Consider the following 123,837-nt stretch of genomic DNA (forward strand, 5'->3'; position numbering starts at 1 on the left):
AAAAAATACCCTCTTAGAGCGCCTTATTTGCCTGATTTAACAGCTCACAGTCTTAGGGCAGCATTTACTTCACTGCAATTTCAAACCATGCCCATTCTTGTTGGTTGCTTCTCAAAAAAGCCACCGGTTCAACATATTTGTATATGTGGCAGCTGAGTGGAAGGTTTACCTCATTATGTCCTGGCCTGTCCTCTATATATTGAGTCTAGGAATAAGTTCCTGGCCAATATATTAACTACTCTTCATTCCTTATCTGATGCTGATAAATTAATTTTTTAAATATCAGATGTGGATTCTCTAGTTTCTCGAAAAATGGCGCTTTACGCTTTGGCAGCCAGGAAAATTAGGGCAAAGAAAGCCGTTTAATTAATAGAACCTTCTTTTGAAAAAAAGAGAGTTAGAGCCAAATTGTGCCTTCCTTGGTTGTTGTTGTTTGTGTGTGTGTGTGTGTGTGTGTTTGAATGTTATTAAATTTATTGTTCACAAAATTACATCAAGATGATAAACAAAATCAAAAGGAAAAAGGAAAGAAAGGGATAACAATAATAATACAAACACAGAGACAAAAAGATACTTCCGTTTTCATTTGTATCGAATATAAATCTAGTTAAGAAATGACAACCTGTTCTCTAGCGACATATACAAAATTATCTTTTAAAATTATTCTTACAACTAAAAACCAAACTTTTCTCTATCGTGCCTACATTCTTATTCTTCTAATCTCCAAACCCACAAATCATCAATTCATTCCTCGTGTATATATATTGTTTTAATGAGAAATGGGATGTTGGGTGCAATTTGAGAATCTTGTCATTTTCTGGATCTTATAATCTTTAACTCGTTGTAATAACGTTTTAGATTGTAAAGGTCTATGGCCGTGTACAATAAACCTATTACCTACTCCTCTTGTCCCCCACACCTGGGCTTCCGTTGTGGTTGGCTCCGCCTCCCAAGGTGGCCATTTTGGGGCTGCGCCCACTACCCTGTGTCAAAATTCTTTTGAAGAGCCCACAGACTCAAAATGTTTGGGGACCCCCCCCTGCTCTAACCATTACACCACACCAGCTCTCCAGAAAGGAGATCAGACCTCAGTTGGGGGCAACTGAAGCTAAAAAATAAAAATCGGTCCGGTGTGATGTAGTGCTTATGAGTGTTGGACTAGTATCTGGGAGACCCAGGTTCGAATCCCTACTCTACCTTGGGCCAGTCATACTCTCTCCGACTAACCTACCTCACCAGGTTGTTGTGAGGATAAAATGGAGGAGAGGAGAACCCGCCTTGGGTTAAGCCAAGGGTAAGCCTTGGGTAAGCCGCTTTGGGTCCCTATCGGGGAGAACGGCGTGGCACAAATGGAGTTAATAAATAAATGATGAACCCTGAACAGAGAGCTTTCCCTTCTCTGATCCCAAATGTGCTGGGGACAGGGCAGCAGTGGTGAGGGCAAGGCACTCTGTGCCTGCTCAGAAGCACTCTCTTCTCCCACTATCCCTCCACCTGTTCCCAGGCGAGGGGACGCCTGGCTCTCCTTCCTTCCCTGATCAAGTTGCAGAGGCTGAGGGGGGGCATTGGGGGTGGGGGAGAGCTCTTGACTACATCCAACCTGGCACGGGAGACTTCGGGCCCAATTGGCGCTGAGTCAGCCCTTCCCCGGCTGATTTATGGCACTGCGGCCTGGACGGCTGGTTTGGCTCGCGCCTGGGATCTGAGTCAGGTCAAATCCTGGATGCTCTCAGGCAGAAGGGAAGGGCCGGGAGAGAGGATGCTGTCTGTAGAAAGAGAGAGAAAGAGAGAGAGAAAAGCGGGCCGCTAGTACAGCGGGTAGGAGGGGGGGAAATGTTGATGGAGATGCTGTGAGCACGCTTTCCGGCTGGGGTACTCACGAATGAACGGAGGAGGAAGCTGCTTATCTCCAGAACAGGCTACCCACCCCACCCAGCCTCAACGCGCCACCTCTGACAGGCGGCTGTTCTCCAGGTCTCTGGTAGACTATAGGGTCGCCAGCTCCAGATTGTGAAATTCCTGGAGATTTTGGGGGTGGAGCCTGGGGAAGGTGGGGTTTGGATTGGGAAAGGGCCTCGGCGGGGTATAATGGCATGACATTCCCCCCTCCAAAGCTGCAGCCTTAGAACATAAGAAAAGCCCTGCTGGATCAGACCCAGGCCCATCAAGTCCAGCAGCCTGTTCACACAGTGGCCAATCAGGAGCCTCCAGGAAGCCCACAAACAAGACAACCGCAGCAGCAGCATCCTGCCTGTGTCCTACAGCACCTAATATCATAGGCATGCTCCTCTGATCCTGGAGAGTATAGGTCTGCATCATGACCAGTATCCATTTTAACTAGTAGCCTTCTCCGGGGGAATTGACCCCACGAAGAGAAGAGTCTAGTCCGACAGTTGGTTTCCTGAGGTCCTTGCCCTGGAGATGCCTGACTGGACCTGGGAACCTTCCGCCCGCCACGCGACTGCTCTGTGGCCTGGCCACGAGGCTTCCAGGAAAGCAGCTCCTGTGTCAGTTCTGCTTCATTTGCATCTCTGCAGATGACCCCAGCAAAAAACTGCTTCTGCACACAAATCGTTCTCAGAACAGGTGACAAACCTCTGGGGGGTCATGTGTCTACCCATGGGTATCCATGGGGGGAGCTTCCCCCCATGGAATCCAAAATGTAGTAGTATAAAGACTGCAAGGGGTCAGGTGATTTGCAATAACAAACAATATACCCCTCCAATTATTTCTGCTGACGCTCTCTAAGGACACGAATCTAGCTGTTCTACTGCAGACCAACATGGTTCCCCTCTTAGAATCATAGACTTGGAAGGGACCACCAGGGTCATCTAGTCCAACCCCCTGCGCAATGCAGGAAATTCACAACTGCCTCCCCCCCCACAGCCCCTGTGACCCTTACTCCATGCCCAGAAGATGGCCAAGATGACCTCCCTCTCATCATCTACTTAAGGTCATATCCTCCTGTCTGCCAATGTGCTACTTTTCAGATCATTGTGGGCACGTGGAAAAAGAAACTCGCGCTTGTTTGTTCAAAGAGGTTTGCTGAGAGAGAGGTCCGTCCGCAGTTTTTATGTTTTATTTATTTAATTAGATGTCTACCCCGCCCTCAATCCCCAGCAAAGCCAGGCTCAGGGTGGCTATATGATATGATCCGCCATTGCCACTCATATGATTTATGAGTTAATATACTCCAAGTAACAGCGACAGAAGAAACCTGTTTTCTACATTACTAAAGGCTTGACGCTTATGTGATTACTTCTCAACGTCTCCTTGATGCAAGATAGCGATATATTCGCACAGCACTCTTTGGCTTACATGTAACGCTTGTGACTTTAACAATGCGTGCAATGAAATGTTTTGGATTCTTTTGCATATTATTGCATAATTTTTGAATGAATATTATATATGCCTAAATTGAATAAGATTACTATAGCATTAATAAGTATTGCTTGATATTTTCTGCTGTTTTTTGTTTGCTAACCTCCAGGTAATAGCAGAAGATCTCCTGCTATTACAACTGATCTCCAGCTGATAGAGATCAGTCCACCTGGAGAGAATGGCCACTTTGGCAATTGGATTCTATGCATTGAAGTCCCTCCCCTCCCCAAACCCCGCCCTCCTCAGGCTCCGCCCCAAAAACCTCCTGCCAATGGCAAAGAGGGACCTGGCAACCCTAGGTACAGCAGGTACCGGTAGCTACTCTTTCTGCAAAAGGGAGCTGAGACAAGGGGTTTCCGGGACACCTTGACGGCCGTATTTCCAGGGCCCAGATGGTCTGCATTATTGTCAATTTATTGATCTTAAAGCTGATTGTTTCTTGCATGTCTGTGTTACTCAGGTTGGGTCCTGCCCGCGTCCAGAGAAAAGTGTGCATATCAATATTTTGAATCAGTGAATATCTGACTGAGACAGCCAGCATGGTATAGTGGTTAAGGGCAGTGGTTTGGAGCAGTGGACTCTGATCTGGAGAACCGGGTCTGATTCCCCACTCCTCCACAGGAGCGGCGGAGGCTAATCTGGTGAACTGGATTTGTTTCCCCACTCCTCCACATGAAGCCAGCTGGGTGACCTTGGGCTAGTCACATATCTCTCAGCCCCACCTACCTCACAGGGTGTCTACAACACTACAACTAAGCTCTCAAACTGCTTCCCGCCGCCCCCCCCCTGCCCTCCGAACGTAGCCAACTGCCAAACTGAACCCTTTCCCCCAGCATGCTAATATTTCATGCGAGAAACGGGCGGTGGGGTGCATTCATAAAAGAAATATTTGATGTGCGTTCAGAGGTGGTAAGGGCCTGCGCTAGGACCGTACCACATTGCTGGCTGGGCACTGGATCTGGCTATGCAAAACGACAGGTCGGTGTGGTCCCGGGATATCAAGGGCTGAGGACCAACTTTGCACAGCTACAAACTGAGCACGACCCAAGTACAGCCAATACTGACAGGGCAGCTGACCCTGAGCTGGGGGTGGAACTGACCACCCATCGCCCTGCTCCCCAAGAGGGGGGGGACAAGGGGACCAGCAGGCTACCAGCAGCAGTGCCCACTTATGCCCACCCCACCCATGGCTCGGGCAGCCGGGTAGTGGCAGCAGCTGATTGCCTCTTGCTAACCCCCAAGCAGGGGGATGGTGACGCCAGTGATTCTGCCCCTCCCCGTCCTGGACTTTCACGAAGACCACCCCTGCCCAGGTATTTTATCTAAGCATCTGCTCCTTTGATGGCTCTGTGGGACGGTGGTGTTCAGGGGTGCATGCATGTGGTATTGCTGTATGTGCAAGAGAGAATCATAGAATCATAGAGTTGGAAGGGACCACCAGGGTCATCTAGTCCAACCCCCTGTACAATGAAGGAAATTCACAACTACCTCCCCACACACACACCCAGTGACCCCTACTCCATGCCCAGAAGATGGCCAAGATGCCCTCCCCTCTCATCATCTGCTTAAGGTGATAGAATCAGCCTTGCTGTCAGAAGGCCATCTAGCCTCGGCTCAAAAACCTCCAGGGAAGGAGTGCTCACCACCTCCCGAGGAAGCCTGGCCACCGAGGAACCGCTGTACTGTTAGAAAATTCTTCCTAATGTCTAGACGGAAACTCTTTTGATCTAATTTCAACCCGTTGGTTCTGGTCTGACCTTCTGGGGCACCAGAAAACAACTTGGCACCCTCCTCTCTAGGACAGCCCTTCAAGTACTTGAAGATGGTTATCATACCACCTCTCAGTCTTTTCCTCTCCAGGCTAAGCATACCCAGCTCACTGTGCTTCTGCATGAGTCCCTGTTCTGGCAGGCGATTCTGCTGTGTCTGCATCTCATCTGGACAATGGATTTGTTTTGGCTTTGGTTTCCCCACCCTGTTTCCCCACCCGGCTTCCTCCTGTCTTCAGGAAGGCTTCAAACACCACCGCAATAACAAAACAGCAGCAACTCGAACCAAACCAACACCAACCTACAGCCCAGTTAAATAGAACCACCTTTCCTGCTCAGTGGCTCACAGACAGACAACAATCTGAAGCAGAGGAGCCTCACAATGTTATGAAACCCGGAACAGGCACCCGATGTAGCAAAGGGTGAGTTTGCTATTCTGGAGAACGTTGATGACCCAACGGAGGCCAAACAAACTCTCCAAAAAGAAGGCTGTTCAAGAAGACATTGTGAGCCAGAAATAAGTTGGCAGGCGGGTCTATACGGGAGTGATCCAATCTTGTCTCATGCAGGGATGTGGCTCGCCCACCCCTGCACCAAGCAGAAGCTGGTTTAGCAGAAGGCACCCTTGGAGCAGAGGATCCTGCAGAGACACAGCAGGCAGGCTCTTCTGGTTTTGCCTGTGCGTGAGGAGTGCTGAATTGCATCCGTAGCTTCTACGGATTGATGCAGTTTGGTGTGCTGAGAAATACAGCAAGCCCTCGGCCAAACCACCCCATGCTGCTCGATAATTTGCTCCTGCCCTTTGAAATGCGTGTGGTTTTCCCTGCCACTGAAATTGGAAATGCTTTATCTTGGAGGTATTCCCTGCTCACTTAACACCATCGAGGGAGTTTTGTAAGGAAAGAAGCTAACAATTACACAGAAAGTAAACTCAGCTCACTAAAAATGCAGCCACAAGTGGAGGGCGGGGTGGGGGGTATAAGAGGGGGGGTCTTCAAATGGCCCCTTGGATAGAACCACATCACCAAGAAATATGTAACACAGGGAGAGATAAATAATGTATTTTTTATCTTCTACTGAACCCATTTAGTTTATTGTATAGGAATGCAAGCCTTTGAGGTTCACAGGACTCTTGCTCAGGTAGAATTTGCAAGAATGCAATTGCTTTTTTGGATCAATCAATCTAGCACTCTGTCTTGAACAACAGCTAACCAGGATGCTCCCGGAAGCTCATAAGCAGGGCCCAAGGGAGACGGCTGCCCGCTCAGGCACTCACAGATATATTGCCCCTGATTATGAAGGCTCCATTTCATCATCAGAGTTAAGAGCCGCTGATGAAGCTATCCTCCAAATTCCCAGAGGTGGCCAGATGGATCTAATGAAGCAGAAACGAAAGAAGAGACCAGTCAGCTGAGGACATGGGCTCAAGTCCACCACAGCTTGCGCTACAATAAGCGTGTTCATTTTTTAAAGTAACACAGGTCTCTTCTTATACCTACCCCTCCATTCATTTGTCTAATCCATTCAAAAAGCTGGTGAAAACAGTGGCCATTGCTATGATTGGTGGCCATTCATTCCAACGGCGATTTTGCATTGCTTGAAATGGCTACCTTTTCCCTGCGAACTTCTCCTTGACGCAGAGTTCTGTGAAACCCAAAACCTTGCAAACACTGCCACAAGATCCAGTCCACTTAAATGTTAACATCTGGATTGCTTTTGAACTAATCTTTTGAGAGCAACATAGAAGTCCCTTGCTGGATGCATAACAAATACACATGCATGCACGCACGCACAAAAGAAAAGGAAACGCAGCCTCAGGAGCACAGCCCTAGATGGGATCAGCTATGGAGACACATGCAGCATCATGTGTTGGTTACACAAAGGGCACAACGTGCGATGATACGGAAACACCCGTGCAACAGCGCTGGGGAATGCGTAAATCCAGCAATGACAGCAAACCACTATGTGCTAGGCGCTGGCACACAGAGAGAAACGTTGGCACACCAACAGTCAGTACTGCCCTACGGCAAGCAGCATGCCCTACTCCACAGAGACCCACAACGAACCAGATGGTTGGTGGCAACGCACCTGCGAGAAATGGGTAATGCCCGGGGGCTGGAACCCTTCTAGGAAGAGCGCAAACACACCACAAATGTAGAACACAAGACACATATACGCTCAGTGTAGAAACACACAGAGAGAATGGGGAAGGGCCATAGCTCAGTGGTAGAGCATCTGCTTGGCATGCAGAAGGTCCCAGGTTCAATCCCCAGCATCTCCAGTTAAAGGGACCAGGCAAGCAGGTGATGTGCGAGACCCCTGCCTGAGACCCTAGAGAGCTGCTGCCGGTCAGAGTAGACAATACTGTCTCTGATAGACCGAGGGTCTGATTCAGTTTAAGGCAGCTTCATGCGTTCAACTTCACTGTTCACATGAACACATGAAGCTGCCTTCTACTGAACCAGACCCTCAGTCCATCCAAGTCAGTATTGTCTACTCAGACCGGCAGTGGCTCTCCAGGGTCTCAGGCAGGGGCCACCTACTTGCCTGGTCCCTTTAACTGGAGGTGCCGGGGATTGAACTTGGGACCTTTCGCATGCCAAGCAGATGCTCCACCCCTGAGCCACAGCCCCTCCCCAAATAATATTGAACACACAAAGCTGCCTTATACTGGACCAGACCCGTGGTCCGTCAGTATTGTCTACTCAGACCGGCAGCGGTGCTCCAGGGTCTCAGGCAGGGGTCTTTCACATCACCTACCTGCCTGGTCCCTTTAACTGGAGATGCCGAGGATTGAACCTGGGACCTTCTGCGTGTCAAGCAGAGGCTCTACCACTGAGCCACGGCCCCTCCGAAAATCAAAAAACGCAACCCGGAAAGGGGAGCCCATTTATGGGCTGTGTTGTTTGGCTGGGATAGAAATGGGATGGAGACAATACAAGTAGGAGAGCCCCCAAATCACAGGGGAGCAAAGCACGACATGGAATGCAACAACAGAGAAGCAGCCCCCACCCCAACATTACACAACACAAGGAAGATCCCATCAATGCCATGAGCGCACCCACAGGGCTTTGCAGGACGGCCCCCAAGCGCCCTGGCTCATGGCGACCGTCCAGCGCCGTCCCCCACCCGCACCCCGCGCCTTACAGGTATCCTGCCTCTGCACATGGAGGCTCCACGCGGCTCTCGGCACCCCTCCCGCACGGATCCGGCCGCTCCTTGCGGAAAGCGGCTTGGAGCCCCACCAGCCTTGGGCAGGGGTGACTTTCAGCCATCCATTATGCGCCAGGGGAAGCCCCACTTTTCTGCTGGGGAGGGGCGGGGGGGTTGGAAACGGGCGCCTTTCTCTGCAGCGCGGAGAGGCGTCCGGGATAAAGGGGGGGGGTCCCTCCTGGCCCGGCCATCGGCCGTGGGGGGCGCTCCGGGGGAGGGGGGCGTCAGGCGCAACGCAACCGGCGATCCCCAAGATGGGGCGGGGTGCCAGACGGGTCGCCGTGCGGGGAATGCGGCGGTCGTGCACCAGCGGACGCAGGACTCGCACCCAGGGCCGCCTCCGCCCGCCCCTCCCGGGGGTCCCGGGGCGAGGGCGCGCGCCAGAGAGCCCCCCGGGCCTGGGAGAGGGCCCCTGCCCCCCACCCCCGGCCAAGGGGGATGGAGGCCACCGCGGCGGGCAGGGGGCTACCTGGGAAAGGCGGTGCGCAGCCCCTCGCGCCCCCTCCGGCTCCGGCTTGCAGGCGGGCGGGCAGCTCCTGCTCCTTCTGCCGCGGCCGCCGTCCCTCCATCCATCCCCACTCGCCCAGGCTCCGCCCCGTCCGAGGCGCCGCAGTGGCGGGGAGGGGGGGCGGGAGGGGCGCGCGCGCGCTCCCGGACGCCCCCGGCCCGCCCCCGCCGCCCCCCGGCCCTGGGGAGGAGCGCCCGGCCCGCGCTGCAGCACCTCCCCGCCCCACCTCCCCAACAAGAGACCCCGACTCGAGGATTGGAGGGGGGTGGACTAGATGACCCTGGGGGTCCCTCCCAACTCCCGATTTTTTTTTTTTATTACTTTTTATTGCTTTTTCCATAATAACACAATCCATCGTATTCGGTATTTCGTAATGCTTATTTTCCCATAGGTTAGTAAATAGCAATATGTAGCTTAATGTATACCTTCATTGTTAAATACATCTAATAGTTTGGACTCCCCCCACCCCCGCAGCTGCTTCTTACCTATTCATAATCTAGTCACTCCTTTATATTAAAAATTATCTATTCTTACTAGACTAGTATATAATTATTTATAATTTTCTGTTTATTCCAAATATCCATTATATACCCTCTGTCATATATAACCTAATCACTAATATTGTCAATTGAAATTTAAAAAAAAATTTAAAATGCTAGTAGGTTACATAATAACTCCCGAGAAAAGGATAGATCTACAATTTCTTTACATTGATAAGTAAATTAAAAAACTCATTGTTATTCCCCCACAACTCCCCTTTCTCCCATCATTTCAGTACCCTCCAACCCTTCTTATTGAAGGACCTTCCAACTCCAAACTTGATGGGTTTTTTTTTCAAGTTTCTAGTCCTTGTGGGAGTACACGTAGGGTTGCCGACCTCCAGGTAGTACTACAACAAAACGAGTACTGATGGCGTTCAAAAACATTTCAATTCATTAAAGAATATGCAGCATTATATACTAGAAACAAAATCCCAAAACTATAAAGCCACATGGATATTAATTAAGCACGAGGAATTGTTTTGAATCCTTAACCACCAGGTAGTAGCTGGAGATCTCCTGCTGTTACAACTGATCTCCAGCCGAGAGAGATCAGCTCACCTGGAAAAAAATGTCCCCTCTGGCCATTGGACTTTATGGCCTTGAAGTCCCGCCCCTTGCCAAACCATGCCCCCCCTCAGGCTCCACCCCAAAAATCTCCCCCCCCTCCGCGAAGAGGGACCTGGCAGCCCTAGATACATGAGAACACATGAAGCTGCCTTCTACTGAATCAGACCCTCGGTCCATCAAAATCAGCATTGTCTACTCGGACCGGCAGCAGCTCTCCAGGGTCCCTGGCTGGGGTCTTTCACATCGCCTACTGCCAGATCTTTTAACTACCCCACAGGGTTGTTGTTGTGAAGAAGAAGAGTTCGTTTTGATATGCTGACTTTCTCTTCTACTTAAGGAACAATTAAACCAGCTTAGGATCACCTTCCCTTCCCCTCCCCACAACAGCACCCTGTGAGGCAGGTGGGTCTGAGAGAGCTCTAAGAGAGCTGTGACTAGCCCAAGGTCATCCAGCTGGCTTCATGTGTAGGAGTGGGGAAACAAATCCAGTTCACTGGATTAGCCTCCGCCGCTCATGTGAAGGAGCGGCGAATCAAACCCGGTTCTCCAGATTAGAGTCCACCGCTCCAAACCACCACTCTTAACCACTACACCACACTGCTGAGAGAACAGAGCAGGGGAGGACAGTGTACTAAAAGCCACTGTGAGTCCTGAATGGGAGAAAAGGAGAATATAAACAAAGAAAGGCAAATGCAAGAAGTTGCTGAAGTGCCGGTCATCAGTCATACCAAAGCAGAGGTGCCACAGGAGCTTGGCTGGGACCCGGATAGCGGCTTTGTGGGGCCAGGAGTGGGTGAGCATCCCTTGCTTGGGATTTGTTTTCATACCAAGGAAACTGTGGAACTCCCTGCCCCAGGATGTGGTGATGACTGCCAACTTGGGAGGCTTTGAGAGGGGAGTGGACATGTTCATGGAGGAGAGGGCTATCCATGGCTACTAGTCAAAATGGATACTAGTCACGATGCATACCTGTTCTCTCCAGGATCAGAGGAGCATGCCTGTTATATGAGGTGCTTTGGAGCATAGGCAGGATGCTGCTGCTGCAGTCGTCTTGCTTGTTCCTGGAGGCACCTGGTTGGCCACTGTGTGAACAGATGGTTGGACTTGATGGGCCTTGGGCTGATCCAGCAGGGCCTTTCTTATGTTCTTATGATCACATTCGGAGTGCACATATGCACGTTCATGCGGTGACACATTGCAGAAGACATGGATCCGCTCGCCACGCACAGTGTTAATTTATTCTGCCACTGCCAGCTGGCACCCCTCTCAGAGCCAGGAGGGCGTTTGCTGCTTCAAGGGAGACGCTGCCATGCCTGTCCCCAGCTATCAGAAGGTCTCGGTAGGTTCACAATAAACCCTGGCAGCTGCAGTGGGTGATGTGCACCGCGGGGGGCCTCGGCGTTCATGCGCTCACTTTGACAAGGCTTCCACCCACCCCCCTCTGAGATTCATTTCTAGAGAATCCGGGGTGGGACCCGAACCCTGGAGAATGAAAACTTGTGCAATGTAGGCAAACATTTTTGCACTGTGTGTCTGTAGCCAGGATGACACCAACACATGAACTCATGAAGCTGCCTATACTGAATCAGACCCTCGGTCCATCAGAGCCAGTATTGTCTGCTCAGACTGGCAGTGCCTCTCCAGGGTCTCAGGCAGGGGTCTTTCACATCATCTACTTGCCTAGTCCCTTTAACTGGAGATGCCGGGGACTGAGCCTGGGACCTTCTGCAGGCCAAGCAGATGCTCTACCACTGAGCCACAGCCCCTCCCCACCAGTGCCTGGAGCACTGATGTGCCACATCTATATATCCCCCCCCCAAAAAAAAAAACCTTTTACTTTTGTGAGGATATAAAGAATGACCTGGATGGGCCAGGCTAGCCTAATCTCATCAGCTAAGCTGGGTCAGACCTGGTTAGTATTGGGATGGGAGACCACCCAGGAAGTTCTGGGGTCCCTACGCAGAGGCAGGCAATGGAAAACCTTTACCACTAAACATCTCTTGCCTTGAAACCCCTACGGGGTCACCATAAGCCAGCTGTGACTTGATGGCACTCTCCACCACCAGGTCACTCCACTGCTGACCTAAGAGTAGCAGTCCTCAAACACAGAGGTTTCAAGGGGAGATTCTAAGGGGAGACTGCTGGACTCGAGTTCATTCACAAGTTCATAACAATGGACCACCCCCCTCCCTCAGGAGCTGAATAGGGGACATAGGATTCTTATTTCACAACAGACGCTACTTCTCTGCCCCCCGAGCATTTCCCCTCTGCGCTAGTCAGACTGATGGCCATGCGCTTTGTACCTCTGCCTCCTGAGCTCCTTCTTTGCAACGCCCCTCCCACCTTCTGACTGGGATATAAGGACACCTCTGCTCCGTCTTGTATCTGATAAAGGGAGCTTTGCCTCTCGAAAGCTTATTGGTCTCTAAGGTGCCGCTGGAATCGAATCTGACTGTTCAGGACTCAAATCTAACTGTGACTAACAAAAGCTCATGTGTGTGTGTGAAGTGCCGTGAAGTCGCTTCTGACCCATGGTGACCCTATGAATCAACGTCCTCCAAAAAGTCTTATCTTTAACAGCCTTGCTCAGATCTTGCAAATTGAGGGCCGTGGCTTCCTTTATAGCGTCAATCCATCTCTTGTTGGGTCTTCCTCTTTTCCTGCTGCCTTTTCCTAGCATGAGTGTCTTTTCCAGTGACTCTTGTCTTCTCATAATGTGTGCAAAGTACGATGGCCTCAGTTTAGTCATTTTAGCTTCTAGGGTCAGTTCAGGCCTGATTTGATCTAGAACCCACTGATTTGTTTTTGTTTTTTTGGCGGTCCAGGGTATTCATAACACTCTCCTCCAACACCACATTTCAAAGGAATCTACTTCCTTCCTACCCTGCCAGAAATGTTGTTAGTCTCTAAGGCGCTGCTGGACTCTTGCTCTTTTTTATTGCTACGGACAGACTGACACGGCTACCCATCGTGTTCTTCCGCAGACCAGCACATCTACCCGCTGAGACCACAGACAGGCCCATCGGCAATGTTCCCGGCATGGTGTAGTGGTTAAGAGCAGTGGTTTGGAGTGGTGGACCGGTTTGATTCTCCCTTAAGTGACAGAGAAAGTCGGCATGTAAATACCAACTCTTCTTCTTCTTCTTCTCCTTCTTCTTCTTCTCCTCCTCCTCCTCCTCCTCCTCCTCCTCCTCCTCCCCAAGTGGACCCGGCCAGGTCTTTGGACATCATTAGAAGCCCCTCTACAGTTTGGACGCATGTCAGAAGTACGTATTTTAGACATACAGTAAGGATGAGGAGCCCTGATCTGGATGGGCCAGGCTAGCCTGATCTCGTCAGATCTCAGAAGCTAAGCAGGGTCAGCCCTGGTTAGTATTTGGATGGGAGACCACCAAGGAAGTTCAGGGTTGCTGTGCAGAGGAAGGCCCTGGCAAACCACCTCTGTTAGTCTCTTGCCTTGAAAACCCCAAAAAGGGTCGCCATAAGTCGGCTGCGACTTGAAGGCACTTTACACACACACACACAAGGACGAGGAAGCGCTGCTGCCCCCTCTTATTCCAAGGCCTTTGTCGCCCTGGTTCCTCCTCTTTGCTGCCATCTTCTGGCCGCTTGGAAACAGTGCAGCGATGTTTGCCTGGTGTGCTGGGCGTGAGTGAGCGTGACCAGCGATTCACACAACCGTTTCTTAGCCATTGGGAAGTCCACGTTGAGCTTTCCCTGCGCCCGCTGAAAGAATGGTCTGAGGGTGCCAGGCTGCATGATGCCCACCCTGCAAGGCCACCGGCTAAAGTGACCTTTGCTTCTGACCTCAAATGTAGCCATGGCTCGGGCCCGACTCCTCCGCTTACTTCCTCCTGCCTCCATGCGTGCCAGGGTCTATCTATAAGAAGAAAGTGCACGTGGGGATGAACCCTTCCCGTGCCGGCATTTCTTGTTTGTGGATTTCCTAGAGGCACCTGGTTGGCCACTGTGTGAACAGGCTGCTGGACTTGATGGACCTTGGTCTGATCCAGCAGGGCTTTCCTGATGCTCTCTCCAGGATCAGAGGAGCATGCCTATTATATGAGGTGCTGTGGAACACAGGCAGGATAATGCTGCTGCTGCCATCGTCTTGCTTGTGGGCTTCCTAGAGGCACCTGGCTGGCCACTGTGTGAACAGACTGCTGGACTTGATGGGCCTGGGTCTGATCCAGCAGGGTTTTCCTTATGTTATGTTGCCTTTCCGGGGAGGGGGCGGGGAGTATATCATTTGCATGACCCACACTTATTCTGTTCTGCAGAAGCAGGTGGATCGCCAAAATATCTTTCCTAGAAGCTGCATCTGCCATGACTCATTGAAGGATTCTCGAAATGCTCCTGAGATGGACCGTTTGAACGCCTGTCTCTCTCTCCCCCCTCCCCGCCCCATCTGGTCACGTCTGGCATCAAAGGCCAGTCCAGCTGCAGTCAGTGAAGGGGCTCGGCTCAGCGGAGGATCGCTCAATTGTGCAAAAGGTTAATCGAAACACCGAGGCATTAAGCCGGAGCCTTTCCGGTAAGATACGTCCAAATGAGAGTGACTCCGTAAAGCCAGGCAGCCAGAAACAGGCATGGCTGATAGAAAACCTAATGCAAAAAGGGCCAAGCTACGGTTTGTCCTGCTGAATTATTCCTTTTTGGTATCCATCTGCAAGTGGAATCGAAATAGGGGTTCCACACAGCACTTAGCATAGCGCTAGCTTCTCCTTAAAAATCTGGCGGCAAGGGAAGATCTCTTACTATTATGTCTACTTGGAAGTAAAGCCCGCTGGGCAATGGTCCTGCTTCTCCTTGCAATTTTCCTTTCAAACGTACCCCTCCCGCATGCAATCTTAGGCTGCTCTGAGCTTAATTCCTTATTTAATTACTTCCTGTTTACATGAATGGATCCTTAATCACGTCCTTTTCCATCGGGGGAAGGATTTAATTACTCTTTTCTTTTTCCTTTGTAGAAACTGCAATCGTTCGTTATTAAAAAAAATTCTATGCACTTTTACAATAATCATGGCAATTACGAATGCCTGGTCCGTTGAGCCTGGAAAGCCGGCAGCTTCGTAACAAAAGAGGGCAGGAGAGTCTAAAGGAACAGGCACCCTGGGGAGATCTCCACAGGATTTGCCAATTCATGTCTGAACAACTTACATCTAGGGACAACAGCAACCAGGAGTCAATGGCCATTTATGCAGGGTCAATTTTGAAGCTCGCTCAAAGGCCCCCCTTTTTTAATGAGACCTTTAAAATGACTATTCACAGCCCTAATGCACAGCTGTCGTTTTGCATGGTTCCTTCAGGGGATTCTTCAGTGTGGGGGCGGAGTAAACACCAAAAGTTGCGTTAAAGGGGCTCTCAAGTAATGCGAAGCAGGTATGCGCCGGCTTCGCAGTCACTTCCTGAACTACGGTTCACTTCCTGAACTAAAAAAAATATGCGGGGCACTTCAGCCTGGAACACTCTGCTAATTACCAAGCATAAATGGCCAATAAGACAGTCCAAATTTTAATACTCCACAGCAGAGTATTAAAATTTGGGTCTCCCAGATCCTAGTCTAATACTCTAACCCCTAAGACCACACTGGCTTTCTATAGATGGACCACTTGTCTGTTCCGGCAGGGATATGTTCTTACAGCTGGCATTACAATTGCATTTTAATTCAATTCACCATGAATCAGTTCTGAATCAAAAGACTGGAAAACAACACAGAAAACACTGGAATGCAACGGAGTGGCTCTGATATCCTCTGGATTCTCCACAAAACCCAATAAGAAAAACATGACAATTCCTGACTATAAAGGGTAGCGGCGAATCGATCTAAAGGAAATAGTAACTTATGATATTAACATGAAGAACCAACTTTCTCTTTTTGATAGCTGTTTGATGCAGATAAATCTGGTTTGATTCAAGTTTCCTACCTTAAAAGATTTCTATGTCCCCTTTGATGGGAACAGGGACAGATCAGTCGAAAGTACATGTTTGTAGATGGATGTTTGTAATTTTTTTTGGGGAAAAACTCCTTTCCTTCCCAATGGATTCCTAAGAAACATGCTACAACATCAAGGAAGAATTCTCAAAGCCTTTTGATTTCCATATATAATTTATTAATATTCTCTTCCTTTTGTACAAGCTGAAAATAGAATGGTGAGAATGTAAGAAGGCCAGGGGGGGAGGGGGGACATGAAATGCATGAGCAGCAAGACGGGCGGGATGGGGGGGGGATCCGCATAGTAAGATGAGGAGGAAACGGACTACGAGAAGTCAGCGGACGGTTTGCAAACGACCGAGAAGTCAGCCATGGAATTTCTCTTCCAGGGAGGGGACGTTTTGGTTGGTCTCAACACCCCCGAATCAACCGGGTGAAAGGAGGGGGAATTCATTGTGGCTTTTTCTCAGGCCCCCCCCCCTTGGATGAAAAGGGGGTGTTGTGTCCTTCTGGGGAATGGGGTGGATGGGTCCGTCCCAGAAGCGAGGGAAGAAAACAGGCACAAACGGAGGAAGGGGGAGAAGAAGGGGGGGGGTCAGCAGCACTGAAGACCAAGCAGGTCTCGGATGGTTTCTGTAGGGTGAGGGAGGGTCAGCCCCTCTTTGTGGGAGGGGCAGCACCGGGGAGAGGATTTCCCCGTGTTTCTCTGTCCTCCGTAGCTTTCACGTTGCCTCGGTCTTTCCCTCGGAAGGTGAAAAGGCATCGCAGCTTCCAGCGGCGGAATCAAGGGAACGTCTGTCCATCATTCTGCCCCAGAACCGGGAGTTCCTGAAGAAAGAAGGCGCTATAAAAGGGGGAGGAGAAAGGGGAGGCGGGGGGGGGGGGAAGCACTTGTGAATCTTACACGTCCTCCTGGCGTTCCTACCTACCCGCAGTCCGGTCTGCCAGAAGGAGAGGGTGGGGAACGGCAGGGCGAGATTTCCAGTTAGGCAGGCTGCAGTCCGGAGGGGGTGGAGGGGGGTCAGGCAGGGGTGTGTCCCTGGCACCTGGGGTGGGGAAGGTGGCATGGGGGGAGGGAAGAAAGAAGAGGTTAGCGACAGGGGGACCAGAGCTTCGGAGGGATGCTCATGCTGTGTTTTTCACACACTTGGAAACCAACGTAAAGCATGCCGTATGGGAGGAGCCGTGCAAACCGTGCGGAAATTATCCCCCCCCCCGCTTACCTCTTCCCAATGACCCTCCCCCTGGGGACCCCCTAGGCCAGGGTTGGGGAACCTCAGGCCCGGTACCGTTTAAGGCCTGTGAAATCATTTGGTCTGGCCCACTGTGGAGGGCCATGGAAGGGGGAGTTTCACCTCCAGAGCCCGGATGTCGGCCTCGATCTGAATCCAGTTTGTCACACGACTGTGCTCGCCGCGTCCTCTTTGGTTTGAGAGGGGCTGCCTTCCTCCCCACCTCAGGGTCCCCTGGTAGAGAAACGGGAGCATTACGAGAGCCCCGGATCCCACCTCCCCACCCACGGGAACCAGTCCACACGGAACCGACTGGGCCTGTGTTCCACAGCACCTCATATAATAGGTGTGCTCATCTGATCCTGGAAAGAACAGGTATCCATAGGAACATTAGAAAAGCCCTGCTGGATCAGACCAAGGCCCATCAAGTCCAGCAGTCTGTTCACACAGTGGCCAAACAGGTGCCTCTAGGAAGCCCCCAAACAAGACGACTGCAGCAGCACCATCCTGCCTGTGCTCCACAGCACCTCATATAATAGGCCTGCTCCTATGACTAGTATCCATTTTGACCAGTAGTAATGAATAGCCTCATCCTCCATAAAAACCTAAGAAAAGCCTTGCTGGATCAGACCACAGCACCTCATAGAACAGGCATGCTCCTCTGATCCTGGAGAGAATAGGTTTGCATCATGACTAGTATCCATGCATCCCTCCCCCTTGGCTAACTCCACTATACTTTTCCAACCTAACAGTCCCTCTTTTCCTGGAGGGCCTTTGTGCTGGCCCGTTTAAATGCTGCAACCCTCAGCAATATTAAATGGAAGATACGGAAATCTACCGTACTCTGACAGACTTTGCTCATGCAATTCAAAGAAAATGGACACATTATCTCATAAGATGACAGAATGCCCCCTCTTTAAACACCACCCAGATAAATGGATCACCCCCATATTGGCGAGAATTCCTGACCCCATAACAAGAGACAAAATAGTCGCCTTTTTGCTGATGGCTAGAGATCCAAATATAACACCGGCCGTGGACAGATATCTCTCCATCATATTTCCCTCCAAGAAATAACTGCTCAGGACCTATGGGTCATAGGAGCAAAGAAGGAAAGGAAAGGACTAGTAGCCATGGATAGCCCTCTCCTAAATGAACATGTCCACTCCCCTCTTAAAGACTTCCAAGTTGGCAGCCGTCACCATATCCAGGGGCAGGGAGTTCCACCATTGAACTATGTGTTGGGTGAAGAAATACATCCTTTATTTTTTTTTGCAGAGCTGCCCCGTCTCCGCTCTCTCAGTGTGTCCAGAGAACGTGCAGGAACCTGCGTAAAAATCTCCCTCTGCCACCTGCAGAGTGGCAACCCTATTGAGCAACCACTTCGTTCTGTGCCGGCGAAGGAAGGAAACTGCCTGGCGCAGCAGTCAAACCACTGGTCCGCCTAGTCCAGTCCTGTCGACTCAGACTGGCAGAGAAGATTCCTCCAGGAGCTGAACCTGGGACTGTTTGCAAAGCACCAGCTCTACGGGTGAGCCCCGGCCTCCACCGGCTGGTCCCTAAGCTAAACTGGAGCTCCGTCGTGCGGGAGCACTCTACCCCGCCTCTCCAACCTCACGTCACCTTCATTCTCCAGTTCCTTGGGTCTGCGGCGGGGCGGGGCTATTGGGGGTGACGTACGTGTATCTTCCGGGGTGGCCCCTCCGGCTAGGCCCGCTTCCTCGTTGCTTCGGCTTCTCTCGGGTTGGCTGGGAGGTTTCCGGCCCCGGGGGAGGGCGACGGGTTTGGGAGGCCGTGGGGCGGTCGAGGAATCCCTGAATTGCTACAAAATGGAAGAATAAGTGTTGGTTTTTATATGCTGACTTTCTCTACCACTTAAGGGAGAATCAAACCAGCTTATAATCACCTTCCCTTCCCCTCCCCACATGAACACATGAAGCTGCCTTCTACTGAATCAGACCCTTGGTTCATCAAAGTCAGTATTGTAGTCAGACCGGCAGCAGCCCTCCAGGGTCTCAGGCAGGGGTCTTTCACATCGCCTACTTGACTAGTCCCTTTAACTGGAGACGCCGAAGACTGGAGAACCTGGGATCTTCTGCATGCTAAGCAGATGCTCTGCCACTGAGCCATGGCCCCTCCCATGGCCCCTGTGAGGTAGGTGGGGCTGAGGGAGTTCGGAGAGAACTGTGAAGGTCACCTAACTGGCTTTGTGCGTAGGAGTGGGGAAACCAACCCAGTTCACCAGATTAGCCTCCGCCACTCACGTGGAGGAGAGGGGACTCAAACCCGGTTCTCCAGATCAGAGTCCACTGCTCCAAACCACCACTCTTAACCACTCCGCCACGCTGGCTTCTGCTTAGAACCCATTAATAAATCCACCCAACCAGGGAAAGGTTTGGTTTGAGCATTTCTGTTGGCAAGCTGGTGTGGTTTCTGGTACCCCTGCAATGTAGTTTTAGACAAGAGCAATCCAAGTGCCCATGAGTACCTGATGCATCTCCAGGGCCAGACTCTGGGCAGAGACATTTTTTTCAGTTTTGCAAAAGAAACCTTCAGGTCTCACCCCAATAGCATTTTACCCAGTTTGTGGATACCGTTCACTGCCATCCACTGAATAATTCTTTGTTCCAAAATCCTTCCAGCCTCCCAACCCCACCTACGATTCTCCTTGCCTCCCAGGAACCTGCTTTCTCCTGTGTCAGACCCTTCATTGGGTCTCCCAAGATCAGTCTTGTCTGCTCTGACTGGCAGCGGCTCTCCAGGATCTCAACGGGAGACTTAATCTTTAATCATCCTTTAATCATCCCTGTTTAAAGCATGCTGAGACATACTTTAATCTCTCCTGTCAAAATCAAAGGGATTTAAAGGTGTTGAACTTTGCCTGTTTCACGGCCTCTCATTTCTAACATCTTGCTCATAAAAAAAGGTCACTCATATCAACATTGCGGTCTTTCAAACTGGAAATGCTGGGGACCGAACCGGGGACCTTCTCCATCCAAAGCAAGTGCTCTAACCACTGGGCCACGGCCTCACCCCACTAAATCCATTCGCTCACCTTCACTGGTGCCGTCAGACTCTCCTTCTCGGAGCTGAGGATCGGCAAACCCCCACTTTCATCTGCCCCACTCTGCCTTCCGTCCTGGGGGGGATCTTGCTGGGGGTCCTTCCCCCTGGTTTCCCGCGGGGAACTCTCTTCAGCTGCAGGTACAGGGAAATGGATGGATACAACCAAACCTTCCAAAAATTCACATACACCCCGCACCTGCAGGAAGCAAACTCAGGGAGGCAGTGACTTAGTAACTTAGTGCATGTTCATTACCAGTTAGTATCTTTTTGCCCCATCCCCTGCCCCATAGGAAAATTTTTGGAACCCCTTGCTGGACCAGACCAATGTCCAGTATCCTTTCTTCCCCAATCGTCCAAACTTCGCTGAGAAAGAAGAAGAAGAGTTGGTTTTTATATGCCGACTTCCTTTACCACTTAAGGGAGACTCAAACCGGCTTACAATCACCTTCCCCTCCCCACAAGAGACACCCTGTGAAGTAGTTGGGGCTGAAAGAGCTGTGACTAGCCCAGGGTCACCCAGCTGGTTTCGTGTGTAGGAGTGGGGAAATCAACCCAGTTCACCAGATTAGCCTCCGCTGCTCATGTGGAGGAGTGAGGAATCAAACCCGGTTCTCCAGATCAGACTCCACCGCTCCAAACCACCGCTCTTAACCACTACACCACACTGGCTCTCAGAAACGCAGAACATGATGGACCACGGCATCCTCATTTATCCCCAGCACCTGGTATTCAAAGGTACATTGCCTCTGTTCGTAGAATGATAGAGTTGGAAGGGACCACCAGGGTCATCTAGTCCAACCCCCTGCACAATGCAGGAAATTCACAACTACCTCCCCACACACACCCAGTGACCCCCTACTCCATGCCCAGAAGATGGCCAAGATGCCCTCCCTCTCATGATCTGCCTAGGGTCATAGAATCAGCATTGCTGGCAGATGGCCGTCTAGCCTCTGCTTAAATACCTCCAGGGAAGGAGAGCTCACCACCTCCCGAGGAAGCCTGTTCCACTGAGGAACCGCTCTGTTAGAGAATTCGTCCTGATGTCTAGACGGAAACTCTTTTGATTTAATTTCAACCCGTTGGTTCTGGTCCAACCTTCTGGGGCAACAGAAAACAACTCGGCAGTTGTTGCGATCTTGCAGTGTATCAACAGAGGCATAACATCCAAATTGCAAGATGTCATAGTTCCACTGTACACTGCATTGGGTCAGGCCGCACCTGGAGTATTGTGTGCTGTTCTGGAGGCCTCACTTCAAAAAGGACGTGGACAGAATCGAGTGGGTGCAGAAGAGAGCGATGAGGATGACCAGGGGCCTGGAGACCAAGCCCTGCGAGGAAAGGCTGAGGGAGCTGGGAATGTTCAGTCTGGAGAAGAGGAGGTTGAGTGGGGGGGGGGCATGATTGCTCTCTTTAAGTATTTGAAGGGCTGTCCCTTAGAGGAGGGCAGGGGGCTGTTCCTGTTGGCAGCAGAGGATAGGTCCGCAATAATGGGTTTAAATTGCAAGAGGAAAGGTACTGGCTGGATATTAGGAAAACATTTTTTACAGTAAGAGTTGTTGGACAGCAGAATCAGCTACCTAGGGAGGTGGTGAGCTCCCCCTCACTGGCAGTCTTTAAGCAGAGGCCAGACAAACACTTGTCAGGGATGCTCTAGGCTGATCCTGTGTTAAGCAAGGGGTTGAACAAGATGGCCTGTATGGCCCCTTCCAACTCTATGATTCTATGCCTTTGCACATGGAGGTCTACTTAGCAACCCATGCCCAGGAGAAGGGGTGCTCCCAGCTCAGACTCACCAATGTCCCAGGTGGCTTCAGCCCGACGGATGGTGGCGAAGCTCGGCTTGGTGCTCTGTGAGGGGGGATGGGGTCTCCAGCTGCCGTGCCCTATGCGGTTGAAAAAGAAAAAAGCCAACGTTTCCACAGATGCCCCAAACTGAGGCTGCGGATAGACATGAAAAAGAGGCTTCATACATTTTCAGACACTGGTCATGTTGGGCTGTGGTAGGGCAGCTGGATTCGAGTCCAGCAGTGCCTTAGAGTCCAACAAGATTTTCGGGGGTATGAGGTTTCAATAGTCGAAACTCCCTCAACTCTCAGAAGGTCATACCCCGAAAAGATTGTTGGTCTCAAAGGCGCTGCTGGACTCTAATCTACCTGTTCATCAATTTAGTACTCATTTTACAGAGTGCCGGGTGGGGGGGAATGTCAGGGGTGAACAGAAGACAATAAGAACATAACAAAGGTGATGCTGGATCAGACCAAGGTCCATCAAGTCCAGCAGTCTGTCCACACAGTGGCCAACCAGATGCCTCCAGGAAGCCTACAAACAAGACGACTGCAGCAGCATTGTCCTGCCTGTGTTCCAGAGCACCTCATATAATGGGCCTGCTCCTCTGATCCTGGTAAGAATAGGGATGCATCATGACTAGTATCCATTTTTACTAGTAGCCACGAATAGCCCTCTCTTCCATGAACATGTCCACTCCCCTCTTAAAACCTTCCAAGTTGGCAGCCATCACCACATCCTGGGGCAGGGAGTTCCACAATTTAACTATGCAGAGCTTTCAGTTTTCCCAGGGTCACCCCGGGGGTTAAAACTTTCAAGCAGAGCAGAAACCAGTCGGGTTTTTTTGGTGTTTTTTTAAAGGTCAAATTTGTTGCTTTCATAATTCTTAGGTTTACAGTATTTTCAGTTATGGATATTCTTGGGGTTGTTTGGCGGGGGGGTAGGGGAGAAGCTATAAAATACTGAATTTGGCAAGTCTAAATACTTAACCATGATTGATTTAACATTTTTAATGAGCGAAATGGCAGAAACCAGAGGCCATGATACAGGCAAAGTTCAGCGCGTTTAAATCCCATCGATTTCGACAGGAGAGATTAAAGCAGGGTTTAAGCACACTTAAACAGGGGAGATTAAAGAATGATTAAAGATTAAGCCTCCCATTGAAATTGATCGGAATTTGGCTGGCTCGTACCTCCCGATTTTGACGGGATGCTGAAAATTCAGTTTTAAATTTGCAACAATCCAAATGTCCAAAACGTCAGCACTCGCTATGCATAAAAAGGTGTGTTGAGATCTATTCCAGGACTGATAGGCGGAATATTTAGGAGAACCCCATTGAGGAGATTAAGGTTTGCTTGGGGACACAGGGGAAGGAAACAAGATTTGTGACAAGGCCGTGGGCAGGGTGGGCAGGTCTGGGGTGGGGGGACTATAACCTGAGTCATCCGAGGAGCGTCTTCTCTGCTGGTCCCGTATGCTCCCTCCGCGTTCCAGGTCCACGCTCTGGAACAAGCCAGCGATGCACATGAATCCCAGGCGAGGCAAGGGGAGCCCCACCCACTTCGCCTCCCACACCGTAGCCCCGCCCCCATTGGCCAAGTACCTCTAGCTTGGCATCCAGGCTCCACCCCTTTGCGCGCCCCATTCCCGGCAATGCCACACCTTGAACCCGAGAAGGCTGCAGGAGCTCTGCCCCTTTGGAATCCGGCTCCGTCCGCTCTGGGTCGGGATAGGAACCCTGGATCATTGGGGGGCGAGGAGAGAGAGATTTAAAAAGCAAAAAAGAAGAAGAGTTGGTTTTTATATGCCAACTTTCTCTACCACTTAAAGAAGAATCAAACCGGCCTTCAATCACCTTCTCTTCCCCTCCCCACAACAGACACCCTGTGAGGTAGGTGGGGCTGAGAGAGCTGTGACTAGCCCAAGGTCACCCAACTGGCTTCATGTGGAGGAATGGGGAAACCAACCCGGTTCACCAGATTAGCCACTGCCACTCATATGGACGAGTGGGGAATCAAACCCGGTTCTCCAGATCAGAATCCACCACTCCAAACCACCGCTCTTAACCACTACACCACATTGAGCATTCCTCCATCCAGTTCCCGGCAGCAAAGCATCCCTTACTTGTCTCACTCGGCTCGGTAGACCCTTCACCCCGCTTCCCAGGGCTGCGGCCCCCATTCCTGGAGGAACCACTGTCATCCCAAGGGTATCTTGTCCTAGCTTCCTTTCTTCTTCAGAGCAAGGCGGGGGCTTCTGTTCGTCCCCACCCAAGGGTGGTGGGGGAGGACTCGGGGGCAAATCATCTGGGTCCCGATCCCCCTTGATGCTGCGATGCCTCCGGAAATGGAAGAGGCCCCTCCTCCTCTTCTTCTGCAGAGTCGGGTGGGGGTCCGATGGGCCCGGCCTCACTCCGCAACTCTTCGGTGTCCTGGGATAGCTGCAGGGGAAGAGGCAAGAGGGAGGGATGCAGCCGTCAAGCACGGCACACATGAGGTTCTTGGGAGCAACAAGACCAATAGGAGCTAGATTGCAAAGGCTAGAGCTACCCTTATCACTTACAGGTAGCTCTAGGAACCATCAGGAACTCTATGGTCACAACTGCCTGTAGGTAGCCAAGGTAGAGTTGGCAGGCCACTCTTTGCCACCGGCGTGAGGTTTTGGGGGTAGAGCCTGAGGAGGGTGGGGTTTGGGGAGGGGAGGGACTTCAATGCCATAGAGTCCAATTGCCAAAGTGGCCATTTGCTCCAGGTGAACTGATCTCTATCGCCTGGAGATCGGTTGTAATAGCAGGAGATCTCCAGCTAATACCTGGAGGTTGGCAACCCTACCTGCAATACATCTTGGCTCACCTGGTATTGTCAGCAAGTACCCTTCTGTTAAAAAATTCATCCAGGCCCTCGTCCAGCTGTGGCACAGACCCATTCTCCTGCTCCCTGGACTCGATAGATGCCAGTATTCGGTTCTGAGGGGGAAAGAGAGGCCAGCTTGTTAATTTCCCCCCACATATTTCACATAACATCTCTTTACTGTCATCCTGAAGGAATATAGGAGATGCCCCACATCCCATGGACAGGAATTCCTGTCTTAAAAGAAGAGGAAAATCTTATTGACATTATCATTTCTTGCAAGATTCAAGTTCTTCTAGATTCAAGTTCAGTAGCCCCTTAGAGACCAACAAGATTTATTGGCTACCCTCTGAAATCATCTTTATGTTTCTTTATATCTTTATATCATCTTTATATCATCTTTATATTTCTTACAATTCTTAATTTCTTTTAGACTAAAAAAACCCAAAAACAAAACCCAACCCCACAAGGTATGAGAAACGCTTTAAGGATCCCGAAAAAAAGGCCAGATTTGTATGCAAAATGGCAAACATATACAAGAGCAAGAGCAAATGGAACAATGAATGAGTGGAAAGCTGAACCGGCAAGCCAGGAAGTCCCACCGGGCTGGAGCAGGCACTTCCAGCCGCAGGAGAAAGAGGACTGAACCACAAACCAAGGAAGCGAATGGGAGAAAAAGGGGCAGAGAGGAGCAAGGTGAAAGGAACTGGTCCATGGTACTCACGTTGGAACGGAAGCTCCTGTTCGAAGCCGTGCGAGGAGGGCGAGGCCTGCTGCGGGTGCGGTGTTCCAGCCGCAGGCCCTCCGTCGGCAGGTCACAGAGCGCCTCGAAAGATGTGCTGCAGGACCGGGAATACTGGCTACCGCTGGCCAGGGAGATCCAACCCAAAGGGGAGTCCATACTGGGAACGATCAGCTCTCCATCCTGTTCTGAACCACCTACGAGAGGAAGAAGGTCTGTAGGGGGGTGCTGAGGGACAGACAGACAATCCCGAAAGGACGGGAGAGGAGGAGGAGTGTGTGGGAAGAAAGGGGGTAGGTGGACAGATAAACGGCGTTCCTTGGGAAGCAAATCCATGCAGATGGCAGAGACACTCTGCTCTGCACTACTCTGCTCTGGTTAGACCTCACCTAGAGTATTGTGTTCAGTTTTGGGCACCACAATTTAAGAAGGATGCATACAAGCTGGAACGTGTCCAGAGGAGGGCAACAAAGATGGTGAGGGGTCAGGAGACCAAGTCCTATGAGGAAAGGTTGAAGGAGCTGGGTATGTTTAGCCTGGAGAGGCGAAGACTGAGAGGTGGTATGATAACCATTTTCAAGTACTTGAAGGGCTGTCATATAGAGGAGGGTGCTGAGTTGTTTTCTGTTGCCCCAGAAGGTCGGACCAGAACCAACGGGTTGAAATTAAATCAAAAGAGTTTCCATCTAGACATTAGGAAGAACTTTCTAACTGTTAAAGCGGTTCCTCAGTGGAACAGGCTTCCTCAGGAGATGGTGAGCTGTCCTTCCCTGGAGGTTTTTAAGCAGAGGCTAGATGGCCATCGGTCAGCAATGCTGATTCTGTGACCTTAGGCAGATCATGAAAGGGAGGGCATCTTGGCCATCTTCTGGGCATGGAGTAGGGGTCACTGAGGGTGTGGGAGGGAGGTAGTTGTGAATTTCCTGCATTGTGCAGGGGGTTGGACTAGATGACCCTGGTGGTCCCTTCCAACTCTATGATTCTACCCTTCATGGTACCGCATGAATCAGAGCGTAGGAACAGACACTAATGGAGATAGATGGTCTACGTGTGAGCATGCAGGTCTGGCTCAGCAATGCTGGACCAACCCATTTTGGCTCCACTAAGCAACGGCACTGCAAAAACCCAGGGGTGGGGTTCTAGAAATGTGGCAAAGGAAGAAGCTGGGGGCCCCTCACAGGGCATCATGTCTGCCCCCGCAACACTGCTGTGCTTCAGGGGACCGTTCTGCTTGCTTGTGCCGCTGAGCTAGCTCCATTAGGAACGGATTGGCTTCGCCCACAGCAAGATGGAAAGAGGGTGGAGAGCCACTCCGGAAAGACCTGGACGTAGACTCACTAATGAAGGCAGAGGCAGGACGGATTCTCCGGCAGTTCTTTTGTCTCTTGATGGCCATGGTATCCTGTGGGAACACGAGAGAGAGGTCAGGTAACGCCCCCACCCCTGGATAGCGCAGAACTTTGACCCACCAGACCTCCCCAGGACGTATTTCACACTTTGGCCAACCGACAAGTTCTTACAATGCTGGAGCCAAGTTCATCATCGGTGGTCTCCTCGTGGTCGCGGAGACGGGGCTTCCCCAGGTATTCTGGGAAGGTGGCGTTCTCTTGACCCCCAGAAAGTCGTCGGAGGTGAATGATGTTCTGGGCCTGTAGTTGGGGTGGAGAGGAGGCATCATGGATGGGGGGAGAAGAATGAGGGCTTTACGGAGTGTTGGGGGTATGTGTGCGAGAATACGGCTGTAAGAATGGAGCAAGCCAGGGGACAAATCCCTTAACCTGCTTCACCTGTCTATCTTGCTCATTCAGACAGAAGACAGGATGCGCTCATAGCAAGAAGGATGGTTAAAAGACCGCCGACCCGCACCACCACCTTGGAAAGGACTGTGCTTTGCTTCTTTCAAGTCCCAGCCCTAGAAGGGGTTCTCTCGTCTGACAATTGTGGCGCATCAGCTCAACATCTCATACTCCAAGAACCTCATGTGGTTTTTGAATTCATTTCCATAATGAGGGGTGCTAGCTACCGCCCCAGGAGGTGAGATAGCCACACCCTTCTCGCTAACTTTAGAAGTGTGGGCATAAATTGTGTTTACTCAGCAATGATGTGAATGTACATGCTGGGGAGACACTTCCTTGGGTTTTTGTTGTTGTTTATTCCAAGAGAAAGACCTGGCTCAAAACATAATTAGGAGCCCCATGGCGCAGAGTGGCAAGCTGCAGTACTGCAGTCCTAGCTCTGCTCACGACCTGAGTTCGATCCCGACGGAAGTCGGTTTCAGGTAGCCGGCTCAAGGTTGACTCAGCCTTCCACCCTTCCGAGGTCAGTAAAACAAGTACCCAGCTTGCTGGGGGTAAAGTGTAGACAACTGGGGAAAGCAACGGCAAACCACCCCGTAAACATAGTCTGCCTAATAAACGTCGGGATGTGACGTCATCCCATGGGTCAGGAATGACCCTGTGCTTGCACAGGGAACTACATTTACCAAAAAATAAAAATAAGGTTCTGGGGTTTTGCCTTGGGCGAAACAAAGCCCCAAAATGTGAGCTATCGGCAGTTCCAGGAGGTTTCTCACCAGGTTCTTGTGAGCGTGGTAGAGTTCCTGAAGCAATTCTTCCACAATGGTGTTAGTGAGATACGTCACGACAGAGAGCTTCACTTCGCTGGGCAAGGGTCAGAAGCCAAGAGGGTCAGAAGCCAAGAGGGTCAGAGGTCAAGCAGACATTAATCCCCCCCCTTGTGTTCCGCGGCCTTTGCCCCTCAACGGACCATTCCTCCGCAGCCCACGGCCCTTCCCAGGGCACACTCTGGCGCCCCTCCCTTGCTCCAGAATTCACGTCTCCATTTGCTTCGCCCACACTCTCCTCCCACACTCCCGTCCACACGCCGTCTTTTCTCACTTGAGTTTGTTCTGGATATCCTGGCCAGCCTGTTCCAGCAGAGCTCCCCGGATGAAATTTCGGGGGACGGTGACACGCTCCGAAACGGCCGCCAACATCTTGTTATGATCCTCAGCGGCCTGGACGGCATGTGGGCACAGCTCCTGCGTAAGGGCTACCATAGACTCCAAGATCACCTGGAGAGGACAGGAGCACATGTGAAATGTGTTGGAGGAGGCCAGGGACCATCAAAAAGACAAATTCTAGATCAAATCAAGCCTGAACTCTAGCTGGAAACTAAAATGACTAAACTGAGGCTATCTTACTTTGGTCACATTATGAGAAGACAAGAGTCACTGGAAAAGACAATCATGCTAGGAAAAGAGGAAGACCCAACATGAGATGGACTGACTCAATCAAGGAAGAAGAAGAGTTGGTTTTTTATATGCCAACTTTCTCTACCACTTAAGGAAGAATCAAACTGGCTTACTATCACCTTCCCTTCCCCACAACAGACACCCTGCAAGGTAGGTGGGGCTGAGGGAGCTCTAATAGGTGTGTCTAGTCCAAAGTCACACAGCTGGCTTCATGTGTAGGAGTGGGGAAACCAACCCAGTTCACCAGATTAGCCTCCGCCGCTCATGTGGAGGAGCGGGGAATCAAACCAGGTTCTCCAGATCAGACTCCACTGCTCCAAACCACAGCTCTTAACCACTACACCACGCTAGCTCTCCATGGTCGTCAGTTTGCAAGACCTGAGCAAAGCTGCTAATGACAGGACACTTTGGAGGTTATTCATTAATAGGCTTCCGCAATTTCCCTGTGGTACAAGTTATGTTAAGAGGCCTGGTCCCAGCCTGACAAGCCATCTAGGGTTGCCATGTCCCTCTTGGCAACTGGCGGGAGGTTTTTGGGGTGGAGGCTGAGGAGAACTGGGTTTGGGGAGGGGAAGGACTTAAATGCCATAGAGTCCAATTGCCAAAGTGGCCATTTTCTCCAGGTGAACTGATCTCTATCGGCTGGAGATCAGTTGTAATAGCAGGAGATTACCAGCTATTACCTGGAGTTTGGCAACCCTAAAGCCATCTCAAACACAAGCTCTGTCCCACGGGCAGGCTCACAACTGTTTTCTCAGCATCCTGATCAGAACACCATCTAAATACTTTGGACTGACCTGAATCCCAATTGGAAAGAGGACTAGGGTACCCCCACGTCCCCTCCCCTCAAATTACCTGCAGCTCTTTGTCCACGGCCTTCGAAACCTCGCTGGCTACTGACTCCAGTTTGTGTCGGACCGGTCCGTCGCTGGCCAAGATGTGCCCGAGTTCGTACAGGCTGGGGAAGAGCTGAGGGAGAGAGCAGAAGGGGGGAGAGTTAGCTGGCATATCGTTAAGTAGACACTGGTGGGGAAGACTTTGTACCCGAGAGTGGGAACAGCCAAGAGACACATGAATACATGAATACATGAAGCTGCCTTACACTGAATCAGACTCTTGGTCCATCAAAGTCAGTATTGTCTATTCAGACCGGCAGCGACTCTCCAGGGTCTCAGGCAGGGGTCTTTCACACACCTACTAGCCTGGTCCCTTGAACTGGAGATGCCGGGGATTGAACCTGGGACCTTCTGCACACCAAGCAGAAGCTCTACCACTGAGCTACAGCCCTTCCCCGGTGGAGACATTTATGAGCCTGGGCCATCTGGAGGAAATTAATTCTGTCCCAGAAGTGTCAGGTCGTGCAATGAAACTGGTTACCTGACAGTGAGAAAAAGGCACTCTGCTTATGCTCTGGAGCACTCATCTCTATTCTAGAGGATGGTGCCGAGTTGTTTTCTGTTGCCCCAGAAGGTCGGACCAGACCCAATGGGTTGAAATTAAATCAAAAGGGTTTCCGTCTAGACATTAGGAAGAATTTTCTAACAGTTAGAGCGGTTCCTCAGTGGAACGGGCTTCCTCGGGAGGTGGTAGGCTCTCCTTCCCTGGAGGTTTTTAGACAAAGGCTGGATGGCCATCTGTCAGCAATGCTGATTCTATGACCTTAGGCAGATCATGAGAGGGAGGGCGTCTTGGCCATCTTCTGGGCATGAAGTAGGGGGTCACTGGGGGTGTGTGTGTGGGAATTTCCTGCATTGTGCAGGGGGTTGGACTAGATGACCCTGGTGGTCTCTTCCAACTCTATGATTCTATGTATGGCTGGTCCGGGCTGGACTCGAGGCGTTGCCAATCGGGGGAAAGGCTATAGTTTAGGGCAGACCACCTGTGTCCATGCAAAAGCTCCCGGAATAGCCTTGGGTTCAAAGGGTCCCAGGTGGCAGGTGTTGGGAAAGACCCTTTTTCTGCCTAACACTCTAGCACAGGAGTCCCCAAAGGATAAGGGTCAGAGGCAGATGTGCAGGAGGAAAGTGGCAAAGGGGGAATAACCATTAGCCATCACGAAGGAGATGGTTCTCTCACCGCCCGCGAATTCTTGGCTTCCTTCATGAGCTCCCGCGCATACAGCACCTCCTCCTGGACAGTGTCGACTGAGCAGCTCCGGAGCACCCGCACTTCTTCTTGGACCCTGACGCACAAGCGGCTCATCATCTGGGGAGAGGAAGGACACGGGAGCTGTTAACTCCTGCCCCTGCGGCCAGGCCAAGTCCTGGCCTCCCCATCTCCCTGTCTCAGGCTGGCCAATCCCACAGGTCCCGTGCCATCCTGCACCCCAGTTCCCACCTTTGGCAGGAGAGGACCTGTGTGATGCAGCAGCATTAAGAAGGGGGTAGATGAGGAGGGGGTTGTACGGGGAGATGGGAACGTTTACTTGCTCGGCGCTATTGGTGACGATTCCTTGGTGGAGGCGGAAGGCTTGGTCCTGGGGGAGCTTCTGCGAGTGGTTGTTCCTGAGAAGACACCACTGGATCTGAGGTAAAGGAGGAAGAAGAAGAAAAAGAGTTGGTTTTTATATATACCGACTTTCTCTACCATTAAGGAAGAATCACATGAGCTTACGATCACCTTCCCTCCCCCTCCCCCAACTGACACCCTGTGACATAAGTGGGGCTGAGAGAGCTCTAAGAGAACTGTGACTAGCCCAAGGTCACCCAGCTGGCTTCATACGGAGGAAGAAGAGTTGGTTTTTATATGCCGACTTTCTCTACCACTTAAGGAAGAATCGAACCGGTTTACAATCACCTTCTCCTCCCCACAACTGACACCCCGTGAGGTAGGTGGGGCTGAGAGAGCTGTGACTAGCCCAAGGTCACCCAGCTGGCTTCATGTGCAGGAGCGGGGAAACAAATTCAGTTCACCAGATTAGCCTCCGCCGCTCATGTGGAAGAGTGGGAAATCAAACCCGGTTCTCCAGATCAGAGTCCACTGCTCCAAACCACCACTCTTAACCGCTAGGGAGGGGCTGTGGCTCAGTGGAAGAGCATCTGCTTGGTATGCAGAAGGTCCCAGGTTCAATCCCTGGCATCTCCAGTTGGACTAGGCAAGTAGGTGGTGTGAAAGACCCCTGCCTGAGACCCTGGAGAGCCGCTGCTGGTCTGGGTAGACAATACTGACTTGGATGGACCAAGGGTCTGATTTAGTATAAGACAGCTTCATGTGTTCATGTGTACACTACACCACGCTGGCTCAGTGGCTGGAAGGTGGGGAAGATACGGAGATGGGGATGCATGGCAGGTTGGGGCAATGCTCCTTCGGCTTACTAGAAGCGGGAGGTGAGCATGGGGCTAGTCGGGACTCACCTTTTGCCACACTTCGTCCGTCCGCTCGGGGGTGTTGCGATAAGCTGCAGTGATATCGCTCATGGGGAAGGACATAAACCTGAGGGTGTAGTTGCTGCAGGGGAGGAAGTGGAAATGAGAGGATGGGTTGACGACAACCCCTTGCTCGTAGCTGAAGCTGCTTTTATAAGCAGAGCAGGAAGCCCAAGAGATGGAGAATGATAGCCTCATGGCCCCATTTTGTAAGGAAAAGCTATTCTCGGTGGGGGCAGTGCGGGAGTGGTGAGCAGGAATCTTTTAGCCCTCTCTCTGACGGCCATTTCTTCACTCTGAATCCCGCCCATGTGACATCAAGATAATGAATGTGCATTTCCACACTTTTCATAGAATCACAGAGTTGGGAAAGATGACTTACAGGCTATCTAGTCCAACCCCTTGCTCAATGCAGGATCCGCCAAGAGCATCCCTGACAAGTGCTTGTCCAACCTCTGCTTAATAGAATAACTTTTGGGTGGGAGCAATTTTAAATGAAGTAAGTTCTCATCCTCCCTCCTCTCCATCTTCAAACACATTTCGCTCATGAAAGACTGCAGATGACAACGGTGTCCATCAAGGGACACCCTCCCAAGTCACTCACTTCTCCAAGGCCCGGGCGATGTCTTGGAAGCCTTGTGCGGTCGTGTTGTTCCTGTCCCAGGAAATACTCCTAGAAAGCAGAAAGGGGGACACTGCATGTAGTCACATGAACCCATGAAGCTGCCTTATATTGAATCAGATCCTTGGTCCATCAAAGTCAGCACTGTCTACTCAGACCAGCAGCGGCTCTCCAGGGTCTCAGGCAGAAGTCTTTCCCATCACCTACTTGCCTAGTCCCTTTAATTGGAGATGCCGGGGATTGGACCTGGGACCTTCTGCATGCCAAGCAGATGCTCTACCACTGAGCCATAGCCCCTCCCTATGGCCCTCCAGGGTCTCAGGCAGCGGTCTTTCACATCACCTACTAGCCCAGTCTCTTTAACTGGAAATGCCGAGGATTGAACCTGGGACCTTCTTCATGCCAAGCAGAGGCTCTACCACTGAGCCAAGGCCCCTTCCCATTCACGAGCGGGGAAACTCTCACCCATGGCCGGAATCCTGATTGCCCCTCAAGGGGTGGCAAGAAGGGATATGTATGCCATTGCCACACTGGCCTCGCCCCAAGGCTGCTTGGAATTGATGGGGCTTGAATTCTGGGGGGCCCTCAGCCCCTCTGCCTTTTGTGACAGCCACTTAGCTCCCCAGGCCCATAATTTGAGCAGTAGACAAGTATATTTGAGCACTAGACAGTATAACCCAGCTGTGAAGGCCAAGTGGTTAAGGCGTTGGACTTGAAATCCAACGGGGATTCCCTGCGTAGATTCGAATCCTGCTCACAGCGCATCTTTTGGGGAGGGGCTGTGGCTCAGTGGTAGAGCATCTGCTTGGCATGAAGAAGGTCCCAGGTTCAAACTCCAGCACCTCCAGTTAAAGGGACTAGGCAAGTAGGTGATGTGAAAGACCTCTGCCTGAGACCTTGGAGAGCCGCTGCTGGTCTGAGTAGACAATACTGGCTTTGATGGACCAAGGGTCGGATTCAGTAGAAGGCAGCTTCGTGTGTGTTCATGTGTTCTGAGAGCTAAACACTGATGCTCAACCATGGGGGACGGGCCGTCTGCCTCACCTCAGCGTGCTGTTGATCTGCAGGGCTTTCGACAGCATCTTGGCCCCGATGTCTTCCATGCAGTTCCCGCTCAGGTCCACCTTGGTCAAGCACGTGTTACTGCCCAGAGCATTGATGAGGATGCTGGTGCGGGTTTTCAGCCGGGAATCGGCCACTGAGAAAGACTGCAGGGACTTGGGTAGGGGACAGGACAGAGGATCAAGGGTTCTGAACTCTGGACAAGGCTCTGGGCCTACTGCTATTTCAGACCCCGCCGACAAACCACAATCCTGTCCTCGTTTGCATACCCAGACAATTTCTGGGCCTCCTTTTTATTTCTCCAGCATGCTGTGATTGGGAGAATGCGGACAGAAACAGGGATTTTGTTTTCTGAGCAACTGTTGACTCATCTTCTCGCCTGCCATTCCAGGTGAACTGGGACCCAGCCGCTAAGATCCACAACAGATCTTGCTAAGCTTGGCATGACTTCTTCTGACTCTCACTTTCTCCAGACGGACTGGCGCCCTTTCCTTTTACAGGGAACGTTAGAGAGGTCCCTTCCCTTTTCATGACCTGTGGAACTCATTTCCCCAAGACACCTTAGTGCCTTCAATATTTGGCTCTTAGATGATGATATTTCATTTCAACCTGCTTTTGGTTAGTTTTGATTCCTGGCCTGCTATAATTATTTCTCCTCTGCTGGGATTGGACCTGAGAAGAGCCCTGCAGGATCAGGCCAGTGAACATAAGAACGGCCCTGCTGGATCAGGCCCAGGCCCATCAAGTCCAGCAGTCTGTTCACACAGTGGCCAACCAGGGGCCTCTAGGAAGCCCACAAGCAAGACAAATGCAGCAGCATTGACCTGCCTGTGTTCCACAGCACCTAATATAATAGGCATGCTCCTCTGATCCTGGAGAGAATAGGTATGCATCATGACTAGTATCCATTTTGACTGGTAGCCATGAATAGCCGTCTCCTCCATGAACATGTCCACTCTCCTCTTAAAGCCTTCCAGGTTGGCAGCTATCACCATATCCTGGGGCAGGGAGTTCCACAATTTAACTATGTGTATGTAGTGTCTGGCTGTTGTAGGGCTCCTGCCCTTTTAGTGTTTTTATTTTTATTTTCCTGTTGCTGTAGGCTTAGTTTTGTGTGTTTTTGCTGCAATTTCCATTGTTATTTGATGTTATTGTTTACTGTTTTATAGAATGTTGAAATTAAGCCTGCTTGCCCTTTGTTTAACCATATATTGGTAAATAAACCGTTTAAAAAATTTAACTATGCGTGGTATGAAGAAATACTTCCTTTTGTCTGTTTTGAATCTCTCACCCTCCAGCTTCAGCAGATGACCCTGCGTACTGGTATTAAGAGAGAGGGAGAAAAGCTCTCTCTTTCATAATACTGACGGTCCGTACAGTCCGGCATCCCGTTCCACACAGTGGCCAACCGGCTGCCACGGATGGCCAACAAATAGAGGCCGAGGCCTTCCCCTGATGTTGGCTTCTAGCACTGCTATTCAAAGTTTCACTGCCTCTGGTCATGGAGGCTCCCTTCAGTCACCGTGGCTGGTTGCCAGCAAGGGAACCTGCCATGGCTTGCCTCTTTCGTATAACTTAAATTTTAAATTGTTTTATTTTAACGCCGCTACTTTCAGCGAGGCGTGCTCCTTTGAAGTTCTGATCAAGCGGCATGTTTTCAGCTCTAATCATTCCCAGTTTTTCACACACACCTCCCAAATCTCCTCACACGCAGGCTCCCTTATATAACTTCCCTCCCTCCCTTCCTTACGTTTCCTACAAAACTCCGTGTCACACGGCAAAAGACTTACGCAGTCTTCCTCTTGAATAAGCTGCACAATCTTTTGCAATATTTCCTCCAAGGTCCTGGGAAGAGACAGGAAGGAAAGTACTACGCTGAACAAGGGCATTGGGAATACAACATAATTAGAAGGGAGGGGGGAAGAGATCTGCAGACTGGTTCTTGAATTTTATTTATCTGGTACATTTTTATCCCATTCTTCTTGCCAGGAACTTTGGGTGGCATGACCAGGGTCAACTTTTCTCTTTTTACCCACACAATAACACTGAGCTAGGTCACACTGTGAGCCAAGGTTCGTTGCAGAGTGTGGATTTGAACCTGGCTCTCCCAGGTCCCGCTTGGGAACTCTAACTGCAATACAAATGGCTTCAAATGCTGAAAACAAGAACAGCCATTCTTGAGGCAGGCCAGTCTTATATGGTGGTCAGAGTGTTGGAATAGGCTCTGGGAGACCCACATTCAAATTCTCACTCTGCCGAGGAAGCTCGCTTGGCGACCTTGGGCCAGTCATTCTTTCTCAGCCTGACCTACCTCACAGGGTTGTTCCAAAGATGAGGAGCGTGGCATATGCCATCCTGAGCTCCTTGGAGGAAAGGCAGGATAAAAACATTCTAGATAGATCAAAAGGGTTGATCCCACCTCATTTCGGTTACAGGCATTCTAGGTTCTCAATCAGTGGTACGTGCATCAGAAGTACTGTAGGTGGTCTTTATAACAATTGCTAAGAATTTGGTCCCCTTCAATTCCTTTTAGTTAGTCACAGCAATAAAAATTTATTCTCGAACATACTACCACAATATTTTATTTCCTTAAAACGAAGAAGAAGAGTTGGTTTTTATATGCCAACTTTCTCTACCACTTAAGGAAGAATTAAACTGGCTTACAATCACCTTCCCTCCCCTCCTCTCCCCACTACAGAAATCCTATGGGGTAGGTGGGGCTGAGAGAGCTGTGACTGGCCCAAGGTCACCCAGCTGGCTTAGTGTGGAGGAGTGGGGGAAACAAATCCAGTTCACCAGATTAGCCTCCTTCGCTCATGTGGAGGAGTGGGGGGGAATCAAACCCAGTTCTCCAGATCAGAGTCCACTGCTCCAAACCACCGCTCTTAACCACTACACCACGTTGGCTCCCACTTAGCATAAACAATAAATATAATAGCAGAATGCCTGTAAACATATAACAACTAGATCAAATCTCCAATAGTCAATCAGAAGCCTTGCTGGGCAAAAGCCCTGCCTGGTCCCATGCACTTCCTAAAATCACTTGGCGAGCACTAGAAAAGGTGTTGGCGGGTGCCATGGTGCCCAGAAGAAGAAGAGTAGGTTTTTATATACTGACTTTCTCTACCACTTAAGGCAGAATCAAACTGGCTTACAATCACCTTCCCTTCCCCTCCCCACAACAGACACCCTGTGAGGTAGGTGGGGCTGACAGCTGTGACTAGCCCATGGCCACCCAGCTGGCTTCGTGTGTAGGAATGGGGAAACCAACCCGGTTCTCCAGATCAGAGTCCACCGCTCCAACCCACCGCTCTTAACCACTACACCACGCTGGCTCTCGAGCTACTCCCCATCTAGTTCTCCTTGGGCACCACGCTGAGGATCCTGCTGTAGATCATAGAACATTGCCAAGAATGGAGCTCCACCTTCTTTGGCCCGGCCTTAACAGCAAGGGATGGTTCATGATCGTGCAATGCGGGACATGGCCAACCCACCGGGATTTGACGTTGAAGTTCTTGCCCAGCCAGAGGTGCTTCAGCAGCTTGTTCTTGCCCAGGGCCGGGACCAGGGTCAGCAAGTCTGCGTCGAAGCCTGGGGGGAAACAAAGACTGCCTCAGTTAGGGTGGCGACGCCTGAGCAGAAGCCGCGCGGCGGCCACAGAACCTGCCAACTCACCATTGTCAGAAAGATCCAGGCTGCTCAAGGCGCTAATGCCAGACAGCTGCTCTTGAAGCACCTGGGCCCCCGGGGAGCGCAGCTAAGGGGAAGAAAGAAAGGCACATGGGGGAAAAGGGATAAGTACAACGTGAAGCGAGAAAAGAGGCCTATTAATTATCGGTCTGTTGAGGAAACCCCTCTGAGGGAAATCCCTCATCCCTCCAGCCCTCCTATGTGAAACGCTGAGCTAGAAGAAGAGTTGGCTTTTATATGCCGACTTCCTCTCCCGCTTAAAGAAGAATCAAACCGGCTTACAATCACCTTCCCTTCCCCACAAGAGACACCCTGTGAGGTAGGTGGGGCTGAGAGAGCTGTGACTAGCCCAAGGTCACCCAGCTGGCCTTATGTGGAGGAGTGGGGAAACCAACACGGTTCACCAGATTAGCCTCCGCCGCTCATGTGGAGGAGTGGGGAATCAAACCCGGTTCTCCAGATCAGACTCCACCGCTCCAAACCACGGCTCTTAACCACTACACCACGCTGGCTCTCGTCCTGTTGAATCCACAGCACGATGGCAGTTCAGGAGAGGAAACAGGAGGATACCTCAGCCTCCGGAAGGGCTTGGCACCCTGGCTCCCCTTTGGACGCTCCAACCCCACTTGGAGAGCAATGACAACCCAATGAGAAATCTCAAGCGGGAACCACGGAAGAAATCTCCGTCACTAACTTTACGGGACTCCACTGGCACTCTGGTTTGAATAACTCCGAAAGCAATTTGCAGTGTGCAAAGCACTTTACGGATTCTACCTCACTGTGATAAGAGTCAGGCAAATTATTATTCCCATTTCACAGGAACTGAGGCTAAAGGAGAACAGGGCAGTCTCCTTCCACATGTCCCCTGTGCACCAACTACGCTCATCAGGCAGCATTCTGTTGGCTAACCCACCACTTCAGTGGGCCCAGCTGGCATTGACCAGAGCTCAGGCCTTTCCCTTGCACAAATTTGCTCTGAGCGCCACACACAGATTTCAGAGCTTCAAGTTAAAAATGGCTCTACTGAGCAACACAAGAAAAAGAAGAGGAAGTTGGTTTTTATATGCTCTTTCTCTACCACTTAAAGAAGAATCAAAACGGCTTGCAATCACCTTCCCTTCCTCTCCCCACAACAGACACCCTGTGAGGTTGGTGGGGCGGAGAGAGCTCTAAGAGAGCTGTGACTAGCCCAAGGTCACCCAGCTGGCTTCATGTGGAAGAGTGGGGAAACCAACCCAGTTCACCAGATTAGCGTCTGCTGCTCATGTGGAGGAGTGGCGAATCAAACCCGGTTCTCTAGTTTAGAGTCCACTGCTCCAAACCATCGCTCTTGACCACTACACCATGCTGGCTCAAGGTGATCCTGAATGTAGGAGGGGAATGAAGGTGATAAGACCTGACAAGGAGAGACTGGAAGCAGAGACGGGGCTCCGGCTGCATTTGCAATCTTACACCTCCTAGATTGTCCCGTCCACACAGGAAAATCCAGCAGTGAATGACCGCTGTAGCACAACAATAATGCAATGTGCGGATGCAGCCTAAAAGCATGAGATGGAGGGTGATCTACATGTTCTGGCAACCACGTGGAGGGCCCTTGAAACAGCTTCCTTTCCATGGAGAACGGCTCACTGTGAAAACTAGGGTTTCCAGGTTGCTCCTCGCCATTGTCGGGAGCTTTGCGGGGCATGGCTGGCGGCCGCAATCGGGACGCATGCAACCCACGAGATGCGCCGACGTCACTCGGGGCGATTGCTAAAGCGTCCGCGTTGCTTCTGGGTAAACCCGGAAGTGACGTCAAGATGTCGTGCGGGTGGTCCGCGCACCGGTCGCAGGGCCTGCCTCCTTGCACTCTTCCACCCGCTGACCAGCTGAGGGGTGGAGGGCAGCCTGGTGGATTGGCAGGCTTTTGCCAGCCCCCATCGGGCAGCTGGAGAGCCTAGTGAAGACTGAGCCATCATTCGGCAGGCCTCCATGATGCTATCAGACATTCAGTGATTGGCAGCGGCCTAGAAAGGCCCCATCAAGTCCACGAAGAGCTGCTTCACACAAAACGGCTGCCACACTGAGTCATCGCCAGGCATCTTATGGGGCCATCACCACACAAAGGATAACCGTGACAGAGAACGACTGCCAGAATATGCCCCTCCGGCACTTGTGCTGGCCAATGGCCGTAACAATAAAATGCAATGCCCCTCCGGCACACGTAGGTGAACGTCGAGCTGGATGGACGGACGGACACGTTCGCCGCTCCTAATTACCTCGCATCCGCTCAAGTCCAAGTGAAGTTCGCTGAGGTGTGTGTTGGCGGACAAGCCTTGGAAAAGAGACCTGCGTGAGGAGAATAAGAAAAAGGAGTGAGGCGAGCATGTGACATCTCTGGGCCAGATCCTCAAAGGAGCCTGCTCCTACTCCTGACGTGGCCCCGTATTGCTTGGAAAAATGGATTCCCCCCCTTCAAAAAAAAATAAGGAATTTAGCCTTCCTCGTGAGTTATTTACCTCGGAGACCGAGCTCTCATTCTCCAGCAGAGGGCAGCAGATGCAGTAAATGCCAAAAACTACAATTGCAAACTTTGACCAGTTTCTAACCTGTCATGGGCCTTTTATGCAGGGACGTTTCCCTGCAGTCACCCCCGCCGACTGCTGTGGGGCTTTCTTTTGATTATGCATGCCTTTTTCACCTCGCTGTACCCGTGCATTTTGCCTATGTTTTCCAGATGCTGTTTTAGCCAGAATCTGGAAAATGTGGGCAAAATGTGCGGGGAGAACGAGGCGACCTCTGATGGGCGGGAAAGGCATGCGTGATCAAAAGGAAGCCCCCGAAGCAGTCGGCGGGGGTGAACGGGGAGAAGCGTCCCTGCATAAAAGGCTGTGGTGGTCTCTGTCAGAGAGCCCTCGAAATTTTTCTTTTGCAAGGGTCTTGACAGTTTGAAGCTAAAAGATCGCCTTGTGCCCTATAGAACGACACATAAGGACATAAGACAAGCCCTGCTGGATCAGACCCAGGCCCATCAAGTCCAGCAGTCTGTTCACACAGTGCCCAACCAGGTGCCTCTAGGAAGCCCACAAGCAAGGCGATTGCAGCAGCATTGTCCTGCCTGTGTTCCACAACACCTAATATAATAGGCATGATGGGCAGAAAAGGCATGCATAATCAATAGGAAGCCCCCAAAGCAGTTGGTGGGGGTGACCATGGGGAAACATCCCTGCATAAAAGACCATGGTGTTCTCTGTCAGAGAGCCCTAGAAATTTTTCTTTTGCAAGGGTCTTGACAGTTTGATGCTAAAAGATCGCCTTGTGCCCTACAGAACGACGCATAGCACATAAGGAAAGCCCTGCTGGATCAGACCAAGGTCCATCAAGTCCAGCAGTCTGTTCACACAATGGCCAACCTGGGGCCTCTAGGAAGCCCACAAGCAAGACCACTGCATAGGGTTGCCAGGTCCCTCCGCCACCGGCAGGAGATTTTTGGGGCGGAGCCTGAGGAGGGTGGGGTTTGGGGAGGGGAGGGACTTCAATGCCATAGAGTCCAATTGCCAAAGCAGCCATTTTTCTCCAGGTGATCTGATCTCTATCGGCTGGAGATCAGTTGAATTAGCAGGAAATCTCCTGCTACTATCTGGCAGTTGGCAACCCTAGGCAGCAGCAGCATCCTGCCTGTGTTCCACAGCACCTAATATAATGGGCATGCTCCTCTGATCCTGGAGAGAATAGGGTACCCTTCCCGTCACCTAGGGAAGGGTACCCTAAACAGAAACCGCAACGGCCAGTCCGTGCTGGCCCACTGTTTTCTTCACAGAGTGAAGCTAGGATTGCCAACTGTGAAGTTAATCCACAAGACTCCCCGCCCCCAGCCATGGCATGTCTTCCACCCCTACCTCCACTCAGTCAGGAACCCTACTAAAATCTCCCAGATTGTTTTCTACAGTCGCCAGGTGTTTGCAATAAGTGCCAGAGAGGTGATGTTGAAGCCTGACCGCACACAGACTCACCTTAATGCCTCCACGGGCATTTTGATACCCGAGAGGCTGACGTAGCTGAGGGAATAGGCGCTGCAGAAAAACTGCTTTAGGGAGGGTTGCATCCCCTTTCCTTTCCTGCGGAAGGAGACAGAGACCAGAACTAAGTCCCTTTCCTGTGGACCGGGAAAGGGCCCTCTCTCAGGCCTGATTTAAAAATGTGGCACTGGTGAGGCATAAGCGCCCACCATGCCTCTTTCTTCATGCTCACATGGGGTCATGTTGCCAGTGCAAAGGGTGAAAGCCCTGTTTCAATAATTTGTATTCATCTCAAACATTTTTGAGCCACATTTCTTCCTTACGGACCTCAAGGTGGCTTACAACATGGATAAAACACATTAAATAAAGTACATTAAAAGCATAAAAGCCAACATTTAAAATCACAACACAAGACTGCTGTTAAATGTAACCATCTTCAGCTGCCTCCTAAAGATATAAAGCGAGGCAGCTGTGCACACTTCCCTGGGGAGCTTGTTTCACAATCGCGGGGCTGCCACTGAAAAGGCCCTCACATGTACCCACCAAACAAGCTTTTTTGATTGACGGGACAATCAGGATGGCCTCTCCCTGTGATAAGACGCCATGGGAGTTCAAAGGCCCAGCAGCTTTGGGCCCAGCCAGCTTTAAATTTTGGTTCAGCCACAGAAAGAGGAGTTGGGCTAGAGCCAGGGTTGCCAACTCTGGGTTGGGAAATTCCTGGAGATTCTGGGGATGGAGCTTGGGAGGTCAGGATGTATTATTATTATTATTATTAGAAGAAGAAGAGTTGGTTTTTATATGCCAACTTTCTCTACCACGTAAGGGAGACTCCAACCAGCTTATAATCACCTTCCCTTCCCCTTCCCACAACAGACACCCTGTGAGCTGAGGTGAAGCTGAGAGACCTGTGACTAGCCCAAGGTCACCCAGCTGGCTTCACGTGGAGGAGTGCAGAAACCAACCCGTTTCACCAAATCAGCCTCCGCCGCTCATGTGGAAGAGTGGGGAATCAAACCCGATTCTCCAGATCAGACTCCACCACTCCAAACCACCGCTCTTAACCACTACACCATGCTGGCTCTCTTTTATTTACATGTATACATATTATTTATTTACCTGCATACATATATCCAACCTTTCTGTCCTTACAACTGCCACCAAGGCAGCCAACAAATTGAGACATTCATAATAAAACCATTTTTAAAATCATTTTCTCTAGGAGAGCTGATCAGTTGTCTGGAGATCAGTTGTAATTCTGGGAGGTTGGCAACCCTAGGTGGAACAATCTCTCCACTACTGGAAGCACAAGAGAGGCCAGTTTCTTACCGGTGGGAGAAGGTGTTTCGTGCGAGATTGAGGTAGCTAAGCCGTGGGCAACAGCCGTGCAAGAGTGCCCCGAACAGCTATCGGGAGAGAAGAGACAAAAAGACCTGTACCGAGAGGTGAAGGAGCATCCAGCCCCCCTAGCTCTTGGGTCTCATCCACACCGCTCTCTGCAATATCCCCCCTCCCACGTCCAACCTCTTAAAACCTTACTGCATCCACTGCACAGTCTGTGGAGGACAAGTCCAAGTGAACCAGGGCATTGGGCTGAGCCAAGAAGGAATAAAAGCCCTGCAGAGGGAAGAAGGAGGAAATAGAGGGGTCAAATGTGGGGCCGTGCAAGGCCCAGGGACAACCTCTGGCCCCGAGGGCCAAGCTGCTCTGGGTTAGCATTCCTTCATGGCCAAGAGCCTCTGTGCATAACATCTCCCACCACCTGTCAATGGCCAAACCAGCTCCACATCCTGGGGAGGGGCTGTGGCTCAGTGGCATAGCATCTGCTTGGCATGCAGAAGGTCCCGGGTTCAATCCCCGGCATCTCCAGTTAAAGGGACTAGGAAGGTAGGTGATGTGAAAGACCTCCACCTGAGACCCTGGAGAGCCATGGAGAGGGGGCCATGACTCAGTGGTAGAGCCTCTGCTTGGCATGCAGAAGGTCCCAGGTTCAGTCCCTGGCATCTCCAGTTAAAGGGATCAGGCAAGTAGGTGATGTGAAAGACCCCTGCCTGTGCCTGAGACCCTGGAAAGTCATGGAGTGGGGCCGTAGCCCAGTGGTAAAGCATCTGCTTGACATGCAGAAGGTCCCTGGTTCAATCCCTGGCATCTCTATTTAAAGGGACTAGGCAGGTAGGTGATGTGAAAGACCCCTGCCTGAGACCCTGGAGAGCCGCTGCCAGTCTGAGTAGACAATACCGACTTTGATGGACCAAGGGTCTGATTCAGTAGAAGGCAGCTTCATGCGTTAGAAGTGCCACCACTGCTCCTATCCAGACTCCTTTGTGACCTGGCACACCGGCCTATGTCCTAAACCAGGGGTCCCGAATGTGGTACCTGTGGGCACCATGGCACCCACCGACACCTTTCCTCATGCCCACCAAGAATTTTTAGAAAGTGGGTGGGGCCAGGAGGGGCTTTTGCCCAGCTGTTGGCTGCTGGAGATTTGATGGGCTGTGCAGATTTTTCAAAAAAGATCCCTGTGTGACTGAGGGTAAGCTGCAGCAGCCATTTTGTGGCTGGCTCCGCCTCCTGCGGCGGCTATTTTGTGGCCACACCCACCACGCTGTATCATAATTCCCAAGGCGCCTGCAGGTTCAAATGGGTTGGGGATTCCCGTCCGAAACAAATGCAGCAGCTGCTCACGTTTGCTTCCTCGGTCCCAAGCAGCCCTGGATTCTTGCTTAGGTCAAGATGGCGGAGGGTACTGGTGAAAGCCGGGTTGGCACCCAATGTCTGGCACAGAATGGCAAGTCCTGTGGTAGGGGACAGGCACAGAATTACCATTTTTGCAGCCCTCAAAACACTTGGCCGCCCTTTCTTTATGCACGACAACCCCGTGAGGGAACTCTCCAGCCTTTTCAGGTCGCCATGTGGAGCAGAGTACCAGGCTCCTGTGCCGTTATCAGGGAGAGCTTCGGCGGGCGAGCAGCTCTGTCCAACGCTTGTAGCACTGTGAAACTGACAAGCGACAACGGCCACTAACCCTTTCAGAGGTGGAAGCGTCCTGTTCTCTGTTCAGCGGAAAGCCTCCCCAGTGTTTTAAATGGGGCTGGATAGAAATCTGTTATGGGCACACATCTTACAAAACAGGAAATAAGCAGAGCATGGGGTAGGATTGCCAATTGCCTGGTGGTGGCGGGTAAACTACCGCCCATCCAGTGGGCTGCCTGCCAGCCAGCTGAGGGCTGGTGGGCACTGTGGGCATGTGTGCGCAGACATGGCGCACACATCACTTTTGGGTAAACCCGAAAGTGATGCGGATGCTCTAGTACCCTCGGCTAAAACTGTATGGAAACCATAGAGTTTTGGCCAGGATCGCTAGAGCGTCCCTGTCACTTCTGGATTAAACTGGAAGTGACGCGGGCACACCATGCCAGGCACGCATGCGCATCACACGCTAACGCCATGGCCCCGCGAAGCTCCCGTCGTTGGAGCTGCGGGGCCTGGCAAGCCTAGCTTGGGGAGAGGGAGAAACAGAATGCAAAGCCCCCCCCAAAAAACTGAGATTTGGACTCAATATCTTCAGAATCGAGAGTAGGCTTGTGGATATTGGTAAACCCGAGCCAAAAATAAACCTGAAAACTGCAATTTCGGCTAATTTTGGCATTGAGGTTTACTGGGGGGAAAACCACAGGAATTAGCTGAGCTGAACAGGTGATTATTCGGCTTTTCGGGTTTGGCTAGGGGAGGCATTTTTGGAGGCAGAGTCCCCAAATTCACAGCGTAGGTTGAAGGGACTCTCCTTGCACAGCCCCCGAAGTGTGGTGAAGATTGGGTCAGGGGGTCCGATTTTATGGGTCGCCAGAAGGGGTAGCCCACCCTCCATAGAGAAACATTGCGAACTTGGCCAGTGCACCGATCGTACCCTTAGCGGTGATGCTGGTCTTGGAAAGGCAAAGTTTGCTGAGGCCCTTGTGGAAACACAGCAGCTGCTGACTCAGGGCGCTGAGACCTGTTGAGGGGGACAGAGGGGCACGAAGGGGTTGGCAAACAGCAGAGAGGCCCTTTCCCCCCCCCCCCCCCGTGAGACACTCCGCCAGGGTCTGCCGGGCTCCGGCGGACACCCCTCACCTTTGTCCTCCAGCGGGTTGTGGGAGAGCGTCAGGGCATGGAGAGTCGTGTTCGGGTTCTCTGCCAAAACGCAGGAGAGTTTCAAGGCAAAATCTCTGCACAGAGAGAGACAGAAAAAAGAGAGAGAGAGAGAGAAACAGTGAGGCAGGCCCTGCAGGAGCCCAGCAGCATCTAAGCTTTTACACCAGGGGTCCCCAATGTGGTGTCCGACGGCACCATGGTGCCTTATGTTGTTAATCTAAGGCTATGTCCCTGTTCCACGGATTCAATAGAGGACGTCCCACATATTTTGTTTAGTTGCCCATTTTATGACTCCATTCATTTTAAATCAACCCAGCATATCCCAGATGTATTAGATACAGTTGAGGGCCGAGTTAGATCTTTAATGGCAGACGTCAATTCTAAGATCACGCTCAGCGTGGCTTTTTTAAAAATCATGTTAGCATCTAAGTTAAGGAAGAAACTTGTTGAAAATTAGGCTCCGAAGTTGCCACAGAAATAATATTTTAGGGGAACTGTAATGTTTAAATCAGAAATAATATGTATATACGTGCCTGTAACATTTTAAAAATTTTATTCATGTAATTCTGGGTGTGGTGGGTTATATATTGTGCATGGTTTTAATCGGAATATCGTTAAGGTCTGTGACTAAAGCATTAATAAAATTGATTGATTGATTGACTGACCTTTCCTGGTGCCCACCAAGTGTTTTTAGGAAGTGGGCAGGGCCTGCTGGGGCTTTTGCCCAGCAGGGCTTGCGATTGGCCATTGGAGAACTGATTGGCAGTGCAGATTTTGAAAAAGCTGCTTCAGCAACACTAGCCACCACGGCACAAGGATTTTCACTGTGTTACTGTGTGTGTGTGCAAGGAAATGTTTTTTAAACCAATATGTTCATTTTAAAAGGCATCCTGCTTGAAATGCTGAATTACAGTTATGCATAGGGTTGCCAGGTCCCCCTTTGCCACTGGCGGGATATTTTTGGGGCAGAGCCTGAGGAGGGTGGGGTTTAGGGTTGCCAACTTCCAGGTAGTGGAATCAATACAAAGTTGTCACGTAGGTAGTAAATAAGAAACAACAGAATGGCCAAACAACAAATGATATGCAAGGGTGAGCGTTGTTGTCAATGTATCGAAAAAGTGCAACAAAGTGCAAAGACATGTAACAAGGCACAGCTTGTATACAAAATACAATTACATACGAAATACAAAAGTACAAAAATATAAAAATACCAAAGTGTCCAAGAAATATGGTCCTTTTGGTTCACAGCTGAAAGTACTTATTGGATGTTAATTACTAGTAGGGGTATGTTAAAGAAATAACATCTAAATAAAACAAGATAAATCCCAAGATGTATTCAATCCTTTGGGGTATTGAGTCTGAAAAATATGTAGTAGAGAACTTCTCTCATTCTGACCTGTGAGCTAGCCACTGAGCAGTCCACGTGTGAGTATTATATATATATATATATATAGAATAATACTATTGTTCAATGAACTATTTACCGGTATATGTAAAATTTGTTTAAAATATATTTAAAATGTTAAAAAATTTTGCTTTTAAAACTATTCTGCTGTAAAAATGTTTTTTGAGATTACAAGTTATATAGTAGTCCTCATATTATGTTCCCTTAATATATAGCTTATTCTGAGGAAGATTAATAATCAAAACAGGAAGATTACCGGATCCCTGTATTCCTACACTCTTGATACAGGTCAAGGGAACTCTACAACAGCTCTTTATGTCCAAGAACATATGCTATAAAGCAAACAGGTGGATAGCCCTGGAGGCACCTTTACTAGGTTCACACTGTGAACCAAAAGGACCATATTTCTTGGACACTTTGATATTTTTGTATTTTTGTACTTTTGTATTTCGTATATAATTGTATTTTGTATACAAGCTGTGTCTTTTTGTATACAAAGCGTCTTTGCACTTTGTTGCACTTTTTCGATACATTGACAACAACGCTCACCCTTGCATATCATTTGTTGTTTGGCCATTCTGTTGTTTCTTATTTACAACTTCCAGGTAGTAGCAGGAGATCTCCTGCTAATTCAACTGATCTCCAGCCGATAGAGATCAGATCTCCTGGAGAAAAATGGCCGCTTTGGCAATTGAACTCTATGGCACTGAAGTCCCTCCCTTCTCCAAACCCCACCCTCCTCAGGCTCCGCCCCAAAAATCTCCCGCCGATGGCAAAGAGGGACCCTGGCAACCCTAGCGGGGTTTGGGGAGGGGAGGGACTTCAAGGCCATAGAGTTCAATTGCCAAAGCGGCCATTTTCCTCCAGGTGATCTGATCTCTATCGGCTGGAGATCAGTTGAATTAGCACAACACTGCTACTACCTGGCAGTTGGCAACCCTAGTTATGCATAATCTCACTCCCTGATATTTAGTGGCTGGCTCCACCTCCGGTGGCAGACATTTTGTGGTTGAGCTTATCACCCTGGGTCAGAATTTCAAAGGTGCCCATGGGCTCAAAAAGGTTGGGGACCCGATTTACCCTATGGGGGAGTTGGACTCCAGGCTAGATCACGGTCCAGAAGTGAGGAAGGACGAGATTTCCTGAGATTTAAAGTGAAAGAATTTGGAACTTTTTGGAAAGGGGGTTCAACATGTTCAAAGTGCACACAAATGGTTGTCTTCCGACCTGAAGAATCTGGCGCACAACTCTTGAGCTTCACGACCAAAACTCACATGAAATGCACTCAGGGACAGCTGAACAACCTACCCAAATGGAACACTGAAGGTTCCAAATCTTGCATTCTGTGCCAAATATTTTAAAATTGCATTTTACATATTTACAAAAGGTATACCCTTTCTGCCTCAATTGGGGCTACCGCGGTCTTTGCAAACTGAAACTGGGAATTCCAAGAATGGCAAAGCCTCACGTTTTTAACCCCGCATTGTCCAGAACTAGCTCTTCCAGGTGATGGGACTTGCTAACCGTGTGCAGAACTTGCTCGGTGACCTCTGAGCCCTGCAGAAAGAAGAAACATTCAAACACGAGGAAAGTGGAGGGAAAAAGAAAAAGAAGAAGAGTTGGTTTTTATATGCCAACTTTCTCTAGCACTTAAGGGAGACTCAAACCAGCTTACAATCACCTTCCCTTCCTCTCCCCACAACAGACACCCTGGGAGGTAAGTGGGGCTGAGAGAGCTCTAAGAGAGCTGTAACTTGCCCAAGGTCACCCAGCTGGCTTTGTGGGATGTGTAAGATTTTAATGAATTTAATTCTAGCATATTAGAAAAATGTTATTCTTCTATTATATTTGTAAGCTGTGGTTATTTATATAAGTCAGTAGAAAATAGTCCTGTCTAACTTAAACTGAACAAAGCAGGTGATTTTTCGTATCTGGAACAGGGTATTACCAACTAACAAGTGAGATCATATACATGTGACCATGAAGATGAGATCATAACTGGGATGAACTTAGAAGGAGGAGATATTATAATGGCTCTTGAAATTTGAGGAGACAAAGGGATTCTAAAATGTATAAATATGAAGAACTAGGAGGAGCTTGTTAGAGGAAAAGTTTCATTTTGTAGCCTTTGGCTCAAATCTTTCCTCTCATTATTTTTTGCTGCAGAAAATAATTAAAAATCTCTTGCTTTCAATCCTGAAGCTGGGTTTCTTTTTATTCAGAACTTAAATCTGTTTAAAGAAATAAATCTTTTTATTTCCAACAGCTTCGTGTGTAGGAGTGGGGAAACAAACCTTGTTCTCCAGATTAGAGTCCGCCGCTCACGTGGAGAAGTGGGGGAATCAAACCGGTTCTCCAGATCAGACTCCACCGTTCCAAACCACCAGTCTTAACCACTATACCACGCTGGCTCTCTCTTGGGGGAATGCACGAAGTGGCTTAGCGTTTGCAGATTCATGACACATGACAACATAAAATTGATCTGTTGCCAATCAGGCCTTACTTTAACAGAACTTACAGCTGCCTTTAGCTCAAAGAAAACCAGCCACTGGATTGGAATTGAGAAATCCTTAATTTTGAAATCTGGAGTTGTGGTCTTCCCAATTTGTCCACAGAATGGCAATCCCTGAGGATTGCTTTTGCGGGTGAGGGGTCTGTCGGCAAATGAGGGGAGCACATGCCTGAGATTATGGGGAATAAGCAGGGACAACGGGGGAAGACGTACCAACCGCAAATCTTTACAGTAGATTTTGGTGAACCACTGGTTGTACGCCAACGCAGCCACGATCAGCGCCAGGTCCCTGCGAGGGAATAAGACGGAGGAGAAAAGAAAAATGGGATAGAGCGGGGAGGGAAAAAGACCTCAGCACAGGGGGAAGAGAAATTTAAGCCTTCCTCGTGGTATCTTCCTGACCCAAAAACAACTAACAATGGCTACTGTCTAGTACATTGGGGGTTTGTTCAGTGGGGCAAATTGTGGCCTTGTGGGATTGTTTCCCTGTGGGCCAAGACCAAGAGAGAAAGGGGCTTGCCTAAGGCCTCCTAGTGAACACGGTTTAGGAGAGATTTGAACCCAGGACTTCTTGTTTTGTAGCTGAGTCTCTCAGCCCCCATTTCAAGGAAGTCCAGAGAGTCCCCATGGAGATGCAATTGGAAACCTGATGTGGTCCTGTTTAATATTTAGAGATTATTTGTGGATCGATCGGAAACAGTTGAGCATCTGAGGTGGGTGTCCGCTATCATTGCTTCTCACCTACTTTCCAAGTGACAGAAATCAAGCAAGTTGAACTCCCGATTGTCTTCGGAATGATAAATTGTGTCGACGTCCTGGGACAGGAAAGGCAGAAAGGATAGAAAGAAACAGGAAGGGGATTTTGATGTTCTCCCCACAAAACCAAGATACGATACCCATCTTTAGCCCACAGCAACAGAGAACGGACCCCTCTGTGATCAGGTCCCTCCACCCAAACCCCACGTCTCCAGTCAACAGGAAAATCTCCCCACAAGCCCTTTGGTGTGCCAGTGTGCCTTCCTCTCTGTGCCATCTCAAGCTGCTGGACAACCAGCCCCTACCACCCCTCATGCCCCTGAAACTTACCCACTGGACCTCCTCTCGGCAACAGTGCCCGTTGTAGTCACACAGCGCTGCATACGTCTCCGAGAAGCCGCCTGAGGAGTGGCAAGCAGAGATTGTCACTGTTCAGCCCCCTTCTTTTAGGAAGCCTTTCTCAGGCTCCGTCCTCACAGAAACTGTACCACTTCAGACTGCAAGCAGAAGAAGCCTAGCCCTTCTCCCTGACACACTAGATTTCTAGGTGCGAGGCTTGTTTTTGTTAACATGGAGAAACACACACTCGTGCAAGCCCCCGTGGCAGGTTGAAAGTGGTACCACCCGTACGCTGTTTGTGAGACCTGATCAATCTTGCAGGGTTGGCGTTTGGCACCAGGCTGGGGTGAGTTAAAATACAGAATTCCTCTAAACCCCATTTCTAACTCTAGGGGTTCAACTACCTGGAATTGATTCCTCTGTGCATATATTAAACCATGATGTTCCTTTCTTTTGCAAGCTTAGCTGCAGGAATTGCTTTATCGGGAAGGAGATCAGCACTGGGGGGGGACTTAACCCTTTTTTCCCTCCCATTTTTTTTGCAGGAAAAGCCCCCCCACACACACACACACAGACAGAGCTGCTTTTACTCTGGCTGGGGAAAACTAATCAGCCTAAAAGGTTTTGGATGGGACAAGATGATGAGGTGGAGACGGGCTCATATCTCCCTAAGATAAGCTGTATGAATCCTACATGCCAAAAAGCACAGAACCTCCATTTCAAGGGGCAGTATGCCTTTGACTGCCACACGGCGAGAGGCAAACAGAAGAGGGTGGCGACCCCCGCCATGTGCTATTTGCCAGCTCTCAGCTGGCTGCTATCATTGAAGACAGAAAACTGAGCCAAATGGACTTTCATCTGACCCAGAAATGCAATTCTTACATTCTTCAGAGAACTTTTCCGGGATTCGGGTCAGTGGGTTAAGTGGATAATGCAGTATCTGTAGTTAAAATTGCATGTAATTTCCCGTGAACAAACGCGGCAATGCCTCCTTGCTATACGACTAACACAGTTCTGAAAACCGGAGACTTTGCGGTATCTGGAAATGCTCCCCCCTGCACACCGTCTCCTCTCCCCTGACCCCTTTCTCACCGCAGATACTGTGGGTGGTGGAATTGGAGCTTTCCGAGTGGGGGGACATGTCCCGTGGTGTCTCTGGGGTCTCGGCGTTCCCATGGCGTATCAAGCAGCTAGGTAAATCAATGAGAAAGATCAGCATCCACCAGTTCTTATATTCCCACATCACCCTGAATGGCACAATGAAAAATTCAGGGCAAGACTCTTTGCAAATTTCGGGGCCGTCTTTTTCTACACGACTTGACAAACGTCTCTGTCAGCTCGGTTCCCTCTTACAGTAATTTAAAATCCTGCCCTCCATCTCTTCACGGAAACTCAGCCGACAAGTTCCTCCAGAAGGAATGGAACGACTATGATGGAGAGCCAGCGTGGTGTAGTGGTTAAGAGAGGTGGTTTGGAACGGTGGCCTCTGATCTGGAGAACCGGGGTTTGATTCCCCACTCTTGCACATGAGCGGCAGACTCTAATCTGCTGAACTGGATTTGTTTCCCTGCTCCTACACCCGAAGCCAGCTGGGTGATCTTGGACTAGTCACAGTTCTCTCTGAACTCTCTCAGCCCCACCTACCTCACAGAGTGTCTGTTGTGGGGAAGGGAAGGGAAGCCAGTTTGATTCTGCCTTAAGTGGTAGAGAAAGTCGGCGTATAAAAACCAACTCTTCTTCTTCTAGTTGCAGATACATTTTGGGGTTGGAGCTTGGTGTCTCCTTTAGTAGCATAATACAACAAATATGTGAGAAAAGATGACTAGATGGCCATCTAAGCAGAGGCTAGATGGCCATCTGTCAGCAATGCTGATTCTATGAACTTGGGCAGTTCATGGGAGGGGGGCATCTTGGCCATCTTCTGGGCACTGGGGGTGTGCGGGGGGGAGGCAGTTGTGAGTTTCCTGCATTGTGCAGGGGGTTGGACTAGATGACCCTGGTGGTACCTTCCAACTCTATGATTCTATGACTACATAACTTACAGAGATATGATAATCCCGCAAGGAGAGATCAAGTTGTGGCAAAAGATAACACACAAAGGCAAAAGCATACAATGGCTAATACATTTTCAACTGATTTCAAGATTTTAAAAAGACTCTCAAATAGTGGGAGGAGAAAAAAAAAGGAACTGACTGAATTTGAAACGATAATAACGAAACAAAAGGATCGTCTATTAGGAAGAATCTATAAATTGTTACTTCAGTAAGGGGGGGAGACAGCGTGTGACTCATGTCTCCCTCTACCTCTACGGTTGCTAAATGTTTTGGTGATGCCCACCCCCCGCCAAGCTGCCAAGCTTCACTCCTGGCACAAAAACAAAACCACCCTCTCTGCTGAGTTCCACTGCAGGGCTGCCCTGGAAGGTTGCCAATATGCCCAAAGAATAAACCGGCCCGATCTTGTGCTTTTAGCAGCTACCAGGTGGGCAGAAATAAGCAAGTTTTATTTTATCTTAGTTCCTTTATGCCCCACCTTTCTCCCCAATGGGGATCCATAGCGGCTTACGGCCTCCTCCTCCATTTTACCTTCACAACAACCCTGTGAGATAGAACAGGCGGAGAGCATGTGACTAGCCCAAGGTCATAGGAACATAAGAAAAGCCATGCTGGATCAGACCAAGGTCCAACAAGTCCAGCAGTCTGTTCACACAGTGGCCAACTAGGGGCCTCTAGGAAGCCCACAAACAAGACGGCTGCAGCAGAATTGTCCTGCCTGTGTTCAACAGCACCTAATATATTCAGCATGCTCCTCTGATCCTGGAGAGAATAGGTGTGCATCATGGCTAGTATTCATTTTGACTAGTAGCCACGAATACCCTTCTCCTCCATGAACATGTCCACTCCCCTCTTAAAGCCTTCCAAGTTGGCAGCCATCACCACATCCTGGGGAAGGGAGTTTCCATGGCTGAGAGGGGATTTGAACCTGCGTCTCCCAGATGCTAGCCTGGCACTCTAACCAATCCACCACGCTGGAACTCCACACCACGCTGGCTCTCTGGAAGATTTATCTTCTGAAGGCACCGAAACATCTGCAGATCCTCAAAGGCACAGCTGCAGAGGATCACTGAAAAGTCAGCCACTTTCCCACACTCCCTCGTGCTGCCGCATACTCACACAGAGGCCGGGCTTGGGAATATTTTGGCTAAGGCAGTGTTAACGTGTCTTGTGACCTGGTCAGCGCTTTCCGAGGTGGGGAATTTCAAGCTGTAGGTGGCTTTCTCTGTCTCCACGAGGATCTGAATGTGGAAAGGGGGGGGTCAATAAACGCCCCTCCTCACACGAACAGAACTGTAGCAGGTACCTGGGCAGGAGACTCGGCCACTTACCTGGTTGTGATTCAGGGCATTTAATGCACGGATCTCCAACACATTGAAAGAGCATTCGATCTGTGGAACCAACCGGAGGAGAGAGAAGGGAGGGTCAAAGCACGTCTTTGCGGTGAGCACCTGAGCTACCTGCTCAGAGATGGCCGGTTGTGCAATGGCAGGTAGCCCATCCTTTCTCCCCCACTCACCTTGGCTGGCACCTTGAGCCCGAACAGGTAGATACGCCAGGTGGTCAGGACCTGGGGGGGGGGAGGAAGAGGAGGAGGAAGAAGAAGAGGAAGAAGAAGAATCAAATTTAAGGAAGAATCAAACGGGCTTCCCTTCCCCTCCCCACAACAGACACCCTGTGAGGAAGGTGAGGCTGAGAGAGTTCAGAGAGAACTGTGACTAGCCCAAGGTCACCCAGCTGGCTTAATGTGTAGGAGTGGGGAAACCAACCCAGTTCACTAGGTTAGAGTTTGCCGCTCAAGTGGAGGAGTGGGGAATCAAACCTGGTTCTCCAGATTAGAGTCCACCGCTCCTAGCCACTGCTCTTAAACAGGGGAACTGATCTCTATAGACTGGAGATCAGTTGTATTTCCAGGAAATCTCCAGGCCTCACCTGGAGGCTGGCAACCCTATCCCTAAGGACCACTGTTTAAGCAGCCAATCCGTGGCCTCGCCATCGTCCATTCATTTTTATTTGAAGTGCTTACGTTCCCGCCTTCCCAGCACCACGTTGTCAAGGTTGCTTCCCCATCAAAGGTTTTAAAAAATCAAAACAGTAAAGCTATTCGAAACCCCATGCAAAGACCATTGAATGTGGCGGTTAAAAGATCTTTTTTAAATGTTTTTTTTCTTTAAAGCCTCATACAATAAATCAAAAGGAGACCAGCAGAGAACAGAGCAGCTCAAATCTTGACTCATCAGGGGCAGACAAGCCCATGACGGGGGTGACATCAGAAGCCAAATAGTGTGTTAAAATTAAACAGTCAAAAAAGAGCAAAATCAATGAGAAAGCTGGTGGCAGGGTCCAAGAAAAAGCCTGTGAAAAGAGGAACAGTTCCTCCTGGTGCCCAAAACTCAAAAGGAAGACGAATGCGGCAAGGAAGTTCCATTGCTGAGGGGCCACAGCAGAAAAGGCTCTGCTGAAACAGCCCAAGGGCCCACCCAGTCTAGCATCTTGTTTCCCACAAGGATCAATCAAATGCCCCATGAGGCATCCGAGCAAAACCACAGAGACCAAACCCCCGCCTGTTGCAGCCTACCAGCAACTGGCATTCAAAGATGCACCCCTTCTGCACATGGAGGTTCCATTTAGTCATCATAGCTAGAAGCCATTGATGAGGCTTCCCTTCATGGTTTTTTCCTAAAGCCACCTGTGCTAATTGCTTTTATTACATCCTGTGGAGGTGAGTTCCACACGTTAACTGTGCATTGCGCGAAGAAGCGCTTTACACTTCCCCTCCACACAACAGATACCCTGTGAGGTAGGTGGGGCTGAGAGAGTTCAGAAAGAACTGTGACTAAGCCACAGTCACCCAGCTGGCTTCATGTGCAGGAGCGAGGAAACAAATCCAGTTCACCAGATTTGCCTCTGTTCACCCCGCTCATGTGGAGGAGTGGGGAATCATCCCAGTTCTCCAGATCAGAGTCCACTGCTCCAAACCACCACTCTTAACCACTACACCACGCTGGCTCTTCTTGGAGGAACTATCCTGAGATGCCGAGAGTTAGGGTTGCCAACCTCCAGGTAGTTTAATACAAAAAAATACAGCACAAGGCTCACAAAATGCTTAACCCACAATGCAAGAAATGTTTACTTGTGGTGAACTAATAGTGAACACAAAGAACAAACAAACACACTGCTGTACAACAATAAGTCTATGAGAACACACACAACTGCTTGTCAAAGAGAATATATATAAAAACAGTCCAACCATTGACTTCTAATATCAGAAGTGGCGCTCCTGTGGAGCCGCCTGTTGACTATAACAAAGCTTCCGCAGTTTACCATAAGTAAACATTTCTTGCATTGTGGGTTAAGCATTTTGTGAGCCTTGTGCTGTATTTTTTGTATTAAGTCACACTTATTGCAGCATAGGGGATTACTTTTGTTTGTTTCCAACCTCCAGGTAGTAGCTGGAAATCTGCTATTACAACTGATCCATAGCCGATAGAGATCTGTTCACCTGGAGAAAAATGGCCGCTTTGGCAATCGGACTCTATGGCATCGAAGCCCCTATCCTACCTGAACCCCGCCCTCCTCAGACTCCGCTGCAAAAACCTCCCACCAGTGGCAAAGAGGGACCTGGGCAACCCTACCGAGAGTCCGGCCAATTCAAGACTTAGCTCTGTAGGAAGGATGCAGCAGCCCGAAGCTGGGACTGAAAAGCCTGGGCCCAGACCCCCGCCTGAAGCTGGCCCAAAGCCCCGTTGAAGAGGTAATGGGAGAATGGCCCTCCTGGCCAGACAATGGACCGCTAATGGTGTGAGTGGGCTGTTAGAATACGGGAGAGAGCCAGCACTTAAAGTGACTTCACTGCAATTCCTGGTTGCTGAGTTGTCTGTGCTGGAGACGCGGGAAGATGGGATGCCCTGATGGGGAGTAGGGTAGTCAGTCCCTCCCTGGCCACCGGTGGGAGTATGGGGATAGAGTTGCCTGATCCAGGTTGGGAAACTCCTGGAGATTTGGGGACGGAGCCAGGGGAGGACAGGGACCTCAGTGGGGTACAATGTAGGGTTGCCAGGTCCCTCTTCACCACTGGCAGGAGGTTTTTGGGGTGGAGCCTGAGGAGGGCGGGGTTTGGGGAGGGGAAGGACTTCAATGCCATAGAGTCCAATTGCCAAAGCGGCCATTTTCTCCAGGTGAACTGATCTCTGTCGGCTGGAGATAGCCTGTAATAGCAGGAGATCTCCAGCTAGTACCTGGAGGTTGGCAACCCCAATGCCATGGAGCCCCACCCTCCAAAGCATCCATTTACTCCAGGGGTACTGATCTCTGCAGTCTAGAGATGAGCTGTAACTCTGGGGGATCCCTAGATCCCACCTGGAGGCTGGCATCCCTATGGGAGAGTGAGCTCTGGGCAGGGTTGCCAGCTCTGGGTTGGGAAATTCCTGGAGATCTGGTGATAGAGCTTGGGGAGGGCAGGGTTTGGGGAGGGTTTGGGGAGGAGAGGGGGCTCAGCAGGGTATGATGCCACAGAGTCCATTATCCAAAGCAACCCTTTTCTCCAAGGGAACTGATCTCTGTATTCTGGAGACCAGTTGTAATTCTGGGAGATCTCCAGGCCCCTCCTGGAGGTCGACATCCCTGGCCCTGTGGTGTCTCTTGATGCTTTATTTTGCTCTTTTCATTTCCATAAGTAATCGTTATTTGTTAGTTAATATTTGCAACTTAATTATTTGTCATTTATTATGATTACTTAGCATGCACACATGGATGCAAAATGGCTGGGTAATTGCTATATCAATTAATACATTATTAAACTGAACTGTTATGTTCCATTTTATACCAAAAATACATGATGTGCGAACTAATTAACATCCAAAAATAATGCACGTTGTGAAATTCAGGCATTCTAACTGATTTCTTTTACAAAATGGTTATATCTTTTGTCAAACAAAATAGTGAGAATCTTTATTATAGGAGAAAAATGCCCAAACACTGCTTGGCCGGGGGAGGTTAGCTTATGGAATGGGGAGGTGCAGAGCCCCTATAAAATGCAGTGAGATAGTGCAGTATGCTACAGGGGTGATGAGCAGAAAAAGGGGTGGGCCCCTAGTAAGTAATAATCTGCACTGAGAATTCGACCCAGAAGTGCTTCGGCAGCCAGGAGAGATCTTGGTTGGCTTGAAGTGCACTTCCTATCATACACACCAGTAAGCAACCTTTCTGCAGCATTTTGCGCTAGCGGAAGCTCTGAAACCGTCTTCAAGAACTGCCCTACACATAACAAATTGCAGTAGTCTAGCTTGGATATGCTATTGTGCATCATGGTGGCACAGATCGTGCCTCTCAAGGAAGGAAATGTGATGGATACCTTGGGCCTGAATGTGCCTCTTCTTTTAGCATATCTCTAAATACCTTAAATTTGAAAGTATAAACCAGACCTCCCTCTGTGGCTCAGTGGTAGAGCATCTGCTTGGCATGCAGAAGGCCCCAGGTTCAATCCCCGGCATCTCCAGTTAAAGGGACCAGGCAAGTAGGTGATGTGAAAGACCTCTGCCTGAGACCCTGGAGAGCTGCTGCAGGTCTGAGTAGACAATACTGACTTCGATGGACCAAGGGTCTGATTCAGTATAAGGCAGCTTCATGTGTTCATGTGCTCTTTCTTCCTGGTTCCCCCCTCAGATCCCCCAGTGTTCCCTCATCTGCCCCCACATCCTTTTGCTGTCCTGCTTCGCCCCATTTCACCGGAATCGCTCACAGGGTCCCAGGTTCAATCCCCAGCATCTCCAGAAAGACGGGTCGGCCAGCTTGCAGCTGGTAGTATGAATCAACCGTTCTGGGCCAGACATCTCAACAGTCTGTCTCGGTATAAGACCAATGCATATATTAAAAGTGCCCCTCCACTATCACATCTCAACCTCCCCCCCACACATACCTGCCTGCCCCCTTTCAAATTCCCAGGCTGGCTGAACCTAGTTTCATTCCAGTCTCCCCACCCCAAATGACCCAGCTCAGCTTCTTTCGCCCCCCCCCCATTTTCCCTTCCTTTCCCCCATCTCTGTGGAAATCCTCCATCCCTGCTGCCTGCCCTGACCCCTGTTCTCGCCCACCTCCCGATTCAGCCAATGCCTCTTTTTTCCAAGTCACAGGCACACACAGGGTGCTTTTGTATCAGTGGCATGACCCCCCCTCCCTCAGCGGAGTCCCCCACCCACCCACCCTTGCCTGCGACCCGAGATTTTGCTGTTGGTAGCAAATTTGCAAACTCTGACCTAATTTGAGAGAACAGGACCTGAAAGCTATAGAAAGGGAGAGCTGGAAAGGGAGAAGAGATGCTACTAGGGTTGCCAACTCCAGGTTGGGAAATTCCTAGAGATTTGGGGAGTGGGGCCTTAGGAGGACAGGGTTTGGGGAGGGGAGGGGCCTCAATGGGGTGTAAAAACTAGTCCTTTTCTCCAGGGGAACGGATTTCGGCAGTCTGGAGATGAGCTGAAATTCCAGTAGATCTCCAGGCCCCACCTGGAGGCTGAAAACCCTAGACGCTACCCCCAAGGACATCACAGTGAATGTGTCTTCTTTCCTCCAAGAGTGTTGGTATCCTGCAAACCCAATTGGTGCTTGGGGAGGGAGCCTGCTCTGGCGTTTCCACGAATAGACGGAATAGACGCCCCAAAAGTCAGGGGGACCTATGGTATGATTTGGGCAAAAACAGCCCCAAGAGCCATTGTGGGACAGTGATTAGGACATCAGATTAGAATTTGGGAGACTCAGGTTCGAATCCCCACTCTGCTATAGAAGCTAGACAGGAAGGGTTGGATCGGTGTTTGGCTCTCGTGGCCCTTTCTTGCATGCCCAGGGCAATGCTGATCGCCACTTTGGGGTCAGGAAGCAATTTTCCTCCAGGCCAGATTGGCCATGGATCCTGGAGGGTTCTTGTTGTCATCTTCTGGGCATGGTGCAGGGGTCACCGGGTGTGTGTGTTGGGGAGAGGTAGTTGTGAATTTCCTGCATTGTGCAGGGGGGTTGGACTAGATGACCCAGGTGATCCCTTCCAACTCTATGATTCTATGGCCTTTGGCCGGTCACTTCTCTCTTAGCCTCATCTGACTCACAGGATTGTTCTGAGGGTCAAGTGGACGAGAGGGGAATGATGCAAACTGCTTTGGGTCTCCCTTGGGTGTAGATGAATAATTTTGATACCCTCCAAAAAATGGGGTTTTGCTGTGCAACCTGAACGTACCACTTCTTTAAAAAATAAAACTTTTAATTTGCAATGTCCTTGACTATTTTTACTTTGAGATAGATCACAATGGGTAGCCGTGTTAGTCTGTCTGTAGCAGTATAAAAGAGTATGAGCTTCCGTGAGTCACAGCTCACTTCTTCAGATACCTGTACCTCAAGAAGTGAGCTGTGACACAACAGCTCATACCCTGCCAGAAATATTTGTTAGTCTTTAAGGTGCTACTGGACTCTTGCTCTTTTCTACTATCTTTGTGTGCGCTGCCGTTCACATCTACCCTGCGGAGGAGGCTGTCAGTATTACTCCCATTCTCGCCACTGGGGAATTCAAGCAGGCCACCCAGCGGCTCCCTGGTTCTGACCCACGCCATCAACCCCAACTATCGATAGCCTTAAACAGTGGCCTAAGGGGAGGACGTCCAGCAGGGAAGGTGTTTCCTGACACAGATGGAGATGGGGTGCCTGACGAATTTCTGCCTGCAGGCAGCCGCAAAGGGAGAGGTTTTCCTGCCAATGGCTATCGAGATGGACAGTGTGTTTCAATGGGAGGAACGAGATCATTAGGGTTGTCAGGTCCCTCTTCACCACCGGTGGGAGGTTTTTAGGGTGGAGCCTGAGGAGGGCGGGGTTTGGGGAGGGACTTCAATGCCATAGAGTCCAATTGCCACAGCAGCCATTTTCTCCAGGGGAACTGACCTCCATCACCTGGAGATCAGTTGTAATAGCAGGAGCTCTCCAGCTAGTACCTGGAGGTTGGCAACCCTAACTCTCGACATCCCAGGGTAGTTCCTCCAAGAAGAGCCAGCATGGTGTAAAGGTTAAGAGTGGTGGTTTGGAGCAGTGGACTCTGATCTGGAGAACTGGGATTAGTACCTGGAGGTTGGCAACCCTAGAGATCATGTAGAGGAATAAGTGAGCCAGTGAGGTGGACGGAGGGCGGCACGTCGCCCTCTTTGGATAGGCAGATATCTGTGATTTGGGTGGGGGACATCGTCATGCCCTCCCCTCTCCTTCCAGCTCCCATGCCCCAAGATGGTTCTCACCAGCACCCGGTCTTCGGTTTTCTTGGGTTTGGTTTCTAGCTTCACCCTCACCAGGAGGTGGATGGGAGGCCGGTTCAGGGACTTCCGGATGCTGTCTGTGAAGGAAAGGGCTGAGGTTACAGCAAGAAGCAACGCAAGATCTCCTCTTGTTGCCACGAGCACCCCACCCATTGGGATTCACAATTTGCTAAAATTGTAGGGACTAAGCCCTGGAACTGAAATCAGATTCGGAAGCCTGACTCCAGTGAAGCCACCCCACACACACTCAAAAACACCCACCCCACAGCCAGCGTTCATGCTCTGAATCATTCGTACGCTTCAGCCAAGCAAAGAGCGTGTGGATGAACACAGTCCCTGGAATGTTTGGCTTTCGTTGGCAACGCCCGCGGGGTAAACTGAGGCCACTGATCTTCTCTGCCTCTGCGAGGGGGGGGGGATGTCCCTAGCTGGGCCTGACGGGAACCGGGGTGAAGTATCGGAGGTGACAGGCCCGGCGGAGGTGACAGATCGCTCCTGACAGTCAAGGCAGAGTAAACCCACTCCCGCGAAGAAAGGTGACAGGGCTCCAACCCCCCTCCTCCCACTGCCCTTGCAGCGATTGTCAAGACCGAATGCTTCAGAAGAGATGCCCGCCCCCCCACTAGCCAGGAGTCCACCTGCTGTCCAAATGTACCCACCCCAGCTGGCCACCCCACCTTAATCAACCTCACCAATCCAGACCGCAGGATGCCCCAACATGAAGTGTGCGGCAGAACGGTAGGCGACTCGAGCCAGTGACTCCAGCCACATGCTCCCGGGGAAGGCAACCCATTTTTCTCCCTTTCTGGTAGGGTTGCCAACCTCCAGGTACTAGATGGAGATCTCCTGCTATTACAACTGATCTCCAGCCAATAGAGGTCAGTTCACCTGGAGAAAATGGCCGCTTGGGCAATTGGACTCTGTGGCATTGAAGTCCCTCCCCTCCCCAAACCCCACCCTTCTCAGGCTCCGCCCCAAAAATCTCCAGGTATTTCCTAAACAGAAGCTGGGAAGGGGCTGTGGCTCAGTGGTAGAGCCTCTGCTTGGCATGCAGAAGGTCCCAGGTTCAGTCCCTGGCATCTCCAGTTAAAGGGACTAGGCAGGTAGGTGATGTGAAAGACCCCTGCCTGAGACCCTAGAGAGCCACTGCTGGTCTGAGTACACAATACAGACTTTGATGGACCAAAGGTCTGATTCAGTATAAGGCAGCTTCACGTGTTCATGTGTACTCTCCGGCTCAATCTTAGAGTACACAGATTGAACCCAAAAATGACAATAAAACCCATTTCTTCCCCTTATCGAATCCCCGTCCCTCTGAAACAAAGGCATCCTGAGACATTTGAGGGACTGGAGCTGAAAAACAAAACAGCATCCACCCCCCAATACTCCTCCCGCTGAGCAACAGGGGCCATGATCCCCCAGGGAGATCCTGCCACATTTCTGTGCAGGTCCCAAGGATACAGATATGCACCTGGTTTGAAAAATTCCAGCATGTTGACTTGGAAACGTAACCTTCTACAATGTCTCTGAGCAGGTGCAGAGTATTTCACCCTCCTATGGGGGCAAACTAGGATTGCCAATCTCCGGGTGGAGCCTGGAAATCTCCCGATATTACAACTGATCTCCACTCAGCAGAGATCAATACCCCTGGAGAAAAGTTCTGCTTTGGAAGGTAGACTTTGTGGCATTATTCCCCGCTGAGGTCCCTCCCTTCCCCAAATTCCATCCTCCCCAAGCTCCACCCCAAAATCTCCAGGAATTTCCCAACCTGGAGTTGGCAACCCTAGTAAGCACATTTTGCCTCCTTCACAACATGAAGCTGCCTTCTACTGAACTGGTCCATCAAAGTCAGTATTGTCTACTCAGACTGGCAGTGGCTCTCACATCACCTACTTGCCTGGTCCGTTTAACTGGAGATGCTGGGAATTGAACCTGGGACCTTCTGCAAGCCAAGCAGATGCGCTACCACTGAGCCACGGCCCTTCCCCAAACAAGTGGAGATGCCGGGGATTGAACCCGGGACCTCATACATGCGAAACATGCACTCTACCACTGAGCTACATCCCCCTCATGCCTGAAGAGACAAATCTGGGCTTCTAGAAATGAGTCTCTGTGTTGCCTCAGCCCTACCCCACAGCTATTGGGGCGAAAATCCAGGCCGCTGCGGTTAAAGTCATGTTATCGGAGACTACGTCTCGGGCCTGGGCAATTTAATGTCTCTTTTCTCCTGGCCAATTTTCTCATTTTAGAGAGACTGAAACACACAGAGAGAAACCAATGTTGCCACAACTGCTGACATGATGAAGATGGGAAATTGAATTGGGATGCAGACCATTATGGGATGCTGGCAGAAGCCACAAGGGATGAAAGGGAAATGCTGTTTGCCAGTAAGCGGGGGCGCCATGCCACCCCCCTGCCCCTCCTCGACACTGCCAGTGTAAACATCAACCAGAGTGGATTTCAAACTGGTTTAACTGCCTTGGCTTCCTCCGGTGGACCCTTGAAAATACGTAGCTTATTGAAGGCTGTACAAGGACTCTGATAGAGATCATTCCTCATTTGCAGAACCACCACTATCCGAATTCCTAAAAGAAGGAACCATGATAGAGAGCCAGCGGGGTGTAGTGGTTAAGAGTGGTGGTTTGGAGTGATGGAGCCTGATCTGGAGAACCAGATTCCCCACTCCTCCACATGAGCGGCGGAGGCTAATCTGGTGAACCGCTCTGAGCCCGACCTTCAGGTTGGGGAGAGCGGGGTAGAAATGTAATACATAAATAACTAGATAAATAAACCGGGTTGGTTTCCCTACTCCTCCACATGAAGCCAGCTGGGTGACCTTGGGCTAGTCACAGCTCTCTCAGCCCCACCTCCCTCACGGGGTGTCTGTTGTGGAGAGGGAAAAGGAAGGTGATTGTAAGCCAGTTTGATTCTCCCTTAAGTGGTAGAGAAGGTCGGCATATAAAAACTAACTCTTCTTCTTAGACCAGCCTAAGTCAACAGTGTAGGCACAGCCCATATGCTTGTGCCCGGGAAGCCAATCCAAAGCCTTGCTGGGCAAAAGCCCTACCTGGCCCTGCCCATTTTCTAAAAGCACTTGGCGGACTCCAGAAACGGTGTCATTGGTTGTATGATGCCCATGTGCACCACATTGGGGGCCCCTGGATCAAGCCCTGGCTAATACATTGGGAATTATGGGGCTTGTGTCCCAAGACAAAGGAAACTTCTTCTCCTTCTCCTTCCCCTTCTCCTTCTCCTTCTCCTCCTCCACCACCTCCTCCTCCTCCACCACCACCACTTGAATTTAAATCAAAAGAGTTTCCATCTAAACATTAGGAAGAACTTTCTAACAGGGCGGTTCCTCAGTGGAACGAGGTTTCCTCGGGAGGTGGTGAGCTCTCCTTCCCTGGAGGTTTTTAAGCAGAGGCTAGATGGCCATCTGTCAGCAATGCTGAGTCTATGAACTTAGGCAGTTCATGAGAGGGAGGGCATCTTGGCTATCTGGGCACTGGGTGTGTGTAGGGAAGGCAGTTGTGAATTTCCTGCATTGTGCAGGGGGTTGGACTAGATGACCCTGGTGGTCCCTTCCAACTCTATGATTCTATGATGACGATGATTAGGAAACTGTCTAAGGAACCCCTGCATGATTTAGCAATCTAACCTAGAATCTTCCAGTCAGCCTCCTTTGTAGCTTTTTCATTCTGCCAGTTCTTTGCATCGGGTCCAACTGGATCGCTTGCTCCTGATCTAGAGCCGTGACAGAATCACCTGCTCTCTGAGGAGACTGTCCGTTGCAACTCTGCACGAGTCCCAAGGCATCCAGTGTTAGGAGCCTGGAGTTTCAGAAAGGGGAAGCTCAGAAAGAGGCTGAGACTGTTCTTACCTCATGGCTCTTAAGATAAATTAAGTTCAGAGAAAAGGGGAAGGGAAGTCCACTTTTAGGTCTCTGTATTGGTTCTTCCTGTCTGCTCTCTGCTGAGCTGGGCTGTTGGGCAATAAAGCCCCAAGGCTGAGGAAGTTCTCCACAGGCCTGAGGCAACGGGCCCCATTTCCTCACCCTCTGACATCCCATCACCCCCTCGAAGCCTAGCCCCTTCGATAAAAGCAAAACACTCCCTTCCGTTTGGGTAGGGTCACCTTTTGCAAATTCGTTTTGAGCCGGATTAGGGGATTTAAATAATGCTGGCTTGCTTTGGTTACAAGCAACATTAATATTGTGTGTGTGTGAAAGAGAACAAGAGAAATATCAGACAGATTCTTCTCCCGTGTTTTGCACATCTGCATTTCCCGAATACTCCTAAGCGCCCGTCTGGGTAGAGGGCCGGTGCTTTGGATTCCTGATGCCATCGCTATAAATTATTCGTTCCGATTGGCACGCTGAAAGAGCGTGGGAGGGAGGCCTTAGATCTTGCAGGTCTCTGTCTTTCGGTGGGAGCGTGGAAGAGGATGCTCACGGCTCAATTAGGAGAGAGGCGACTGGTTCAGGAGTCAGTCTGTTTTATTTATTGACTTCCACACCCTGCCTGATCCACCCTGATGCAGGATTCTGCCATATTCTGGGTCGGGAGAACAAGAAATGCGAGGCTGGATTCGTACAATACTTCCCCTATCTCACCCTCCCAGACTTCATAGCTGAATGTTGCATCCTCACTGGGGCTAACTAGGGTTACAGCCGTCCAGGATTACACTGAAAACCTGGTCGGAAATGGGATTACCAGCCATGGTTTCAGGCGGTCTGTTCTAAAACTAGGTAGCGTCAATCCGGGTTTAATGCTAACTTCTGGCTACAGCAACACACAGGAGGGAGGGGGGGATCTGTCAACCAGAAGGGAAGGTGTGGGACATACCCTGCCACTTTCCCACGGTATAGAGATCTGGAGTATTATGCTCCAGATCTCTACACTATGCTCCACTAGGCCCCTGGGACCCACCAATTTGGGGGTCCCCATTTCTCAGGCTAGCTCCCTCTACGTGAACGCTGTGATCCTGTGGACACTTACTCAAGAGTAAGCCCCTCAGGCACTGCTGAGGCTCACACCGAGAGGCATACATGGCCAATGAGTCTCAAAACCATTAACGGAAAAGCGCCCTACAAAATTTACAAAATCTATGGCAGAGGTAGGGTTGCCAACCTCGAGGTACTAGATGGAGATTTCCTGCTATTACAACCGATCTCCAGCCGATAGAGATCAGTTCACCCGGAGAAAATGACCGCTTTGGCAACTGGACACTATGGCATTGAAGTCCCTCCTCTCCCCAAACCCCGTCCACTTCAGGCTCCGCCCCAAAAACCTCCTGCCGGTGGTGAACCTGGCAACCCTAGGATGAGGCAATTTGCATTGTCCACTCCCTCCCTTTTGCTTCGGTCAGGTTTGCTTCCTCTCCTTTTCCTCCCCCTGTCATTCGCGAGATGAAGATTGCTGTGTTGGACCCAAGCTGACACAGTCTTTTCATCAAATCCATTCAAGTTGGCAGAGAATGATGCAAGCTTCCAAGTAACACAAAGTGATTGTCCTAACAAAGAATTATCTTGTGACTCTCTGAAACCAAACCACCGCTCTTAACCACTACACCACGCTGGCTCTCTAAGGTGCTACCGGAACTAAGCACCTTAGAATCGAAGGCACTACCGGGCTTGAATCTGGAGAAGGTTGAGGGGTGACATGATAGCCATGTTTAAATATTTGAAGGGATGCCATGTTAATGAGCTTGTTCTCTGTTGCTTCAGAGACTAGGACACGGAGTAATGGATTTAAACTAAGAGAAAAGCGATTCCACCTAAACATTAGGAAGGAAGAACTTTCTGACGGTGAGGGCGGTTCGACGGTGGAATGCCCTGCCTCGGAGGGGGGGTGGAGTCCCCGTCTTTGGAGGTCTTTAAGCAGAGGTTGGATGGCCATCTGTCGGGAGCGCTTTGGTTATGGGATCCTGAATGGCAGGGGGTTGGACTGGATGGCCCTTGGGGTCTCTTCCAACCTTGTGTGATTTTCTGTGATCTCCAGACTACAAAGATCAATTCCCCCTGGAGACAATGGCTTCTTTTAGGGCGGAGACTATGCTGCTATACCCCGCTGAGGTCCCTCCCCAACCCCAAATCTCCAGGAATTTCCCAATCCGAAGTTGGCAACTCTATGCACATCTCCTCCCACCCACCCCCAGCTTTTTTTCACTGATGTGCCACCTGAGGAGCATGTGTTAAAAGGCAGTAAACAAGAACCAGAGTGAAGCATCTCTCTCAGCCGAGGCTCTGCTTCCAGCCAGGGCCGGCCCAGTGCCCCCAGGATCTCCCAAGCAGGCTGAGCTGGAGTGAGCCCCTCCCTAGCGGCAGGCGATTCAGACGCCTCCTCCTTTGGCCGCTCTCGGCAGGCTTCTCCTCCACAAAGCTGCCCCAAGCCGCTGTGCGTTCAGCACATCACGATCTGGCTCATTTTTATAAGTTAATTATACGCCGGGTGAAGGAATGCTTCCTAAGGGGGTCGCGCAACTGCAGCCATGCAGTGGCATGGGGTGTTTGGGAGGAGAGGGATGCCCTCTCTGGCTTCCCACATCCATGCACACAGCTCCTGGTCTTGTGAACATTCCCTGCCACAAACTCGACTTTTTACTCACAGGAAAGGTGCTCTAACTACCTTTAGTAAAGGTTTAGTCAAAGTTTAGTAAAAAAATATCATTTTAGGGGTCTGGTTCTCCACCTTCTACCTCTCTTTCTCTCTCTGAGCCCTGACCTATACATGTCACAAACAGAAGCGGTAGAGTCCTTTCGTGGTGGAATGGACTGTACTGCTTCACCCTGCAGGCACGCAACTCCATTTTGTAATGCTCCCGGAGTTTAAAAAATAAATAAAAGCAGCTCCCCGCAAGCGGAAAACTACACAACAAGGAACAGGGTTTTTGTGTGGAGAAGCATTCGACGCTGCATTCAAAGTGGTACAGTCCTCTCTGTCGCCTCACTTTATTGCAATGGGTGCAAAGTGCTGGTCTGAAGCGGAGAGAGTAGAGCATTTCAAAAGCACGCGCCCCAGCGGATCACTGCTTGCGTCCACCTCCTTCAAGCCCCATCTCCCCCCTTTTTATTTACTATCTGAAGCGTGTACTTGTGAGCCTGCAGAAGGAAGTGTGACATTCTGTTTGCGCATTCAACATGTCTGCTAAAGGTGTCGGAGTCTGTAGACATCCTTCCCGGTTTATGAATGCACTAACCCTTGGCAGGGTAGCATTATGCCATATGTGCTATTGGGCCCTGTGTTGCAGTACCAAGGGGGAAGATGCCTCTGAGCATGTGCAGAGTACCTTCCCCACACATCTAAGAAACTCCCACGCCTCTCAGATTAGGACGCCGGGCCTCCCAGGTGAGCTTGACCCTCAGCGCCTCTTGTTCCCCAAATTAGCCCCCAAATTATCTGCTAGATCCCCCAAATTATCTGCTAGAAGGACAGACTTTATCAAGGAGGGGCTGTGGCTCAGTGGAAGACCCTCTGCTTGGCAAGCTGAAGGTCCCAGGTTCAATCCCCGCCATCTCCAGTTAAAAGGACCAGGCAGTAGGTGATGTGAAAGACCTCAGCCTGACACCCCAGAGAGCGGCTGCCAGTCTGAGCAGACAATACTGACCTTGATGTCCTGATGGTCTGACACAGTATAATAAGGCAGCTTCACGTGTGAGGTCATGCACGTGTGAGGGATTGTGCCACCCACTGCAATAGGGAACAAAGCCCACAACATGTAGGGTTGTGCAAAGTGGCTTGCGGCGTGTGCATCTTTCTGCAATCCTGTGTAGGGGATGGGAAGAGGAAGTGAGAGGTTTTCCACCAGAGGATGGAGAGACCAGGGGTGCTTTGGTGCTTTTCACACAGGCGCCCCGACAATGGATAGGCTATTTGTTTCCTCCTGCTAATGACCAAAGCCGGCATTACTATTGTCAAAGGTAATCTTTACTAGGTACACAATAAGAGAAAAGGCCGATCCCAGTGTGCATGAGAGAGAAGGCTTGTTCATTTGCTGAAAATCTTGCTGGAGGGAGGGAGACATAGAGGAAGAAGATGGCCTGTTGGATCCGGCTGCCGTGAGGAACTCAGAGGGAAGTATGGCCATTGGACTACCCTGCAGGTCCCAGACAGCCCTGGAGGGTGACTGTCAAGGACACTACGAAGTGTGGAACTCCCTGCCCCAGGATGTGGTGGTGGCTGGCAACTTGGAAGGCTTAAAGAGAAGAGTGGACATATTCATGGTGGAGAGGGGTATTCATGGCTACTAGTCAAAATGGGCACTAGTCACGATGAGTGCCTATTCTCACCAGGATCATAAGAACATAAGAAAGGCCCTGCTGGATCAGACCCGGGCCCATCAAGTCCAGCAGTCTGTTCACACAGTGGCCCAACCAGGTGCCTCTAGGAAGCCCACAAACAAGACGACTGCAGCAGCACCATCCTGCCTGTGTTCCACAGCACCTAATATAATAGACATGCTCCTCTGATCCTGGAGAGAATAGGTATGCATCATGACTAGTAGCCATGGATAGCCACATCCTCCATAAGAGCATAAGAAAGGCCCTGCTGGATTGGACCAAGGTCCATCAAGTCCAGCAGTCTGTTCATACAGTGGCCAACCATTGATCCAGAGGAGCATGCCTATTATATGAGGTGGTGTGGAACACAGGCAGGATGGTGCTGCTGCATTTGTCTTGCTTGTGGACTTCCTAGAGGCACCTGGTTGGCCACTGTGTGAACAGACTGTTGGACTTGTTGGGCCTTGGTCTGATCCAGCAGGGCTTTTCTTATGTTCTTATGTATGGGGCAGTGGGTTTGCTTTGAGCCCTTCCCATAGATGTAGGGACAGAGAGGTGGACCTACAGCAGCAGTGCAGTGTAGTGGTTACAGTGTCAGACCAGGATCTGGGAGATGCTGGCTCGAATCCCTGCTCAGCCAGGGAAGCTTGCTGGATGACATTAGGCCCGTCACACACACTCATCCTAACCTGCCTCACAGGGTTGTCGTGAGCGTAAAAACGGTGAAGAGGACAACTATGTAAGCCGCTTTGGGGTCCGCGTTGTGGAAAAAGGCCAGGGTATGAACGAAATGAATAATTTAAAAATAACAGTAAAGACAGAACAAGAAAGAAAACACAGGCAGGAGTCCAGCGCGCCTTAAACTTTGCATGTGCTCTTGCGGTGTGCTGGTATGGCTGAGTGCTCGAAGACATTCCTGGGTACAATCAGGCACATGACTCCGCATGTGCCAGCCTCTCCTTAGGAGATGCTTCACGGGTGTGTGTTTCCCCCCCCTCTGCACAAGGATATCACCCCCCACTCTGCACACACTCACCACTGCATCAGTCCCTTCCCTTCCTTTCCCCTACAGATTACAACCATTCCCATAGAAAAAGAGGGGCTCTCTACATGTGGTGGTGGGGGGAGGCGGGGGATGAGAACAGTGGAGAAGTCATGGGGGGCACACTATGGTCCACAGCTCTATCTCTCTCACACACACACACACACACACACACACACACACACACACACACACAAAACCCAATACACATCCTCTGGAGACATCCCATTACCCAGCAAGCCATAATCCACCGGCACAAGGTGGAGTCCTGGCACAGATAAACAGCTTCCACAATCCCAACTGCAGGCTGAAAATCCTGCCATCCTGGTGGTGCCAACCCCCGCCCCTTTCCCACTCACTGGACCTCCCCCACACGCACATGCCAAACCCAGGAGTCCGGGCCTCTCCCCAGCCCAGGCCCCTCCCTTCTCAACCTCCCCCCACCCCAAGCCTCCCGGTCTTTCCTCAGGGGACCATTAAGAGATAAAAGGATGGAGGACAGAAAGGGTTGGGCCAGGGGAGGGGGGGATAAGGACCATGGACAGAGATGGAGGGGAGGGGGAATGGGGGAGGGGAGGGAGTCGACACTTGTGGCTGGGGGGAGGAGAATGCACACCTTATCCCTGGGAGGGAGGGAGGGAGGGAAGGAGGGAGGGAGGGGTTGGGATGGGGGTGGCTGGAAAGGCCATTATTGGGCAAAACATGGGCAAAGGGAGGCAGGAAGGTGTGCCCCCCCCCCGCTCTCAGGTGGGGAAGAAAAGATTGTGGGGGCAGAGGACCTACATCCCTGGATTTGGGGGGGGGAGATGGAAATGCTACCCCCGTCCCCTGATTTTGAGAGGGAGTGTTTGAGGGATGGGAAGGGGGAGGGAGCAGGGACGGACCCCTGGGAATTGCAGTGTATCTATGGGGGATGACAAGGGTATTGGGGGAGACATTCAGCCATCCTAGTAGGGTGAGAAGGAAGGGAAGCCCCCCCCCCATGTCTTGGCTGGCAATGTGGGGGGGGGCAGAGGCTGTTAGCTGAGGAATGTGGCATGGGTGGGGGGCATCCTTCCCTGGGGGGGCAGGCATAAGATGAACACCGGCGGGGGAGTGGATAGAGAAATGTGATGGGGGGGTGTCCGGGGCAGAAATCCAGCCTTCCCTGGGAATTTGGGGGGGGGGGGCGCTGACATCTCTTTGGAAGGGCCCATTTACCTGGATGGGGTAAGAAAAAGGGAGGGAGGGAGAGAATGGTGGTATAGGACAAGAAAAGTGACCATAGAGACGTATCAGTATATTTGTAATTAAAGGGTCCAGATGGTTTTATTGGCTCGAAATATGAGAAGGCGGTCTTTTTTGGGGGTTAATGTTAGTTATATACTGATTTTAACTAATTGTCATTTTTAAGACGGAACATGATTCTTTTTTCCCCTCTTAAGGTGCCGGTGTAAACCCCGTTCGGCAATGTGGTGATGCTGCCAATAAAGGTTCATGTATGTATGTATGTATGTACCTGGATGGGGGGGGGGGATAAGAAAGAGAGAATACAGCCTGGGGCTGAACATGGAGCATTTGGGGAGGGAGACCCTTTCCGGGGGGAGGGTGATGTCGCGGGGGAGGGATGCCCCCGGGGGCGGGAGAAACGGGGGCCAAGGCGAGGGGGGGATCCGACCCTTGGGGGGGGTGTCGTGGGGGAGGGATGTCCTGGGGGGGAGCGGGTGGTCCAGGGGGCGGGATGCTGCGGCGATGGAGCCCCCTCCCATCCCGCGTCCCTGCCAGCCCGGGCAGGTGCCTACCTTGCAGCTCCCGGGCGACCTCCCCTCCGGCCTGGGCCATGGCAGCTGCGGCAGGAGCGGGCACATGCCCGGCTGGGCGGCGGCGGCGGCGGAGCCGGAGACCCAGGGAGGCTGCGCAGCCTCCCACTCCCCCCCCCACCCCGCCCCGGCTCGCCGCTGCCTCCCTGCGATCTCCCGCGGGGGACCGGCGGGGCTGGGCCGGCCTCCCGCCCCTCCTCCTCCTCCCTCCCTCCCCCCCCCGGACGCCTGCGTCCCTCCCTCTCCCTCCCTCCCTAGCGCTAAGGCAGGCTGCGCCCCGAAAAAGGGAGTGGGGGGTCTGCAGGTGAAGCCGCCAGGGACCCCTTCCTCTCCCCCCCCCACCGGCGCACAGGCGTGATTGTAAGCGGCTGCGGGCAGAGACCCTGGGGAGTGATGCTGCGCTAGGCAACACCCGGGGGTGGGTGGGCACTGGACGGGGACAGAGGTGGGTACCTTCGGCTTGCGTGTTTGGGCCCAGGGGCATCACCAGTGCAAAGCAGGTGACACCCCAAAGAACAACCCCCCCAAAACAAAACACCACGGCTTGGGCACACCTCGCCTCTCCGTCACATGAACACGTGAAGCTGCCTTCTACTGAAGCAGACCCTCGGTCCATCAAAGTCAGTATGGTCTACGCAGACTGGCAGCGGCTCTCCAGGGTCTCAGGCTGGGGTCTTTCGCATCACCTCCTTGCCTGGTCCCTTTGACTGGAGATGCGGGAGATTGAACCCGGGACCTTCTGCATGCCGAGCAGAGGCTCTGCCGCTGAGCCACAGCCCCTCCTAGTCATGGGGGTCTACATTCCGGGGGTGCCAAAGCTTGTAAGATCTGCAGGAATATCAACATCAGGTCCTTATTCTGCCCAGATACTGTTGGATAAGGATGATAACTAGGGGAGGGGCTGTGGCTCAGCGATAGAACATCTGCTTGGCATGCAGAAGGTCCCACGCTCAATCCCCAGCATCTCCAGATAAAGGGACTGGGCAAGAGGGTGATGGGAAAGACCTCTGCCTGAGACCCCGGAGAGCCGCTGCCAGTCCAAGTAGACAATACTGACTTTGATGGACCGAGGGTCTGATTCAGTTTAAGGCAGCTTCATGTGCTCATGTGATCACAACTCATGTGTTCATGGAACGCAAGCAGAGCTTCGTTTCTAAGATGAGGTGCAGGGGCTCAGGCCTGGGTGGCAGCCCTTGCCCTCTGCCCAAGAAGGGAGCTTGACTTCTTCATCTGTAGTGTGCATGAAGGCACTGTGAATCCACTTAGGGTTGCCAACCTCCAGCCTGGAGATCTCATGGAATTACAGAGGACAGAGATCTGTTCCCCTGGAGAAAGTGGCAGCTTTAGAGGGTGGGCTCCGTGGCATGACAGCTGTGCTGAGCTCCTTCCCTTCCCCAAACCCCACCCTCCCCCGACTCCACCCCCAAATCTCCAGGGATTTCCCAACCTGGACTTGGCAACCCTATCCCAGGAAGCAACTTTTTGCACACACTCAGACGTTATTTTCATTCTTCATGTGTGTGTTAAGTGCCGTCAAGTCGCTTCCGACTCATGGCGACCCTATGAATCAATGTCCTCCAAAATGTCCTATCTTTGACAGCCTTGCTCAGATCTTGCAAATTGAAGGCTGTGGCTTCCTTTATTGAGTCAATCCATCTCTTGCATTCCATCTCATTCTTCATAGGTGTGTCTTTTTAAAATGAGTGGGACCAAAAAAACAAGAGGGGTGTGGTTAATGGCCGGAGGGAAGGACAAGCAGACCACCAGTTCTCCACTCCTGCGTGTGTGCGCCTGGATCAAACGGTCCCCATCTCTCTCTCTCTCTCTCTGACTCACTTCTCTCCTTCCTCCACCACTGCTTGCCTTACAAAGCCACTTCCTGTCCCATACATGGTATCCCGAGCCACAAAAAGAGGCCCCACCAAGGTCCGATAAACCACAGCTTCTGAAGGGACACATGAGGCAAAACCACCACCACCACCCCAGAAGCTGTAGGGGACGCATTCGAGGTGTGCTTGTGTCTAACAGCTCTTGCCTCGTGATTTCTCTCTCTCCCTTTCCCTTGTGGTTGAGACAAAAAAAAACAACAAACGGGGTGGGGCGGAAGCGGCCTTTAAAGACCGAACGAGAAGTGCAAAGCAAGTCCGTGGCTCAGTGGCAGAGCATCTGCTCAGCACGCAGAAGGTCCCAGGTTCAATCCCCAGCATCTCCAGTTGAAAGACCAAGCAGTAGGTGAAGAGAAAGACCTCTGCCTGCGACACTGGAAAGCTGTTGCCAGTTTGAGCAGACAATACTTGCCTTGAGGGACCAAGGGTCTGATTCAGTATAAGGCAGCTTCATGTATTCTTGGGAGCATCCATGGCTCAGTGGTAGAGCATCTGCTTGGCATGCAGAAGGTCCCAGGTTCAATCCCCGGCATCTCCAGTTAAAAGGATCAGGAAGCAGGTGATGTGAAATATCTCTGCCTTTTTGGAAAAGAGCTGGGAGGGAAAATACCTAAACTGAACTGAAAACAAAGACAAGACAATTGTGTGTGTTAAAGGGACCTCTAGTGGAGGCTCCTTCCTGGCCAGGCTCAGAGAAGTCTGCATCAGGATCCGCCATAAAACGGATCCTGCTGGCTTAAGCAGAATGAGACGTCAAGAGCACCATCCTATTTCCAAGGTGTGGCTGGTTAGATGTTGCCAGGATTTTGACCCATGCACTACATCCAATGACTGGCTACAACTCCTGTTTGATCCTGCCAGCCTCGCTCCTCTGATTCTTACCGATAGCCACAGCTCAACCTGGCCATGTGCAATACAGAGGAAAATTCAGAAACACATCCTCTCCCCCAAACCTTACTACTCCCCCACGGGATATCAAAAAGCAAAAGAAGTGATCATACAAAGGCTCCAGGATCATGCCCTTCAATCAGATAGGGCTCAGATACACAAATATTGACCCATCTATGGTGAGACCATAGGGGAGGGGCTGTGGCTCAGTGGTAGAGGATCTACTTAGCCTGCAGAAGGTCCCAGGTTCAATTCCCCGGCATCTCCAGTTAAAGGGACTAGGGAAGTTGGTGATGTGAAAGACCCCTGCCTGAGACCCTGGAGAGCCACTGCTGGTAAGAGTAGGCAATACTGACTGTGATGGACCGAGGGTCTGCAGCTTCATATGTGCATATGTTACGTATTGTGGACAATTCTGGTCACCACACCTAAAAAGGGATATTGCAGAGCTTGGGAGGGTGCAGAAAAGAGCAACCAAAATGATCAGGGGGCTGCTAGAGCAACTGCCCTACGAGGAGCGGTTAAAATGTTTAGGGCTGTTTAGCTTGGAAAGAAGGCAGTTAAGAAGAGACATGATAGAGGTCTATAAAATTATGCACGGTATGGAGAGAGTGGACAGGGAGAAGCTTCTCTCCCTCTCTCATAATTCTATAACATGGGGTCATCTGCCGAAGCTGGAGGGTGACAGATTCTAAACAGATAAAAGGAAGTATTTCTTCACACAACGCATAGTTAAATGGTGGAACTCCCTGCCCCAGGATGTGGTGATGGCTGCCAACTTGGAAGGCTTTAAGAGGGGCGTGGACATGGTCATGGAGCAGAGGGCTATTCATGGCTACTAGTCAAAATGGATACTAGTCATGATACACACCTATTCTCTCCAGGATCAGAGGAGCAAGCCCATTATATTAAGCACTTTGGAACCCAGGCAGGACAATGCTGCTGCCGTTGTCTTGTTTGGGGGCTTCCTGGAGGCACTTGGTTGGCCACTGTGTGAACAGACTGCTGGACTTTGATGGACCTTGGTCTGACTCAGCATGCCCTTTCTTATGTTCTTATGTTCATCCTGCAACACACCAAATATTTTCAACCTGCAGACTATCTCAAATCCCTTGACATTCTCAAAATCGGAGGTCTTTTTCCCTTGCACGTTTCTACCTTCAGCACTCCTGGATGGCCGATTTCACCGCATTCCTTTTTCCACTTTGTCCATGCAGAACAGGGAGAGTGGAAACCATAGAACATCTCTTGCTGCATTGCCCTTTTTACAAAGATTAGATCTCAGTATATTGTCCCTATTCTGTCAACCTTTCCCGGAAGATCTAAAGAATTTTATGTTTCCCTTCTTGTCGCAGGCTCTTCTCGGGAGATAACCATTCAAGGAGCCAAATTCTGTCTTCGGAAGTGTGGAATACGTAAATGGCTGACTGAGATCAATACTCCTTATCCACAAATGGCATCACCTCCCCATTTTATAGCTTATTTTTTTTAACTTAAGTTTATTATTATTAATATTGTTCATCGATTATTAATATTCTTAGTCTAACTTTAATTTCATTGTTTCTACTTATGCATGGAGCTGATTCTGTATAGAAATAAATATGGATTGCTTGATCGACCCATGTACTAACCACATCTAAGCTGAACTACTGCAATGCACTCTTCACGGGGCTGCCCTTAGGACAGTGAGGAAGCTTCACCACAATGGCAAAATTACTCTCTGGTAGAAATGACACAGGAAAGTTATGACAGCTAAGAATCAGATACCATGTACAACAGAAAGTGCAAGCTATGATTTAGCAAGCCAAGTTTGGTCTAGGACTGGAATATTTGGAGGTCTGCCTGCTGCCCGATTACTGAGGTCATGGGTGCCTGACCACTGTTTGGTAGGTGGTCACCTGAGGCAGGACCTTTTCAGTGGACTGCTGTCCCCACAGATATTTGGCTTGTGAAGTGTGAAGGAACAGACCCGCAAGCCCTCTCTGTTCCTTCGGGTTGATCCCTGGGAAGTCAGGAAACCCCACGGCCATCCCAGGTCACCACTTGGCAACTACGCCCCTTACCGACCCTCCCTGGGATTATCAAAAACAAACTGGGTACTTCCTGCTGCCACCAGTGACTCTGAGAGTATCTACTAATAAAAAGAGTCTCACATTTAGCACTCAGTACCTGCGTTGCTCTGCTTAGTTGCCGTACCTCCTACTTCACTCCTACAAGCTAGCATGGGGATGATCTATCACAACTTGACAATTTTGGCCATTGTGCTCCAGAAATGGTGGACTTACTCTCTGTCCCTCTCCGTTGATACACTTCAGATAATGAGATCAAATAGGCACGCTGTGTTCCTGGAGATTAAGTTTGGAACATTCAAAATGTAAAGAAGTATGATAAACAAATAAAAAGAATACACATGATCTTTTCAAGCATTCAGATTGAGCAAGGGGACAAAGAAAAGGTGAAAATACAGAGTAAGCATAACCAAGAGCTTGAGTAATTTGCACATGTAGCTTGATGGCTTCTTCCCCCATTTCCCTCTTTTCCCCCTTCCTCCTATTTCACCTATCAGGTGGGAATGTAGCTCAGTGGTAGAGCACATGCTTTGCATGTATGAGGCCCCAGGTTCGATCCCCGGCATCTCCAGTAATTTAGCAGTGCATCGGTGGTTCAGTGGTAGAATTCTCACCTGCTGCGCGGGAGGCCTGGGTTCGGTTCCCAGCCAATGCAACCAAATTTTAGGGGAGGGGCTGTGGCTCAGTGGTAGAGCCTCTGCTGGGCATGCAGAAGGTCCCAGGTTCAATCTCCAGAATCTCCAGTTAAAGGGACTAGGCAAGTAGGTGATGTGAAAGACCTCTGCTTGAGACCCTGGAGAGCAGTTGCCTGTCTGAGTAGACAATTCTGACCTTGATGGACCAAGGGTCTGATACAGTATAAGGCAGCTTCATGTGTTCACCCTCATTTTTCTCCCACCACCCAGCTAAGTAGTGGTGAGAAGGACCTGCTGTGGGCAGGAGATCCCCTGCTCCCAGCAGGAAAATAGCAACCCTTTCTCCGCTATCCCTACCTCACAGGGTTGTTGTGGGGATATAATGGAGGATCAGAGAATCATGTACTCTACCCACAACTCCTTGGTGGAAGGAAGGGATACAAATGTGATAGACCGACATTGCATTGTCTGGTATCTTTTCTCCTCTCTCCAGTCAGTACAGCCTAGCAGATCAAGACCTGTACCTTCCAGCTTTGGATAGCGCAAGCACGCTTTTTGTTCATAATTAAAACTCAAGGCGCGCGTCAGTTTTAGACTACACAAGAGCCTCTTTTCAGAGCCACAGACACCCCCCTATTGCTTCTGAATGTGCTATTATGTCTCCTTATTGGAAAGAGGTATGCGGGGGACAGTGACTCATGCCCAGATGTGACCGGGAAGACTCTTTGGAGGCAAAGGAATCCCGCTGCTTCTGAAGATATTTTCTTCCCCCTACATTGCGCGCAACTGGATTAGTAAATCCCCCGTCGCTACCAGGCGGGAGCCAATTTGGAGGAGAAAAGGCCAGATCATGCAGAGGCCCAGCGGGCAGCCTCCTCTGTGGGCGGGCACACGGCGTTCCCCGGGGAACCTGTTCATTATTCCATTAAGGCCGACTTCGTTCTCTCCGCCCTTCGGCCTGGGCAGAAGCCTCCCTGTCGTGCGCCTTTCGGCCACCGGAGGGCGATCGCGTCCCCCCCTTTTTCCCCCTTTCGAAACCCAGCTGTCTGCTTCCAGCCCCCCCAATCCGAATTCCACCCTCCGCTTCCTTTGCTTCCTGTCTTGCTCTCTTTCACCGCGGGATCCGGGGAGGGGGGGGGATCTCAGGTGAGGCATTTGGCTGTCGGGACCCTATTGCAATACGGAGCAAGGAAAAAGCGGCTGTGCGCTTCCAGCACACACCCCTATCCGAATTCCACCCTCCCCTTCCTTTGCTTCCTGTCTTGCTCTCTTTCACCGTGGGATTGGGGGGGGGGGAAATCTCAGGTGAGGCATTTCGCTGTTGGGACCCTATTGCAATACGGAGGGGGGGGAAAGCGGGGGGGGGAGGCTTTATTTTTTTGCAAGTCATTGCAAACAAACCAGGAAGGGAGTTGCAGTCTCTTTTGCAATGCAATGCAATGCAATTCCAAGTTCGGGAGGGGGGCAGAGAAGAAATGAAAGGGGCTGGTCTGGGCGGGGGCGGGGCGATTTCGTGCCTGGAGCCGACCCGCGTGTGCCCCGCTTTGCAGGCGCGCCAGCCGGACTCCGGAGCCGGGCAGAGGGCGAAGGAGGCGGGAGCGCCCCGGGATGATCCGAGCCCTGCGCGCAGCCTCCCCCCGGGCCGGCCCCGCTCTGCGCCGCGTCCTGACGATGGCCAGCACCGCCGGCCGGAGCCGCGGGACCCTCGCCCGCAAGGTGGCCCTGGTCACCGCCTCCACCGAGGGGTGAGTCAGCCCAGGCAAAGAGGTGCCGGGGCTTAAGGCTACTGGCTTCATCTTGCAATGTGTGTGTGTGTGGGGGGTGTCATAGAATAGAATCACAGAGTTGGAAGGGACCCCCAGGGTCATCTAGTCTAACCCCCTGCACAATGCAGGAAGAAGAGGCTCTACCACTGAGCCACAGCCCCTCCCCTAAAATTTGGTTGCATTGGCTGGGAACCGAACTATATGCCGACTTTCTCCACTTAAGGGAGACCCAAACCGGCTTACAATCGCCTTCCCCTCCCCACAACAGACACCCTGAGAAGCAGGTGGGGCTGGGGGAGCTCTAAGAGCTGTGACTAGCCCAAGGTCACCCAGCTGGCTTCATGTGGAGGAGTGGGGAAAACCAACCCAGGTCTCCAGATCAGAGTCCACCGCTCCAAACTACCTCCTCCCCAACAACCCCAGAGAGTAGGCATGGAGTAGGGGTGGGCATGGAGTAGGGGTCTCTGGGTGTGTGTGGGGGAGGTAGTTGTGAATTTCCTGCATTGTGCAGGGGGTTGGACTAGATGACCCTGGTGGTCCCTTCCAACTCTATGATTCTATGACCCCCACATACCCCAGTGACCCATACTTGTCTTTGGTTTGGGTTAAGCCCCTGGGAAAAGTTTTGAGTTGCGACCCCCCAAGCCACGTTTCAGGAAGATTTTCAGTTCCCCAGTTGGAGCCCCCCTGCTAATGTTTAACCCAGATACCGGATTAGGAGAGAAATCCTCAAGGGAGCCAGCTTAGAAGGAAGGTGGAGTTAGTTTTTATACGCCGACTTTCTCTACCACTTAAGGGGGAATCAAGATGGCTTACAATCTCCTTCCCCTCCCTACAGCAGACACCTGTGAGGTAGGTGGGGCTGAGAGCTCTGTGACTAGCCCAAGGTCCCCAGCTGGCTTCATGTGGAGGAGTGGGGAAACCAACCTGGCTCTCCAGATTAGTCTGCCACTCTTAACCACTACACTGCTACATTCAACATATCCAAATTTTTTAAATATATTTTATTTCAGTTCTCCCCAAGGGGGATCCAAAGCGGCTTACATTCTCCTCCTCCTCCTCCTCTATTTTATCCTCACAACCCCCCTGTAAGGTAGGTCAGGCTCAGAATATGTGACGGGCCCGGGGTCAGCCAGCAAGTGCCCACCAACATCTTTTCTGATGCCCACCAAGTGTTTTTAGAAAATTTGATGGGGCCAGGTGGGTCTGTTGGCCATTGGAGACTTGACTGGCTATGCAGATTTTTAAAAACATTGCTTTGGCATCAGCTGCTTACACGACACAAGGCCCTTAATGGTATGACTGAAAAGAAGCCAGGGCCGCCATTTCCAAAGGTGCCCACAGGCTCAAAAAGGCCGGGGACCCCCGATCTAGGCGTCCAGTCATTGTAATGTTATTCCCCTCCTTTTGACAAGGATCGGCTTTGCGATCGCCCGCCGCCTAGGCCAGGACGGAGCCCACGTGGTCCTGAGCAGCCGAAAACAAGCCAATGTGGACCGGGCCGTGGCAGAGCTGCAGAAGGAGAACCTGAGCGTCTCAGGGTTGGTGTGCCACGTGGGGAAGGCTGAAGACCGGCAGCACCTGATCGATGCGGTGAGCCTGTGGCTCTTGGAGGCTGCGCCCATGCGGGGGAAACCTTTTTGTGTCTGTTCCTGGGGCAGGGAGTTCCACAATTTAACTATGCGTTGTGTGAAGAAATACTTCCTTTTATCAGTTTTATGCAGGGGGTTGGACTATGTGATCCTTTAGGTCCCTTCCAGCTCTGTGTGTGTATTTCAGCTCAAGTGTCCTCTGTAGGTCAATCCTGGCAGGAAAACTTGTTTCCCCCTGGGACAAAATTGAGGAGGAAGGGGATTTTTAGGAGTAAAATAGGATGAAGGAGAGGGGTTAATCAGCCTTCAAATTGTGACCCCAGCCGCTGCATCCAAAGCTCCAGGTAAAAGGAGGAGAGAATTATCCACGTCGTCTGTTGTTCTGCTCTTGGCTGTTCCCATGTTTGGGAATTGCAAGCTCCTTATCTGTCCTCTCCCATCGCTGAAGAGTCTTTGGTTTCGTAACTGGGAGTGTATGTGGGGGGGGGCGTTAGTAGGTGGACCAAGATTATCCCAAAGGCCTCGATCCCAGGCGCTTCCACCAAACCCGTTTATCAGCTCCTGCCGGGGTTGCTTCCAGGGAGCGAGATTTATCACCTGTCAGGGCAGGAACCGCACCGCTTCTAAATTAAAAAGAGTCTGAAGGGGGTGGGGGGAACAGTTACTTCGGCGTCAGGCCAGCTTTTGGAACAGAAGCGTATTCGGTGTTGTCGTTTTAAAATCCTTCTCTCCTGCTTTAGGCTCTCGAGCGCCACGGGGGCATCGATATCCTGGTGTCCAACGCGGCCGTAAATCCATTTTTCGGCAGCACCCTCGACGCCACCGAAGACGTGTGGGACAAGGTGCGAGGATTTGGGCGGAAACCGTAACGGACTGTGTTTGCAAGAGGGCCCCCGTTTGTGTCGGAGAGGAGTTATTGGTGGTGGGGAGAGCACGTGGGGAAAGTTAAAGTTGCCAACTGACCAGGATGAAAGGCCTGCCCTGTTTTTGTGCCTTTTGTAGCAAGGGGTGGTGCAGCAATTGGTAGGTGGAGCTTTTCACAGCTCAGAGAGAAGCTGGTGAACACATGAAGCTGCCTTCTACTGAATCAGACCCTCAGTCCATCAAAGTGAGCATTGTCTACTCAGACCGGCAGCAGCTCTCCAGGGTCTCAGGCAGAAAAGGGTCTTTCCCATCACCTACTTGCCTGGTCCCTTTAACTGGAGATGCCAGGGATTGAACCTGGGACCTTCTGCATGCCAAACAGATGCTCTGCCACTGAGCCACAGCCCCTCCCCTCATGTTGTCTGCTGCCGTCTCTCCGGTCCATTTCCCATTTCAGGCTCAGTGGGACTTCATGTGGTCCCAGGCCTGCCCTCTCAGCAGCCTTCTCTGCAGGGTGATCATGTCTGGGTTGGGAAATTCCTGGAGATTTCTGGGGTGGAGCCTGGGGAAGGCAGGGTTTGCGCTGAGGTCCCTCTCCTCCCCAGTGTAAAGCCATGGAGCCCCACCCTCCAAAGCAGTCATTTTCTCCAGGGGAACTGATCTCTGTAAACTGAGGGTCAGTTTTGTAATTCCAGGACATCTCCAGGCCCCACCTGGAGGTTGGCAACCTTACTCCTGCTGAGAGCCAGTGTGGTATAGTGGTTAAGAACGGTGGACTCTAATCTGGAGAGCTGGGTTTGATTCCCCACTCTTCCACATGAGCGGAGGACACTGATCTGGTGAACCGGGTTGGTTTCCCCACTCCTCCACATGAAGCCAGCTGGGTGTCCTTGGGGTAGTCACAGTTCTCTTTGAGCTCTCTCAGCCCCACCTACCTCACAGGGTGTCTGTTGTGGGGAGGGGAAGGGAAGGTGATAGTAAGCCGGTTTGATCCTTAAGTGGCAGAGAAAAGTCGGCATCCAAAACCCAACTCTTCTTCTCTGCCTCCTTTAAAAAAAATATCTCCCTCTCTCTCTTTCTCAGATCCTGGATATCAATGTCAAGGCCACGGCTCTGCTGGTCAAGCTTGTTGTGCCTCACATGGAGAAGAGAGGGTGAGGCCCAGCGGGCAGGCCCCGGATGGGGCAGCCAGGGCAGGGGAAGCCGGACTCTGCCCCACCCACCTGCCCTCTCTTACCCGGGTGACCTTTGATCCTCCTGGCAGATCTGTTCCAACCTGGGAACCACCAAGGCATCCTCTGCCATCCCCCCCTTTTCTTTCCCTTTCACCACTGTCGCAAAGGACTTACTCGGGTATATGGCCCATCCAAGTTTCTAGTCCTTTGGCCAGAACCTTGAAGTGTCTGGGGTCTTGCAGTGCAGTCCTAAGCAGGGTGACTCCCTTCTAAGTCCATTTGCTTCTGTGGAGGTAGGATTGCACTGGGAGCGTGGGCCCATTCTGGTCTCCCGGGAGCTCTTTTCTTTTTCACACGCTCTCTGCTCCACACAAGCTCAGCCCTGCTCCTTCTGCCTTCTTTTTCTTTTCTTCTTTTTTGCAAATGGATAAACAAAACTTGCAAGCATACAGACATACACATCAAGTTCTTACATTGTACTGGAACTTACTCTATAGTTTCCGTTCGATCGTACTTACTTTAGATTATCATGTTTTCATATAATAAAAACTCCAAGGCGCAGAGGCTGGGTGACTTCTGCAGCTGGCACACTGAGACCAAAATAAAGATGGTAGTCATGGGAGGAAAGGGGATGGAAGGGAAGACTGTGAAAACAGGGTAAAGAAAGAGAGCACCGGTAGCAGCAGCATCTCTCTCCTTTTCTTCCCTTTCAGGGGTGGCTCCATCGTCATCGTCTCCTCGATCGCTGCATATTCTCCATTCCCGGTGAGTCTTGCCCTCCTAGACTCCTTTGGGACCTAGAATTTCTTCTGCCCTTCCACTTGAACTGAGCTTCAAGAGACAAGCCCTGACACAAGTTTCGGGCTCTCAGCAAGTTGTGAAGACATCTGACCTGATTCATCAGTTTAATGAGTTTATTAAATCTGCTTACATTTGGAGGGGAGCACGGGTGAACTGGGAGGCCAAAACACCCCTGGAAATGGCCCTCCCCTTCCCTTTTAATGACAGAAACCAAGGCTTGAAGGCTGTTAATATTGTTGTGGTTGCCTAACAACTCGCACAGTGGCCACTGAGATCTCAGAGGGCATCCGTTTCTTAAAAGTGCAGGCGCTGCTTGTATTGTTTAGGTGGAGTTTAACATCCCACACTACACTATCAAAAGATTTTAAAAACTATTAATCTAATTGATCCAGCATCGCAGCCCCAAAACAGGCATAGGAATCTGAGGGGACATTTGCAAGGTTCGATGCTTCTTAAAGGCAGGTGTCAAACCCTGCTGCTTCTCTAAGCAGTGATCACAAGAACATAAGAAAGGCCATGCTGGATCAGACCAAGGTCCATCAAGTCCAGCTGTCTGTTCACACAGATGCCAACCAGGTGCCTCTAGGAAGCCCACAAGCAAGACGGCTGCAGCATCATTGTCCTGCCTGTGTTCCAATGTACTTCATATAATAGGCATGCTCCTCTGATCCTGGAGAGAATAGGTGTGCATCATGACTAGCATCCATTTTGACTAATAGCCATGAATAGCCCTCTCCTTCATGAACATGTCCATTCCCCTCTTCAAGCCTTCCAAGTTGGCAGCCATCACCATATCCTGGGGCAGGGAGTTCCACCATTTAACTATGCGTTGTGTAAGGAAATACTTCCTTTTGTCAGTTTTGAATCTCTCGCCCTCCAGCTTCAGCAGATGACCCTGTGTTCTAGTATTATGAGAGAGGAAGAAAAGCTTCTCCCTGTCCACTCTCTCCATACCATTCATAATTTTGTAGTCCTCTATCATGTCTCCCCTTAACTGCCTCCTTTCCAAGCTAAACAGCCCTAAGCATTTTACTTTGGCAGCCGTCACCACATCCTGGGGCAGGGAGTTCCACAGTCGCTGACATGTGTCCCCAAACCAGCATTGTGCTTCAATCATTCCCACAGCCGATCCTTCTAGCTCGGCCTCCCTCCTGACTCCTTGCTTGCTGTCTCCTTTAGGGCTTGGGACCCTATAATGTCAGCAAGACAGCTCTCCTGGGCCTCACTCGCACCCTGGCACCCGAACTGGCTCCCAGGAACATCCGCATCAATGCTCTGGCTCCCGGGCTGATCCGGACCAAGTTCAGCTCAGCTGTAAGTACCGGAGGGTGAGAAGGGGAATGGGACCGGTCTGGGATAGAACAGGTCAACTGATGAGTATTTTCCCTTCAGCTTTGGCAGGACGAAGCCATGGAAAAGAAGCTGATGGAGACCATGCGGATACAGAGGTAGCAGCTGCCCTTCCGTCCCAGGGAACGGGTGGGGAGTGGCCGGTAGTCCGTGGGCCAGCTGCGTCCCATACGGCAGGGGTCTCCGACAGGGTGCCCGTGGGTGCCCTAGCACCCACCAACCCCCTTCCTGGCACCCGTCAAAGAGTTTTTAGAAAGGGGGTTGGATCAGTTAGGGCTTTTGCCCAGCAGGATTTCTGATTGACTACTTAGGATCTGATTGGCTGTGCAGACGAAACGGCTTCCTGTTAAGCAGAGCTTCTGCCAGAAATGCTGAAGAATTACTGTTGCAGTTATGCATAACCTCCCTCCTTGACATTTTGTAGTTGTTTGTGGCATCCGTTTTGTATTGGTGCCCACCGCCCTGGGTCATAAAAACATAAGAAAGGCCCTGCTGGATCAAACCAAGGCCCATCAAGTCCAGCAGTCTGTTCACACAGTGGCCAAACGGGCCTCTAGGAAGCCCCCAAACAAGACGACTGCAGCAGCACCATCCTGCCTGTGTTCCACAGCACCTAATAGAATAGGCATGCTCCTCTGATCCTGGAGAGAATAGGTCTGCATCATGACTAGTAGCCATGGATAGCCACATCCTCCATAAGAACATAAGAAAAGCCCTGCTGGATCAGGCCAAGGCCCATCAAGTCCAGCAGTCTGTTCAACAGTGATCAAACGGGCCTCTAGGAAGCCCACAAGCAAGACGACTGCAGCAGCACCATCCTACCTGTGTTCCACAGCACCTAATAGAATAGGCATGCTCCTCTGATCCTGGAGAGAATAGGTCTGCATCATGACTAGTATCCATTTTTACTAGTAGCCATGAATAGCTCTCTCCTCCATGAACATGTCCACTCCCCGCTTAAAGCCTTCCAAGTTGGCAGCCATCACCACATCCTGGGGCAGGGAGTTCCACAGTTTAACTATGGGTTGTGTGAAGAAATACTTCCTTTTATCTGTTTTGAATCTCACCCTCCGGCTTCAGCAGATGTCAGCAAGTTCTAATATTACGAGAGCAAGAGAAAAGCTTCTCCCTTTCCACTCTCTCCATACCGTGCATAATTTCATAGACCTCTATCATGTCTCCCCTTAACCGCTTTCTTTCCAAGCTAAACAGCCCCAAGCGTTTTAACCGCTTCTCATAAGGGCAGTTGCTCTAGCCTCCTGATCATTTTCATCCTTTTTATGTCTATAGTCATTAGGCTGCATCACCTCCTCTCACTGATGTGTCCTACTTCTGGCCTCCTTCCTACTTGTCTAGATTCTGCCCAGCCTGCTGCCTCTATGTTCCTTGTTCTTCCACCTTCCACTCTCTCTCCCCCCTTCCTTCCTTCCTTCCTTCCTTAAGAACATAAGAAGAGCCCTGCATGGTATAGGTGAGCCAGCATGGTATAGTGGGTAGGAGCGGCGGACTCTAATCTGGTGAACCGGGTTCGACTCTTCACTCCGCTACATGAATCCTGCTGGGTGACCTTGGGCCAGTCACAGTTCCCTCTGAACTCTCTCAGCCCCTGCCTGCCTCACAAGGTGTCTGTTGTGGGGAGGGGAAGGGAAGGCGATTGTAAGCCGCTTTGAGACTCCGTAACGGTAGAGAAGAAGCGGGGTATAAAAACCAACCTCCTGCTGCTGGATCAGACCAGTGGTCCAGCATCCTGTCTCACACAGTGGTCAGCCAGTTCCTTTGCTGGTCCAACAGCAGGGCACAGAAGCCAAGGCCTTCCCTGATGCTGCCTCCTGGCACTGGGATTCAGAGGTTAACTGCCTCTGAATGTGGAGGTTCCCTTTAGTCACCATGGCTAGGAGCCGCTGTTAGACCTCCATGAATCTGACTAATCCCCTTTTAAAACTCTCTGCGTCTGCGGCCATCACTACATCCTGTGCCAGCGGATTCCACATTTTAATCTGCTTCCACCATGAATCTTTTTGAAGCAATCGGGAGGCGGTGGGCTCTCCTTCCCTGGAGGTTTTTTAAGCAGAGGCTAGATGGCATCTGTCAGCAATGCTGATCCTATGACCTTAGGCAGATCATGAGAGGGAGGGCATCTTGGCCACCTTCTGGGCATAGAGTAGGGGTCACTGGGGGTGTGTGAGGGAGAGAGTTGTGAATTTCCTGCATTGTGCAGGGGTGTCAGCCCTTGGCCCACAGAACCAGAAATCACCACAAAGTCATATAGAGTCCAAACAGATGGCTTTTACTGATCAAATAGGCATACAGTGCAAACGAATAAAATGACAGCTATGAGAGGCTCACTAGCTGGGAGATATTATAAGGCAGGAAAGGCGGGAGATTACACGCATGAATACAGTTTCCCAGGAGCTGAGTTCCCAGGCCTAGGTATGCGACCTTGGGGGGCAGACAATACAGCACAGAGACAGAGGCAATAACGAAACCGAGATAGCAGCCTGACATTCTGCTCCCCTCAAGGCCCCCTCCCAGTTCGCAAGGGGGCTGGCCTGTCCGGGTAAGCAATGTGAAAGGCGTCGACGAGGTCGGGGGCGGAGACATCCCGTGCGCGCACCCATTCGTCATAGGCAGGGGGGAAATGTTTCCAACGAACTAGATATTGCAGATTGCCATGGTGAATACGGGAGTCAAGGATCTTGGAGACTTCGAAGTGTTCTTCCCCCCCCACCATGATGGGTTGCGCAGGCGGTGGGTCCGGATGCCACCGTGGAGAAGCAACATGGGGTTTGAGGAGGCTTATGTGGAAAACAGGATGCACACGCCTCAAGGATTTGGGGAGAGCCAGTTCCACTGTGACAGGGTTTATGACCCGAGTAATGGGGAAAGGGCCAATGAATTTGGCGCTGAGCTTATGGCACGGTTGGGTGGAACGGAGATTTTTGGTGGAAAGGTAAACCAAAGCACCCACTTGCAGATCACCCCCGGGGGAGCGATGTTTGTCAGCTTGCGCTTTGTATTTACGTTTGGCCCGGTCGAGGTTGCTAACGAGCCAGGGCCAAGTGGTACGGAGGGCGTGTGCCCAGGAGGCAATGTCGGGGTTCCCCTCCCCCTCTACATCATCTGTAGGAGCGATGGGACTGAAATCTTGTCCATACACAGCAAAAAACGGGCTAAAACCTGTGGATTGATGCATGGCATTATTGTAGGCATATTCTGCTAAAGGTAACAGTTCCACCCAGTTATCCTGGTGGTAGTTAACATAACAACGCAAATAACATTCAAGTACAGCATTGACACGTTCAGTTTGACCATCAGTTTGAGGATGGTATGCACTAGACAATCCCTGTTCCACCCCCACCAACTTGAGGAAAGCTTTCCAAAACTTAGAAACGAAACCACTTCCGCGGTCACAAATTATTTTACGCGGAAACGAATGTAAACGAAAGATATGCGTCACGAAGAGGCGGGCCAGTTTCTGAGCAGAGGGGATCCCTGCGCATGGAATCAAATGTATTTGCTTAGAAAACAAATCAGTAACAACCCACAGCACAGTTTTACCCCCACTGAGAGGGAGATCAGTCATGAAGTCCATAGCAATCACTTCCCAAGGTCTGTTGGGCGTTTCAAGAGGTTGTAGCAGTCCCGGGGGTTTGCCCTGCGATCGTTTCGCAGCGGCACAAACGGGACAGCTGCGGATGAAGGAGTCAATGTCGGAACGCATTCCCCCCCCACCAGAACTGTCTGCGCAATAAGTGAAGGGTCTTCAGAAACCCAAAGTGCCCAGCTGTTTTGGCTCCATGAGCTAAATGTAAAACGTCCTTCCGGAGAGCTTTGGGTACATACAATTTTGAGTCTTTGTACCAGGACCCCCCTTGTTCCAAAACACCAGGAGGTAGGGTATGAGCGGAACGTTCTAAAAGGCACTGGTCCCGAAGGACAGTTAAAAAGGATTCGGAGATGGGGATTTTGGAGGGAGCCCCCCCGTCGGCCCTGGAGATCTGAGAAATAGTTATAGGGCTAGTGCTTACGTGCGGCGGCGCGCAGACTGCAGGCGGCTGAGCGGTCGGAGGGGTAGGAGGGGCGGGAACTCCGGTCTGTTGCGGTGGCGGCTGGGCAGCCGGTTGGGCTGGCGGAGCTTGCGAGTTAGGGAAGGTGTGCTGATGCTGGGATCGGGTTTGCACAGCCAGCATAGGTAGGGCCCCACGTTGCATAGGGGTGAACAGAGAGTTGGTGGGTCTTTCGAGTTTTACCGGATATTGTGGTAAACGGGAGAGGGCATCCGCGAGAACGTTCTGCTTCCCAGGGACGTGCTTCAGGGTGAAACGGAACTGAGCAAAGAACTCCGCCCACCGTTGTTGTTTCGCCGATAGCTTATGGGACCCCGTGAGGGCAGCTAGATTTTTGTGATCGGTCCAAACTTCAAAGGGTACTTTAGACCCTTCCAAGAATTGCCGCCATAAAGTCAGTGCATGATGAACTGCAGAGGCCTCTTTCTCCCAGATGGGCCAGTTTAATTGAGCGTGCGCAAATTTTTTTGAAAAGTAAGCGCAAGGGTGAAGAAGACCGTCCGGTCCTTGCTGGAGGAGAGCCCCTCCCATGGCTACATCGGAAGCATCGACTTGCACAATGAACATTTGATTTGGGTCTGGGTGCCGTAGCACCGGCTCCGAAGTGAAGAGGCGTTTGAGGGCCAGAAAGGCGGCTTGGCATTGCTCAGTCCATAGGATTTTTGCGGAGGGCAAGGCAGCCGAGCTTACTTTTCCCTTAGTTTTCAGCAGGTCCGTAATGGGTAGAGCCACTTGGGCGAAGTTAGGGATGAATCCCCGATAGAAGTTTGCAAATCCCAGAAATTGCTGTACTTGCTTACGGTTGGTGGGGGGAGTCCAATCGAGGACGGCTTGGACTTTGGCGGGGTCCATGCGAAGACCTTGGTGGGAGATGATGTATCCCAAAAACGTGAGTTTGCTTTGGTGAAATTCACACTTAGCTAGTTTAGCGAACAGTTGATGGTTACGCAGGCGTTGTAGAACTTCCCTGACCAGAGTCACATGCTCGTCCACAGTTTTCGAATAAATGAGAATGTCATCTAAGTAGACCACCACCCCACGATATAGAAGGTCATGTAGGATTTCATTGATGAGTTGCATGAAGACCCCCGGGGCCCCTTTTAATCCGAATGGCATTACAAGGAATTCATACATTCCGAAACAGCTAGAGAAGGCAGTGAGGTGTTCATCTCCTTCGCGGATACGGACTCGGTAGTAGGCTTCCACCAAGTCTAATTTAGAGAACACACGGCCTTCCTGTAATTGTCCCAAAATATCCGATATTAATGGGATAGGATAGGCGTTGGTCTGGGTAACCGCATTGAGCTTTCTGAAGTCAATGCACAGGCGAAGGTCGCCCTCTTTTTTCCGGACGAAAAACGCGGGGGCCGAGTTTGGGGCATTCGAAGGGCGAATGAACCCTCTGGCGAGGTTTTTGTCCAAAAAGTCCCGGAGGACAGTGCGCTCGGAAGCGCTCATAGGGTAAATCTTACTTTTGGTTAATGTGCAGTCCTTTACTACTTCAATCGCACAGTCTGAGGCCCGGTGGGGGGGTAAGGCATCACATTCCCTAAGGTCGAAGACATCTTCAAAGTCCCGGTATACAGCGGGTAGAGCCGGTGGTACTGGGGCAGTAGAGGTTAATGCTGGAACGGGCGGAAATGGCAGAGCAAAGTTTTGCCGATGCTGGTCGCAGGTGGGACTAGCGAAAGAGATAGTGTTTGTTTCCCAATCAATACTGGGACTATGTCCTTTAATCCAGTTAATTCCCAAGACCACTTCAAATCGGATAGGGGCTATAGTGAAGTCTATTTGTTCCCAGTGGGAACCAATTCCCATTGCCACCCCTATGGTGCGGTGATCAACTGGACCCCCCTGGAATTGGCTCCCGTCCATTTGAGCAAATTGGACGGGGGCGGGTAAAGCCTCTGAGTCGGCTCTGAGTGCAGCAAACGTGGCTTCGCTTATGAGAGTGCGACAGCAACCGGAGTCAATTAGTGCTTTGACGGGGATTTGTGGACCTCCGTTAAGTTGTTGTAAAACTGCATCCACGTAGACGGTGGAGTCCACTTCTTTGATTTTGGTAGGAGCATTCGGTTTGATAGGAAGATCCTGAGAGGTCTGTGGAGATGCTCCATTCACCACAGACCGGAGCCGTTTTTTGACAAGTCGAGGGGAGATTCCAGGTTTAAGGCTGGAGAAATCCAAGGGTTTTCCTCATCCGAAGAGGGAAAGCTGTCCCCCAATGGGGCACTTGTAATCCGAGACCCGGCGGGGTCGTTGGAAGCAGGCAGGGAGGCTGGGTCCCCGGCATGGAGTGCAGAGGGTGTGGGCCTTCCCGGAGCTGCGCTGCGGGTGGCCGCGGTGCCTCTGCGTGGTGGACGACCTCGGGCGCGGGTTGTCGTGCTGGGACGAAATAATTCCTGGCGGCGTGGGCAAACGGCTGCAAAGTGGCCCATTTCTCCGCATGTAAGACAGGCACCCCTCTGAAATCGGGCTTCACGTTCCTGGAGCGGACGTGGGGGATTTCATGGGACGAGCAGTGGTGCCTTGGGTTGAGGCTTTTGGGTGCCCTTCTCCTTGTGCTTTCGACGGACGAGAGAAATAAAGCGGCGGCGGCTTTCCACTTCCTCGGCTAATAGGATCCAGCCTTCGAGGGTATCGGGATCGCCCCGCATGTAAGACCAGTTCAGAATGTCAGGATGCAAGGCTTCCCTGAAATGATGGATTAGGGTGGTCTCGGGCCAACCTACAATTTTACTTGCCAGTCGCTGAAATTCATCGGCAAATTCCCGAACTGTAGCAGAGCCTTGTTTTAATTGTAAGAGTTCCGTTTTGGCTCTTTCCCCCAGGAAGGGGTCCTCAAACCTCCTTCTCAGGGCAGTCATGAAGTTGTTGAGGGAACGAATCGCACGAGAGCGGGTGTCAAACTGGAGGACCATCCAGTCAGCCGCTTTGCCTGTCAGGAGGGAAGCTACGTACCGCACCCGGCTATCTTCCGTGGGGAAAAGTTGACCTTGTTCTCGCATATAACTGTCCACTTGATGCAAGAAACAAGGCAAAGTCTCAAGAGATCCGTCATACGTAGTCCTCAATTTGAGTTGCTTCCAAGGGCCGGGCGCGGGTTGACCCGGTTGCACGGGTGGTCCGGGCGGAGGAGCAACAGGAGCTCCAGGAGGCAAGGGTGGAGCAGGCACATTAGCAGGTGGTTGCACGGGTGGTCCGGGCGGAGGAGCAACAGGAGCTCCAGGAGGTAAGGGTGGAGCAGGCACATTAGCGGGTGGTTGTACGGGTACCCCCTGACCCGGTATCGGAACGGGCTGTCTCTGAGCTATCAGGGTTTGTTGTAATTGCCTGTTCTCTTGAAGCATAAGTTCCATTACTTCCTGGAGTTGATCAACACGGTCGGAGAGCTCCCGATTCTGGGCTCGTAAAAGATGAACCTCCTCACTTGGGCCACCAGTAAGATGAGGCTTACTGGTTCGGAAGCTCGTGGCCCATTGAGAGCTATCCCCATATAAATCCTCGTCTTCAGACTCATCTGAGTCTCGACGTCGGTCAGCCAAACGGCGTGCGCGTTGGGTCGCACGCGACGGGACAAACGCCGGGGAAAAAGTTAGACCTGATAGTCCCAGTACATAGTCCTTGGGGCGCGTGTCCACGTTCGCCTGATTCCTAATCCTTGCTGCAGCCGCCCTGGCTGCTTCCGCCGCCTCTCTCTCTCTTGCGACCCTAGCCGCTTCGGCGGCTTGCTGATCCGCAAGAACTTTGGCGTTCTCAAGTCTTAGGGCAGTCTCTGCCGTAATGCGCGGCAAAAGTTCTGTCTCGAGGAGCAAGAGTATGGGGTCAGGTTCCCCGCCCAGCAGAGGTTGTACTCGAACCGCCAGTGCGGATGCCTCGGCTCCAAACGTCGGGGTCAAAACTTGAGCCAAGGTGGCTACCGGGGTGTCCTTTGTACATTCCACAAGGAGAAGAGCGGTGCTAATAGCGACTCGCTTGGCCTCAGCCTGACAGCTGGCCGCATCCGGGATCAGGGAAAAACCCTCCGGCGGGGCTCCCGCCATGGTAGAAAGAGTTTGTCGAGAAATAAGATTATCCAAAAGTCCAGTTAATATTTGTAAATCCTCAGTCGCCAATCGGGCATCGTCCAGTAATTGATCCAAGTCCTGAAGATCTAAACGAGCATCAGTATCCTCCGATGTTAACATCCAGAGACGTCCTGTAAGAGATTGCCACTGCGCCTGTACCAGTCCCCTCAAGCGGCAAACCTCTCGGGTCGTCCGGAAAAGTTCAGCGATTAAGTCTTGTAACAGAGTAGGGTCCTCTGAGAAGGGCTCCAGGGTAGTAGATCACCTGGAGAGCTGCACAGCTCCCATCCAAGTGGCAGGCGAACCCCCCTGGGCTCCAGCCTGGCTAGGAGAACGGTGAAGATGAGAGATAGCTGTCATAATGTCAGCCCTTGGCCCACAGAACCAGAAATCACCACAAAGTCATATAGAGTCCAAACAGATGGCTTTTACTGATCAAATAGGCATACAGTGCAAACGAATAAAATGACAGCTATGAGAGGCTCACTAGCTGGGAGATATTATAAGGCAGGAAAGGCGGGAGATTACACGCATGAATACAGTTTCCCAGGAGCTGAGTTCCCAGGCCTAGGTATGCGACCTTGGGGGGCAGACAATACAGCACAGAGACAGAGGCAATAACGAAACCGAGATAGCAGCCTGACAAGGGGGTTGGACTAGATGACCCTGGTGGTCCCTTCCAGCTCTATGATTCTATGAATCCTCTTGACTCTAGCCCCTAACCATCCTATTTCGTTTTTTCCCTGCAGGCTTGGAGTCCCGTCGGACTGTTCCGGCATGGTTTCCTTCCTTTGTTCCCCAGATGCTGACTACATCACAGGGGAGACCATGGTGGTGGGCGGAGGTGCCCCGTCCCGTCTCTGATGGGGCTCTGTCCCGTCTTCCCAACTTACCCAAGTATATCGGTGGACCCATGGATGGATGGACCTCCTCAGCTCCCTAGGGGAAAGTGGGGGACACTGGTGTGGGAGGGAGATATAGTAACAGAGTTTTGTAGGTAGCTTCACAGGAGAAGTATGTGGTTAGTGGGGGCAGTCTGGCTGTCCCTGAAGGGCGGTGGGGTGTGATGGAGGCATGGCAGAGACATCCCTTCCAACGGGACATACATGGGAGATTGTGGGAGGAAGGGAACGGTTCTCAGGGTTTCACATGAACACATGAGGCTGCCTTCTGCTGAATCAGACCCTTGGTCCATCAAAGTCAGTATTGTTTACTCAGACTGGCAACGGCTCTCCAGGGTCTCAGGCAGGGGTCTTTCGCATCACCTACTTGCCTAGTCCCTTTAACTGGAGATGCCGGGGATTGAACCTGGGACCTTCTGCATGCCAAGCAGATGCTCTACCTCTGAGCCACGGCCCCTCCCCATCTCATTTTGGATTGGGGAAGATAGAGTGGGGGAATCCCTTTATACAAACCAAGGAGGGAGCATGTTCTGCCGCGGGGGTGGGGGCAGCTGAGTGACGCTATCTAGCTTCATGGGGAGGGGCCATGGCTCAGTGGTAGAGCCACTGCTTGGCATGCAGAAGGTCCCAGGTTCAATCCCCGGCATCTCCAGTTAAAGGGACTAGGCTGGTAGTCCTCTGAGACCCTGGAGAACTGCTGCCAGTCTGAGTAGGCAATACTGACTTTGATGGACCAAGGGTCTGATTCAGTATAAGGCAGCTTCATGTGTTCAAGCTATCCAGCTAATGGGGTTCCCCAGAAGGAGGAAATCTCTGCACCCATAAAGCTCTGCATTTGAGGGGGAGCTCTATTTGAGGGGGCCTCTTGGTGGGACCCTTTGGGGAAAGCATTAGGAAGGCAGGAATTGGGCAGGGAGGATCTCTTTTGCACGCAAGAATTGGCAGGGTACCCAGAGTTAGAGGGCAGCTGGGGGCTCAGCCGTCAGAGGGGGTGCCATTTCTCACTCAGTGCCTTGTGTGTTTTTTTTTACATGCCAGAAACGAAATAAAATGTGTGTCTCTGACTCCTTTGTGGGTGTCTTTTTCTTATTTTTTTTGTGGGGGAACCCCATTGCTGCCAAGGGTGGAGCCTGCCTTTAGCACAGTCTCTTCCCGACCCACCAACGTCGCGACGCTACCCCTCACGGCAATCCATGCTGGGGGGGGGGGGGAGAGAGCTGAGTACGGGGACTCCCCCTTTAATAACCTGGCACCCCATTCCCACGCCTGCAGCCCCATGATCCAACGCTCCCCCCCCCTCCGGTCCCATCTCTCCAACATCCAAGAACCTTCCGTAGGCCGTCTGCTCACACGTCCGCTTTCAAGAACCTTTCCACCTGGATATTCTTTCCCCTTCTTCCTTCTCAAGCTTGGCTGGATTCCTGATAAATTTACCTCCCCCCTTGGGGGAAATTTTCCTATTGGTTTCCTTTAAATTTAGAGACCTGCCTTCCTCCACCTTCTCCGTCGCCTGCATCAGTGTTTTGTAATAAATATTACAATTTCCCCCCCTCCCTATTATTCCCCCCCCCCAAGAGCTCCACAGGCTATTTTTTTCCCCTACAGTTTGGGTGAGGGTTTCCTTCTCGCCGCCCACACACCTCTCGTTTTGGATCCGTGGCATTTCCCCGCTGGTTTTGCCCAGGCGCCTTATACCACCTGAGGTCTGCCGTCTTCTGCCATTTCTGTGGTTCTTCCTCCTGCCAGCCAGCGGCTCATTTCCCATCTCATCTCCCACTGACACCTTCAGCTCCTCTGTTTCTGGATTTCCATTGTCCCCCCCCTTCTCACCCCCCCTCACTGTGTTTCATACTATTCCCCCTGATCTCTCCATTTGGAATCTACCTCTCGGTGTGTTTTTGTGCCTCTTTTCCCTCCCCCCCACCCCCATGCTGGTACATCTCAGCATCCCTTCTTCATCTTCCGGCTCCCGTTTCCATCTGCTTTCCCCTCCACTGGGTTGTTTTGCCTCCAGATCATGACCCGTGGTATTCCCAGCTGAGATTTCTCCCTGTCTGTGCACTCGCTTCGGGCTTGGGTGTGTCATCTTATCTCGCTTTTCTCCAGGCGTGTGCCTTTTTATTTTCCTCCGCTGCCTCTGGAATAAACACACGGTAAGTGTGGGAATAATTTTTTAGTACGTCTGTGTATCGACAACCCAGTTCTGGTTTTTTCTCTCTCTGCATGCAGCTGTTGCGATTTTTTTTTTTTAAAAAAAAACCTATTCATTCCCTTCCGTAGACTGTTCGGAGCGCTACATTTCTCCCCAGATGTATTCCTTCTCTTCCCGTTTGCAGAGCTGCTGCTTTATATGTTATCTGTGACATTTTATTGCTGTGGAAACAGAACATTCATGCATTTGTGCATATGTGAGGTTGGTTCTGCTCTATGCTGTTTGTGCAAGAAGACTTTGTGTGTGTGGCGCATCTGCAGGTTACTAAATTACATTTGTGTAAAACACTGTGAATGCAGGGGTGTGTATATGCTAAGACCTTGCTCATCTTTACCAAGCCCATGTTTTGTGGGTCCATGCTGCTATGTGTGTGTGTGTGGGGGGGGTGCATGTGTGTGTGGATGCTTGTGCTGACTTGGCGTTCATTAGTGGCTCCTCTGGTGTTTTGCAGGCTTGTGGGAAGGGTCGGGGTGTCCTGCTTTTTTCCACTGTCTGAAGTAGGCATTTGAGCACCTCTCTGTGTGTGTGTGCATGATTGTTCTAGAGTACAGTCCACCTGCTGTTGAGGTCATTTTGAGACGTGAGCATGCTTTTTTGACATTTGTTTACAGAAATACGCATACATCATAGGGATGATTTGGTGGTTTTTGTTGTGCATGCCTTCATTTGTGTGTCTCTGAAGCTCCTTCCAGGGTGGGAGCATGTGTATGTATTGGGTCCCAGAACGTTGACAAGATTTGGCATTTGTCTTTGTGGGCTAGAAGGTAAACCCCTCCGATTGTTTGCCCGCCTGCCTGTCTCTCCCCCTGCTTGTAAAGTTAAGCCATGCTTCCCTAAACCATGTGTCTCTTGGTACAGGTTGTTTCCTTCCCCCCTGTGCCATGTGGTCTCCTTTGGCAGCCCTGCTATCTCTGCGCCACCCTTGGAGGAAGGTCTCCAGTTCCTGTGAACACCTCGGTTTTCTCTGAACGGCACCTGATGAGCCCAGGTGGGCGCTAGTGTGGGGAAAACGAGACGAGGGCCTATCCTTTCACCTGTCGCTGCGGACCCCTGAAGCCGGAGGATCCCGGTTCCTCCACTCGTCGGTGGCCTGAAAACACCGAGACCAGCCAGGAAACCGAAGCAGAGGGACACTCGGAGACCCACCAACCAATGCCGCTACCACCACTGCCCAGTTCTTGTCCGGTTGCGGCTGGAGGACAACGCACATCCGCTGGTGTGCACCCTGTCGGTCTTTTCACCGTAAGACGCCAAGGAGTTGTATTTTGCTCGCTCTGTGATTCTGAGACCACCGTATGCCTGTAAACAAAGAGTCGCTGGGCCTTCTCATGCCTATAACCACAAGAAGACTTCTCCAGCTCTCCATCAAACCAGCAACACCAGCTGCGGTACACCATATAAACCTGAAAACAGACGGATGAATGCTCGGCCCCAGAGAACCACACCTGTTGCCGCAGAACTTGAGAAGCGCCCTAGTCTTATTGCCAAGAGGCCTCGAGAAACCTGAGAATGTTTGGTGCTAGCCAGAAAAATCCAACCGTCCCTCTCGGTCTAGTGCCATCCTATGACTGCAGCCGAAAAACAAATTCTCCCTGCGACTTGAAATGCCCGTAGCTCCATTGCGTTATCTGTACACTCGACGGAAGTCTGGGCAGGCCCTTCCGTACACCTCTCGCCTCCAAAGCACTGTGGGGCCTCTAGCTAGAGATCTTTTAAGTCTCGGCATACCGTTGTAACATACCTACAGCCACAGACTTCCGGCAGAAGTAGTAGAGCTCTGAGCTCAGGGGCAGTAACCCCCACCCTGGCCAACCCCATACGCAAAAACATTGAGGCCTCCAGCCTCCCAATAGCTGTAGAAAACCTAGAGCGTTATCCAAAAATAACCAGAGATTTCCGAGCATTTGTATGTGTGTAGCATGAAGAGTGTAAACTTTAATATAAACGTAGCTCGAATGCATGCTGATAAGCACTAGGCGTTGGCCTGGATCCACTTGTAGGCTGACTCTGTTCCGGGAAACCAGAGAAGTACGTCGAACCTGCTCTCAAGAAGCCGCCAAGTCTCGATCTGCCCGTGGTTCCTTACGTGCCCCAGGCTTTGTAGCCATACAGCCGTAGCTAGAACTCTCTAGGTCCAGGAGAAGACAGAAGGGAGCCGGATGCTCGGCTGTGGAGACAGTGTTGGGAAAGGCAGCCGTTCCTCTGCGCGTGACAGTGCCATGTAGAGGCAACCCGGAGGGGGGGACGGAGATGCGAGCGGGGACTCGTGGGTAACTGGAGCCCGACTGACCGGGGGAGAAACGTTACATGAATGTCCAACGGAGGCAGGTTCGAGTTTGACGATGGCGGCTGCTACGTGGGGGACTGGGAGGAGGGCCGGGCACACGGCTACGGGGTATGCACGGGCCCCGGCGCCCAGGGGGAGTACAGCGGGCGCTGGAGCCGCGGCTTCGAGTCGCTGGGTGTCTACACCTGGCCCAGCGGCAACACCTACCAAGGCCACTGGAGCCAAGGCAAGCGCAGCGGACTGGGCGTGGAGAGGAAGAGCAAGTGGTGCTACAAAGGGGAATGGAGCCACGGGCTGAAGGGGCGCCTAGGCGTCTGGGAGAGCCACTCGGGCGTGATCTACGAAGGCATGTGGCGCGAGGGCCTGCAGGATGGCTATGGCATGGAGACTTACGCCGACGGAGGTGAGGGGGCAGGACCTAGCAAGGATGATAGGGGGTCCCCCATCCGGCTGCTGACGTACTAGCAGCACCCTTGCTTCGCTGCCGTCCGTCCTGCTAATGCCAAACCTTTCCCTGCCTACTCGCTGAGTCAGTTGCATGACCGCTTTGTCCTACTTCCTATGCTGGGCCTCTCCGTCCTTCTTTTCTCTCATAAGAACTTAAGAAAGGCCATGATGGATCTAGACCAAGGTCCATCAAGTCCAGCAGTCTGTTCACTCAGTGGTCAACCAGGTACCTCGGCACCTGGTCGGCCACTGTGTGAACCGTCTGCTGGACTTGATGGACCTTGGTCTAGATCCATCATGGCCTTTCTTACGTTCTTTATATATTTCTCCACTTGGCTACCCTTCTCTGCCCAGTTGGCTTTGTACATCTCCTTCTGTCCATCCAGCACTGAAAGGGGGTGGGGCATAATATATAAATGGCCAGACAGCAAACTGGGTTCAGATCCTTGCTCAGGCACTGGGACGCTCTTGATCTCTTTAATCCACCTGTTATGACCTCCATGGAGAAAGTGTAGGATTCGCAGAACTGGTGCATATCTCTTCTCCATCCAGTTTCTGTCTTTGAGAAGTCTTTCCAGTTCCCCCCATCTTTCACCACATTGCCTTTGACTAGGGTTGCCAGCCTCCAGGTATTAGCTGGAGATCTCCTGCTGTTACAACTGATCTCCAGCTGATAGAGATCAGATCACCTGGAGAAAATGGTTGCTGTGGCAGTTGGACTCTATGGCATTGAAATCCCTCCCCTCCCCAAACCCTGTCCTCCTCAGGCTCCGCCCCTAAAACCTCCAGGTATTTCCCAATCCAGAACTGGCAACCCCACCTTTAACTAAGGTGGCCAACCTCCAGGTACTAGCTGGAGATCTCCTGCTATTACAACTGATCTCTAGCTGATAGAGAAGATCACCTGGAGAAAATGGTTGCTGTGGCAATTGGACTCTATGGCATTGAAGTCCCTCCCCAAACCCTGCCCTCCTCAGGCTCCCACACACACACAAACCTCCCACCGGTGGTGAAGAGGGACCTGGCAAGCCTACCTTTGACCCCAGGAAGGTACCACCTTAAACTCCTTACCCCTATCCATCCTTTGTGTGTGTTCCCCACCCTAGCACTAAAAGGTGGATTACAATTCCATTTTTCCAAAGAATCAGGGTGGCCAGAAAATATTCATTGGTAGGAGTGAGAGAAGCCATTCTTCTGGGCCTGGTGGTGGAAAATGCCATCAAGTTGCAGGCAACTTATGGCTACCCTGTAAGGGTTTTCAGGGCAAGAGATGAACAGAGATGGTGTGCCGTTGCCTGCTTCTGCATAGAAACCCTTCCTTGGTGGCCTCCCATCCCATCTGCGTAGCAACCCTGGACTTCCTCGGTGGCCTCTCATCCAAGTACTAACCAGGGCCGACCCTGCTTAGCTTCTGAGATCTGATGAGATTGGGGTAGCTTGGGCCATCCAGGTCAGAGCAAAATATATACAGAGGTGGTTTGCCATTGCCTGCCTCTGCACAGGTACCCTGGACTTCCTCTGTGGTCTCCCATCCAAGCGCTAACCAGGGCCTACCCTGCTTAGCTTCCCAGATCTGACAAGATCAGGCTAGCCTGAACCATCCAGGTCAGGGCAAAAGATATACAGAAGTGGTTTGCCATTGCCTGCCTCTGTGTCACAACCTTGAACTTCCTTGGAGGTCTCCCATCCAAATACTAACCAGGGCCAACCCTGTTTACCTTCCGAGATCTGACAAGATCAGGCTAGCCTGGGCCACCCAGGTCACAGCAATCTACACAGTATCGAAAGGCCTCTCTGGGAAACCAGGACTGAGCTACAAAAGCAGCTGTGCATGGAAATGCTTCATTGTGTCCACGACCCACGCTCGCCATCATTGGGGTAATCTCTGATTTGGCCTCCATGTCTCCCCATGTTCTTCTCTGGCCTTTCCAGTCTTAACTCCGTCTCTTTGTCCTCCCTTGCAGGGACCTACCAGGGCCAATGGCAGTCCGGCAAGCGTCATGGATACGGAGTGCGCCAGAGCGTCCCCTATCGTCAAGCGGCCCTGGTGCGCTCCCCACGCCGCACCTCTTTGGAATCGCTCCACAGCGAAACTGACCCCAACGCTCCTCCGCCACCCCTCCCTCCGCCTCCTCTTCCTCCTCCGCCCCTCCCAGGGGACAGTCCGGCCTCAGGATCCAGGGGTGGTTTCGTCTTGGCCTTCCCCGGAGACCCAGACTTCCCTAAGGGAGCCAAGAAGAAATCGGGGGGCTTTTTCCGGCGCTCCCTGCTCCTAAGCGGGCTGAGGGTGCGGAGGGCTGAGTCTAAGGCCTCCTTGGGGAGCAAGCGGGGGTCCCTGAAGAGTGAGGCGGGGGTCAGTTCAGCCGGGAGCGAGGCCACCACGCTCAGCTATGCCGAGACAGAACCCGAGCTGCCTTCCACCCTGACCATCGAGGGCTCCTCCACCGAGGTCTACGCTGGAGAGTGGCGGGCCGACCGGCGCAGCGGCTATGGGGTGAGCCGCCGCTCCAATGGGCTGCGGTACGAAGGGGAGTGGCTGGGCAACCGCCGGCACGGTTACGGGCGCACCACCTACCCCGACGGCTCCAAGGAAGAGGGCAAGTACAAGCTCAACCGTTTGGTGAGCGGCAAGATGAAGAACCTGATCCCGCTGCGTCGGAGCAAGGTCAAGGAGAAGGTGGACCGGGCGGTGGAGGTGGCCAGGAGGGCCGTCAGCATGGCGCGGCAGAAGCAGGAGGTGGCCATCGCCAGGTGAGGGCAGGAAAACGGGCTTAAGCGATCGGGGATATGGCAAAAGCTTCTATGGAGACACAGGTACAGGGATCCTCCTCGACGTTTACTCTTCTGGCGAGTGGTCCGGGAGGCAAGACGAGAAGCAAGCAGCTCTCTCCAGAGAGACAACTTGGGGTGGTGATCTCAAAGGTTGCAATGGATAGAGTTGCCAGGTCCCTCTTCGCCACCAGCGGGAGTTTTTTGGGGCAGAGCCTGAGGAGGGTGGGGTTTGGAGAGGGGAGGGACTTCAATGCCATAGAGTCCAATTGCCAAAGTGGCCATTTTCTCCAGGTAAACTGATCTCTGTCATCTGGAGATCAGTTGTAATAGCAGGAGATCTCCAGCTAGGGTTGCCAGGTCCCTCTTCCCTACTGGTGGGAGGTTTTGGGGGCGGAGCCTGAGGAGGGTGGGGTTTGGGGAGGGGAAGGACTTCAATGCCATAGAGTCCAATTGCAAAAGCGGCTATTTTCTCCAGGGGAACTGTTCTCTATTGGCTGGAGATCAGTTGTAATAGCGGGAGATCTCCAGCTAGTATCTAGAGGTTGGCATCCCTATCTCCAGCTACTACCTGGATGTTGGCAACTCTAGCAATGGAAGAAGGAAGACTTGGGGGGGATCCTCTAAAAAGGTGGGGGAACATGTGGGAAAGGGTTGTGAGTAAACAGGAAAGCAAGGAGGAAGAAGCCATGCTTGGTGGATAGTATTATTATATGTTAATTTAAAAGGGCTTATTGCTTAGTGATGAATTTACAGTAATAGTGAGTTTGGGGAGAATGGTATGAAAAAGGATGATTACACTGTTCTCTAGGTGTGTGTGTGTGTTAAGTGCCGTCAAGTTCCTTCCGACTCATGGCCACCCTATGAATGAAAGTCCTCCAAAATGTCTTATCTTTGACAGCCTTATTCAGATCTTGCAAACTGAAGGCTGTGGCTTCCTTTATTGAGTTCTCTAGGTAGGATTGCTAAATCTGTATTGAGAAATTCCTGGAGGTTTTTTGGGGTGAAGCCTGGGAATAGCTGGGTTTGAGGAAGGGAGGGACCTCAGTGGGGTATAATGCCATACTGCCCACCCTCCAAAGCACCATTTTCTCCAGAGGAACTGATCTCTGGAGATCAGTTGTGATTCCAGGAGATGTCCAGGCCCCACCTGTAGATTGGCAACCCTAGGACTTTAAACTAGGCCTCACAGTAGGGTTGCCCGGTCCCTGTTCGCCACTGGTGGGAGGTTTTTGGGGCGGAGCCTGAGGAGGGCGGGGTTTGGGGAGGGGAGAGACTTCAAGGCCATAGAGTCCCATTGCCAAAGTGGCCATTTTCTCCAGGTGAACTGATCTCTATCAGCTGGAGATCAGTTGTAATAGTGGGAGATCTCCAGCAAGTACCTGGAGGCTGGCAACCCTACCTGAGGGACCGGTTTTGGGGGCAGAACCTGAGGAGGGTGGGGTTTGGGGAGGGGAGGGACTTCAATGCCATACAGTCCCATTGTCAAAGTGGCCATTTTCTCCAGGTGAACTGATCTCTATCAGCTGGAGATCAGTTGAAAAAGCAGGACATCTCCTGCTAATACCTGTTAGTTGGCAACCCTATCTTCAAGGTTTTTTTTACTTTGCCTTCAAGTATCAGCCTTTGAAAGGCTTGAATCCTTCTACTTGTTCCCAAGGTTGCAGAATTATAACTGTATGCCCTGGTGGAAATATCGTCGTCGATAGCCATGCCACAGATCAGGTTATCTCACGACAATCTCCCCCCCCCCTTTCAAACACAGGCAGCCATTTTACAATTGACTGAAACCTCCCCTCTCCGGCTCCCCATCCCAAATTGACTGGGGTGGCTCCCTTTAAACACACCTCCGTATGCTCCAAACTGTTTTATAAAAATAATCAATTGCAGGTAAGAAAGGACACAGATGTCTAGGTTTGGTTCCTCTCCCCCTCCAACCCAAGTAGGACTTGGAAGGGAGGATTTCAGCTCTTGGGAGGCTGCCCATATGGATCGAAAATCAGACACTGCCCGTTCCAGCCACCACGGCGAGGACGTGAGGCCTCGGTGTGCCTGCTGGAGTTGGCGCCGCTTCCGCACTGCCGTGCCTTCCGTTTTTCTCTTTTCCAGTTTTTCTTTTGCTTCTATTTTTGTCTTCCTTCCGCGATTTGCCTTTCCCCCCTTATCTCTCTGCTTTATTTCTGAACCCTCTCTCTACTCCACCCAACATACAATCCAACAGTTCCATATTTACCTGAGGCAGCCTCTCTTCTGACACCCATCCCTGGTAAAGCGCTATATTTTATTTCATCTTACGGCGCTGAATTTTTCCTTATGTTGATGAATGGACACAACAAACTCCAACCCTATGTTCCCCTGACTCTTTGGAAGTTAAATGTCTGAGGAAGAAAAGAGAGGCAACGTGCCCCATAGGCTTAGTATACCAGTCCTCAGAAATAACTGCAGCAGAAGCGATTTAATTGCCAAGCTAATGAATTAGGTGAAAAACAGTGTCACAACCGGGTGGATGGAAGATGCAGGGTCACAGTAAGATTGCCAACCTCCAGGTGGGGCCTGGAGATCTCTTGGAATTACAATTGATCTCCGGACTATGGAGATCAGTTCCCTGTGTCAAAATGGCTGCTTCGGAGGGTGGACTCGGTGGCATTACACCCCGCCCTTCCCAAATCTCCAGGAATTTCCCAACCCAGAGCTGGCAACTCTAGGCCTCAGACAGTGATTCTTGCACCAGAGTAAGGGTTTGTTCCAAGCACACACAAGCATCCCTGTCTCCATCTGCAAAATGCCGGAAGGCATGCTGTCGTCTCGCTTAACTTCCATCTTTGCTCCCTTTCCTGCTTTTTGCCCTCGGTTGCGTTTTTGTGCGAGAGACGGCGGCAAGGAGAGGAGCCTGGTGTGTGTTTGTGTGTGTGTTTGTGTGTGTGTGCTGGCAGGGAGGAGAACAGGGAAGCAGCTTCCGCCAAGGCCTAGCCGCCTGGAGTAGGCTGCCTGGTCTCCTAGGTAACTGGGCAACGGCGAGGTGATTGGCTAGCGGCTGCTATGGAAACAGCTGAGCAGCAGCATCTGCTGGGCATGGACCAGCAGGGCTGGGATGGAGAGGGTTGGGGGTGGGGGAGCAGGGCAGGAATGCCTAGACTGGCCCCTGTGCCGGTGATACCCATGGGAGGGGAGTAGATATAGGGCCTGCTCTCCCCACACCAGAGGTGGGGGCGGCAAAGGAAGGGGGCAGACCATGGAGGCAAGGAAACAAGAGGACAAGATGTCATCGGCAGGGGGGAGCAGGAAGGGTGCTAATTGTTGTGTTGTACATAAACAGGCTGAGGTGTGTAGGTGGTTCGTAGGTGGCTGCGTGGGCGTGCTCCATAACAGTGCTGGGAGGGTGCGTACAAAGAGGCTCGGGTGCCGGGTGGGTGTATGCGAGGAAGAAGTGAAACACCGTGTCTGTGCGGGGGGCTGCAGCCATATGAAGCGATTTTGAAACACAACCGCAACCTTATTTCCCTCCTTCTTCTAACAAAGGTCTCGAGATGCGCTGGAGACAAAAGGGAATACTGAAAAGCTGGGCTTAAATGTCAGTGGTGAACATGTTCACACGGGGAAATTGAGACTCCCTGATTTAGGACACTGACATTCCTGTCCTCTGGTTTCTTAATGATTATATTAGTAGTAGTCGTTACTTTATTTATACCCTTGCCTCCATTTTATCCTCACAACAACATTCTTGTGAGGTAGGTAAGGCTGAGAATGTGTGACTGCCCCAAGGTCACCCAGCGAGCTTCCACGGCAGAAGTAGGGATTCAAACCTGGATCTCCCAGATCTGAGTCCGACTCTCCAACCACTAAACCCAGTGGCTCTCAGTAGGACAGCAGAAGGAGGGGTTGTTTCCCATCCGCTGGGCTGTTCATACTCTCTCTCCATAATTTTAAATTTCCAAGTGTTGAAACAAGCTCTTTACAAAGTGGTTTTTCCCCCGTCATTGAAAGACGGATATCAAAGGGAATGTAAAACTTCCTAGAAAAACACAGTGAAACAGTACTTTTAAGAAAGCTGTAGGCATTTCCCTGGGATGTGAATTGTTTGTGGAAAAACCGGGTTTACGTAGGATGGCTTCGTACATGACCCATTTCCCACACAGAGATAATTTCCATGTAGGCGATTGTATACACACACTCTGTCATGCGCAATGAATCCACATGTCTGAACCCATCGCTTACCGACATACGAATCCATCCCATCTTGAGATCTGCATAAAATATTCTGGGGGCCAAACTTCACCAAGTGCCAGGATTTATTCAGTAAATTCAATTTAGAAAATTATTTAGGAAATATCTATGCCGCCTCTCCAGAGAACCCACCATACCATCTCAGGTTCATTCATTTGCTTATCTACTAACTATACATATGCCATCAAATGTCAGCAATGTCCTTTTGCATTCTGCATTGGACAAACAAGTCAAAAATACAGAATAGTGTTGTAAAAAGCAACATATGAACAAAACCAACAACGCCAGGCTAAAGAATGGAACAATATGTATTGAAATAGACAAGAAATACTACAATATAACAATCTATATAGTGTCTAAACACACATGAAGATAAATATAATAGTACAACCTCACGTGGAGGTGAGCAAAACCAGAGAAATCCATATCCATAAAAAGCGTGATGATTTGAATCTAATATGGCAAGAGACTTAAACGTCCTATGAAAGAATTGAATACTATGCACAGAATCTTCTGAGATTGAATGACTGATGAAGCAGAAACGGACTCCTAATTTGTATCCGGAACGACTGTCTCCTTTGATCTCCTTTGGACCCTTTGATCCAATTTGGATCATTGTTCAGCATCCACACTTGCCTGACCACTAGTGTCCTTCACATCTTGTTGGATTTCTCTGGTTTTGCTCACCGCCACGTGAAGTTGGACTATTATGTTTATTTTCATGTGTGTTTAGACACGATATAGATTGTTATATTGTAGTATTTCTTGTCTATTTCATTACATATTGTTCCATTCTTTAGCCTGGTGTGGTTGTTTTTGTCCATACTCTACATTGGACAAACAGGTCAGTCCCTATGCAGAAGAATACATGGACATAAATCCAACATTAAAAACTGCAACATGCAAAAACCAGTGGGAGAACAATTTAATCTTCTAAGAAATTCCATTGCTGACCTAAGAGCAGCAGTCCTCAAACAAAGAAATTTCAAAGGGAAATTAGAGATTGCTGAACTCGAGTTAATTCACAAGTTCAGAACAATGGACCCCCGGACTGAATAGGAACATCAGATTCTTATCTCTCTACAGACGCTAACCCAAATATTTTTCCCCTGCTCTAATCAAACTGATTACAACATACAATGTACGTTTGCACCCTCTGCAAGCATTCTTTACAACACCCCTCTTCCCTTCTGATTAGGATAAAAGGACACATGAACACATGAAGCTGCCTTATACTGAATCAGACCCCTGGTCCATCAAAGTCAGTCTTGTCTACTCAGACCGGCAGCGGCTCTCCAGGGTCTCAGGCAGAGGTCTTTCACATCACCTACTTGCCCGGTCCCTTTAACTGGAGATGCCGGGGACTGAACCGGGTATCCTTTGCATGCCAAGCAGAGGCTGTACCACTGAGCCACAGCCACATTCTTGAAAGCTCTCTTGCTGGTCTCTAAGATGCTACTGGGATGGGAGACCAAAATTAGACAGGATATTTAAGAAAGCTGCAAATGGCAAAGGGGTGTTTTTTGGAAGCAGCGTTCAAAGAGGACTGTTACTGCTGGGGAGGGAGAGATGGGGCAGTGTCTGTGCCAGTTCCTAAAACCCTCTTTCTCTTGCAGGGCTGCCGACGCTCGCCTGAAGGCGGCGGCTGCGCTCGGTGCAGCTGAGAAGGCCCTGGAAGCTGCCCGCCTGGCCAAAATTTTGGCCCAGGAACTGCAGCCTATGCTAACCGAGCCAGGTGAGATGCTTGGGACGGGTGGCCTCCCCCCCACCCCAAGAAAGAAAGTCTTTCCTCAGTAGGGTTTGCCAACTCAGGGTTGGGAAATACCTGGAGATTTGTGGGTGGAGCCTTGAGAGGGTGGAGTTTGGGGAGGACAGGGACCTCAGCGGAGTATAATGCCACAGAGTCTACCTTTCAGAGCAGCCATTTTCTCCCTGGGAACTGATTTCTGTTGTCTGGAGATCAGTTGTAATTTTGGGACATTTCCAGGCCCTATCTGGAGGCTGGCAACCCAGCGTGGTATAGTGGTTAAGAGCGGTGGACTCTAATCTGGAGAACCAGGTTTGATTCCCCACTCCTCCACATGAGCGGCGGACGCTAATCTGGTGGACTGGGTTTGTTTCCCCACTCCTCCACATGAAGCCAGCTGGGTGACCTTGGGCTAGTCACAGATCTCTTAGAGCTGTCTCAGTCCCACCTACCCCACAAGAGGAAGGAAAGGTGATTGTAAGCTGGTTTGGTTCTCCTTAAAAGGTAGAGAAAGTCGGCATATAAAAACAAGCTCTTCTTTCCGGGGAAGTTTGGAGTTTGAGGGTCCAAATTATACCTGCTTCCCCTTTTTTCCCCATGGGAAGCATTTTCTACATTAAATCCTTAATCTGCGCCTTTCAATGAACTGTGGGAGGTTCATGTTAAAGAGGGTATTTCTGAACTGATTCGCACTCTCCAGCAACAAACTAATTTTAGCAGTTAGGTAGGATTTCTTCACGCAGTGCCCAATTAACTTCTGGAATTCACCGTCGCAAGATATGGTGATGGCCAGAGGCTCAGGTGACAAACTCTCAGAGGATAGATCTATCTAAGAACATAAGAAAGTCCCTGCTGGATCAGACCAAGGCCCATCAAGTCCAGCAGACTGTTCACACAGTGGCCAACCAGGTGCCTCTAGGAAGCCACAAACAAGACAATCTATAGTCGTTCGCCTATACAGTTGGCTAGAACCTCCATGTTTAGAGGCACTTTATCTTCCCATGCCAGGAGAAGGAGGACCAGGGCCGGCCCAGCCACTAGGCAAACCGAGGCCATTGCCTAGGGCGCCAGATTTTGAGGGGTACCAAAAAGGCGAGAGGAGCCACCGTCACAGGCTTCTGGAATCTCTGTATCAGTTGACTCTAATCTTTTAGGGTTACCAATTCCGGGTTGGGAAATTCCTGGAGGTTTGGGGGTTCCACCTGGGGAGTTCAGGGTTTGGGGAGGGGAGGGACCTCAGCAGGTCATAATGCCATTGAGCCACACCTCCAAAGCAGCCCTCTTCTCCAGGGGAACCGATCTATGTAGTCTGAAGATCAGTTGTAAATCTGGGAGAACTCCAGGCTCCAACTGGAGGTTGGCAGCACAGAGGGCTTTTGAAGGGCTGCGATATTTCTGTTTTTACACTGTTCATTTTAAATGCCCAGGAAGTAAAGAGTTCATTCCAGACTTCTTCCTTTTCTCTCAATGGAATGGGGGCACCAAGGTCATATTTCACCTAGGGCACTGAAAAACCTTGGGCTGGCCTTGAGAAACCTTGAGATCCCATCCATCAAGAGGCCCTGGGTCCTGGTGTTCTTCTCTTGCAACTTGCCCTGGCTTTCCTTGAACCCGGGACCCATAGCTCCCCAGTTCTTTCTGCTCTAACCATTGGACTCCTCTCCTTCCCCAGAATCTCGTGCACGGTTGGATTCAGAAGGCACCGACACGGACTTCCAGGAATACGACAGCCCCCAGGTCTATGAGAACGGCATCACCCCTTCCGACGTTACCCCCGATCCGAGCCTACCGCCAAGTTACCCTCCTACGCCTCTGCAGCCCTGGCGGGGAGACCCCCGGCGGACTTGGCCCCCCTTGGAGAACGGGGGTCCTCGCCAGCACCTCCCTGAGGCCTCCGACCCCGAGGATGAGTGGGGCTGCCGGGGCAGCTTCCCCTCTCGAACACCGGGATTTGCCCCCGAGGGGCTTTGGGAGGGGGAGGAGGAGCCGGAGCAGCTCAGCAGCTACGAGGTGGAAGAAGGGGATTACGCAGGGGCCCCACGGCACCCTCAGATGGGCAGCCCTGCCAGCGGCAGCTCCGGCAGCCTCCGAGAGGAGGAGGAGGAGGAGGAAGAGGAGGAGGAAGCAGCGGCGACTGCCAGGCCTTACCCCGGGGAGATGCCAGCAGAACCAGCACCGGCGGCTATTCCTGGGGACCCAGAACCAGAGAGCGAAGAACTGCTTGGGGGTTCTGGGGCCTCCGTGGTGGACAAAAAAGAGACCCTCGGAGCTGTGTGGAGAAGGGAGAGACAGGTAAGGATGTGGGAAGGGGGCAAAGGAAGGTTGTATCCCACCAGGCTGGGTAGAATTTGGAAGAGAAGCCAGGAGAAGCCAGGAGTCCTGGCTTATGCCAAACTCTCCTTCTAGACTAGGGGCCCCTAACCTTTTTGAGCCTGTGCTAGGGGTGCCAACCTCCAGGTGGTAGCTGGAGATCTCCTGCTATTACAACTGATCTCCAGCCGACAGAGATCAGTTCACCTGGAGAAAATGGCCGCTTTGGCCATTGGACTCTATGGCATGGAAGTCCCTCCCCTCCCCAAACCCCACCCTCCTCAGGCTCCACCCCCAAAATCTCCAGGTATTTCTCAACCCAGAGCTGGTAACCCTAACCTGTGTGCACCTTTGGGATTCTGACTATGGTTGCCAACCTCTAGGTACTAGTCAATTAAAAAAAACGGCACAAGCTCTACAATTAGCAAAAGACAAATGCTGTATTCAAAGGCAATGAGTTTAAGGCGACACACTACCAGAAACACGAAATCAAACTGTACCATAGGCATACAGACAAAAAACAGCTAAATAGATGGAATTCAACAAGGTAAGTAGGCTATAAAGTTCATTCCCAAAGTTGCTAAGCGCAGCCTACTTACCTTGTGGGGAAGTGGGGAAACACAGGACGTGGAGCCAGCCAGAGAGTGCCGTAGCTTTACCACAGTGGCGACCCTTGCGCTGTGGAGGCAGATGCTGCCCAAGCAACGTTTTTAAAAATCTGCACAGCAAATCTCTCACGGCCGGTCCAAAGCAGTGCTGATTCTGTGACCTTAGGCAGATGACAGGGAGGGCATCTTGGCCATCTTCTGGTCACTGGGGGTGTGGGAGGGGGAGGTAGTTGTGAGTTTCCTGCATTGTGCAGGGGGTTGGACTAGATGACCCTTCCAACTCTATGATTCTATGAGGGTGCGGTTTGGGGAGGGGAGGGACTTCAATGCCATAGAGTCCAATTGCCAAAGCGGCTATTTTCTCCAGGTGAACAGATCTCTATCGGCTGGAGATCAGCTGTACTAGCGGGAGATCTCCGGTTAGCACCTGGAGGTTGGCAACCCTAGTTGAGCCATACAGAATTGGCTCTGCCTACCCTTTTCTGTTAGCCACACAAAATATCACCTGCTCACTGTATGTGTGTAAAGTGTAGTCAAGGCGCGGCTGACTTATGGCGACCCCAGCAAGGGGCTTCCAAGCCAAGGGATTAAGCAGAGGTGGGTTTGCCATTGCCTTCCTCTGCAGAGTCTTCCTTGGAGGTCTCCCTTCCAAGTACCGACCCTGCTTAGCTTCCGAGATCTGACGAGATCGGGCTGTACCGTGCCGCCTTCTCTCCTGCCTTCTCATTAGTCCGTTTCGTTTTTATGGACCGAGGCCCTGGCAACCTGAGCACATACACACGGGCATAGCTTTTTCCCCCAGCCCCGCGGTCTCCACGCCACGAACGACCCAACCCGTTGGATTTCTGCCTGTCACCACAGCTCTCATAAGTGCACGGGCTTTGTCCATTCAAAGGTGTCGAGCCAATTTCTGGAGCGCTCACACGCGCCTACAGAGAGTCAACGTTGTCACAGTAAGGCCATTTATGCACGGGGAGTTTTGCCTTGGATTTGCCGCTCTCTAGGTGCACATTGTCCCCATTCGAATTCTCAAAACTAAAAAATAACCCCCATGCAGAGTTTTGAGAATTCGGATGGGGGGAATGTGCACCTGGAGAGCGGCAAATCCAAGGCAAAACTTCCCATGCATAAATGGCCTAAGCCTCCCCAAACTGACAAACTGGGGCAGTAGAGCTCCCTTCAGGATTTCCAAGGAAAGAGTCTCCACAAAGCACCAGGAAGCCCTGCAGCGAGTCGGAGGTTTGCGCCCTCATTTTGAAAGCAGAGCAGTGAAGGAACGGCGCTACTGAGACGTGAGCCGCCAAACCAAACATTCAGATTCTCCTGCCAAATTGGCAAATTCTGTTCCATCTCGTGCTCCCTGGGCTTCTGGATTCCCAGCGTCCCGTTTTTCAGCCACTCCCGTCCCTTCCCAGAGAGCCAGCCTGGTGTAGTGGTTATGACCGGTGGTTAGGAGCGGTGGTGGACTCTCATCTGGAGAACCGGCTTTGATTCCCCACTCCTCCGCATGAGAGGTGGACTCTAATCTGGTGAACTGGGTTGGTTTCCCCACGCCTCCACATGAAGCCGGCTGGGTGACCTTGGGCTAGTCACAGCTCTCTTAGAGCTCTCTCAGCCCCACCTACCCCACAGGGTGTCTGTTGTAGGGAAGGGAAGGTGATTGTAAGCCGGTTTGATTCTTCCTTAAGTGGTAGAGAAAGTTGGCATATAAAAACCAGCTCTTCTCCTCCTCCTTCCCCCCTCCCAGAGCAAGGGACAGGACCCAGGAGTCCGGATTCCCAGCATCCGTCACTTCAGCGCTTTCTAACACAGAACCAAGGAGTCCTGATTTCTACCTCGAACCCCTAAGATCCCAGCTCCCTCCCAGAACTGGTGGCAATCCTATTATCTAGGCCCACCTGCTCTCCTGTAGGACCAAAATTTGGGCTTGTTGTACCGACTCCCTCTCCCCACCTCTCTTCCCTATTCATTGCCCCCCCCTCCCTTTCCTCTGGACCTAAAAGTGTTGCAGGGAAACAGAAGTGGGAGGGGCTGGGGGTGGAGCCCGGCAGCCGGGACCCGAAGGAGATTGGCTGGCGTTTTCCTCGTCTCCCGGCAACCAGCATCCCTCTCCAAGCAGCATCCTTCGGCCCCGCCTTCCCCACTGCAGCATCCCTGCCCCGCCCCTCGAGAGAGACGCAGTGGGGGATGCTGGGAGATGCTGGAAGACAGGACTGCGGGTCATAAATTATCCAGAGGGTCCTGGGAGGGACAGGCAGACAGGCGGCGGAGCACCACGTCTCCTGGGTCCGATCCCTTTTCTCAGGGCTCACAGGGAGGGGCGGTGTGGAGCATGACAGGGGTCTGGCAAGGCCAATGACCCCACCGGTGCGGTGCGCAGGGGGATGTAGCTCAGTGGTAGAGCGCATGCTTCACATGTACGAGGTCTCGGGTTCAATCCCCAGCATCTCCACTCGTTTGGGGAGGGGCCGTGGCTCAGTGGTAGAGCATCTGCTTGGCATGCAGAAGGACCCAGGTTCAATCCCCGGCATCTCCAGTTAAAGGAACTAGGCAAGTAGGTGATGTGAAAGACCTCAGCCTGAGACCCTGGAGAGCCGCTGCCGGTCTGAGTAGACAATGCTGACTTTGATGGACCAAGGGGCTGGTTCAGTATAAGGCAGCTTCATGTGTGCGTTCATGTGTTCACACCAACCATGCTGCAGCGCTCCCCGTGTGCTTTGGATGGTCTCCACCCCCCACCCTTGCTGGGGGAACCCCTGATAATGATGCTGGCTTATGAGTAATTCTCCCGCTGCTCAAGGAGGGTGTGAATTGAGTGCTGGAAAAGAGCCGCCTGCTCTGGAGGGAAGGAATCGCTTGCCCCTCCTTCTGCTTCATGCCTCAAAATAAATAAATAAAAACCGAGAGGTCCATCAGCCCTCCCCGTCTCCAGAAGGACCGGTGGGGGGAGAGCAACCAGCAAGGTACGCTGTCTTGGGAAGAAGGGAGCCTAAACGTTGCCTTGCTGGACCAGTCAAAGAGATTCCTTCTGGGCCAGCATGTTTATTGCCCGCTGCAGCCAGCCAGAGAGCTCTGGGCTCTCACAAGAAAGCAGGGTGTGTGGATGCAGCTGCCTTCCTTTGGGGTGCAGATATACTGCCTCTGGATATGGACGTTCTTGGCCTGTTCTTGATAGATCTGTGCAGTTCTTTTGCCAGACCTTCTAGGCTGAGGGTGTCAAACATAAGGCCTGTGGGCCTAGGGTGGCCAACCTCCAAATACTAGCTGGAGATCTCCTGCTATTACAACTGATCTCCAGCCGATAGAGAGCAGTTCGTCTGGAGAAAATGGCCGCTTTGGCAATTGGACTCTAGGGCATTGAAGTCCCTCTCCTCCCCAAACCCCACCCTCCTCAGGCTCTGCCCCGAAAACCTCCCGCCGTTGGGAAAGAGGGACCTGGCAACCCTACGGGGGGGCCGCACCTGGGCCCTTGAAAGCTCTTATCCAGCCCAAGAGCCAGCCGTGGCAATCCTCCTCCCACTCTTGATCTGGGCTGGCAAGCCCGCTGCAGGGTTGCTAGCCACCTCCCCACTCTTGATCTGGGCTGGTGAGCCCCGGCCTGGCCAAATGACCTTTATGTCATATCTGGCCCTTGTAACAAATGAATTCGACACCCCTGATCTGGGCTGTCTGAGAGCCATGACTTCCCACATTCGGAACAGGAGAAAAATCGCCACGTCACTTCACCAGTTCCATACATCAGGTATACATTCAACCTTTGCAAAGTTGCACGTCGTCCTTGACTTTTGCCCTCTTCTTGCTGTGACAGCCAGTGCAGCATAGAAGACAGAGTGGCGGACTAGAACCCTGGGCGACCCGGATTCAATTCCCCACTTCTACCGTGGAAGCTTGCAGGGAGACCTTGGGCCTGTCACAAACTCTCAGCCTGACCTAACTCACAGGGTTGTTGTTGTCAGTAAAAGTATTGGATGCCTGTTAAAAAACACGAGCTGAACAGAGGGGGAGGCTAATCCTTCACACGGTTGCTTCCAATAGTCCATCCAAAACTTTTCCTCACGGTCATAACTTCAAAGATGGAACACAAAAACCGTTGTTAGAATCTCCAAAAGTGGAAATTGGGCTGTTTTTTTGGGATTTAATTGTGAAAAGTTTGGGTTTGTGCTTGATGTGGGTGGGGGGGCGTTTTTCATCCTGACACGTCCTTTTCTCTTGCAGGGAGCTAATCCGTTGGTCGTTGCCGCCGTCCTATTGATTGACGTGAGTCTGGCGTACCTGTTCTCTCTTCTCCTCACTTGAGATGGGTGGGGGGCAGGGGGGGTCTCTTTTGACCCTGTTTGCTCCTCTCCTCCCACCCCAGCCCCACAACAACGGTTGGTAACAGACTCTTCTCTTTTCCATCCTCTGCCTTCCTCCGGCCCCCCTTCTCTTTTTTCACGTCTTTAAACCCCCCCCCTGCTCTTACCTTTAACCTTTCTGGATTGTTTACATACGAAGGGCTCTCTTTCTACCAGAGATTTCTCTGTTTTTCTTGCTATTTCTCCAATACGACAACGATCTCCCATCCCTGCCTCACCTGTTCTGGTCTTTTCATCCGTCTTTACTAATCAGACTGTTCTCATTAGATCTTTACAACTCTGGGGGCATTTTTGGTGGGGTGGGGGAGACATAGAAATGGAGCGATGTGTAGGGATGGGCATCAGCCTTGTGGGGTTTTTAATTCTGTTGGGGCCACAGACTGTAGGGATTCGTGATCTGTCTGCCTACCATGAAGTTGCCCCCCCCCAAAAAAACCATTGTCCTTAAGGGGGTCAATTCAACCCCCCTCCCCATTCTCCTCCACTCTGAGGTTTCTTTTTTTTCTAAGGAGGAAACGCTTTGCCAAGAAAGCCCTTGGGTTGCCAACCTCCAGGTGGGGCCTGGAGATCTCCAGGAATTACAACTGATCTCCAGATGACAGAGATCAGTTCGCCAGGAGGAAAGGGCTGCTTTGGAGAGTGGCCTCTATGGCATTAGACGTTGCAGCGGTCCTTTCCCTTCCCTTCCCCTCCCCAAACCCCACCCTCCTAAGCTTCGCCTTGCAAATTTCCAGGAATTTCCCGGCCAGGAGTTGGCAAACCTAGAAAGCCCTCCTCCTCGACCATGCCTGTACATGTGAGTTTGTCTCCCCACTCCCCCCCCCAGCTGCTCCCCTAAAATTCTGAAACAGGGATAACAATTTCCTTTCAGAAAGGGGGTGTCACGAATTCCTACCTGTTTCCTTTTCCCTTTTCTAACAGTCGGCGGCGCTGGGCAGCCCTGGGGCAGAGAGGAGCGGGAGGCCCGCAAGAGTCTGCAAAATTGGGGGAATGTTTGAAGGAGAGGCTAAAGGGGTACTCTCCTTTCCCCCCCATCTCTCTCCCTTTCTCTCTGTGCCGCTCCCATTCCCTTGTGGGAACTGGAACCTTCTTTTCAAACAAACAAAAGAAGAAACAGGAAAAAAAGTTCCTTTTTATTTATGCTTTTATAAACCTTTTTCTCGCAGCATTTGAATAATTAAAAAAACCTCTATAAATTAATGAGAGGGTGAAAGGGAGATTCCTGCCGCTTGGAAGAAGGGGGTTTCGCAACCGGGGGGGGGGGGCGTGCAATTCCCACAACAGGAGTCCAGACACGGAAAAGCTAGCCTTGCTGGGCAAAACCAGGGCATGCCTCCTCGTCTGGAAGCAGAGCAGTCTGTGGGCAAAGAATAGGATGTCCTGCTATACAGGACTCGAGAGAGCACCTTTTGGGGATAGGAGGGTGGGGATGGGCCCCCCATGGCGTAGGATGAAACGCCTGAATGGTGTCATGTGGGAAGTCCGGCCTTAGGACAAAGAAGGAAGGCTCACCTTGGAGAAAGCAGGACCCGACTACAGAAAAGGAGCTATCACGCCTTCTAGACTGAGGGTAAAAGAGTTGACCCCTATGGGGGAATAAAAAGCAAGAAGTTGTGCCTTTGGAAAGGAAAAAGTGCAATAGGAGAGGCCCTGCATTGGGTGGGCAAAAGAGGAAGTCCCGCCTTTCGTCAGGGCACTCAAGAGTGCAATACAGGAAGTCCTGCCTTCCAGAGGGCAAGGAGAGGCATTTTAAGGGCAAAAGAAGTTACAAGAGGGCTGTAAAAGAGGGACGAGGGGGGTATCTGCAGCCTCCGATACATCCCTTCTTTTTTTGGGTGACTGGGAACCAGAGAGGAGAACCGATAGATACAGGATGACAGTGGAGGTCCTCTTAATTATGGGGTCTCCTCCATTAGGAATCTCCCGCTCATCCCCTCGCTGGATTCTGCATGAGGAAGCGACTGATCCTTTGCTGTGTGCTGTGTATACTGGGAATGTCTGTATAGCCAACAAAAACAGAAAAAAAAATTAACCTTACCCTACAGTTTTCTACCGCCTGCCCCCCTTTCCCTCCAATGCTTTGTTCCGGCCTTGATCCGAAGAATTTCCTTCCCGCCCTTAACCTTTCTTCCCGGTTTGCCTTTTTGACTGGATATTTCTTATTTCGTGTCTTTGGGATTGGAAAAAAAAACATTAAATAAGTCTTGCAGGAAAAAAAATAATTTAATAAAAATATATTAATAAAAACGGTTTCCAAAGGTGGATGTTTTATTTCGAGGAGGTGGGGCTGGGGAACGGTTCACTTGCTTGCTAGGCAAGCGAGTTAAAATCACACGAGGGCTGAGGTTCAGAGGATGTGAAGTACGAAGGAGGAGTGTTCCTGAGCATGGTAGGATCATTATTCTAATTACAGCTGTCTAGAGAGTAGGGCTGCCAAGTATCTTCGCAGCTGCAGGCGGAAAACTTCTGGAACAGTCCTTTTAATGCCAAAGCTGCACTTCTCTGATTAATCCACTAACATTTTGTTGGCAGGGTAAAACATGGCCCCTTATTATTTGATAAGACTGGCATATGTAGGACCACACCGCCACGTAATGTTAAGCAACCCCTTGGGAAGAAATTTTGAACAGGTCTGTGTCACTGAGGCATGAGAAGTTAACTCTTCCATTCAATGCCATTTCACCACCACCACCCCAATCCCCAAACATCTATTAGTTTCCTTCCTGGTGAGTTAAGAGGTGCCTGTCTTTACTCCCCTGCCATGGCTAATTGCACCTGCCGTATGATATCAATCACTGTATCTCCTAGGGTTGCCAGCTATGGGCTGGGAAATTCCTGGAGATCTGGGGATGGAGCCTGGGGAGGGTATGGTTTGCGGAGGGATCTCAGAAGGGGGGATGCATGCGCAAGCACCGTCAAGTCACAGCTGACCTATGGCAACCCCATAGAGTTTTCATGGCAAAAGACATTTGGAGGTGGTTTGCCATTGCCTGCCTCCGCATCACGACTCTGGTAGTTCTTGGAGGTTGCCCGTCCAAATTCTAACCAGGGCTAACCCTGCTTAGCTTCTGAGATCTGATGAGATCAGGCTAGCCTGGGATAATTTAGGTCAGGGCCCTCAGAAGGGTACAACAGCATAAAGTCCGCACATCAATACTGTCTTTCCTACAGGGGAACTGATCTCTGTAGTTTGGAGGTTCAGTTCGGGGAGACCTCCAGGCCCTCCTGTTGGCTGACAACCCAAAATATAACCCAGCCGGCCAGTGTGGTGTAGTGGTTAAGAGCAGTTGTTTGAAGCAGGGGACACTAATCTGGAGAACCAGGTTTGATTCCCCACTCCCCCATGAGCGGTGGATGCTAATCTGAAGCCAGCCGGGTGACCTTGGGCTAGTCACAGTTCTCTTAGAGATCCCTCAGCCCCACCTACCTCACAAGGTGTCTGTTGTGGGGAGGGGAAGGGAAGGAGACTGTAAGCCGGTCTGATACTTCCTTAAGTGGTAGAGCAAGTAGGCATATAAAAGCCAACTCCTTCTTCTGTGCAGATGATGGAAGCCACACCAACTACAGTCAAGGTCGGGTTCTCTAGGTCCTCAAAGGACTACATAGGCATGCAAAAAAAAAGAGAGGACATTTTAAAATATGTATACCCCACTCATCTCTCCAGTAGGGACCCAAATTGGCGTACAACCTTCTCTCCTTCTCCAGCTCATCCACAGCAACCCTGTGAGGTAGGTTCAGCTGAGACTGTGTGACTAGCCCCAGGTCCCCCAGCAAGCTTCCATGGCAGAGTGGGGTATTCAAAACCAGCTCTCTCAAGATTTTAGTCTGACACTCTAACCACTGTACCACAATTTGCGGTGGGGGGCACACTGTAACAAGGTTGCCAACCTCCGGGTACTAGCTGGAGATCTGCTATTACAACTGATCTCCAGCTGATGAGAGATCAGTTCGCCTGGAAAAAAATGGCCACTTCAGCAATTGGACTCTATGGCATTGAAGTCCCTCCCCTCCCCAAACCCCGCCCTCCTCAGGCTGACATTCCGGGGTGGGGAACGAGCCGAGAGAATCCTGGAAAGGAAGGGGGCTTTTTTTGGGGGGAAGGGGGCTGCAAATTGCCTATCCACCTCAGGCACACGCCATTGCGCGTCATGTCCTCAGCTGGTCTTCTGCAGCAATTAAAATGCATTTGGGGGTTTTGCAGCAATTAAAATGCATTTGGGGGTTTTGCAGCAATTAAAATGCATTGGGGGATTTTGCAGCAATTAAAATACATTGGGGTTTTTTGCAGCAATTAAAATGCATTGGGGTGTTGCACCGAAAAGCGCCTTCCTAAACCGCACCTCTCAGCCCCTGCATGTTTGCGTCAACCCTTCTCTCCCTCCCTGTGGGATTTGTGCCTGAAGCGCCGCCCAGACCTGAAAACCTCGTGCAGAGATCACGTTCCCTTCTAGCCCTTGCGATGGGCTACGCAGACTAGGAGGGACGCTCTAGCCGCCTCCTCTGGCATGAGAAAGCACCTCTCTGTGACCCAAGAGAAGCTTTCCCAAGGGGCCTCCGGGGCAGAAGAGGCGTGATTTAGTCCTAAAGAGGCCCTTTGGGCCGCGACGCTCTAGGCATCTCTCCGTGGCTGTGTCCGGCTTGGGCATCATTGCTTGCCGTTTTCGCACAGCAGCTCTCTATGCCCTTGGTGGAGGACTGAGCCCGGCAGCCTGGGTTGCCAACCTCCCCTGGAGAGCTGGCATTACAGTTGATCTCCAGGTTACAGGGATCAGTCCCCTTGAAGATAATTTGTCAATACAGTTTTGCCGCTGCAAGAATAGTAATAGCTAGAGTATGGAAGCAAGTGCATAAACCTTTAATTCGGGACTGGAGAGAGAAATTATGGATTTATATGAGGATGGCCAAACTAAGGGAATTCCTACATGGAAAGGATTTGGAAGAATTTAAAAAAAACTTGGGGTAAGGCCGCCACATATTGGGATAAACTGGCAAAAATGGATTTTACTATTCTATTTAGAGAGTTATAGAAACTAGATTTAATAATTTTATATTTTATAGTTAATAATATCTTTGAAACTGTTTAGACACTTCTACGGAAGTCGGGTGATGGGTCACTTTTTTAAGGTGGGTGGGGGGTCAAAGGGGTATCTTAGTTTTTCCAATTTTATATACTCTATAATCGTAAATATATTGATAAGTTTATATAGATACTTTTTTGTATTTTCTTTTTTTAATGTTTTGTACTATTATTATTGTGTTTGTTTTTATTTTATGTTATAAAATTATATATATGTGTGTGTGTGTATGTGTATATGTGTATATATATATATGTGTGTGTGTATGTGTATATATATATGTGTGTGTGTGTGTGTGTGTGTGTGTATATATATATATATATATATATATATATATATATATATATATATATATATGAGATAATAGTTTTACAGGGTGGCCCGTGTTGGTCTGCAGGAGCACAGTTAGATGTGGGTTCCTTAGCAAGAGTTTGGGGGCGCAAGCTTTCGAAAGCCACAGCTCCCTTCGTCAGACACAGCAGAGTAGAAATGGCGATTGGAGACCTTTTATACTACTCAGAAGGTGGGGGGGGCACGCGTTGGAGAAAATGGCAGCTTTAGAGGTCAGAGTCTATGGCATCAGATCCTTGCTGAGTTCCTACCCTCTCCAAATGCTGCCACCCCCAGGCTTGCCCTCTCCCCAGATTTCCAGGAATTTTCCAATCCCTAGTTGGCAACCCTACTAGTAATGCATTTTCCATTAGGGGCTGGTGGTAAGAGCATGCTGTGGGTTCCCCCCGTTCCCCACCCACCCACCCCAGGTGTGCTTTCGGTCTGTTTCTGAATCATTCAAACTACTTTGCTACCCTACAGAGACATCAAGAACTCTTCCCCAAACGCATGCACGCACCCAACCCTACTCCTGCTCTGCAAAGTAAGATGTCTGCGTACATGCATTTTTTTTAATTTTTGCTGACAAGTCACATCTGCCTTATGGCAACCCCTGGTGGGGTTTTCCAGGCAAGAGACGTTCATAGGTAGTTTGCCATTGCCTGCCTCTGCGTCACGACCCTGGCATTCCTTGGAGGTCGCCCATCCAAATACTTGCCAGGGTCAACCCTGTGGAACTCCCTGCCACAGGATGTGGTGATGGCTGCCAACTTGGAAGGCTTTAAGAGGGGCGTGGACGTATTCTAGGAGGAGAGGGCTATTCATGGCTACTTGTCAAAATGGATACTGGTCATGATGCATCCCTATTTACTCCAGGATTAGAGGAGCATGCCTATGATATTAGGTGCTCTGGAACACAGGCAGGACAATGCTGCTGCATTCGTCTTGTTTGTGGGCTTCCTAGATGCACCCGATTGGCCACTGTGTGAATGGACTGCTGGACTTGATGGGCCTTGGTTTGATCCAGCAGGGCCTTTCTTATGTTCTTATGACCCTGCTTAGTTTCTGACATTTGATGAGATCAGACTGGCCTGGGCTATCCAGATCAGGGCATTCATGTGTGCATATATAAATTTCCCTTTTTTAAAAAAATCAGAAGAACCACCCAAAAATCTAAAAGATGGAAAAGGGATGCTTGTGGCAGAGCTGGCCTGCCTTATCAAGCCCTTCAAAACACCAAGGACACAAAGGTTAAATTGACGAGTAAAACTATCAAGCTGGGATGTCCGGCTGGACGAGAAAATATATGAAACTGAGGCCGCTGTTTCATGAGCCACACTTCTGTCTTCCAAAGCAGCTATTTTTGGACTCCAGTGTGTTGAACTTGTGTACGGATAGACTCAATCAGCTCATGAAGCTGTTGAATTGAATTGTCAATCATCTTATCATTAGCAGAAAGTTGTTTTAGTTCTTCGGACAGCTGTTTTAGTTGTTCATACAGTTTTTCCATCTGGGCAGCTGTTTATTTTCAGCCAGAGAATTACCTCTTCTTGACCCTCAGTAGCAGAAGGTTTAGCAACTGTCTCCGTTTCTTTTCCTTTATGGCTCATGGTTTTAAAATTATAAGCGCACTGGTCACAAAAAAGATAACAAACAAAAGTAGAATAATGAAGTGTGAGTGAATAGCCGCAGGATCAAACAAAACAGGTCCAAACCAAAGCATAATATGCAGGAGAGACAGGAGCAGCACAGATTCACTTCTGATTACTCCGCCATCTTAATTGGAAGTCAGAATTCTCCCCAAGGTGACAAAGAAGGAGACAAATCACCTGAATTTCAACCTGGTTTGCAGTTGCAAGAGGCACACCAACATGTGTTAGGAAAAGAAAAATGACAACCCCAGGTTGGCCTGAGCAATGGACAGGAGCTGATTGGAAGCTTGCTGTTCATTGAAAGAAAATAAAAAGACATTTCTGGATCAAACCAAGATCCTTCAAGTCCAGAATCCTATAGAATCATAGAGTTGGAAGGGACCACCAGGGCCATCAAGTCCAAGTCCCTGTTTTGAGAAGTTCACAGACAAGGCATAAAGGTCATTCCCCGCCCCCAATTGTTTGTATTCGGTATCTGGTCTTCAGAGATATACTGCCTCAGGATATGGAGGTTTCATTTAGCTTCAGTAGCTAACAGCTGTACACTGTACATCTGCTCATCAGCACATACCTCATTGAATTGTTTGGGAAAGAAAGCTGATGCTTCTGCCGATCATTAGCCGGCCCTCCGGATAAAAATCCCTGAAATTAGTCCTTTCCCAGATGTGCCCAGCAGAGGGCTCTCCTGGGACCAGAAACTTTCCAGGGCTCAGGTGAGTTCACCTGGCTGGAAAGCAACCTGTCTTCCGGAAACGGCAGAAGTTGGCCGGGCAGAAGAGGGGGGCATAGAAGGAGGGGTGCCAGCTGCTCCAGAACCATCGGAAGGCGCGAAAGCAAAACTGGACTTCTGGACAGGTGATGAGCGGAGTGAGATGAAAGGAAAGAAGAATTAAATGTCGGTGGGAGATAAGGCAAGGGAGGGGCGATCCTAAAAGAACGTGATGCTCTCATGGGAATGTGGATTAGCATTCTTGGGCAATGTGTACAGGAGCCAGTGTTCCCCCGGTATCCTTGTCTGCCGCATAAAGTGATTAATTCGAAACCTGCCAGTTTTAAGCTGTCTGTCAAACTGGAAGGAAAACCCCAGAATGAGTGCGGAAAGCCTGGTCAGTTGGACTGAGAAACCCAAACAGAGACTTGACTTGAGGGCAGAATGCTTAGGGCCCACAGTTAAGGGAGTGTTTAAGGGAAGAAGGAAAAAGGGACATGTAAAAATGTTCTGCCAAGGGGGAACAGTGGCTGATTTCTGATTCCGCGTACCTAAGATTTCGTCCTGGTATTCTGCTTCAGTTCTTGCAGAACAACTACCATCCGTCGGTGCCGTACACACAACACTGACGTGCATCATAGAATCATGGAATCATAGAGTTGGAAGGGGCCACCAGGGTCATCTAGTCCAACCCCCTGCAGAATGAAGGAAATTCACAACTAACTCCCCCACACACACCCAGAGCCCAGAAGATGGCCAAAATGCCCTCCCCCTCATGAACAAGATGCCCTCCCTCTCATGAGTCCACTGTAAACACTTGCAGAAAAGGTGCTGGGGGGGGGGGAAAGCACTACCATGTGACCACCCTGACAG

General features: G+C 51.0%; 3 protein-coding genes and 5 non-coding genes across 8 annotated transcripts; 6 read left to right on the forward strand and 2 right to left on the reverse strand.

The window, feature by feature from the left end:
- Positions 1-16,717: 16,717 nt before the first annotated feature.
- On the reverse strand, positions 16,718-72,264 carry CARMIL3 (capping protein regulator and myosin 1 linker 3). The gene is made up of 42 exons (XM_056863659.1): positions 72,160-72,264; positions 61,041-61,135; positions 54,296-54,346; positions 54,108-54,167; positions 53,896-54,017; positions 51,815-51,912; positions 50,714-50,784; positions 50,369-50,442; positions 49,841-49,916; positions 48,584-48,672; positions 45,690-45,784; positions 45,484-45,570; positions 44,262-44,371; positions 43,116-43,193; positions 42,906-42,982; positions 41,574-41,678; positions 39,840-39,909; positions 37,567-37,648; positions 37,386-37,482; positions 35,682-35,736; positions 33,874-34,046; positions 32,812-32,880; positions 32,196-32,289; positions 31,268-31,366; positions 30,919-31,047; positions 29,698-29,811; positions 28,487-28,662; positions 28,162-28,249; positions 27,110-27,238; positions 26,928-26,991; positions 25,568-25,786; positions 25,450-25,465; positions 24,851-24,934; positions 24,123-24,438; positions 23,602-23,736; positions 23,435-23,501; positions 22,007-22,096; positions 20,203-20,345; positions 18,771-18,969; positions 17,271-17,381; positions 16,845-16,961; positions 16,718-16,743 (listed from the first exon to the last, which is right to left on the reverse strand). The coding sequence occupies exons 1-42, from the start codon at positions 72,197-72,199 to the stop codon at positions 16,718-16,720; spliced, it is 4,290 nt and encodes a 1,429-aa protein (XP_056719637.1). The 5' UTR covers positions 72,200-72,264.
- TRNAT-GGU (transfer RNA threonine (anticodon GGU)) lies at positions 31,855-31,926 on the forward strand. Its single transcript has one exon. It is a non-coding gene; the product is annotated as a tRNA-Thr (tRNA).
- Positions 33,510-33,591, forward strand: TRNAS-UGA (transfer RNA serine (anticodon UGA)). Its single transcript has one exon. It is a non-coding gene; the product is annotated as a tRNA-Ser (tRNA).
- On the reverse strand, positions 63,054-63,125 carry TRNAA-CGC (transfer RNA alanine (anticodon CGC)). The gene has a single exon. It is a non-coding gene; the product is annotated as a tRNA-Ala (tRNA).
- A 5,340-nt stretch (positions 72,265-77,604) lies between the features above and the next one.
- On the forward strand, positions 77,605-77,675 carry TRNAS-GCU (transfer RNA serine (anticodon GCU)). The gene has a single exon. It is a non-coding gene; the product is annotated as a tRNA-Ser (tRNA).
- A 1,612-nt stretch (positions 77,676-79,287) lies between these two features.
- On the forward strand, positions 79,288-94,227 carry LOC130489533 (dehydrogenase/reductase SDR family member 4-like). The gene is made up of 8 exons (XM_056863284.1): positions 79,288-79,400; positions 80,837-81,014; positions 81,754-81,855; positions 82,961-83,031; positions 83,766-83,817; positions 85,033-85,167; positions 85,246-85,301; positions 94,087-94,227. Exons 1-8 carry the CDS (start codon positions 79,327-79,329, stop codon positions 94,199-94,201), a joined length of 783 nt encoding a protein of 260 aa, XP_056719262.1. The 5' UTR covers positions 79,288-79,326; the 3' UTR covers positions 94,202-94,227.
- Positions 94,228-98,665: 4,438 nt separating this feature from the next.
- Positions 98,666-115,139, forward strand: JPH4 (junctophilin 4). The gene is made up of 5 exons (XM_056863660.1): positions 98,666-99,141; positions 101,150-101,936; positions 107,795-107,913; positions 109,598-110,217; positions 115,059-115,139. The coding sequence occupies exons 1-5, from the start codon at positions 98,763-98,765 to the stop codon at positions 115,137-115,139; spliced, it is 1,986 nt and encodes a 661-aa protein (XP_056719638.1). The 5' UTR covers positions 98,666-98,762.
- On the forward strand, positions 113,224-113,295 carry TRNAV-CAC (transfer RNA valine (anticodon CAC)). Its single transcript has one exon. It is a non-coding gene; the product is annotated as a tRNA-Val (tRNA).
- Positions 115,140-123,837: the final 8,698 nt, after the last annotated feature.

The sequence above is a fragment of the Euleptes europaea genome, chromosome 18 (assembly GCF_029931775.1).
Source record: "Euleptes europaea isolate rEulEur1 chromosome 18, rEulEur1.hap1, whole genome shotgun sequence".
NCBI classification, from domain to species: domain Eukaryota; kingdom Metazoa; phylum Chordata; class Lepidosauria; order Squamata; family Sphaerodactylidae; genus Euleptes; species Euleptes europaea.

What these genes read in the sequence shown, in the direction of transcription:
- CARMIL3 (XM_056863659.1), bottom strand. Translation starts at nt 72,199, where the DNA reads ATGGCCCAGGCCGGAGGGGAGGTCGCCCGGGAGCTGCAAG. An exon ending in TTGGGACCGAGGAAGCAAAC is followed by an intron (nt 43,194 to 44,261) that starts GTGAGCAGCTGC and finishes TTCCCTCTGCAG; the next exon opens with GGCTTTTATTCCTTCTTGGC. An exon ending in ATCGCCCGGGCCTTGGAGAA is followed by an intron (nt 32,290 to 32,811) that starts GTGAGTGACTTG and finishes CCTCCCCTGCAG; the next exon opens with CAACTACACCCTCAGGTTTA.
- LOC130489533 (XM_056863284.1), top strand. Translation starts at nt 79,327, where the DNA reads ATGGCCAGCACCGCCGGCCGGAGCCGCGGGACCCTCGCCCGCAAGGTG. An exon ending in CCGAAGACGTGTGGGACAAG is followed by an intron (nt 81,856 to 82,960) that starts GTGCGAGGATTT and finishes TCTCTTTCTCAG; the next exon opens with ATCCTGGATATCAATGTCAA. An exon ending in CCTCACATGGAGAAGAGAGG is followed by an intron (nt 83,032 to 83,765) that starts GTGAGGCCCAGC and finishes CTTCCCTTTCAG; the next exon opens with GGGTGGCTCCATCGTCATCG.
- JPH4 (XM_056863660.1), top strand. Translation starts at nt 98,763, where the DNA reads ATGTCCAACGGAGGCAGGTTCGAGTTTGACGATGGCGGCTGCTACGTG. An exon ending in GGAGACTTACGCCGACGGAG is followed by an intron (nt 99,142 to 101,149) that starts GTGAGGGGGCAG and finishes CCTCCCTTGCAG; the next exon opens with GGACCTACCAGGGCCAATGG. An exon ending in CAGGAGGTGGCCATCGCCAG is followed by an intron (nt 101,937 to 107,794) that starts GTGAGGGCAGGA and finishes TTTCTCTTGCAG; the next exon opens with GGCTGCCGACGCTCGCCTGA.